The sequence below is a fragment of the Patiria miniata genome, unplaced genomic scaffold (assembly GCF_015706575.1).
Source record: "Patiria miniata isolate m_02_andy unplaced genomic scaffold, ASM1570657v1 HiC_scaffold_24, whole genome shotgun sequence".
NCBI lineage: Eukaryota > Metazoa > Echinodermata > Asteroidea > Valvatida > Asterinidae > Patiria > Patiria miniata.
Genome location: NW_024037063.1, coordinates 19386419 through 19498146, shown reverse-complemented (window position 1 = coordinate 19498146; position 111728 = coordinate 19386419). Strand labels below are relative to the sequence as shown.

Here is a 111728-nt window from a genome sequence, read left to right as displayed (position 1 = left end):
TATTTGGTCTGTCCTTGTCATGCTTGTTAGAATTTCAAGATTGACGACTTAATGCTAACTCCCTAGGCCTTTTTGCTAGGATGTAGCCTCAATCCTGCAAAATCCTCCAATTGGCCTCATGGAAAAATAGCATATAGCCTCAATCCTGCAAATTCCTCCATTGTTTCTTGAATACGGTCCGTGGAGGGGTGACCACTGCCTGAATCTTGCAAAATCCTGCAGCAGTGACTGTCAATATGTTGAGGCTTGGCCAGTGACATCCTGGGGCAGTACGGAGGAAGCATAATCCAGGCCTATATTTATGCATAGCTGAGCAAAAACAACACAAGGTCCGGCTCGAGACCTTGACAAAGTGCATCCTACGAAATCAGTAAGGCACTTTTGCCTTGTCACCTCAATCCTCCGAATTCCTCCACTTTGGCAGAGAGGATTTTGAAGGATTCAGGGCAGTTAGGGTTAATGTTAATCGATATTGTCCAACAAAATTTAGCGATGAAATATTCAGTAATACATTTTTTTATACAAACATTTGTTTCACTCTTGTGCGGCAGTGATTAACGAATACGTGTATCAATACAATATATGGATACCAGATTTACAGTGAGCTGGCCAAATACATCTCCAAAAAAGGGATTCCTGAATTCACTTTTGTCCTGGCCAAACAGACATGCTTTATTTCTGGAAAACATTTACAAGTACAATCATTAAAACAAGCAATCATTTGGTTTTATAATAAAACAATAAGTGATGTGAAAAGATGTCTTCTTTTATCCAAGTTTTTCCTAATTTGATAAAATTTAGCGCCTAATTTGATAAAAATTTAGCTATTTGGACTTTGACAACTAATCTTTTCATTCCATGAATTTAAGAAGTCGAGTTCATCACAAGTCTTAAGTCAATTTGCGAGCTATTCAACTGAACTGTGACACAGGCATTCCTTTGTTATTGTTTATCCCCTGTTAATTGTGACTGGACTTGTGATGGAATGGGGATTGACATTGTAATATTGTATCATATGCACTCCATACTTCTGTACTTGATGACATCACAGGTCACACAGAGTGACCTTTAGTCAGTAGTTGAATACATTAAAGGGGTACTAGGTCCTGAAATCCCCGAAAATTTCAGGTTTTGGATTGTTTACTTATCCTATTTCAAACATCTGGTTGAAAGGAAACCAACCTAATGTCTTACCGTTCCCGAGAAAAGAGGAAAAATCCCCAGTTGTTTACATAGGACACGACGGAGTACGAATACAGTTTCGTGTCGTTCTCAGTGTACGATATACACGTTGTGTGTCTCGGGAACAGCGGTGACCAATCACCATCGCAAAAAATGTGGTTTCTTCAACGTCCGCAATAGGCGAACACTTTAGGAATGAAATCACAACTAGCATCCAAACTGCTTGAATTTATGGGGTCGCAAAAGTGGACCCCGAAATTTGTTTTCGCACGCATAATACAGGAATAACACAAAAACGCCCAGTTTTTAAAGGATAGTTGTGTGGATGTTTACATGTATATCCTACTTTTAAATGTTCTTTCCGATTAACATCTCGTTCAAAGCGCGTTTTGTAGCCCAATTGGGCTGTTCCAGGACCCAGTGCCCCTTTAACAGTGAGCTGATAACCGCAAAAACATAAAACACCAGGAGTCGATTTCACAAAACCCATCTTGTTACTCCTCGGAGGACTTGCATGTAAGATGAGTCCCCGCTCAAAAATCGTTTCTAGCCGAGGTGCAGCCCAGGACCGATTTCACTGAACGTTTCTTAAGCAAAACGAAATGGAAATACAATAAGGAATCGTTATTAATTAGAGGAGGACCAAATTGCCAATTTGAAGGCTGTTTCATGTTTGTTTTTACCCCTCGAGGAAACGGTCATTGATAAGAATCGTCGAGGAATGGTTGTTGATAAAGAAACGTGCAAAACCAATGTTCATGTGCGTTTGCAGAACATAAAGTTTCGCTTGAAAAAAAATATCGTCTGCTTAAGATAGCATTACACAGTATAGTTCAAAGGATATCATTGCATTAATACCCTCTTGCGTTAAAATTAGCTAAGAAATTGTCACGAAAAATACCCTTAGACTGAAACTCGCCTTTAACGAAAAGTCATTGTAGTGAATGCAACTTACGTTTGGTGAAATCGATCCTAGGATGAGTCGCGAGATAACTTAAGACAAGTTTTCCTAAGAAGCATCTTAATTTTTCTTTCAAGCTATCAAAATGTATTTTGATAACTTCTTTGGACAACCCTGGAAATAGGAGGAAGATCCGTGTTCATACTGTGTTTAATAAATCTACAAATATTCGAATGATTGGTCAAATTTACAGTCAAATATCCAAACACACTATTATTTGTGCTGACGCAACCCTACTCTGTGCAAAAGTAATCAACAGATATTACTTCTGTTATAATTCTTTGGATATGTGACCTTGGCAATGAAGGGTTTTCCTAAAAAGTTATTTTAAAAAGTAACATCTGTCACAAGCCAATGTGGCCGTCAGGCTGGCGTTTATCTTGAGTTTCAGTAGCATGAAACGACTGAGAATATTTCTATTCCCCCTGGATGGGACGCTAGTCCATCGCAGGTTACTCCCCAGCTAATGCCAGTACCCATTTATACTCCTGGGTGGAGAGAGGCAAGTGGAGGTGAAGTGGCTTGCCCAAGGACACGACATGTGGCCAGCAGCTGGATTCGAACCCCTGACCCTCTGATCATGAGTCACGAACCCTAACCACATGGCCAAATTCCCCCTTTCCTTAAAGGTATTAACACTTAATTCAAAAAGTAAACATTTAGTTGTCGGATTTCATGTCATTTTTCATTGTTAAAAATTTAAAAAAAATTAATAAAACAGTTTTTGGTTACAAAACCCAACTTCGCAAACCAAAGTAAATCCATGATTTTGTGACACACTTTGCTTTTGTTGAGGTAGAGTCTATAGAATAGCTTGAAATCGAGTTCATCACAAGTCCTAGTCGCAAGTAAATCACCAGTCAAATGTAGAAGTCCAGACAGAAATAGGGATGAACAATAACAAAGGAATGCCTTACTAAAAGTTCATTCAAAAAGCCTATTAATTTTGAATCAATGACTTATGACTGAATAGACCTCTGTCAGTCGGCCATCCTCGTAGGAAAATTACAACTGCGTATTCAATGCCATTAGGTACAATTGCGCGCAGTGTGCAAAATGTTCTAAACACGCATGCATGTTGCTCGAAATTTCTTCAAAATACAGCACAGCCGATACGCGTCACGCAAAATTGGACTCGCAAAATGCCGGACGATGCTGATCATGAAAAGGGATGTTGTCGAGTCCATCATAAGTCCATCACAAGTCCTCCAGTCCCAATTCAACTCACAAGCTATTCAAATGAGCTTTTGACAAAAGCATTCCTTTGTTATTGTTCATCCACAGTTTCTTGTGACTGGACTTGTGATATACTCGATTACATACCTGATCTCGAATGTTCTGTTCCAGATTTGGCCATAAGCCCCGCCTACATTTGGTTTATGTAAATTTCTCACAGTGCTTGTGACTGAGATTGACCGAGCTACCATGGTCACCTGACTAAAAGTCATGATCTAATAGGTCTATGTGCTACTGTCAAGACCAGCCCACCTTTGGTTAATGTAAATTTCTCACAGTGTTTGTGACTGAGATTGACTGAGCTACCATGGTCACCTGACTAAAAGTCATGATCTAATAGGTCTATGTGCTACTGTCAAGACCAGCCCACTTTGGTTTATGTACATTTCTCAGTGTTTGTGACTAAGCTACCATGGTCACCTGACTAAAAATGATGATCTGATTGGTCAATGTGCACAATCAAGCCCCACCCACCTTTGGTTTATGTAAATTTTTCAAAGTACTTCTGACTGAGTTTGACTGAGCCCTGCGGTGACCTGACTATAGGTCATGATCTAATTGGTCAATGTGCAATGTCAAGCCCCGCCCACCTTTGGTTTATGTAAATTTCTCACAGTGCTTGTGACTGAGTTTGACTGAGCTACCATGGTCACCTGACCAAAAAGTGGTGATCTGATTGGTTAATGTGCAGTTTGACTGACAGGCAGGAGGGATCCATTAGAGATACTTGGAGGCATGATCAAAGGAAAGGGGCCAAAAAATTCAACAATTCTGTAAACGTCTTGGGATGGTTCAAATTCAGGTCAGTGAAGACAAAAAGTCTTGAAGGTTTGCTGGAAGTTTGGCTTATGTTACCAGGATTTCGCCCCGTCTCAACTGGGATTAACATGGTGAGCTGTTGAAGAAAATGAAAAAAAAAAACCATAAAAATTAGGAAAACATCAAATGCACAGACGTTTTTCTAAAACTAATTTCTAAGAGTGGATAAAAATAATTGTTAATAAGGGAAGTTACACATTCTGAGGATCTCGTATTAAAAATGTTTAATGTTTGATATGTAAAGATTTGTTTCGCAAACAGTGCCCCTAGCGTCAAGTTATGTCTAACCCCCCTTTCCCCATAAATTTGAATTTTCCACAGCCAGAAAAATTTCAAGACATTTTAAAGTATTCCCTCTCAATTCAGAAATGTCTAACTACATACTGGCTAAATCTTGTGAGAAAAAGGACTAACTTACATCTTTTGGGTATTCGCAGAGGTTCGTTATCTGCTATCGTGCATTCGTGTTGTTCACCGTGAAACTCGTATTGGACCCGAAGATTTTTCTCTTCGCCCACGCATGGGTCGTAAAACCCTGGCAGGGCAGCCTGGGGACAGACAAAACAAATTAAGGTTCACCGTTATTACACTGCCTGACCGGGAAAAAAATCAAGAAATAGCACACACGCTACACACACATGTTCATGCTCGTCGCAAATTTCATGCACTAGCCTATCGACCAATCTCAGCTCGCTATCACTGTATATTCATGAAGGCATTGTACGTAGAAACTGCCCCATGACAGACTGGGGAGTCAGGTTGGCATAGCGGTACTTTCCTCGCCTTCCACCGCTGTGACCCAGGTTTGAATCCCGCCTGGGCAAATATGTGGATTGGGTTTTCAGTCCCTACCAGATTCCTTGGTTTTTCTCTAGAATATTCTTCTGGGGTTTTCCTCCCACCTCTAAAACTGTCATTTCTTCTCGTTGTCTTCTCTCTACAGGTTTCTTTGGGCTTGCAGGCTATACAGTGCCTGCACCTGATTCTCTAAAACTCTTCGTAACTTACGATGCACCGCAGCACTGCGACGCGTGGTATCACTACGATGCGTCGCAGCTGCGACGCGTCCTGCAAACCATTTCACTTAACACGCGTCGTAGGTGTATTTATAGCACAACTCGTTGACTGTTTTATGTATTTTTTCAGCGTACAGTAAAAAGTCTTCTGATATTCAACAAGGAGTCGTCGGATCTCCGCCCAAAATTTGTTAAAACGTCAAATAAAATGGCGGCCATGTGATGAATTTTAAACGAAAACAAGCTCTCAGTGGACTGTATAGCTACTTTGAAATTTCAACTGCAATATTCCAGTCTATTTCATTTCATAATTTTCTATTTACAACTTTACACACATTGCCTCGGTATTATAATCTCGTTTATGTGATGTTTATTAAAGGCATACAACTGGCTAAGAAAAGGACTCTTCTTATTTTGCGATGACCACTAGACACGTAACTTGCGACGTGTTTTAAGCCATTGTCAAGGAACTTACGACGCGTTCAATACATCGCAAGTTTCGTGGATTGTACGACGTGTTGCGAGTTGTGATGTGTTACACGTCGTAACTCATGTAGCGACGCGTCGCATCGTTCAGTGAAATCGGGTGCAGGGGCACTTTTGAAGAATCCTTGGTTTTATTTCATTACCAGAGATAGTTATAATAATAATAATAATCATAATAATAATAATCTGAACAATATCTAGCACAATACTTTCGCCATTGAAAGGGGCTCCGTGAGTGAACAGTGATGGTGTTCTCAGAATGGTCTATGCAAAGTAAAGTCTGTCAGCAATCAAATGGCCTATCAGGCCGACATTTATCTCCAGTTTCCTTGGCATGAAGTGACAGAGAATATTTCTATTCCCCCTGGATGGGATGCCAGTCAATCGCAGGTTACTCCCCAGCTAATGACAGTACACATTGATACTCCTGGGTGGAGATGCAAGTGGGGGTAAAGTGGCTTGCCCAAGGACACAACCCCTGGTTGGGATGCCAGTGCATCGCAGGTTACTCCCCAGCTAATGCTGGTACCCATTTATACTCCTGGGTGTGGAGAGGCAAGTGGAGGTGAAGTGGCTTGCCCAAGGACACGGCATATGGCCACAGCTGGATTCGAACCCCTGACCCTCTGATCACGAGTCACAAACCCTAACAACCAGGCCACTTCCTAGAACCGTCTATAGTGCATTAAATTTGTGTTCATGTTAATAAATCAAGAATCAGGAATCAGTACAAACCTTGGAGGCATCCGTTAGCATCAGCTTGGAGTCCTTGACTTGGCACTGTAGCTGTACCGTCACGTCAATCATGCCCTCGATTTCCCCGCCGACCTCCCCGTCTCCGTTCTCCTCCTCGGCTTCCCGGATGACCAGCTTGCCATACCACGCCCTGGTGATGATTAGCCCCTCCCGGTTGCGTTCCGTCTCGACGATGCGCTGTACCATTTCTTGCATGAGGTGCACCTGGGGAACACAAGAGATGGTTTATTGACCTATGCACTAACAATACACCTGGCACAAAAAGAAACTAAGAAGTTTCTACAGGGCGAGTCAAAAAAAGCAGAACCCAAACCCCCAAAATTATATTTCATATTATAAAAAAATATGTAGCACCAAAATAATGACTGGAAAGCCAATTTCATTAGCTACTTTTAGATGAACAAATAACTGAAATTCCTCAATCCGTTCAAAGAGTATCACCATTTAAACACAATGACCCTAAAACCTGTCTCGTCCAAAAATGTGATTTCAAGAAACGTCGTCACAATTGTCTTCAAACATCACCAGCGATAAAACCTCAGTTTAAAAGTTAAAAATATTCAACAAAGTCCCTTTGAAGGCCCGTCTTTTAAAAAAAAGTAGATTTTATAAATCATATTGTTTGCCTAACCAGGGTTGCTAATAAAGATATTGTGTACTACAGTTGTTGACAGTTGTTGAAACAAGTATTCTATATCATTTTCTTTGTTGTTCCAAACAGTCAAAACACACAATAAATTGTTTTTTTTTTTGACAAGACAGGTTTTAGGGTCATTGCATTGAAATGGGGATATTCTTTGAATAGATTGAGCAATTTCAGTAATGTTTTTCATCTAGAACTTAGTACAAATTTTTTTAAATATGAAATATATTTTTGGGGGTTTGGGTTTTACTTTTTTTTACTCATCCTGTAAAACCATCCTTGTTTGGACATTTTATCGGTGAACAAAAAAAATCTAAAATACACGATTTGTCACGGAACTTTCCGGTCCAATTTGATGCCTCACTTGGGAACACTGTGTAAGAAATAACGAGAGCGCAAGCGCCGAAGCTCCTGAAACCCCAAAACTAAAAGTTGCCCTCAGCGAGATTTTCAATCGGCATTGCAACACACAATTCAATGCAGGGCTTGCATCATTGCATTCAATTGTGTGTTGCAATGCCCATGGAAAATCTGGCTAAGTGCAACTTTTAATTTTAAAGATATAGTCCATCATTTGTAATTTGTGCATTTTGTTCTTTTGAAGCAAAAAAGTGCTCAAAATCCAAAGAAGGGTACTGAACAACTAACCTGATGAAGTTTCAGCTCAGCTTCAGCTGTATATTCCGAGAAAAACAACATTCTAGGATCTCAATTTCAAATCAAAAGTTGCTGAATCATGTTTTGAATTGCGCCTGAATTCAGCGTCCGAGACACATTCTCGCTGAGCCGATTGCAGCTACGCGATGTCGCGCGCTGATCCGACGAATTATAGCAACCGGGGTAGTGTGTGCGTCGTGCCAATGCTTGCGCACGCTTCGCCGAATAACAAAACAAACCACTAATTTGAATTTTCCTACGGTGCGTCTTAAGAAGCACCGTTGGAAAGGCCTTCTTTCGTTGATTACTTCAAAATGACAGCTTTCCAGAAAGAGTAATTTCACAGGGAGTTTTGTCCCCTTACTATCTTTCAACCAAGTATGTTTTTCAACAATAATTACGGCAGCTACTAATGATGGACTATAGCTTTAAGCAATGCGCTCGAATGTCCTCCCAGTGGTCTCCCCCAACTCTCTCGGTGTAACCGTTGAGGGGGTACTTGTGCATGGACTCTGTATCAATGATATAGAATATTCCTTTTCGTATGGCCAAAAAAAAAGTCTCCGGTTTCTGGTCTGTGTGCGCATCGCTGTAGCCATGCGCGTCGGCAAAATTAACAATGTAAGGTGATGTCTCAAAACAGCCAAACTCACTGGTTTGACTGGAATCCTGCTGCTGCACAATTTTAACGTGTTTTTAGATGGGGTTACGATCGAGTATAAGCTTTATGTCGCCTCTCAGTGTCGTAATTTTGTAATTGTGCATCTGGAAGCCGGACTGAGGGAGCGATGGTCGTGTATCTGGAACCTTAAAAGCTTTTAATTAGCGCAATATGTATGGGAGCAGACTAATGACTAGCCTGGCAGCACATGCACGATATTGATGTCGCTGTATGGTCTGAGGTTACCGTTTTCTCTAATTTTTGTCTTGACTATCCAAATTTCCCAAAGAATGTTCCTGTTGGTCGAGATCGTAAATAGGTGCAGAATTCTCAAGCCTTATGGCCTTACTGAGGTCACCTCAAGCTCCACCCTGAAGGATATTTTTGAGAGTTTTAAGGGGATCGAAGCGTCCTCTGCCACATCAGCCGAAATTTGAAGGAAAAAAAAGTAGGGGGAAAAAACCCCGCGTCGCCGCACCACGTTTTGGGCAAGCTCCATACCAGAAACCGAAGACTTTTGTTTTCCCATTCTAACTTGACGATTTAATAATCTTGTCTATTAAAGAAACACCTGCTTTGCTTTGTTAATACCAACCTCATCCTGAGCTTCTTGTTTCTTCAGGTCCATCATCTCTTGCTTAGAGTCACGTTCCTTGGCAAGCTCGCTGGGGACACAAAACAGAGAAAATTCATTTTAATGGACCTGAGTAGGGTTTGAACCTGCAACCTCCGGATTACAGTTCCGGCAGTCTACCAACAGCCCTATGTTGTCAGTTCCCCATTTTGTCAATGCTTTGTTCAAGAGACGCACGTCATCTAGCCATAAACCTGTATATGCCATGTAGCCAGAGACCACACACCCACGGTCTAGCAAAATTGCTGCAAACCTGGGAAATAGCGAACGGGGATCACTCAGAGAGATACAGCTTTTTATTACATATTTTCAAATAAACCACAAACAGAATCTGACTACATGCATGATAATAGTTTTAAATATGAACAACGAAATTGACTTGAGCAGTGTTTGAATCTGCGACCTCCAGATTGCTGTTCCGGTGCTCTACCAACTGAGCTATCCAGCCCAACTTTGGCGGTTCCCCAATTTGGTTCAAGGGACACTAATAAGAAGTCATTGAATGTGTTGAAGAGCACAGATAGAACATTTTAATAAAGGCAATTACATGTCATTCCAAAGTGAAGAGTGAAGGAGCCTCTTGCAATCTAAAAATATAACTGGAAAAAATTACGGCTGTATTCAAGTACTTCCTAAGTAGCTGGTAAACCATTGTCACTCCAAAGTGGGTAGAGGTACATGTAACTTGGGGTGAAGTAGCTTGTCCAGCGACACAACACATGGCCAGGAGCTGGAATCGAACCCGGAACCCCTGATTATGAGTCACGATGGTGCTGAGAATATGAGAGAGTAAATCCAAGGAATACTCACTCTGTTTTTCGCTTGTTGAGGAATGGGTCCACCACAAGGACCTTGATGAACCAGTACGCGAGGAGGGGGGCCACGGTGCCGTAGAACAAGGCCTGGGGTGAAAGCTCGTGGGAGAGGTGGATGGGGAAGAGGAAGGTCTGATTACCTCTTGCTAACCTGTGGATGATAAATAATGTGTTAAGCAGCGTATCCACTATCATTGGTGCTCAAGGCGCTACATCATTATTACCCTGCTTATTGGGCCGATGAAACATTCCAAAGACAATCTCAGCTCCAGTGTTGTAGTCGAGTACTTTTTTCCGAGTACCGAGTACTGCCGAGTACTTAGGTTACCGAGTACAAGTACGAGTACCTGTACTTCTGAGTACAAGTTCAGGTCTCCGAGTACGAGTACTTCTATTTCCGAATACGGCCAATCCGCAAATGGTTCATTGTGCGTAATTGGCCCTGGCCCAGTCAGACCGATATACAGACCCACTCACGGCTAGCTATTAATGTGTTTGTCCAGACGTGCACAGAGAAAAATCAGGAATCTCTGATTTTTCTGCAAGCCAATCAACCATTTCCAATTTTTTTTTAGTACTGCTATTCGAGTACGAGTACTTTGATGATTCAGTACAATTTCGACATGTCGAGTACGAGTACTTTGCTGCCCGAGTACGAGTACCGTCATTTCGAGTACGAGTACTTTGACATTCGAGTACGAGTACAAGTATGAGTACTCCAAAAATAGTACTTGAGTAGTACTCGAGTACGAGTACCGAGTACGAGTACTACAACACTGCTCAGTGCCCTGGGAAGTATACAGCTCGATGCTGTCATTTCGGCATAAAGCAACTAACATCAGTCACAATAACCATATCTGCTCTCACAGGCACCCAATTTACTCCTGGGTGGAGAGACGCAATGAGTGTCAAAAGTGTCTTGCCCAAGGCTGCACGCACCAATGGGCCAATGAAACATTCCAAAGAAAATCTCAGCTCCCTGGGGAGTATACAGCTCCATGTCGCCATATCAGCGCAAAGCAGCTAAAATCAATCACAGTAACCATCTCTGCCTCACAGGTACCATTTATTCCTGGGTGGGGAGAAGCAATAAGTGACAAAGTGCCTTGCCCAAGGGCGCACACACCATTGGGCCAATGAAACATTCCAAAGACAATCTCAGCTCCCTGGGGAGTATACAGCTCCATGTCGCCATATCAGCGCAAAGCAGCTAAAATCAATCACAGTAACCATCTCTGCCTCACAGGTACCATTTATTCCTGGGTGGGGAGAAGCAATAAGTGACAAAGTGCCTTGCCCAAGGGCGCACACACCATTGGGCCAATGAAACATTCCAAAGACAATCTCAGCTCCCTGGGGAGTATACAGCTCCATGCTGCCATTTTGGCGCAAAGCAGCTAAAATCAGTCACAATAGCCATATATGCCCTCACAGGTACCCATTTACTCCTGGCTGGAGAGAAGCAATGAGTGACAAAGTGCCTTGCCCAAGGGCGCACGCACAACAACCCCAGGCTGGACTCGAACCCACAAACTGCAAAATGTTACAATTTTGAATCTGTAGACTGAAGTTAAAGGGAAAATACAACATTTGCAAACATCAAAAAATAAAACTACCAAATCATTTTGAAATACCTTGCTGGACTGTTAGTGAATGACAGTGTAAAGAATTCTGTAAAATCATGGCACCTGGTATACTGTCATTTTCAAGAAAAGTGGTATTTTTGTATCAATTTCCAATGCTGGTCGGCCGACCAGCGTTGGAAAAAACTGGCTTTTTTTCAAATACTGGCCCCAATTGACCATCGCACTTGTTTGCAATCAATTACACACAAACTATGAACGGGTACAAGCCAGCTAGACTGGTTCCCTGACCTTACACTTCCCCAATGTATGTAAACTGCTCTGTTTCTTCTTATATGGAGTCAGGGAACCAGACTACAGGAAAATGATTGTTTTTCTTGGTTTTTATGGCATTTTCGAACCCAAAACCTCAATAAAGTCAGTGTAACTATATTTGCTATATATTTCCAACCCCCAATTCCATCCATTTCTGAAAATTACAGCAAAAGCAAATGATGTATATTCCCTTTAAGTTGCTCAGTCACTACGCAACCTCTTTTCGCACATTGCAACCTCATACCCACCTTAGCCTCAGAGTGACCCCGGCCGGGATTCCTATGCTGATTTTGGCAGCCGCCCTGCTGTGCCTTGATATCTTCTTGTCGCAGCCGTACTCGAATACTGACCCGAGTAGGCCCACCCTAGAGTATAGAAAGAAAGGAAAAAAAAGAACAAGCAAATCATTCTTATGTTACCTTCTCACTATCGAAGTGCGAGTACACATCTTGGAGAAATAAATCAGAACACTCAATCCTGTCTACGACGCCATTTGAAGTGAACCAGTACCTACGTCAATTAAGGGGGAAGGAAGGAGGAACGGTCCTCAAACTAAAGCGGACGAGTGTTCAAACAAAATATACAATTATGATGATAAGACGACTATGATTTCCTGAACTACAATAAATTTATTCTTACAACACTTCAAGTTAAAGTCCTTATGCACAATAGACTAAATATGACAGTAAATACAATGTGTGTGTCAAAGTTCAACACATGGCTGTGTACATATGCTACACACTATAGGCCTAGTACAAAACTACAATGCAACGAATGATGTCTCATCCCGAAAATACACAATTTCTCTCACAAAACGATTATATAACCGGAGCAACACTCACTGGGAAGTTTCTATGATATCACCCTCCCACTGTGATATACCTCAGAAGCATGGCAGGAGCCATGCTCCCTACAAAAATGAGAGAATTTTTAGAGACAATTATGTGTCGGTCCTCTCTGTTACAAGTTGCCTTTGCGCGGGAAGCACAAAGGTCACCCTATGCAAATCAAAGTGTTTCATGAAAATATGCAAATCACTTGCCAAACTTTTGGAAATACAACAACTGAGGGCGCACTTGGTCTCCCTACACTGTCAAGAAATTGTTTTCAATATGAAAAACTACCAAATAAACAACAAAAAGTAAACTGACAAGGAGCAAATTTCAAAAAATTTCGAAAATTGACGTGATCATCAAAAATTGGTCGGTAACCAGTCAACACCAATGCAATCATGTGGCTATTTTTGGTTCGTAACCTGTTATTGGTCTTTTCTGCGTTTCAAAGCACTATGACATTGTTGTGTTTAATAATTAGCAGAAAAGTTGAGCAAAACTACTGCCAAAATCTTGTGCTAAACTTAACCCTAACCACCCCAACCCTTCAAAATCCAACAGCATGTTTTGTTGGAATCTGTTGGAGTGAGTACTGCACTAGTAAACTGATTATGTTTTACATGGGGTCAGGCATACCACCATAATCAGAGTCCAACAGTGTGAGTGTATGAGTTACCATATGGTGTTGGATTTTGCAAGAGCGATGAAAGTGAAGAGGTAAAGTCTGTCAAAAGCCAAAATGGCCTATCAGGCCGGCATTTATCTCCGGTTTCAGTGGCATGAAACGACTGATCATATTTCTATTCCCCCTGGATGGGATGCTAGTCCATCGCAGGTTGCTCCCCAGCTTATGCCGGTACCCATTTATACTCCTGTGTGAAGAGAGGCAAGTGGGGATGAAGTGGCTTGCCCAAGGACACAACATATGGCCAGCAGCTGGATTCGAACCCCTGACCCTCTGATCCTGAGTTGTGAGCCCTAACCACTAGGCCGCACCCCCCTAAGAGTGAAGAAGGTTCCTAGTGAATCACTCAAGGAGGTTAGGTTAAAGATGCGTGCCCCATGCTCTTAAAAAAAAATCTTTTTTTTTTCTCCTATCAATTTTTCAATTTGTATGATTTATTTTAACAAACAAAAACTACTTCTTCCACCAACTTTGGGCGTCTACAACCCTCTGAAAAGGGCTTTCATTTTTTTCACACAAAACCAAACCTGCCCTGTGAGAGTTGCAATGATTCAAATTTTGTAAAAAAAATGCTTCCACAACTCAACTTTGATGGATTTTTTTTGTTCAATGTCTCATTCAAAATGTGAAACACTTTTATATTACTAGGAAAATAGCATATGTAAAATAAAACAATTTAAATCTACTTTTTGGGTCAAACTGGAAAAGGCATGAAGAATGCCTCTTTAAGAACTTCTCACAGTGTTGAAATGCTAATGGTTGTACATGCAAAAGTGCGTTACTGATTTCGTAGGATGCACTTTGTCAAGGTCTTGGGCCGGACCTTGTGTTGTTTTTGCTCAGCCATGCATATTAATAAAGGCCTGGATTATGCTTGAAATCCTCCGTACTGCTCCAGGATGTCACTGGCAAAGCCTCAACATATTGACAGTCGCTGCCGCAGGATTTTGCAGGATTCAGGCAGTGGTCACCCCTCCATGGACCATATGCAAGAAATAATGTAGGAATTTGCAGGATTGAGGCTATATGCTATTTTTCCATGAGGCCAGTTGGAGGATTTTGCAGGATTGAGGCTACATCCTATCAAAAAGGCGAAGGGAGTTAGGGTTAAAGAGAGGCGTAAACCTGACTTACTTGGCAGCTAGTGTGATTTTGCCGTCGTGCTCTGGAAACTTCTTGGTGAAGCTTACGCTAACAAACGAATTTGGAATTCCAAGCTAGAAAGTAAAAAAAAAAACTTGTAAGAAACTGGATGGACATCCTTCTGTTTTTCAGGTCCTGTTTCGACCCGAACGTGCAATTTGTGTAAAAGTCGTCGTTGGGGGCAGCAAACAAAACATAGTAAATCGTGACGTAATAAACAGGACTCATTTATACTACGCTGCATTGGGAGTCCTGTTTATTACGTCACAATTTACTATGTTTTGTTTGCTGCCCCCAACGACGACTTTTACACAAATTGCACATTCGGGTCGAAACAGAACCTGAAAAACAGCTCTCAAAAGTACCTTTTGTACTCATTTCATGACAGACATAATAGTCGTTTTTATTTCATCACACCTTAGGCTACATATTCCCGAAAAATGACGGAAATGTCTTCGAGCATTCCACAACCTCTTCAAAACATAACTAAGGAGATAAATGTGTGCTTGGCCGGTTTCAAACACCATGTTTAAGACCGGTTTGGAGTCTGGACGCTGATAATGACCCGACCTGAAGACGAGGGTCATTAATATGTTCATGACCAGCCAGCCCATGTTTAATCAACCATTTACGAATGGCCACGTGACGGGCTCTCGACCAATAGGAATGGGTCAACTGTCTTAGGTATTTATGAATGACATTTTAAAACTAGAACGTTACATTAATTCAGGAATTTTCCGTACGAAGGTTTAATTCAAAATGCAGTTAGCCCAAAAGGTTTGTGTATTAAGACTGCTTATTAACTGACTGTCCCTTTTCTAAATCAACGGAAAATCACTCCAAAAACAAGGAAACAAACCCTAAAAGTCAGGGACATTTTTTATGCTGAAGCAGCTATAACACTGAAGCGTCTGCTTGTACGGATGAACTTAAGGTTTTGGCTAATGAATATGGAAATTTGCATTAGCATAAAAACCAAAACAGCCCTGAAACATCTTAACCCTAGCCTTTCCAAGCCCTCCAAAATCCTCTTTGCAAAATGGAGGATTTCGCAGAATTGAGACTATATGGCAAAAACGTGTGGCTGACTTTGGAGGATGCACTGTGTCAAGGTCTTAGGCTGGATATTATGTTGTTTACGCTCAGCCGTGCATAAATCTAGGCCTAGATTATACTTGAAATCCTCCACACTGCTCCAGGATGTCAATGGCTCTGCCTGAGAAATTGACAGTGATTGCTGGAGGATTTTGCAGGATTGAGGCAGTGGTCACCCCTCCAAGGACAACATTCAAGAACTAACGGAGGATTTTGCAGGATGGAGGCTGTATGCAATTTTTACATGGAGGCAGTGGGAGGAATTTGCGGGACTGAGGTTGCATCCTAGCAAAAATGCCTAGGGAGTTAGGGTTAACAGAACTGCACATTGAGGATTCCATTGTAATAGCAAAATGTAACCAAATAAACCTTTTGAAATTATCAAATTTTTGAGACTGTGCTAAGCTATTGTATAGGATTAACCCGCAATGTCAATGCCTGGGCTAAAGGTTTGTCGAAAATTCGGGCGATTCACAATGCAGTGCGCTACCAAGAGTTTGCCGTGGAGAGTTCATTTTTTCCAGTGCATTATGGGATATGTTCGACAAATTTGCGGCACAGGACATTTGAAGTTGTTTATTTTTCCGGTCAGTATTTTTGTAAGCGAATGATTCGAGTATCAGTTTGCACTTTTCTTTTCTTTTCTTTTTATCGATGTTTTTTTTAAAGGCAGCAGAACGCTATGCCTCAATCTATAACAAATTAGCTCAAGTTGTTTACTGACACTCATTCAAATGGGCCATGTTTTTTCGACCGTAAACTTGAAAAAATTGACTCTCCATGGCAAACTCTTGGTGGCGCACTGCATTGTGAATCACCTGAATTGTTTAAAGCTGTACAATACGAAGATTTCTCCTACCTGCATTTGGCACATAGTGTGCGTTGACTGCGTATCCCTGACGACCATGGTTGTCATGGAGGATGCCATCCCCCATCTCCAAGTCATATAACCCATCGTGTGTTTATCCAGCTGCCTCCCAGCCACTGCACGGAGGAAATCAAAATTGAAGCGTTGCTCATGTTTGTGGTCACAGGATTCATGATAGTGAGATTGTGGGTTCGAGCCCCGCCGTGGTCATGCGTGTTGTGCCCTTGAGTAAGGCGCTTTACCTCAATTACTCCACTCTACCCAGGTGTTAACTCTTTCAGTGCCAAAGTCATACATGTACGAGGTGTATTTGTTAGTTTGAAGTGCCAACCTCGTACATGTACGAGGTAATGTTTGTACTTATCGCCAAACCTCGTACATGTACGAGGTAGAGTAAGCATGTTATCACAAGGGGGCGCTCTCGCTCTTTCTAATAATATCATTTTCATTCAGGTACGACCTGTATTTATTTGTTTCATTCGAGGTCTTGCGAGAGGGCACAGCACTGACACTCGTATTTTCTGCAAAAAGTGCGAAATTCCCCTGTGTGCAGGACAGTGTTTCAAGGTGAAGCAATATGTACGTGACTACTATTGACTTTCCAATGTACCAAGGATATACCAGAGAGCAACAACAACAAATTTGGTGAGTAAAACTTATTTCCCTTTTTTTTTTACAGAATTTTGAACAATTACAAACAACGCTCGAAGTTGGGCACTTTAGGGTTAAACTTTTCAAATTTTGCGGGCACTGAAAGAGTTAAATGGGTACCGGCATTATTCAATGCTGGGAAGGTAACAGACTCGCTGTGGAGGAGGTGTGGCAATCCCCCCACAGCAGCATTTCAGGGACTCGAGTCTGGCCCAATCGCTTCGAAAGAGAGATGGGCACTCCGTTCCTGTGAACACAGGTTCGTCCCCTTTATCTTTTTTTTCATGTTTCTTGCATCATGACTTTGGGCATGATCCCTGGCTACATGGCATATACAGGTTTACGGCTTCTGACTAGCGCCCCTTGAACAAAGACATTGACAAAATGGGGAACCACCAACATACATGTTGGGCTGTATGCCGTGCTTATGAAAATTACTTCAATGAAAAGCAGAATCTAAAATAGGGCTCCCTCAATGACGGCCATCTCTGTAGAAGAACTGCAACTGCGTATTTTACGCAATTAAGCACGCATTGCACAGTGTTGAAAATGATCCAAACACGCGCGCTTGTTGCTCGAAATGTGTTCGAAATATGACGCAGACGATGTGAGTTATGCAAATTGACGCTCAAAATGCCGATGCACGTGGATGGTCTGTAGGAAATGACATCATTTGAACGAGACCTATTAGTATGTTTTCTAAATATTTTCCTCAGAATGTGTGTTTAACCGTATCAGGGAAAAACACAATAGCATGGAACGTCGCTACACCGAACACCGCTATACGGAACATTTGGCTATACCGAAAATCATCCTTGGCTCCCGGTTTTAATGTACAAAATGTAACGAACATTGTTGTTGAAAAAGTCAACAGATTAACAACAAATCTACCAGTTGTATTGAATGCTATTTGGGCCACTGTTGATTCTTGAACATCAAACCACCCATGGTTACATCGTGTTTGAATGGGGTCATTCCATGCCAACTCAACAAATGGTGCACACCATCACCTCTTGGATTTTTTTCTTTTTTGGTGTACTGAAAGATACTTAGGAGAAATGCAAATTCTGAAAATATGGGGTCTCTACGACTTTTCGTTCTTGCGCAACAGCATTTTGAAATTTGAGGTGGGCGGGGCCAAAAGTGCGTCGCGTCACGAACTTCAATGTTTAAAGGGCCATATATTTAAAACTATACCCCCCCAGACATTTCAAACTTGGTAATCTGGGCTATTTTTTGCTGTAGATTTCAAATATTTAAACAGAAAGAAAGTAGCTTGTTTCATTTTTAAGTTAGAGGGGCCCCAAAATGGCCCAAAACTCATCTGGACTAATGTTTGGGGGGGTGTAAGTCAAAAATGGAAAATATTTTTTTCACCAAATTTTTTGCCTGTAATAGCCCCCAATTGAAACTAGTTTCATGTAAAATCTTACACTTATATTAACTTCATTGAATGAGATATAGCCCTTGCAAAAAGCAAATTGTTTATTTTTACGATAACTTGACCCCCCCAAAAACCAACGTCAGACATTCCGCACCAAATTTTGCTTCACATATGTTTGAGGTTGGTCCTTAGTGAAGTCCTCTGAAAAGTTTTAATTTGAAGAGCGATAAACAGCTATTATTCCCCAAAGGAATAAAAGGGAAAACCACACATTGTTTAAGTTTCGTGACGACTCCTCGTGTAGAAATGCCAGTTCACTTTCCGGTTCCTTAGTGTGACGTCATCTCAATTCAACCATGCGTACTTCACACGGTGTAGCATAGCACGAATGGAACCGGAAGTTAACGCAACTCGAGCGTTTATCCAATGGGCGCTAGTAATCAGTGGTGCGCGGGCGTGTTTGACGTTTTTACTAACCAACCGAATTGGTCAAAAGAGGGTACCGGCGGTTCAAAATCACTATCCCGAACAATTGTTATTACGAACACTTTCTGTGGATCCGGCGACGTTTGTTATAGCGGCGTTCCACTGTAGCAAAATTTAAAGAGGTTGTGGAATGCTCGAAGACATTTCCGTCATTTTTCGGGTACATGTAACCTAAGGTGTGATGAAATAAAAACGACTATTGTGTCTGTCATAAAATGAGTACAAAAGGTACTTTTGAGAGCTGTTTTTCAAGTCCTGTCATGCCTGTTTCGACCCGAACGTGCAATTTGTGTTAAAGTCGTCGTTGCGGGCAGCAAACAAAACATAGTAAATCGTGACGTAATAAACAGGACTCCCGATGCAGAGTAGCATAAACGAGTCCTGTTTATTATGTCACCATTTACTGTGTTTTGTTTGCTGCCCGCAACGAAAACTTTTACACAAATTGCACGTTCGGGTCGAAACAGGACCTGGAAAATAGCTCTCAAAAGTACCCTTTGTACTCATTTCATGACAGAAACAATAGTCGTTTTTATTTCATCACACCTTAGGCTACATATACCCAAAAAATGACGGAAATGTCTTCAAGCATTCCACAACCTCTTTAACAAGCCTTGCAAAATATGATATTGTGAGGAACGAAAAGATGAAACGAATTGGCATCTCACCTGTGGCTATGCCTGGGGCGATGACCGTTCCCGATAACAGCCGAGCGGAACCCGTACAGCTCACAAAACTGTGGAAGAGAAATGCGACATTATTATTTCATTTGATTTACATCACCCGACGCAAAATTCCATCTTATGAATAGTTAATGCGGAAACTGCTGCTATGTACATCAGATTCGAACCAGCCAACCGATCCCGTTAGCTTGGTGGTCGAGTGGTAAGACGTCTGCACTAGAAAGCAGGAGGTCGTGGGTTCGAGTCCCACCCGAGTGATTTTCAACTTTCACTCGGGAGGTAACACACTGAGAATACAGTGTTTAAACGTCGGTGAAGGGCAAAAAACCTTATTTGATTTACATCACCCGATGCAAAATTCCATCTTATGAATAGAGACATTATTTGTTTCATGAAATATGCCAACCACAAGGCTAAAGGCCACTATAGGAGGCAACAAAAATAACAGAACTGAACAAAACAAACTGGTTAGTCTACTTGTCTGGTACCTTCTCTTGTTGATGTTCCTGAAAATCTTCAGAGCTAGGGTGGGCCCACCGCCTGCTGATGCCTGGAACTAAAAATAAAAAATATAAACAGTTCTAAGTTCAATTAACCTAACTCCCTAGCATGATTTACTAGGAACCATGCCCATCCTGGCAAATTCCAACACCATATGGGAAACTGCGCACACATATTTCTGACTTAGATTCTGAAGGTGTGCCAACCCAAATGTAAAAGACTGTCAGTTTAGGGGTACTGTACCCATCCCTACAGATTCCAACAAAACATGCCGTTGGGGTTTGATGGGTTGAGTTCTGTAACGATTAAAGACGTCACCTATTCTGGAATCCAGTGACAAGAGTTAGAAGCATTTACTGCGTTAGTGTCGCGCGCACATGCATGCTTAATGATGAGGCACACGCGCATTTTCGTATTGCTATTGGTCGAGGGAGCCTGGAGTCGCGCTCAGACAGTACCTGAGTAAGTCCTACGCACCACGTAAGTTACGCACTGTTTCGTTAAATCGGCTGCAGTGTTGATTTCAACATGTATAAGTGAGGTGACAGTGTGAAAACGCCTTAGGCCAAAAAAAAAAAAGTCTTTGGTTTCTGGTATGGAGCTTGGCCCAAAAATGGTGCGGCGACGCGGCTTTTTTTTTTTTTTTTACTTTTATTTTTCAAATATCGGCTGATGACTGCAAATGGTGCCCGACTAAATTTAGTGCAAAATATATGGGAGCCCAGAGAGGCCACATAAAGCTTATACTCGATCGTAAACCCATCTAAAAACATGTTAAAATTGTGCAGCAGCAGGATTCCAGTCAAACCAGTGAGGTTTTTTTTAATTTTGCCGACGCGCATTGCTACACATGCGCATACCAGAAACCGGAGCCTTTTTTTTGGGGCCATATGTAATTTTCTACATACCTCCCCCCAAGACTGGTAGGAGAATATGCGCCGATAGGCCACGTTGAAGTTACCGCTGCCGTTACCATTCTGAGTCGACAGGTTACCAGACAGCACAGCCGTGTCGGTGGGTGTCAACGGAGCGTCAATAGATTGTGTAATGGACATGTTCTTGACTTCTATAGATGGGACACCGCTGAAAAAAGAAACAATTAAAACTAAAAAACAAGTGTCTTTTATTCAACAGAACACTGGGCTGTTTCGACTAGTTATGAGAAACTAAGACAGGTCTTAGTGTTTTGTGAAATGATCTGACATACCTAAACTCCATGAGATTTGAAGGTTTGCATGGTGGAAAGATACTAAGACAAGATAAGTTTGTGGAAGCACCATGTGAATAAATCTCTTTTGTGAGTATGTGTGGTTCTGAAGGAAGTTATAAGGATGGGTGCCTCACAGCACCCATCCTTATAACATCGCATCATCGTTGGAATCCCTCATTCTCCTGACGACGGGCAGAGCATACTGTTCGAAACGTTGAGTCCCTCCGGTTCTTTTCAGAACCACACATACTCACAAAAGAGATTTATTCAAATGGTGCTACTGCAAACTTACCTAAACTCCATGTCGTAGTCTTCGTAAACGTCAAAGAGATCCGTGGCGTCAATTCCAACAGTGATTGCTCCCTGGAGTGACAAAGATATACATGATTAACATGTATGACAATATCTACATAAGGCCCCCCAAAAAAATAGTTCTGCTTCCGGTTTCCCTACCTAACCTATTCTGACAGCCCCTACCCTAATTTGTTTTGGGAAAAAATGAGGAATAAACCCGAAAACCATCAATTTCTACCTTTTACCCTTGACAACACGCAGACGCCTCCATAGGATCGTGCACAAAAAATTGGCCCCCAAAAAAATTTCCTACCTACCTACTTTCAAATGCCATGTAATCAGAAGCATAATTTTTTTTTTTTGGCCTAATATCTTCAGTTTTATATCGATTCTGAAGGAATACATCGTCTCTAGAAAAGTATGTCTTATCTTTTGTTATAGAAACTAGGACAGGATAATAACACTTGTGGCACTTCGAACACATATGCGTATTTTCGTGGATTTGGCACTAAATCCATCTTATTTTTATCAACCTTAATGGCCGAAGAATTTTTTTTGCAAGGAATCATCCCAAATTCTCTAAAATCCTCTACAAGAAACTAAACTGTCCACGGAAAACCAAAGCCATTTTTTTGTACTGAAAGGTAATATACATTTGCTTTTGCTGTAATTTTCAGAAATGGTTGGATTTGGGGATTTGTATTTTATAGCAATTTAGCAAATGTTATCACACCGACTTATTTAACATTGTGTGCTCATAGATGCTGGAAAAATCAAGAAATAACATGCTGTTTTTGTAGTCTGGTTCCCTGAGACTACTTCAGAAGAAACGGAGCAATTTATAGACATCAGGGAATTGTCAGGTCAGGGATTCAGACTAGCTGGCTTGCACCCGATCATGGATGTGTAACTGATTGCAAACAAAATGGGGACTTACTCAATTTTGGTAAATTGGAGGTTGTATTTGAAAAAAAAAAAGTCTTTTTTTTTTCTCAACAATTATCTTTCCACTTTTCTTGAAAATGACAGCACACCAGGTGCGATGAATTCACAGGTTGCTTGAGACTATTATTCACTTAGGCCAAAAACAAAAATAGTTCTGCTTCCTGTTTCCCTACCTACCCTATTTTGACAGTCCTACCCTAATATTTTGGGGGGAAAAATGAGGGGAAAACCCCAAAAACCATCAAATACTACCTTTCACTCTTGACTACACGCAGACACCTCCATATGATCTTACAAAAAAAACAAAAAAAATCCCCTCCCCTCCGTCATTAGTCTAAACACATTTCAAAATAATGTGGTAGTTTTGTCCGTTGATGTTTGCAAACGTTGTATGTTACCTGTAAACATGTAGGGGTTCAGTTGAACCCAATGTAAGGTAATAGTAAATCCTAATTCCAAAGTAGTCCTTCAAAGGTTGGTTTTGTTTTTTTCTTAGATAAGTCCAGCTAGGATTAAAAATCAGAACCTCTACTTGTTATGAGTTGTATAGTTCAGGTCAATCCAGTCAGAAGTTTGCAGTACAGGGCGAGTCAAAAAGAAAGTGACCAAATTTGAAAAATATTTTTAAAATATTTGGCTCGCTCCATTTTACTGAAAAAATATAGGGATAAAGTACATCTTATTGACTTTTAACTGTGAAAATTTCACGTAATTTGCATATTCTATTTCCAAGCTATGTCTATTTCAATAAAGAGATCACAAAATCCTCCAACTGCCTCCATGTAAAAAATGCATAGAGCCTCAATCCTTAAAAATCATCTGTTATTTCTCGAAAGTGGTCCTTGGAGGGGCGACCACTGCCTCAATCCTGCAGAATCCTCCAGCAATCACTGTCAATATGTTGAGGCAGAGCCAGTGACATCCTGGAGCAGTGCGGAGGATCTCAAGGGCAATATAGGCCTAAATCTATGCACGGCTGAGCATAAACAACACAAGGTCCGGCCTAAGACCTTGACACAGTGCATCCTCCAAAATCAACTGCACATTTCTGCCATTTAGCCTCAATCCTGCAAAATCCTCCATTTTGCAAAAAGGATTTTGGAGGATTTGGGAAGGTAAGGGTTAATCCAGTTTTTATTTCTTAATGTCCTACAAAAATTCCAAAAAAAACTTAGGAGTTTAAAGGATCCAGGATTCATTGGGTTGATACTTACCCTTGGATTGGTGCTCTGTTGCAGACGTCGTTCCTCCTTTTCCTTTGCTAGTCTCTCATACTCGTCGTGGATTTCTTGGGGTGTCCTCCGTCTGGGTACGATGTCCCATTCCGCCTCCAGACCCGTCTCCCCGTACACGTCATAGATGGCTCTTTTACTCGGGTCGTTTAGGACTGCATCCAGTACAGAAAAGAAAAATGAAACGGGGAATCTTGGAAACGCGATAAGCAGTTAAACAATACCGCCCTCTTTGATGTAGTTCGCCGACATTATATAAGGTATTAAATTACCACCATCGTTCAAGAAGCATGTGTGGCCGAGTGGATAGTATCAAATACCAAATTATTCGAAAAGGAACAGCCCCACTCCCAGTAACAGTTGTCATTGTGAAATGTGTGTTCTTTTCAGAATGTTACTAGAAATACAAATACAGGTTGAGTCAAAAAAAGGCAGAACCCAAACCCCAAACCCCCCAAAATATATTTCATATTTTAAAAAAATATGTAGCACCAACATTAGTAATGACTGCAAAGCCACTTTCATATGATACTTTTAGATGAGAAATTACTGAAATTGCTCAATCCGTTCAAAGAATATCACCATTTAAACGCAATGACCCTAAAACCTCTTTCGTCCAAAAAAAGCAGTTTAGTCTGTATTCTGACTGTTTGGAACAACAAAGAAAATGACAGAGAATACGTGTTTCAACAACTGTCAACAACTGTTGTACACAATATCTTTATTAATAACCCTGGTTTGGCAAACAATGTGATATAAACAATCCACTTTCTTTAAAAGACGGGCCTTCAAAAGGACTTTGTTAAACATTTTTTACTTTTAAACTGAGGTTTTATCACTGGTGATGTTTGAAGACAATTATGATGATGATTCTTGAAGTTGCATTTTTGGACGAAAGAGGTTTTAGGGTCATTGTGTTTAAATGGTGATAATCTTTGAACGGATTGAGCAATTTCAGTCATTTTTTTCATCTAAAAGTAGCTTATGAAATTGGCTTTCCAATCATTATTATGTTTGGTGCTACATATTTTTTTTAAATATGAAATATAGTTTTTGGGGCTGGGGTTCCACTTTTTTGACTCTCCTTGTATTTGTAGGGGCCTACTTCTAGTCTATCCTGAAAAGAACACAAATTTCACAATGACAACTGTTACAGGAAGTTGGGTTGTTCCTTTTCGAATAAGTTAGTATTCGATATTATTCACTCGGCCACACGTGCTCCTTAAACGACAGTCGTAGTTTAATACCTTATAATGTAGGCCTACTCGTATTCGCATCAAAGAGGGCGCTGTATCTGCCGGCTTAATATCGTTTGCTCAATCCAGGTCAGTCATTGCAAAAAAGTTGAAAAGACATGAATCTAGGACTGAGAAACATTTCCAAATACTTTGAAAATGCAATTGACTCTCCATAGACTGTTCACAACCAAAGAAGTGGTGTCTGGATACTACATGTACTACTACATTCTTTCCCACGGTCCCATATACTATCAGTGCGACAGTTCCGGATCACTTTTTATACAAATTGCTGTACACCCGTCCATGTTCTGAGTTTCCATGCCCGAGTGACATCATTTCATAGTAAAATTCCTCCTCTTCAAGTACAAACCGAATATGTTCACACAGACTCAACAATAAGGGAAATAAATCATGGCTTTTGTACAGGACTGAACCTGACAGTTGCAGATCACTTTCGTCAGTTCCGGATCATACACGCTGCGCTACCTGGTACATGTACATGTACAAATTCAAATTCATCACTCATGGCGCGTCTTGTGTCATGCCTTCTGATAAGCCTGTTGCGGGTACCCGGATACCCGGGTACCCGCCCGCGGAGGCCAAGAACCGGTTCCATTTTATCGGGTCGGGTACCCGTAACCGAATTTATAAATTTCGACGCAACGTCCGAGACAAAAAACACAAGTACATGCATTCAAATATCACTAACAGAAGATCTACAAAGTTCAGAGTGAGTTTACCGACGATTCCAAAACTCCATTTTGCGGGTTATATTTTGTTTTCAGTTTTATTTAGACTATCTTTGATGCGTCTCCAGAAGCCCGAAAGTGGCGAAACACGATAGTATCAACCCATTGTTTGTGTTTGTAATAAAGCTTCTTGTAGCCGCTAGCTAGGAAATCATCTTCTCTGATGCGCCGCAGATGGCGGGTAGTACCCGTAACAAGTCCGTAACCTAAGATTTACAAATACGTTTATTTAGGGGGGGCCTATGTATTTTCATCCCCACGAGACATGTGCAGGAAAAAATGTTGCAACCCAACGCCAAAGGTTGGATAATTTTTTTTTCCATGTGCGCCTACCTTGATAAGCTTTCTGTACTTTATTGAAGACGGCCTCAGCAGCTGTTTTGTCCTTCTCATCTCGGTGTTTGTCCGGGTGATACAGAACACACATGCGTCGATACGCAGCCCGAAGTTCATCACTGCTAGCCTAAAACAAATTACAGTACACAGTGAAGAAACATTTTAAGATTAATTTTGACCATTTAGATCATCATTATCATGACAAGAAGTCGAATCCCGCCTGGGCCAATATGTGGATTGGGTTTTCAGTCCCTGCCTGATTCCGTGGGTTTCCCCCATAATATTCTTCTTGGCTTTTCCTCCCACCTGTAAAACTGTAACTTCTTCTCATTGTCTTCTCTCCACAGGTTTCTTCAGGCTTGCGAGCTACAGTGCCTAGGGCGCTTTTGAGGAATCCTTGGTTTCATTACCAGAAATAATTAATAATAATAATAATAATAATAATAATAATAATAATAAAGTCTTCACCATGTTCGTGAAGTATAGGGCCTAGCTAGTTCAGACTTCAGTAGATGAAGCCGCCCCAGAGAGAATGTTGCAACCTGACGCTTTTTTCTTCTGCATATATCATCTCAATGAAGGTCAGTCATTGCAAAAATGGTGATAAGTAAGTAGCTAAAGAATGCAGGGCCACGCCGGAAAACGTTTGTTTTTTTTGTAGTTGGATGCGATGTGAGGAGTGGGGTTGTCGAGTAGAATGGCACTCTTTTGAGAACGAAGCAATGATGAGACTTCTCTTATGCATACGCGGTTAATTTCAATCTAGTCCGAGTAACTTGGACCCAACTTATCGCCTTTTTAACATCCAGACATGGTCTGGCGATAGTAGGGTCCAAGCTAATCGTGCCCAGCGTTCCTACGATGGTCCCAATATCCCGAGTGCGATTCCGTTACCGAGCGCGCGCGACGCAACGATTATGATAATGAGTAGACTGGATCACGTTTGTAAACACAAGTGCATGTCGAACGATAATCGGGAGTCGGGAACTAGGGCAGATTTTAGGAACAGAAACCAGTTGAAGCTAGTTCCCGACTCCCTGTTATAGTTCGAAAAGCACTTGTGTTTACAAACGTCATCCAGTCTACTTATTATTAGCCCCATAAATGTGGCCAATTTACTGGGCTACCTGTGTAAATAAAGGCCACACTTCCACCATGTACAAAACCATGTCGAACTTTGTCAAATTTAGATTTTCACATTTAGGCTTAGTTTGTAGTTAGTTTTTGCTTGAGAAGCATACTCACCCTCTTTATAGGCTAATCAGAAAGTGCTGCCTTTTTCAGATGTCTATTTTTCGTGAATTTCCAGATTCGTTTGCACACGTTTGCGTATCAAAATTTCAACAGGAAATTTCAAGAAAATTAAACATCTGAAAAAGGCAGCACTTTCTGATTAGCCTAGTATAAAGAGGGTGAGTATGCTTCTAAAGCAAAAATAAACTACAAACTAAGCCTAAATGTGAAAATCAAAATTTGACAAAGTTCGACATGTGTTTGTACATGGTGGAAGTGTGGCCTTTATTTACGGAGGTAGTCCAGTAAATTGGCCACATTTATGGGGCTAACTTATTATCATAATTGATGCATTACGCGCGCTCGGTAACGGAATCGTACTCGGGATACCGGGCTACGGGGACCATCAAATGAATGCTGGGCACGAAGACCACTAGCCCCATAAATGTGGCCAATTTACTGGGCTACCTCCGTAAATAAAGGCCACACTTCCACCATGTAGAAAAACATGTCAAACTTTGTCAAATTTTGATTTTCACATTTAGGCTTAGTTTGTAGTTTATTTTTGCTTTAGAAGCATACTCACCCTAGCTTGAGTAACTCCAGCTGACATGCTCATATTCATTCACATGTAGCGCTGGAGACATAACCTAGTCGTGAGAGTGTGGTAGCAAGAGACCCTAAAATAATGGCCTCTCAAAAATTGTCCATTTTCACCTCCAACATCCCACCCCAGATTTCATTTACATACCTCATACATTCAGCAGTCATTCACAAAGCTAATGATCGACTTGAAACAGACCACAAAAAAAACAAATGTGAAAAATCTTGATGATTTCGGTGGCTTGTCCGTAAAAAAACGCCAGTTCCAACAGCTGTCGTCCATTTTGTTTTGTTAATTATGTAAATGCATGCATCACGTGATGTATATGGGTATATGGCGCGATGTATATGGGTATCACACTGCTTTCAGGCACCGCAAGTGGGTTCAGTTTCTCAAAAGCAAGACAACGAGAATGCTTTCCACGACAATGCACCAGACGAAAATTGAACTCACTTGTGGCGCCTGAAAGCGGTGTGGTACCCACATACATCGCGCGCGCAGATTTTTTTCGATGTCATCACGTGATGCATACATTTACATAATTAGAAAATCAAAATGGACGACAGCCATTGGAACTGGCATTTTCTTACGGACAAGCCACCGAAATCGTCAAGATTTTTCACATTTTTTTTTTATGGTCTGTTTCAAGTCGATCATTAGGCTTCGTAAATGACTGCTGAATGTATGAGGTATGTAAATGAACTCTGGGGTGGGATAAAAATTAGAGGTGAAAATGAACAATTTTTGAGAGGCCATTTTTTTCCCTCTTGCTACCACATTCTAACGAACAGGTTATGCCTCCAGCGTTACATGTGAATGAATATGGAGCATGTCAGCTGGAGTTACTCAAGCTAATTAAGCCTAAATGTGAAAATCAAAATTTGACAAAGTTCGACATGTTTTTCATGTCACTACATGGTGGAACTGGAACTAGTGTGGCCTTTAATTTACGGAGGTAGTCCAGTAAATTGGCAACATTTATGGGGCTAGAAGTTCACATCACAATTCAAACAGGAGTCGGAAATTAACGTGTTCACGACCGCGAGGAACTTTTCTTGACTCTCCAGAGACTTTGTACATACGCAGTGGCTATTGTTACGGCAGCCGTAACGCATTTCCCATTTTCTATCGTTACGGTAGACTGCAACCTGGCAACTTTTATAAAAAAACATGACAAGAAAATATAAAATTAGAAGGAAAAAAGTGAATTTGAACTTTATGAAATTCGGACTTTATTTCCCTTTTTAAAAAAATCCTCCAAAGCCTCAGGTTAGAAAAGGAAAACAATTCGAGTGCAAAACTGAGATTCGAACCCGCAACCTCGCGGTGCAAAATCCTACCCTCTATCGGCTGAGCTGGCGCACTGCTCGATAAAACTTGTGGAAACAAATAATTATATACCTGCGTGCGTATCAAAAAAAATCGTTGAGGGCGCTAAACAACGAGTGCCGTAACGATAGCCACTTCGTTGTACATAACCGCTGAACATGCTGAAGTGGCGTCGGGCATGTGAGGTCATGGAGGTTGCAACATTCTTCATGTTCTTTCCGCCACCCCCAATAACAAACATTCCCAGGCAACAATCAACATGTTACAGCACTCAATACTTAAAAAAGAGATCTTAGGGATAATTGTAACATGGACTCACCTCTTTCCTCGTGTTCAAAATAGCGTAGTAATCATCAGAATTTATCAAACCTTCCTCCAACATGGGCGCAGCCATTTTGCCTGGAAGTTTTATGGACGGCTAGTTTGCTGCCCTCTATTGAATTCAATTCGGCTTGTGTTTTAATTAAACGCTACATTGCTTTTGTCATATTATTTTGTTGTTATTTGAAGATTTCTCCCAATTTTCAAAAAGATTGTGTCAAATATCAAACTTAATTAGTACATGACATTTCAATTCAATATAACAAGTAACGTCTGGAAACCGAGTGTGTTGTTTTTGTGTCATGAAAGATGACTTCAATTTGACTCGTATTTTTTTCGCGAAAAAATACGAGTCAAATTGAAGTCTTATTATTTTTTTTATTATTTGAAGATTTCTCCCGATATTCAACACTCTTGTGTTGCATATCACATACAATTAATGTAACATTTCAATTTAAGGCAACAATTATTTCTTGAGGTATCGTTCGGAAAAAGAGTGTTGTTTTTGTTCCATATCAAAAGTTGACTTTAATTTGTTGTGTTTTCTTTCAAAAGAGGGCGCGCTACACAAATAGTGGTCCCCACCTAAACAATTTCTGTGTACACGGAGAAACGCAGGTATTTCTTGGATTATCGTCCGCAACACGAGTGCAGTGTTTTTGTTGAGTCAGTATTAAAAAAGGCAGTTTTTTTCAATGTAACTTATATTGATCAGTTTTTCTCTGTACGGTGGTGACCAAGTGTAGCGCGCCCTCTTTCGAAAGAACATTTTAGTTGGCTTCATTTCGCCTTGTGTTTTTCGCGCATACTACATTGCTTTATTTGGTTATATCATTTTAATTATTGAACCATTTCTCTCGATTTTCAGCAGGGTTGTGTTATATATGACGACCAATAACTAGATGAAATTTCAATTTGTAACTACATGTTTTTCTTGTTTTATCGTTGATTTATGTTTTCATTCCATGAAAGTTGACTACAATTCGGGTTGCGTTTTTGGCACATTAAATACTATATTGATATTATTTTGGTTGTTTGAGGATTTCTCCCGATTTTCAACAGAAGTGTGTTACCATTCACACTAAATTAGTGTATGACATTTCAATTCAATATTTTTGGACTTATCGTCAGGAAACCGAGTGTGTTGTGCCTTTTTTTGTCACAAAAGATGACTTTAATTCGACTTGTATTTGTATTTGCACTTAACCCCTTAACTATCATAACCAAGACCGTGTAGTTTAGGAATATCTTAAAACAATTTCAAAATGTCTCCCCACTTTTGATAAACCTGCGTCTGAAAAAGTGAACACTTCTTTGTGGGGGTAGGGGGGCGCCCTGTAGACCAATCCGGTCACGCAATCAATTGTATCACGAAGGCCCCCTTCAATGGCGAAAGCATAGCGCTAGCTATTGTTCTGATCAGTCATCACGAATCAGTTGCTTTGTACAATAGTGTACAATTGTTTCTCCATCGAAGGGGCCCCGTAAGTGTTCAGTGATCAGTTGCCCAGATTCTATGACACAATAATAATAACACAAAGAGCGAAGTGGCATGACTTTCATCGTACGCAGAACAGATTTGCGCTTTATAAGATGCCACTATTATTATTATTATTTATTATGGATTACCAAAACTAAAAACGGCGTTTATGTGAGTAGTTGATACAAGGTTTGCAACTATAATTTAGATATATTTTTCTAAACACATCTTGGATAGGCCAACTACTATAACGTGTAAGTGTATTTCAAAGCAAATGTAACTTAATAAAGAAAACTCTTGACCTCAAGATATTTTGAAGATACAGACTTGATGTCATTTTGTGTCTTGGATATACATGCATTCGTTTGTTATAAAATACATTTAATTAAGTATCCACAGTAGTAGGTGAGGGGGTAATCGTGCCTTCTTTTGTGAGGAGGAGGGGGAGTTTGTGAGGGGGGGGGGCAGAGGGCGGAGCTCGAAATGTTGCACGGAAGGGGATGATGGAATGGGGCAGGCATAGTAGCAAAGAGGGAGGACGTCAAGGAGAAACGTCATGAGTGATTTCACAGAATTGGGATTTGCGCATCTTTTTCCCATGCTCCTTATCCTCCTGTCCAAGTTACGCGTGGGGTGCTCTCCCCTCCTCAATACAAGCTCCTCCCCTCCTCCTCACAAAACAATGTATACAATTGAGTAGTGAACAAACGACGTTTATCGGAATGCAACATTTCCTTTGTTGGTACATCCCAACACAACTTCGTTTATCCTGCTCCCCTGTACAAAACTATAGCAAACATCTGAGTAAACCGTGTCATAAATAGCAACCAATACACCTAAAGTCTATGGACTACTTTAAATTGCTTGTAAAAATTATCTGTTAAAATCACTCGACAAAAAAAAATCTTCTTCCGATTTCCCTTCGTCCCAAACCACACAATATAAAATTTACATTCTTGAAAGACGTTTCTCCTAAATGTTAATAGATTAAATCTGTGTACTAACAACTGCTCGCAAAAATTGTCTCTTAATTACAACCAATGGAAATATAAATTATTGTCTTTACTATTAACTAAAATTCAAATTTGAAAGACAATTGAGAGAAATTTCACATACTTCTGGGCACTATAACGGGCCTGTGCATCCTTTGAATGGCCGATTACAAGTAGTTTTACACACAGTTTTCCTTATAAATGGAAAACGATTAACTTCAATCCAATCACATTTGGAGCAACATAAAGGGTTTCCTCACCTGTATCATTTTCTAATCCTTGCTGACTAATCTACACATTACATTTTAGGTAAATTGAAGCATTTCACTTCATAGGGCAATGGCTATCTAAAATACAATGAACAAACGATGTTCTGTTACAAAAATAATTATAGCAAATATCTGAGTAATAGTTATCAAAAATAGTAACAAATATACTTAAAGTAAAGTCTCCGGATTGCTAAAAACTGCTAGTAAAATATTTTCCGTTTAAATCACTTTCTTCTTACCAGATCCCTCGCTCAAAACCAAACAATATAAAATGTACAGATTGGAAGACGGTTCTCATTTGAACATATTACATAAGTGTTCTAACAACTACTAGTTAAAGTATTTATCTCGATTTAAATCAGTGAGAATAAAAATGATTGTCCTTACTATTTAATAAAATACAAACTTGAAAGTCAATTGAGAGATGTTTCCGATACTTTTGGGCACTTTTATCGAGCCTGTGCATCATGTAAATGGCTGATTACAAGTGTTTGTACACACAGTTTTTCTTACTGACGGAAAACGATTAACAATCCAATCACATTTCATTTCCTCAGCTGCAACATTTTCTAATCCTTGCTAACTAATCTAGCAGTGTGATCATGAATTGGCACTTCTCTTAAACGTATAAACTATTCCAAATTTACAAACTTGATTAAACTCGATTATGTGGTTAATATACTCTTCATAAACAAAAAAAACCGTTTAAGCAATGTTAAAAATCAATATCTTTACCATCTTGATTAAACGCTATTATATGGTTAATATACTTAACCTTTATAAGCAAATAAACGTTCAAGCAGTGTTCAAAATCAATATCTTACCATCTTGATTAAACTCGATTATATGATAATTGTATCCTTCATAAGCTGATAACCGTTCAAGCAATGCTCAATCTCAATATCTAACCAGCTCGATTAAACTCAATTATATGATTGTTGTATGCTTCATAAGCAAATAAACGTTACAGCAATGTTCAAAATCAGTATCTAACCATTTGATTAAATTCGATTATATGAATATTGTTTACACTTTATAAGCAACTAAACGTTCAAGCAGTGGTCAAATCGATATTTAACCATCTTGATTAAACAGGATTACATGATTAGATATTCTTCATAAACGAATAAACTGGGGCTGGGGCTGGGTCTGTGGCTTGGTCTCGGTCTGTTGCTGGGGCAGGGGCTGGTGTAGGGGTTTGAGCTGGGGCTGAGGCAGGGGCTGAGTCTGGGTCTGCAGCTAGGTCTGTGGCTGAGACTGGGACTGTGGCTGCTGGGGCTGGGGCTTCTGGGGCTGTGGCTGGGACTTGGACTGCTGGGGCTGGGGCTGGGACTGGGACTTGATCAATGGCTGTGTCTGGGGCAGGGTCTGTGGTTGGGACTAGGGCAGGGGCTTGAGTACGGGCTGGGTTTGTAGCTGGGTTTGTGGCTTGGTCTGTGGCTCGGTCTAGGGTTGGGGCTGGGTCTCTTACTGGGACAGGGGGTTGGGGCTGTGTCTCTGACTGGGCAAGTGCTGGGGCAGGGGCTGGGGCAGGGGCTGGGGCAGGGGCTGGTGCTGGGGCTGGGTCTGTGGCTTGGTCTCGGTCTGTTGCTGGGGCTGGTGTAGGGGTTTTAGCTGGGCTGAGGCAGGGGCCGAGTATACGTCTGCAACTAGGTTTGTGGCTGTGACTGTGACTGGGGCTGTGTCTGTGACTGCGGCTGCAGCTGCTGGGGCTACTTGGGCTGGGGCTGCTGAGGCTGTGGCTAGGACTGGGGCCTTGGCGGATACGAGGCTTGGTCTGTGGCTGGGTCTGCATGTGTGGCCGGGACTGGGGCAGGGGATGGGGCAGGGGCAGGGGTCTGGGCTGGGGCTGGGGTAGGGTCTGTGGCTTGATCTACGGCTGTATCTGGGGCAGGGTCTGTGGCTGGAACTTGACAGGGGCTTTAGTAGGGACTGGTTCTGTGGCTGGGTTTGTGGCTTGGTTTGGGTCTGTGGCTGGGGCAGGGACTGGTGTAGGGGTTAAGCTGGGGCTGGGGCAGGGGCTGAGTCTGGGTCTGCAGCTGGTTCTGTGGCTGGGACTGGGGCTGAATCTGTGACTAGGACTGTAGCTGGGGCTGCTAGGGCTGTGTCTTGGACTGGGACTGCGGCCAGGGCTGTGGCCTGGGCTGGTGCATTGTCTGTGGCTGACGGTTCTGTGGCTGGGTCTGGGGCAGGGTCTGTGGCTGGGACTGGGGGCAGAGTCTGTGACTGGGACTGGGGGCAGAGGCCTGGGCTTGGGCTGGGGTAGGGTCTGTGGCTGGGTCTGTGGCTGGGTCTGGGGCATGGTCTCTGGCTGGGACTAGGGCAGTGGCTTGGGTAGAGACTGGGTTTGTGGCTGGGTCTGTGGCTGGGTCTAGGGTTGGGGCTGGGTCTCTGACTGGGGCAGGGGCCTAGACAGGGACTGGGGCAGGGGCAGGGGGTTGGGGCTGTGTCTCTGACTGGGCAGGGACTGCGGGAAGGGCTGTCGCTGGGTTTGGGTTTAGGGTTCGGGCATTGTCTCTGACTGGGGGCAGAGTCTCTGACTGGGGCAGGGACTGGGGCAGGGGTTGGGTTGCCGTACCAGGGTAGAACGGCGGACTAACAACCACTGCAGCATATGCAGGAGGTGGCGGACTAACAACCACTGAATCATATGCAGGAGGGGACAGGTCGGCGTTGGCGGTGTTTGATACCCGAGCAACCCCTGGTGTACGGTTGTACTTGGGAAACCCGGTACCAGGTAACTGGACCATTAATTGGGGCTGGTCACTGAAGGGCATTGGGTAGTACCCTGGAGGTGGTTGACGAGGTACGGGCTGGGCAAAGGGGTGCTCGCTGTAGAGAGGGTTAGTTACAATATTGGCACTGTTGGAATTCTGTTCAGGGGCCGGTGGATCAGCGGCCGATGCCAAGGGTATGTTTATGTTATTGAATGTCGGTGGCGACTTCTTGCGCATTCTTCTGACTGCGACTATGATGACGATGGCAATGATTGCGATCACTAACGATGAAGAGCAGATAGTAATTCCTACGACTGCACCAGCGGAGAGGCCTGGGGGAAAAGAGGAAAACAGACATTACGTTGAATAATTTAAACAGGGAAATTCGCCTGAGACAGATGTTCCAGTCTTTGTGCTAACTGACGTACATTTAGAATGGGATTCAATAAACGCACCTAGTTATTCAAAATGTTCCATTTTCATATTTGGTTAGGTGATGTAGTGTAGGATATTTAAAGTTATGACGTAAAAAGGCCATGTAATAATTGAGCCATATTTGGCGTTGGCATGACAACAAGATCACGCTTTCAGCTAAGATACAATGGGAGTCAGGTTGGCGTGGTGGTACTTGCACTGACCTGGTTCTGTCATGTGTGATTTGCAAGTAACTCCGGCGTCCTCACTGTGCTTACAATCATTACTAAACCATCTGCTGTGTGAACAGTCATCAATGCTTGATTCGAAGCCATAGCAGTTGACATCGTCAAGGATGATCCATCCTGATCCTTGGCCAAAGTGAGCATTGCTCCAAGCATTGGATGCAGAAGGCAAGCCAAGCATGCTGCAGACGACATTTGCATCATCAAGGTCCCATCCATCATCGCAGACTGTGCCCCAATGACCTTGGTAGTAGACCTCTACTCGACCCTCGTAGGAGGAGCTGCCACCAACAAGTCGAACTGAACCTAAAAGCAACAGGAAATACATTGTGGTAATTTGTCTTTTCTTTCGTCTCTTGGACAATATGTTTTAAAATGCTAACATCACAGATTCAAATAGTTTACCTTCAGGCACGGGAGTAGTAGAGAGATAATGACAGATGACGCCTGCATCTTCGCCATGACTGCAATCTTGTTGTCCCCACAGCGCATGATCACATTCTGACAGAGTCGACTCAGATCCGGTACAACGAACATCATCCAGGAGGATGTTACCCGATCCCTGCCCAAAATAGGCACCACTCTTTGCCCTAACAGCATAAGCATAGCCAAGCTGATGACAAACGACTGTAGCATCGTTGATGTCCCACGCATCATCACAGACGGTACCCCACTGTCCACTGTGGTAGACTTCAACTCGACCTTCCCAAGCTGCAGAGCCACCAACTAGACGGACCGGCGCTGCTGAAACAGTCAACAGGATACTATATTTCAGTACCCACTGTAGCACTACAATTTATCAATCAACTTTCAAATCTACTAAGATAATAGATCATCATTAACCAATAGAAGGACTCAGCCACCGACTCAGTAGCACAGCACAGATTAACCTGATTAAAAGTGTCAACTATTAATAGTGTTAGACTTGAACGCTATTCCAGGAGCTACAACTTGCTTTTTGGGGGGATTGTTGAACTTCCCAATGAACGAGCTGACTACCCTTAGTGTCAGCATAAACACAAGCAACAAAATATCACAGACGGTTTATACTTGCCACCGTAAAGTTAATTACAACCCTCATTCGTAATAGGTGAATTGTAATCGAAAAGGAAGTTCAAATGAGGTATTTATCTTATTTTTTTTGAACTAACTGACTACCAACCTGGGATTGGAGTTGTTCGGATGGTTTCGTCACAAGTTACTCCAGCATCTTCACTATGCTGACAATCGTTACTAAACCAATTTCTATGCGAACAGTCAGAAATGCTTGATTCATAGCCTTCGCAGTTCACAGCGTCAAGCATGATCCGTCCTGATCCTTGGCCAAAGTGAGCATTGCTCCAAGCACGGGATGCAGAAGGGAAACCAAGCATGCGACAGACGACATTTGCTTCGTCAAGGTCCCATCCATCATCACAGACTGTGCCCCACTCGCCTTGGTAGTAGACCTCTACTCGACCCTCATAGGAGGAGCTGCCACCAACAAGACGAACTGAAACTGAAAGAATGCAATATTGAATAGAATTCATGTAAGAAATGTTGTCAATAGTACAACAAAAACCAAGCAATGTTGATGACGTCTGAAAGCCCAACATCTAATAAGTTTTAATTCCTTATGAAATTTAAATCACTTTTATTATTTTGAGCCACTAACCTGGGCCTGGAGTCGTCGTGATACTTTCACCACAAGTTACTCCAGCATCTTCACTATGCCCACAATTATGACTAGACCAATCACGATGCTGGCATTCAACTAGGCTAGATTCATGTCCATGGCAGTTAACATCGTCCAACATGATCCGTCCTGACCCTTGACCGAAGTGAGCATTGCTCCATGAATGGGATGCTGAAGGCCAGCCAAGCATGTGACAGACAACACTCGCATCGTCAAGGTCCCATCCATCATCGCAGACTGTGCCCCACTCGCCTTGGAAGAACACCTCTACTCGACCCTCATAGGAGGAATTGTCACCAACAAGACGAACTGAAAGTGAATGAAGAGACAATGAGGAATATATAGTTCAGCTAATTGGAAATGAACTACAAATGAGAAATTATCTTCTTTTTTTTTTTACTAACGACCCACCAACCTGGTAAAGGAGTTGTTGTCATGTTATCACAAGTTACTCCAGCATCTTCGCTATGCCAGCAGTCATGACTAAACCAACCACTGTGTTGACATTGAGCAATGTTAGATTCGGTTCCTTGGCAGTTCACATCGTCAAGGACGATCCGTCCTGATCCTTGGCCAAAGTGAGCATTGCTCCAAGCATTGGATGCAGAAGGGTAACCAAGCATGCAACAGACGACATAAGCATCATCAAGGTTCCAACCATCATCGCAGACTGTACCCCACTCGCCTTGATAGTAGACCTCTACTCGACCCTCGTATGAGGAGTTGCCACCAGCAAGGCGAACTGAAACTGAAAAAATGCAATATGGAATGGAATTCATGTACGAAATGTTGTCAATCTAGTACTACAAGAAACAAGCAATGTTGATGATGCTTGAAAGCCCAACATTTTAAATCACTTTCAACTGATCCACTAACCTGTGTTTGGAGCAGTCATATTACTTTCACGACAAGTTACTCCAGCATCTTCACGATGCCCACAGTTATGACTAAACCAACTTCTATGTGAACAGTCAGCGATGCTTGATTCATAGCCTCCGCAGTGCACATCGTCAAGGATAATCCGTCCTGATCCTTGGCCGAAGTGAGCGCTGCTCCAAGCATGGGATGCAGAAGGGAAGCCAAGTATGCGGCAGATGACCTCCGCATCTTGAAGGTCCCATCCATCATCGCAGACTGTGCCCCACTCGCCTTGGTGGTAGACCTCTACTCGACCCTCATTGGAGGAGCTGCCACTGACAAGACGAACTGAAACTGAATGTATGAAGTATAAGGAATGAGAATGAGGCACAATATGTTTGTCAACATACATTATGAATCAGGCAATGCTGATTACATAAGAAGCACGTAGGCCAGATTTTTACAACCAAAAATAAATAAAATGCAATAGACTACCAACCTGGGCCACAAGTTACTCCAGCATCTTCACCATGCCCACAGTCATTACTAAACCAACTTCTGTGTGGACAGGCAGCGATGCTTGATTCATAGCCTCCACAGTTCACATCGTCAAGGATGATCCGTCCCGATCCTTGGCCGAAGTGAGCATTGCTCCAAGCATGGGATGCAGAAGGCAAGCCAATCATGCGACAGACAACCTCAGCATCTTGTAGGTCCCAATAATCATCGCAGACTGTGCCCCACTCGCCTTGGTAGAAGACCTCTACGCGGCCCTCATATGAGGAACTGCCACCAACAAGCCGAACTGAGCCTGAATGCAAAATACAATGAGGAATTAAGATAGGTGAGCTTTAATTGAAAACGGAGTAAATATAAAGTAAGTATCTTTCTTGTAATATATTCTTTCTTGTTTTACATAATTGTATAGCCCCACTAGAGTATACTGACCTGGTGCTGGCGAAGAGCTACTCGTCATGTATGACTTACAAGTAACTCCAGCGTCCTCACTATGCCCACAATTATTACTAAACCAGCTGCTATGTAAACAGTCAGCGATGCTCGATTCATAGCCTCCGCAATTCACATCGTCAAGGATGATCCGTCCCGATCCTTGGCCGAAGTGAGCATTGCTCCAAGCATTGGACGCAGAAGGCAAGCCAAGCATGCGACAGACGACCTCAGCATCTTGTAGGTCCCATCCATCATCGCAGACTGTGCCCCACTCGCCTTGGTAGAAGACCTCTACGCGGCCCTCATATGAGGAACTGCCACCAACAAGCCGAACTGAGCCTGAATGCAAAATACAATGAGGAATTAAGATAGGTGAGCTTTAATTGAAAACGGAGTAAATATAAAGTAAGTATCTTTCTTGTTATATATTCTTTCTTGTTTCACATAATTTTATAGCCCCGCTAGAGTATACTGACGTGGTGCTGGCGAAGAGCTACTCGTCATGTATGACTTGCAAGTAACTCCGGCGTCCTCACTGTGTCCACAATTATTACTAAACCAGCTGCTATGTAAACAGGCAGCGATGCTTGATTCATATCCTCCACAGCTAACATCGTCAAGGATGATCCGTCCCGATCCTTGGCCGAAGTGAGCATTGCTCCAAGCATTGGACGCAGAAGGCAAGCCAATCATGCGACAGACAACCTCAGCATCTTGTAGGTCCCAATAATCATCGCAGACTGTGCCCCACTCGCCTTGGTAGAAGACCTCTACTCGGCCTTCGTTTGAGGAGCTGCCACCAACAAGGCGAACTGAAAGTGAAGGTATAGTTTCCACGTCAATATTAAACGAGGCTTCGCCGCGGTCTCGCTAGTTCGCCGCCTTTCCCCCGCTTCTCGGTCGCGTCGAGCAACTCGTGAACATATACATACAAATGTGTATTTACCTGCAATCGTGGACTCCTTATTGTTCCTCTTTTTCGTGCTTCATCCTTTTTAGGAAGACATGTTCGTTTCGTGCACGATCGCCAACTGTGGACCTTGGGGAATTATGGACCCTACTGCCCTCCATTATTCAACGTCCCATATTGAATGCAAAAACAAACTCACACGCATACATTCTTGTGATATCCTAATGACTTCACATATTTTTTTGGACAATTTTGTGCTTATGATCATGACCTATCAAACATGTTACAAAGCAAATTAAGATATTAGCATTAGGGGAGTATGTATGGGGGAACCCCCGTGCACCCCCCTCCCCCCGAACTAACCGACACCATTTTTGGTGCCTTTTAGGGTTCTAAAACACATTTTGGATGTTAACAGTAAACCAAATCCAATGCTCTGGAGATATCGAAGATGGCGGCCAATATGGCCGCCAAAAATGGTAGAAACGGGAAAAAAGACATATATCAGCTGAATAATGGGATAAAAGCATGAATAAAATGGCTAGTCTTATAATTTAGACCCTCAAAAACTCATTTCTGGTATTTTTTTTGCTATCATGCTTCAAATTCAAGATGGCGGCCAATATGACGGCCAATATGGCGTGCAATGATTGTGGGAAAAGATATATATCAGCCTAATAATATGAAACAAAATCATAAATGAAATTGTTAGTTATATGTTTTTTACCCTCACAAATTCATTTCTGGTATCCTTTTTATGCTATCATGCTTCAAATTCAAGATGGCGGCCAGGATAGCCGCCAATATGGCCACCAAAATGGGGAAAAACTTGAAAAAAGTCATACATCAGCCAAATAATGTGATAAAAGCATCAATAAAATTGTTAGTTATGTGTCTTTTACCCTGAACAAATTCATTTCTGGTGTCCTTTTTTGCTATCATGCCTCAAATTCAAGATGGCGGCCAGGATGGCCGCCAATATGGCCTCCAAAAGTGGTCAAATGTGAGAAAAATGTTATCTATCAGCCAAATAATATGATAACTGCATGCATTTAATTATTAGAGATAATGCTTTTAACCCTTACAAATTCATTTTAAGCATTATTTTGTTTTGCTACCATGAATCAAATTCAAGATGGCTGCCCATATGGCTGCCAAAAAATGGTCAAATTTGAGAAAAGTAACAAATGTAAGTGATATGTATAAGTGAAATTTGAGATTATTTGTTTGAGACTTCATTGCACTTTTCCGGATTTGTCTTACTTGAGAACATATTCCAAATTCAAGATGGTGGTCCAAGTGACCGTAGTATATCAAAATAAATAAAATATATATATATCAAAAATATATTATATAACTATGAACACTCACTAAGTGGTGTGGAAAATAATATCTGTAGGTATCTCACATAAAGGCTAAAGTAATATACAGACATTTTGTATAGTGATTGTCCACTGCTTTAACACACACACACACACCCACCCATACTTGTTTCACATACCTAGTGTGGACTTTCCTTTCTTTTCGTGTAGTTAAGGAACACCAGTGGAAAAACTCATTTTTCTCAAACTGTGAAAACTCTTACAACCCAATTTTTTTTCAATGATTCCCTTTAGTGTTTCTCTTCATTCTGCTACGGATAAACCTAACCCCAAAATGCCTCTAAACCTGTTTTCCAGAAATGGGGAAACACTGTGTGGACGTGGGCAAGTCCACACTTCGTCGCTGCTACCTACATTATGTGGACGTCTTTTGTTCGGAAGTCCACACTGCGTATGTAAGACAAGCTCACCCAGACACACACTTGGTATTGTGAACGACAAAATAATACCCATTCTGTAATACATCTGGAGGTACCTCAACTAAAAGCAAAAGTATAACCTATGGACATTTTATATAGCGATTGTCTATATAAAATGGAGGACAGGTCATGTTTTCCATGTGCGCTTTCCTTTGTTGTAGACGGTCCCTACTTCGTCTGGCGTCCCGACTTCGCTCCCATAGGATAGCACATAATGTAAACAAGGCCATTACGTCATTGGGTCTTAGGTCTATTGAAGGTGACCCAAGTAATGGAGCTCTGCAATATGATTTTTAAGGAGCATTCATTTTTTGTTTATGATCCATTATTATATATTAAAAAACTTTCAACTTAAGGCCCCCCCCCAAAAAAGTCTCCGGTTTCTGGTATGCGCGCGCGTCGCCGTAGCCATGCGCGTCGGCAAAATGAAAAAGGTTTTTTTTTTCAATGAAAGATGATGTCTCAAAACCGCCAAACTCACTGGTTTGACTGGAATCCTGCTGCTGCACAACTTTAACGTGTTTTTCGATGGGGTTATGATCGAGAATAAGCTTTATGTGGCCTCTCTGGTCTCCCATAATATTTGCACTAAGTTTAGTCGGGCGCCATTTGCAGTCATCAGCCGACATTTTGAAGCAAACAAAAACAGGTAAAAAAAAAAAAAAGCCGCGTCGCCGCACCACTTTTTGGGCAAGCTCCATACCAGAAACCGGAGACTTTTTTTTTGGCCTAAGCAAGTAGTTCTTGTATGGCATCCTTCAGATCCATGCACTAATTTAAAAGCATATCCACTATATTATATGACTATCGTCTTCAAAATCAATATTGCATTCATCCAATTACGTACAGCTAAACTAGGAAGTAAAAACACATCGAAATACTTATACAGCCTATACATGAAGCATATTGACTACACCTTGAGCCCATATAGCTGATGGCCGCTCTATCCCATATTCAAACTTTTTTTCCAAAACTTTTTTTCCGAAAATTGGGACTCTACATACTGTGTATAAGAGTCCCAAAACTTAAGTGTTAAAAACATGCTATACAGGAAAATAGAGTGGCACATGAAACAACCAGTCCAACACCCCTTCAGTACTGCATCAATCAACTGTGCCAAAAGAAAGATGTGGCATGAACCGGGAACTAGTCTCTATTTGCTACACATTTATCCACAGTCAACCACCAGCCTAATGACACTGAATGAAAGGGTCAGTCTTTTCAAATAGTTGGAACATGGTTAGACATGTACCAGTCTAGTCTTTATCCTCATTTCGAAATCACTTGACTTCCCTCTCATGTGCAAAATATTGAAGAAATTCCTCCTTTAAAAGTTGAATTGAGTCTGCAAACTTGGTTGGTGAAAATTTGAGGACCTAATATTTTTTTTGGCAAACGAAATTTTTGGAGAAATTTGCTTGCTAAAGAGTGAGTAAAGTTGACCTGATTTAGTTTTGCACGTTTCATCGCACTCCAGGTGACCACGTAAAAGGTGTAAGCTAATTCCCCCGGATTTTCAGAACTGTATGTCGCTATGATTCCCACAAGTCTGTCTAAGTGTACACTTACCCGACGGTTCCTGGGCCCATACCCATCGAAAGTTGACAAGAAAACTCAGTGAAAACAGAAAGAGGATTGGCATCAGGAATCCCCGCATCTTGAGGATGGTCGTTACCTTGGAGACCTATACGAGCCCTTAATACGACTAACGACACAACTTGACTTTGTCTGCCGATACTGCACTTCGCACAAAATGGCGTTGTATATAGCGGTTATGACACGCGCAGTGCTTTCTGCACAATCAGGCAATGTACGTGTATATCGTGTACTACGTAGGTCTTATGGTGAATTGACACTTTTGTTGTTGTGCATCCACCATAACGACACAAAGACGCCGTGCGCAGTCTCAGTTTCGTTAGATTGTTTGCCGATTTTTATAAGAAAAAGATATATCCCACTGGGAATTGCCTGCATGCTTACAATCAGTAAAATTGGTTCACTTTGTCACACTTGCACGCAGGGACACGACGCGAAGTACTAATTTTAAATAAGTTATACTTATTATGAATAACTATATGGGATTAGTAGTCAAACCTTTTGTAATTATATCTTGATATGAAAACTTTAATTGCTTCCAAAACGCTATAATCAAACGCCATTTCGTAACCCGGAATTCCCTCTCCTGGATGCCTTTAGTTACAAAGTAAGTTTTGACCGGCTGTTCGGCATAGGCTTATACTTTTAAGTTATTAAGACAAATTTGACATGTTTTATACGTTACATAGTGCAACTTTTTCCTTTTTTCCCCCAAATGGGTAAATAGGCCTATACGTAGTTTGGAAATACATGTTCATTCTTCAAATGCTTGCTGGTACGTAGGTTTGAATGGCTTGTGTGGCGTGATCGGATTTGGGATTTCCAAATAAACAATGCTGCACCACACAGGAAACTAATTTGCATGTGACCTGACCGAAGTACAGTGTTCGCCATCCGCGGTCAATATGTAGTCCTCATGTAAAAAAAAAACCCACAAACTTATACGTGGACTTTTAAGATACCCCGAGGTTTTATCGAATGATCAAATCGAAAAGTATATGTGCTTTGTCACGTCACTCGGTGGATATGCATAATTACGATTGTGTAGTTACGGGCCACAAAGCAACTTTTACTAAGGTTACTATACTTACTAAGTCAGTTTGTGACACTGAACGCCAACAGGATGTCGTGGATAAAGGGCAGGGTTAGGGTTTTTATGAGGATTTTGGGGTAAAACGATGATAACGACGATACACGATGATAAAGATATATGCGACCAACTGTAGGACTATTCAATCGCAGTAGGTTAAAGACTTTCGTGTGCTTTTACTGAAATAGTCGATCTCTTTAGAAGTAAGCTCGATCCTTATTTTAGGAACCAGTTTCCATCCGCAATACTGATCGATATAAAACCAGTAACGGCATAGGCCTAATCATACTTAATGTTATCATAGTAGAAAAACATTATGCAGTCATACACATGAAATTGGCATTTGGCATTTACAATTTATACAAAGGGCGAAGCGGCCGGGCATGACTTGTTTATCATATTAAGCAGAACAGATTTATTATGGATTATCAAACATCATGAAATATGAAAACGGCGCTTATGTGAATACTTTATCAAAAGTTTGTAACTATGATTTAGGCATCTTAAAAGGCAAAGGCTATAACGTGAAAGTGTTTTTCAAAGCACATGTAACCTAATGAAGAAAACCCGCCTTTATACATAGATATTTTTTGAGATATTTTGTCTTGGATATACATGTATACGTTTTTTTTTTTTGATCAAGTATTCACAGTAGTAGGCGAGGCGTAAATTATGCCTTGTTTTGTGAGGAGGAGGAGCAGGAGAGAGAGGAGGAGGAGGAAGGACTTTGCATTGAGGAGGAATGTTGCACGGAGGAGGGTAGTGGAACGGGGAAGGCGTAGTCTAACGAAGAGGGAGGACGTTACGCGATAGCTTCATGATTTCACCAAAATGGGAATGATTTGCTCATCTTTTCCCTCATGCTCCTCATCCTCCTGTCCAAGTTAAGCGTGCGATGCCCTGCGCTCTTCCTATACCCTCCTCCTCACAAAACATGGGATGATTCACCCCTCACCTATTACCATTCACTCTTCTGAACTGTATTTGAAAAAAGAGTAAGTACATTCTACAATATTAAAGGTAATGTCCTTTGCAAACATCAACAAAACAAAATTACCAAATCATTGCGAAATACCTCACTTGACTGAAAGTAAACATTAGTCTCAAGCATCATGTGAAATCATGGCACCTGATGTATACTATCCTTTTCAATAATGAAAAATGTTCGAATCGATTTCAAACGATGGTCGGCCGACCACAGTTGACTGACTTTTTTTTCAAATACTGCCCCAAAGTACACAAATTGAGTAAGTTCAGATTCTTGTTTGCAATCGGTTACACATCCGTAAACGGGCGCAAACCAGCTAGTCTGGTTCCCTGACCTGACAATTACCCGATAACTCTCAAGTGCTCCGCTTCGTCTGAGGTAGGGTCAATACTAACCCCAATTCCATCCATTTCTGAAAAGTACAGCAACAGCAAATGTTGTGCATTACCTTTAATTAAACTTGAAGCATTTCGCTATAAGGCAATGGCTATCTAAAATATAATGAACAAACGATGTTCTGTTACAAAAATAATTATAGCAATTATCTGAGTGATAATTATCAGAAATAGCAACAAATAAGCTTAAAGTAAAGTCTATGAACTCCTAAAATCCGCTGGTAAAAATATTATCCGTAAAAATCACTTTCTTCTTACCATTACTCTTCGCCCAAAATCGCACTTATACAATTTACAAATTTAAAAGACTGAAGTGAAAGACGATTCTCCTTATTTTAACGTATTAAATCTGTGTGATAACAATTGCTAGCAAAACGGTTATCCTGAGTACAATCAGTGAAAATATAAATGATTGTCCTTGCCATTTTATAAGATACAAACTTGAAAGGCAACTGGGAGACGTTTCTGATACTTTTGGGCACTGTGACAAGCCTTTGCATCATGTGAATGGCCAATTACAAGTGGTTTTTGCACAGTTTTCCTTATTAACGGAAAAAGATTAACTACAATCCAATCACATTTGGAGCAAAATAAAGGGTTTGTTCAGCTGGAATCCTTGTTGACTAATCTACACAGGGTGATCGTGAATAGGCACTTCTCTTTAACGTATAAACTATTCCAAATTTACAAACTTGATTAAATTCGATTATATGGTTAATATATGCTTCATAAACAAATAAACGTTAAACCAATGCTCAAAATCAATATCTAACCATCTTGATTAAACGCGATTATATAAAGCAAACGTTCAAGCAGTGTTCAAAATCAATATGTAACCATCTTGAATAAACACAATTATATGGTATTTGTGTCCTTATAAGCTGACAAACGTTCAAGCAATGCTCAATCTCAATATCTAACCATCTTGAATAAAATCGATTATACGATTATTGTATACTTTATAAGCAAATAAACGTTCAAGCAGTGTTCAAAATCGATATCTAACCATCTTAGTAAGCATACTGCAACTGGGATGTACACGTGATATTAAAACCTACATGAGAGAAAATCTTTTACCTTAGATTAAAGCAACCTTGATTTGTTCTGGCGAAATCCCTATGCTTCTCCGAAGCAATTTAGAAAGTTCCAAAGTTCGTTTGTTTGCAGACTGAAATCGGAGAAGTTTTTTTTTTACAAATCAATGTCGGCACCTTTTTGAATTACTGCATTCATGTTATTATATAATTCATAGCTGTAACGGAGGAAGTAAGGGCTAATCACATTTTATGCAGAACTTTAACGTGAGGCTAATATATATCACATCAACAAAAACTAATTGTTCTAAGACTGTAAACATTTCTTGTTTTGCCACTTTCGATCACAAACATTCTTAAACTGACATTTCATTCGTGTTGGCCCGGTAACTTCGATAGTGTTACAAGCATCAGCATTTGGTCCAGGCACAGAAGGCAAAGAGGATTCGGAAACTGGGGCTGGGGCTGAAGCTGATGGGGCTGGGGCTGGGGCTGATGCGGCTGTGGCTGAAGCTGATAGGGCTGTGGCTGAGGCAGGGGCTTGGGCAGGGGTATGGGCTGGGGCTGGGGCTGGGACTCGAGCTTGGGCTGTGGCTGGGATGAGACTAGAGCTTGGGATGTGGCTGGGTAGGGGCTGGGCCTGTGGCTTGGTGTGTGACTGGGTTTGGGGCAGGGTATGTGGCTGGGACTGGAGTAGGGTCCGTGGCTGGGTCTGTGGCTGGGCATGTGGCTTGGTCTAGGGTTAGGGCTGGGTCTCTGGCTGGGGCAGGGGCCTGGACAGGGACTGGGGCAGGGGTTGGGGCTGGGTCTCTGGCTGAGTCTGGGTTGACGGTTAGGGCTGGGTTTCTGATTGGGGCAGGGACTGGTGCAGGGGCTGTGGTGGGGGCTGGGTCTGTGGCAGGGGCTGTGGCGGGGGCTGAGGCTGCGGCTGGGAAGCCTTGCCGGGGTAGAATGGTGGACTATTAGCCACTGAGGCATATGCAGGAGGGGACAGGTCGGCGTTGGCGGTGTTTGATACCGGAGCAACCCCTGGTGTTCGGTTGTTCTTGGGAAACCCGGTACCAGGTAACTGGACCATTAATTGGGGCTGGCCACTGAAGGGCATTGGACAGTACCCTGGAGGTGGTTGACGAGGTACGGGCTGGGAAAAGGGGGTCCCTCTATGAAGAGGGTTAGTTAGGACATTGGCACCGTTGGAATTCGGGTCAGAGGCTGGTGGTTCAGCGGCCGATGCCAGGGGTATGTTCATGTTGCTGGATGTCGGTGAAGACTTCTTGCGCCTGCTTCTGACTGCAACTATGATGACAATGGCGATGATTCCGATCACTACAGAGGAGATAGAAATACCTACGACTGCACCAGTGGAGAGGCCTGGGGGAAAGAGGAACACATATATTACGTTGGACGTTAAAAGAGCTAGCCAAATTCGTCTTTCACAAACGTCCGGCATTGTACAAGTTGATGTGCATTTAATAAGATTCAATAGCAACTCTACACAAGTTCCCGTTTCACTTTTAGAATAGGTTGCCATGGAATAGTTGCGTCATATAGAGTTCTATACAGTTTTATACAACAAAACAGTCTTTACAATCTACCCAATGATCCTTGGAAAAGTGTGTAGTTTTCAAATTAACGTAACATACAGATGACAAAGGATTCCACGTCTTAAGCATTCTTATTCTCACCCAATAACACCCTACTAGATCATCAATTAACTAATTATGGAGATACACACCGACGCAGTAGCACAGCACAGATAAACCTGACCAACAGCATTAACAACCGACAGCACAAACAAACATCACAGACGTTATACTAACCATCGTAAAGCACCTAACCCCAACCCTTTTTCATAATAGGTGATCTTTAAGCGAAAAATGAAGTAAAAATGAAGTAAACATTTCTCTTGATTAACAGACCACCAACCTGGGTTTGGAGTTCTCATGGTTTCTCCGCAAGTTACTCCAGCATCTTCGTTATGCCCACAATCAGTACTAAACCAGCTTCTGTGTGAACAGTGAGCGATGCTTGATTCATATCCTTGGCAGTTGACATCGTCAAGGACGATCTGTCCTGAGCCTTGGCCAAAGTGAGCATTGCTCCAAGCATGGGATGCAGAAGGCAAGCTAAGCATGCGGCAGACAACGTTAGCGTCATCGAGGTCCCATCCATCATCGCAGACTGTGCCCCACTCGCCTCGGTAGAAGACCTCAACTCGACCCTCATTGGAGGAGCTGCCACCAACAAGACGAACTGAAACTAAAGCAACAGAAAATTAGTGTGGTACTTTGACCTTCGCCTTTTTCAACATTGTTGGTTTCTATATTTAAGTACATTCTAAATTGCAAAATTTACCGTCAGGCACGGGAGCAGTCGATGAATGGTTGCAGATGACGCCATCATCTTTGGGTGGATTTGGGGTGATGGTAGTCATCACACATCACATACAAGCCTGATCAAAAGTGTTACCAACTGACAGCACACACACCAACCCCTACCCTTGTTCTTAATAAATGAGCTCTAATTGAAAACGAAGTACGAATGAAGTAATCAACTCTTTTTTTGCTAATAGATGCACCAACCTGGGATCGGAGTTGTGGCACCGCAAGTTACTCCAGCATCTTCGCTATGCCCACAGTTATGACTAAACCAGCTACTGTGTTGACAATCAGCGATGCTAGATTCATAGCCATGGCAGCTTACATCGTCAAGGATGATCCTTCCTGATCCCTGGCCGAAGTGAGCATTGCTCCAAGCATGGGATGCAGTAGGCAAGCCAAGCATGCGGCAGACGACATCAGCATCTTGTAGGTCCCATCCATCATCGCAGACTGTGCCCCACTCGCCTTGGTAGGAGACCTCAACTTGACCCTCACTGGAGGAGCTGCCACCAACAAGACGAACTGAAACTAAAGCAATAGGAAAATTAGTGTGGTACTTTGACCTTCGCCTTTTCAACATTTTTGGTTTCTATATTCAAGTACATTCTAGATTGCAAAATGTATCGTCAGGCACGGGAGTAGTCGATGAATGGTCGCAGATGACGCCCGCATCTTCGGGTGGATTTTGGGTGATGGTAGTCATCACACATCACATACAAACCTGATCAAAACAACTGACAGCACACACACCAACCCCAACCCTTGTTCTTAATAGGTGATCTTTAATTGAAAACAAAGAAAGAATGAAGTAATCAACTCCTTTTTTGCTAACAGATTCACCAACCTGGGATCGGAGTTGTGGCTCCGCAAGTTACTCCAGCATCTTGGCTATGCCCACAATTATTACTAAACCAGCTTCTGTGTGAACAGTGAGCGATGCTTGATTCAAAGCCATAGCAGTTAACATCGTCAAGGATTATCCTTCCTGATCCCTGGCCGAAGTGAGCATTGCTCCACGCATTGGATGCAGAAGGCAAGCCAAGCATGCGGCAAACGACCTCAGCATCTTGTAGGTCCCATCCATCATCGCAGACTGTGCCCCACTCGCCTCGGTAGAAGACCTCAACTCGACCCTCATAGGAGGAACTGCCACCGATGAGGCGAACTAAAACTAGACGAACTGAAACAAAAAACAACAGGACAATTAATTAATACATTGACCTTCCCCATTTCAACATTGTTAGTTTCTATATTTCAGTACATTCTAGAATGTAAAATTTACCTTCAGAAATGGGAGTAGTCGTAGTCGGTCTCGGAGAATGGCCGCAGAAGACGCCTGCATCTTCGGCATGACTACAATCTTCGTGTCCCCACGGCGCATGATCACATTCTGACAGACTCGACTCAAAGCCAAGACAACGAACATTATCCAGGAGGATGCTACCCGATCCCTGTCCAAAATAAGCACCACTTATTGCCCCAACGGCATAAGCATGGCCAAGCTGACGACAGACGACTCTAGCATCGTTGATGTCCCACTCATCATCACAAACGGTGCCCCACTGTCCATTGTGGTAGACTTCAACTCGACCTTCCCATGCAAAGCCACCAACTAGACGGACCAGTGCTGCTGAAACAGTCAACAGGATACGATTTTCAGAACGTACTATAGCACTTCAATTTATCAACAGACCTACAAATCTACTACACGTACTAAAAGATCATCAAGTAACTAATAAAAGGAGATGCCCACCAATTCAGTAGTCCAGCATAGTTAAACCTGACGAACAGTTTGAACAACCGACAGCACAAACAACAAAAACATCACAGACGGTATATACTAGCCATCGTAAAGGACCTAACCTCAACCCTCATTCATAAAAGGTGAGATTTAATCGAAAATAAAGTTTAAAAAAAAGAACATTTTCTCTTGATTAACAGACCACCAACCTGTGCTTGGATTTGTCATTGTTCCGAAGCAAGTTACTCCAGCATCTTGGCTATGCCCACAATCATTAATAAACCAGCCGCCGTGTGGACAGGCAGCGATGCTTGATTCAAAGCCATAGCAGTTGACATCGTCAAGGATAATCCGTCCAAAGCCTTGGCCAAAGAAGGCGTTGCTCCAAGCATGGCCGAATGTCGACTGGTAACCAAGCATGCGACATACGACCTTGGCGTCATTAAGGTCCCATCCATCATCGCAGACTGTACCCCAATGGCCTAGGTAGAGAACCTCAACTCGACCCTCATTGGAGGACATGCCACCAACAAGACGAACTGAAACTGAATGAAGGGTATTATAAAGAATGAGAATGAGACACAGTATGTTTGTCAACGTATTGATCACAATCAGGCATAATGCTGTTGGAAAGCACATAGGCCAGGTTTTTACAAAGAAGTAAATGCAATAGACTACCGATCTGGGTCACAAATAACTGAGGCATTTTCGCTATGACCACAGTATTACTAACGGCTACGGTGTTGACATCCAGCAATGCTAGATGCGTATCCTTGGCAATTCACATCGTCAAGGACGATTGAACCATCTCTTGACACATCCTGAATTGTCTATGTAGGCCCATATACAAAATTTCAACCCAATCCGATGTGTACAGGGTGAGTAAGAATGCTCTGGAACCAACTTAAAGAAAATATACAAAATGTGTAGCAATAATCAAATGCAAACGAGATATGTTATATGCTGGTAATTTGGGCAGTTTTGTGTGTGAAAGTTTACTGTATATAAATTGTACCATTTTGAAGACAAGCGCTACCAAATAATACACGCTAAAACACTCTGACCACGGTTCCATGGTTCCATGCATTGTTTAAAATGCATTAGTACGCGATTTCACTGTCAATTTGTTGAACCATGAAACCGTGGTCAGAGTGTTTTAGCGTGTGTTCTTTGGAAATACATGAAAATTTAACAAAGTGTGTTAAAAATGCTAGCCAATAACATAATCATTCGCACTTGCTTTGATAATTGCTACTTATTTTTTCATATTTTCTTGGGTCCAGATCAATCTGGCTCACCCTGTAGTCAAGTTCTCCATTTACAGGCCATTAAAACATGCACCTTTGAGATGAGGTCACATGACCGAAGATGACGTCAATCTTTGTCTATGTTACGTTCAATTAAGATGTGTAAAGTGCCAGCCGGATTCAAACACTGATGAATCTAGGTAAAGCACTGAATATGAATTGAATAGGTATTGAAATTGGTGCCATCACAGTTGAGAGTGGCCTAAGTAAAAATTACCCCTTTCACTTATTGATTGTATTTCTGAATCTAAGGACCTAATTCTTGAAATGGGGTAAAAAGGATCGGAGTGGATGGAGAAATAGTCAAGTTTTTAATGTATTTTTATTTTTTTATCAAGTTTTTTTTTGTAATTTATAATTTCATTGAAGAGAAAAGCATTAAACAATTTTAATTAGTTGTTTCCTGAACGTTTTAATCACAGTCAGCCCGTGTAGCATATCGACAACAAGTCGCAACTAACTGATGAATCCAAGGCCTTATGCGACATGTTCGGATCTACAATATCGAATCTTTGTTCTTCGCCATTTACCTCTTTAGGTCTCTCTGCTTAATTACGGGTCATATCCTCTTTAAAAAAAAACTTGAAATGAAGCCAGCTTTGCCAATTTTCCACAAGTAACTGCTCTCTGCAATATGATTTTTATGGAGCATTTATTTTTTGGGTAAAAAAAAATTGACAACAGGATATACTTTTTGCACTGTATCCATCAGTGCACTACTTTAAAAGGATATCTAATATAATTATGTGACTATCATCGACACAAACAAAATTGCCCAATTGCGTACAACAAAACTAGAAAAACACATCAAATACTTAGCCCATGACATGTAGCTGACTACTGGCCGCTCTATATCCCATATTCAAACTAGCATTGTCTGTACAAAACGGTGACGATGTGAAGGTATACATAAAAGGTGCAAGCTCAGCCCCCCCCCCCAGCCCCATAAATGTGGCCTATATTTGTTATTAGCAATGTGAGTGTTTATTTAGAGCATAAATCAACTATGAATGTGAAAATACTATCTGAATGTGAAAATAAATTCGGTAACAAGTGCAAACATTGTGAGTTAATTCCCCAAGTGTGACCTTTATTTACAGAGGTAGTCCAGTAAATAGGCCACATTAATTGGGCTAAGCCCCCCCCCCCCCGGATTCTCCGAACTGTGTGTCCCCACGATTCCACAAGTCTGTCTCGGTGTACACTTACCTAGCCGAGTCCATACCCATTGAATGTTGAAAAGAAAACTCAGTGAAAACAGCAGGAGGGATGACATTAGGAATCCTTGCATCTTGATGAGGATGGTCGTTGCCTTGGAGACCTATACGCGCCCTTATCACGACTAACGACACAACTTGACTTCGTCTGCCGATACTGCACCGTGCCACAAAATGGCGTCGTATAGCAGTTATGACACGCGCAGTACTTCCTGCACAATCTTGACAATGTTGTATGATGGTCTCGTCGTCAAAATTAATATTGCATTCAACCAATTTATGATGTACAGGAAAACGACGAAGTAAATAATTAAGCACATCGAAATACTAAGCCTTTGTTATGTAGCCTACTGACTAACTACACTGTACAGCCCATAATATTATAGCTGACTACTGGCCGCGCTGCCGTCTAATAAAGTGACAATCTGATAGGTAATTCTCCGAGTTCAAATTTTCTGAACTGTATGTGTCGCTACGATTACATGTACTATGTCTGTTCATGATTTACCCGATGGTGCCTGGGTTGGTAGTCCCTGGGTCCATACCCATGGAATGTTGACAAGAAAACTCAGTGAAAACAGCAGGAGGGATGACATTAGGAATCCTTGCATCTTGATGAGGATGGTCGTTGCCTTGGAGACCTATACGCGCCCTTATCACGACTAACGACACAACTTGACTTCGTCTGCCGATACTGCACCGTGCCACAAAATGGCGTCGTATAGCAGTTATGACACGCGCAGTACTTCCTGCACAATCTTGACAATGTTGTATGATGGTGGATCGACTTCTTTTGTTGTTGTGCATCTACTATAACGACACAAAGACGACGTGCGCAGTCTCGGTTTCGTTAGATTGTTTGCGATTTGCATAAGAAAATCTTTATCCCACTGGGAATGCGTGGCAATCAGTAAAATTGGTTGGTACACTTTATCATACTTGCACACATGGATCGTGACGTAAACACATTATATTTAGTATGAATAATTATATGGGATTACTAGTCAAACATTTAATTATATCTTGATATAAAAACTTTGCTTCCAAAACGCTTTAATGAAACGCCATTTCGTAACCTAGAATTCCCTGTCCTTGTTGCCTTTAGTTACAAAGTAAGTTCTGACTGGCTGTTCGGCATAGGCCTATACTTTTAAGTTATCAAGACAAATTTGACATGTTTTATACGATACATAGTGCAACTTTTTCCTTTTTCCCCCAAATGGGTAAATAGGCCTATACGTATTTTGGAAATACATGTTCATTCTTCAAATGCTTGCTGGTACGTTGGTTTGAATGGCTTGTGTGGCGTGATCGGATTTGGGATTTCTGAGTGAACAATGCCGCACCACACAGTAAACTAATTTGCATGTGACCTGACCGGAGTACAGTGCTCGCCATCCGCGGTCAATATGTAGTCCTCGTGTAAACAAACATTACAAACTATTACATGTACTTTCAAGATATCGAGACCAAAGCTTCATTAATATGTGTAATCGTTACACTATTTGGGATGAGTAATTATTGTGAAAGTGGTATCGGGTATAGGAAAGCGGCGAAGTGGCCGGGCATGACTTGTTCATCATATTAAGTGGGACAGATTTATTTTGGATTACCAAACTTCATGAAATATGAAAACAGCGCTATGTGAATAGTTTATAACAATTTGGAACTATGATTTAGGCCAAGGCCAAGGCTATAACGTGAAAGTGTTTTTCAAAGCACATATGTAACCTAATGAAGAAAACTCGTGACCTTTATATAAAGATATTTTTTGAGATACTTTTGTCTTGGATATACATGTATACGTTTGTTTTGAATCAAGTATTCACAGTAGTAGTTGAGGCGTAAATCATGCCTTGTTTTGTGAGGAGAAGGACGAGGAGTTGAGAGAGGAGGAGGAGGAAGACCTTTGCATGGAGGCGGAGGAGGGGAGAGGGCGGGGCTCAGAATGTTGCACGGAGGAGGGTAGTGGAACGGGTTAAGCGTGCGATGCCCTGAGCTCTTCCTTCCTCCTCACAAAACATGGCATGATTCACCCCTCACCTACTACTATTCACTCTTCTGAACTGTATATGAAAAAAGAGGCGCAAGTACATTCTACAATAGTAAAGGCAATGTCCTTTGCAAACATCAACAAAACAAAATTACCAAATCATTGCGAAATACCCTACTTGACTGAAAGTGAACATTAGTCTCAAGCATCATGTGAAATCATGGCACCTGATGTAGGCCTACTATCCTTTTCAATAATGAAAAATGTTCGTATCGATTTCAAACGATGGTCGGCCGACCATAGTTGACTGACTTTTTTCAAATACTGCCCCAAAGTACACAAATTGAGTAAGTTCACATTCTTGTTTGCAATCGGTTACACATCCGTGAATCGAACCAGCTAGTCTGGTTCCCTGACCTGACGATTCCCCGATAACTCTCAAGTGCTCCGTTTCGTCTGAGGTAGGGTCAGGGAACCAAACTACAAGAACAGCATTTATTTCTTGGTTTCCCCAGCATCTATGAACCAAATTTTGTTTCTATAAAATACTAACCCCCATTCCATCCATTTCTGAAAAGTACAGCAACAGCAAATGTTGTGCATTACCTTTACTTATAAACTTTAAGCTTTTCGCTATAGGGCAAAGGCTATCTCAAATATAATGAACAAACGATGTTCTGTTACAAAAATAATCATAGCAAAAATCTGAGTAATAGTTATCAAAAATAGTAACAAATAAGCTTAAAGCTCAGTATATGGACTCCTAAAAACTGCTAGTAAAAATATTATCCGTAAAAATCACTTTCTTCTTACCATTTCTTTTCGCCTAAAACCACACAATATAAAATATACGAATTTGAAAGACTGAATTGAAAGACGATTCTCCTCATATTAAATGTATTAAATCTGTGTAATAACAACTGCTAGTAAAACATTTATCTTGATTACAATCAGTGAGAATAAAAATGATTGTCCTTACTATTTAATAAAATACAAATTTGAAAGACAATTGAGAGATATTACTAATGCTTTTGGGCACTTTAACGAGCCTTTGCGTCCTATGAATAGCCGATTACAAGTGGTATTATACATAGTTTTGCTTATTCATCGAAAATGAATAGGCAATGCAATCACATTTGTCGCAAGAGAAAGGGTTTGTTTAGCAGCAACTTTTCTAATCCTTGATTACTAATCTACACAGTGTGATTGTGAATAGGCATTTCACTTAAACGTTTAAACCATTCAAAGGTTATCAACTTGATTAAAATCGATCAAATGGTTTATACAATGTATGTCCTTCATAAACAAGTGAATATCCAATCAATGTTCAAAATCAATGTGTAACCATCTTGAATTGATTAAAGTCGATTATGTTATGTGTGTACACTTTTAAGCAAATAAACGTTCAAGCAGTGTTTTTTTACTCAATGTCTAACCATTTTGATTAAATTCGATTAAATAGGTTTTTTGTATACTTTATAAACATATCAACGTTCAAGCAATGTTCCAAATCAATATCTATAACCATGTCGATTAAACTCGATTATATAATTATTTTTTGTGTACCTTATAAGCAAATAAACGTTCAACCAGTGTTCAAAATCAATATCTAAGCATCTTGATAAAACTCGATTAGTACATGATTAACATATTCCTCATAAACAAGTAAACGTCAAAGCAATGTTCAAACAATATCTAACCATCTTGGTTAAAATGGATTATATGATTATTGTATACTTTATAAGCAATAATTATATAAGCATAAAAATTAAAGCCAGTTTACCCATACATATTGGTTGAGAGCCCGTCACGTGACCGGTCTTAAACGGTTGAGAGGCAAATACCATGATATAGCTAGAGGGGCGTTTAAAAAAACATTGAACAAAATCGTCGGAAATGCATATATATATGTGGGTTTTTTTTTTATTTGTTTTGCTTTTTGGACCGAAACATTTTGGCTTTTGGACCGAAAAGGTATTAATGAATGGAAATAAATATGTGCTTGGCCGGTATAAATATGTGCTTCGGCTCGGGTCATTATCAGCATCCAGACTCCAAACCGGTCTTAAACAAATTATTTAAAACCGACCAAGCACACGTTGTAGAGGCCTATTCCCTAAATAAACGTTCAAGCAATGTTCAAAATCAATATCTAACGATCTTGATTAAACTCGATTATTGTATACTTTATAAGCAAATAAACGTTCAAGCAATGCTCAAACTCAATATCTAACTACCTTTCTTAAACTCGATTATATGATAATTGTACCCTTCATAAGCAAATAAACGTTTAAGCAATACTCAAAATCAATATCTAACCATCTGAGTGTTAGCATATGCAACGATACAATTTTCACGCTCTTCAATCGTTTGTATTTTGTTTTTTCTTTTAACGAATTTTCACATTTTATGCGATACCTAAAACTATATGAAAGACAATCTTATAAGTTGGATTAAAACAACTGATATCTGTTCTGGAAAAAATACAATGCTTCTCCGGAGCAATTTTAGAAAGTTCCAAAGTAAGCTTCTTTTGAAGACCCAAATCGGAGGTTTTTTCTTTCAAAATCAATCTCGCACCTTCAACTGACTGCATTCATGTTTCATACAATTTTATAGCTGTAACGGAGAAAATGACACATGTATTATTATTATTTATTACGATTAAAACATATCGCATCAAGTCAAAATTAAAAAAATTCTGAGATTGTAAACATACAAAAAAATCCTTGATCGTTTGCGGTGTTTGCGAGTTTCGATCACAAACATTCTTAAACTGACACTCCGTTTGTGTTGGTCCTGGTAACTTCGATAGTGCTACCAGCATCAGCATCTGGGCCAGGCAAAGAGGACTCGTAAACTGGGGCCGAGGACTGAGGTTGGGGCTGGGCCTATGGCTGGGTCTGGGTCTGTGTCTGGGTCTGTGGCTGCATGGGGCAGGGGCTGGGTCTGTGGCTGGGGCAGGGGCTCGGGTTGGGCTTGTGGCTGTAGCTGTTGCTGGGGCTGTGGCCGGTGGCTAAGGCTTGGTCTGAGGCTGGGACAGGGGCTGGGACAGGGGCTGGGGATGGGGCTCGGGCTGGGGCTGGGGCAGGGGCTTGGGCTGAGGCAGGGGCTGGGGCTGAGGTTGGGAAGCCATGCCGGTGTAGGCTGGCAGACTAACAGCCACTGAAGCATATGCAGGAGGTGGCAGGTGGGCGTTGGCGGTGTTTGATACCAGAGCAACCCCTGGTGCAGGGTTGTACTGGGGAAATCCGGCACCAGGTACCTGAGACTGGACCATTTGGGGCTGGCCACTGAAGGGCATTGGGTAGTAGCCTTGAGGTGGTTGACGAGGTACGGGCTGGGAAAGGGGGGCCCCACTATAGAGAGGGTTAGCTAGGATATTGGCACCGTTGGAATTCGGGTCAGAGGCCGGTGGTTCAGCGGCCGATGCCAAGGGTATGTTCATGTTGTTGGATGGCTTCTTGCGCATATATCTGACTGCAACTATGATGACGATGGCGATGATCGCGATCACTAACAGTGAAGAAGAGATAGCAATACATACAACTGCACCAGTGGAGAGGCCTACAGGGGTAATAGGAACACAAACAAATACGCTGAATCATTAAAAGAGCTAGGCAAAGTCGTATCAGATTTCGCTATTGTACAAGTTGATGTGCATCCCGTTTCACTGTTACAATAGGTCGGCATGGAATAGTCGCGTCACATTTGGAGTTTTCATGGCAACGGGATCACGCATTGATATTCAGGGAGTACGTTTGGCTTAGAAAGTACTTTCATCGCCTTCCACCGCTGTGGCCCGGTTTTGATTCGTGCCTGGGCCAATATGTGGATTGGGTTTTCAATCCCTACTTGATCCCGTGGGTTTTCCCTCAAAAAAATTCCCAACATCTAAAACCGTAATTTCTTCTCACTGTCTTCTCTTTACTGGGCCCCACGAGAGAGTACGGTAGTAGATTCCTCTGATTTGGCTACCCAGTTAAAATATAAAATATATATACAGCCACTCAGTATGAAAAGTCGGTTTTCGTCGCCCGTTTTGCGCGTTTTTTGTATTTGGAAACTTGTAGAAAATGCAATCATGTATACAATATTCGCTAGCCAAACGCCACAAATCCTGAGCAGCAATCAAACAAAACAGTCTTTATAATTTAAACCGATACTCCTTTCAGCTGCAAGCTTCCACACACAAAATACTGATCGATATTAAACTAGCAGTCGGAAAAGTATGTAGTTTTCATGAAATGAACGCCACAACAGAGACGAAAAAGATCCGTAATTTTAAGGAGTTTTAATTCTCAGAGTACACTGACCTGCTTCTGGTGAATTGCAAGTAACTCCGGCGTCCTCACTATGCCCACAGTCATTACTAAACCAACTGCTGTGTGAACACTCAGCAATGCTTGATTCATAGCCATAGCAGTTGACATCGTCAAGCATGATCTGTCCTGATCCTTGGCCAAAGTGAGCATTGCTCCAAGCATTGGATGCAGAAGGGAAGCCAAGCTGACGACAGACGACTCTAGCATCGTTGATGTCCCACTCATCATCACAGACAGTACCCCACTGTCCATTGTGGTAGACTTCAACTCGACCTTCCCAAGCTGCAGAGCCACCCACTAGACGGAGCGATGCAGCTGAAACGGTCAACGATGATAAGATGTTTTCAGAACGTACTGTAGCACTACAATTTTCAACCGACCAACGTACAACTCTACTACTAATCAAGGGCGGATCCAGGGTGGGGGCCAAAGGGGGCCATGCCCCCCCCCCAAAAAAAAGAAACCAATTTTGTTTTAATTTTTTATGTGACGTTGCAATAACAGCAGGCAATGAGTACACCACCATCTTTTCCTAAAAAAGCATTGGTTAAAGTGATGAGAAATTGCCTCAGACATTGCCTAAAAAAACATTGGTTAAAGTGATCAGAAATTGCCTCAGATCGCCCCACAGAGCATCTAGAATCCAAACATTATCCGGAGCCCTTCAGCGGGCCCCGGACCCCACGCCGTAATGTTTTTGACCCACTTTTTTGGGGACCAAGATTTTTTTTGGCTCCCCCAAAAAATTGTGTTCTGGATCCGCCCTTGCTACTAATGAATCATTAATTAACTAATAAAAGGAGATACACACCGACGAAGTAGCACAGCACAGGTAAACCTGACCAACAGTATTAACAACCGACAACACAAACAACAAAAACATCACATTCAGTTTATACATGTACTAGCCATCATAAAGGACATATTAAACCCAAACCCTTAATCATAATAGGTGAGCTTTAATCGAAAATGAATAAGTAAATATGAAGTAAACATTTCTCTTGATTAACAGACAACCAACCTGGGATTGGAGTTGTGGTTTCACGACAAGTTACTCCAGCATCTTCACTATGCCCACAATCACTACTAAACCAGCTTCTGTGTGAACAGTCAGCGATGCTTGATTCATAGCCATGGCAGCTAACATCGTCAAGGGTGATCCTTCCTGATCCCTGGCCGAAGTGAGCATTGCTCCAAGCATTGGATGCAGAAGGCAAGCCAAGCATGCGGCAGACGACCTCAGCATCTTGTAGGTCCCATCCATCATCGCAGACTGTGCCCCACTCGCCTCGGTAGAAGACCTCAACTCGACCCTCATTGGAGGAGCTGCCACCAGCAAGACGAACTGAAACTAAAGCAACAGGAAAATTAGTTTGGTACTTTGACCTTCGCCTTTTCAACATTGTTGGTTTCAATATTTAAGTACATTCTAGATTGCAAAATTTACCGTCAGGCACGGGAGTAGTCGAGGAATGGTTGCAGATGACGCCTGCATCTTCGGGTGGATTTGGGGTGATGGTAGTCATCACACATCACATACAAACCTTATCAAAAGTATTACCAACTGACAACACACACACACACACCAACCCCAACCCTTGTACTTAATACGTGAGCTTTAATTGAAAATGAAGTAAAAATGAAGTCATCAACTCTTTTTTTTTGCTTAAGATGCACCAACCTGGGATCGGAGTTGTGGTTTCACGACAAGTTACTCCAGCATCTTCACTATGCCCACAATCACTACTAAACCAGCTTCTGTGTGAACAGTCAGCGATGCTTGATTCATAGCCATGGCAGCTAACATCGTCAAGGGTGATCCTTCCTGATCCCTGGCCGAAGTGAGCATTGCTCCAAGCATTGGATGCAGAAGGCAAGCCAAGCATGCGGCAGACGACCTCAGCATCTTGTAGGTCCCATCCATCATCGCAGACTGTACCCCACTCGCCTTGGTAGAAGACCTCAACTCGACCCTCATTGGAGGAGCTGCCACCAACAAGACGAACTGAAACTAAAGTAACAGGAAAATTAGTTTGGTACTTTGACCTTCGCCTTTTCAACATTGTTGGTTTCAATATTTAAGTATATTCTAGATTGCACAATTTACCGTCAGGCACGGGAGTAGTCGAGGAATGGTTGCAGATGACGCCTGCACCTTCGGGTGGATTTGGGGTGATGGTAGTCATCACACATCACATTAAAACCTTATCAAAAGTATTACCAACTGACAGCACACACACCAACCACAACCCTTGTTCTTAAAAGGTGAGCTTTAATTGAAAACGAAGTAAAAATTAAGTAATCAACTCTTTTTTGTGCTAACAGATGCACCAACCTGGGATCGGAGTTGTTTCACCGCAAGTTACGCCAGCATCTTCGCTATGCCCACAATTATTACTGAACCAGCTTCTGTGTGAACATTCAGCAATGCTTGATTCATAGCCATAGCAGCTAACATCGTCAAGGATGATCCTTCCTGATCCCTGGCCGAAGTGAGCATTGCTCCAAGCATTGGATGCAGAAGGGTAACCAATCATGCGACAGACGACCTCAGCATCTTGTAAGTCCCATCCATCATCGCAGACTGTACCCCACTCGCCCTGATAGTAGACCTCTACTCGACCCTCGTAGGAGGAGATGCCACCAACAAGACGAACTGAAACTAAAGCAACAGGAAAATAAGTGTGGTACTTTGAGATTCGCCTTTTCAGCATTTTGGTTTCTATATTTAAGCACATTCTTGATTGTAAAATTTACCGTCAGGCACGGGAGTAGTCGGGGAATAGCTGCAGATGACGCCTGCATCTTCGCCATGACTACAATCATCTTGTCCCCACGGGGCATGATCACATTCTGATAGAGTCGACTCAGATCCGGTACAACGAACATTATCCAAGAGGATGCTACCCGATCCCTGCCCAAAATAAGCACCACTCTTTGCCCCAACGGCATAAGCATAGCCAAGCTGACGACAAACGACTCTAGCATCGTTGATGTCCCACTCATCATCACAGACGGTACCCCACTGTCCACTGTAGTAGACTTCAACTCGACCTTCCGAGGCTGCAGAGCCACCAACTAGACGTACCGTAGCAGCTGAAAATAGTAAAAAAAGGTACACGTGCTGTACTACTGCAAAAAAAAAAAACCGACAAATCTACTACTAACACAGGGTGCCTAAAAAAAGCCCCGAAACCCTCAAAGCGTCCTTTTTTCACAGCTTAACAAAAAATATATCGCAAATATGTTTACATAATTATATACAGAGTATTGTCCACTAGCTGTCCATGGTCTCAATTATTACTTGTAAGAATGTAATGAATTTGGGGTGATGGCAGTCACACATCACATACAAACCTGATCAAAAGTATTGACAACTGACAACACAACAACAAAAACACTATCGTAAAGGACCCAACCCCAACCCTCGTTTATAATAGGTGAGCTTTAATCGAAAATGAATTACAAATGAAGTAATCAGTTTTTTTTTCTTTGGCTAACAGATGCGCCAACCTGGTATTTGAGTTGTGGCTTCACAAGTTACTCCGGCATCTTCACTATGCCCACAGTTATTACTGAACCAGCTACTGTGTGCACAGTCAGCGATGCTTGATTCATAGCCTCCGCAATTCACATCGTCAAGTATGATCTGTCCTGATCCTTGGCCGAAGTGAGCATTGCTCCAAGCATTGGATGCAGAAGGGTAACCAAGCATGCGACAGACGACCTTAGCATCTTGTAGGTCCCAATAATCATCGCAGACCGTACCCCACTCGCCTTGATAGTAGACCTCTACTCGACCTTCGTTGGAAGAGCTGCCACCAACAAGGCGAACTAAAACTAAACGTATACAATGTAGTTAGTTCTCCGTCAACATACTTTATCCACCAAAGATAAACTCATTTATACTCAGTGACATTACTTGTTGGCTTTAGTATTTATTTTGGTCTACTAAGTGACTTAAGACAAGTCTATGTTTATAGTCATATAATTATCTGGCTAATCATAGATAGCGTGGAAATTTCTAGAACGCACTAGGCATAACAATATAATGCAATTCTATATTATGCAGATTAGATACAGAGTTAAAAGAGGCTCTCATCCAATCAGGAGAGAGTTGGGCAAACTGTTGACCTATGAGAAACTTTTATAAGGTGGAATATGAGAAACTTCACTGTATCCAGGGACGCTTAGGAGCTAACCAGCGGCGTAGCTTCGTGGGGAGGGGGCGGGGGGCCGCACGCCCCCCCCCACTGAAAATTGGGCATCCGAGAAGAGTAACCATGATTAGCTGGATGGAAGAACATAAAGTCCCTTTTTCCCGCTATTGTGTGCTTATTTTTCATCAAATTTTCATTTTTTTTGTCGTGAGTGGTTGTTAATTGTCACGTCCCTTGGAAAGCAAAAAACGCCCCCCCCCCCCGGATGAGAACCCTGGCTACGCCGCTGGAGCTAAGTGTGCTCCATTAAATATTTTTCATTGTGACAGTCCATTGATGAAACGACATCTAAACTGATTTGAAAATAAAAACAATTGTCGCGCCGCCACCCAAAGCTCCTCTATTTAAAGGACATTGTCAGTTGTAAGTAGGTTGGCCTAATTTTGACGGAGTATGCCCAATATATGGCCTCTCTTTTAACCAAACAGCATTTTTTTAATGCGGTTTTAGCCAAGTTGATTGATTCAGGTTTTGGATTGTCTGGTATTGGAATTGCTCAATAGTTACAACTATTGTAACAAGCAGTTATAAAGGTGCCTTCAGGTTCCCCTTCGATTAACTGTGCATGTACATAGATTATTGTTATTTAATTGTTGATTGTATCTTTGAATAAAACAGAAAAAAAAAAAATATAAAAAAAGGTTCCCCTTCGGCTATTAACGTTCTGACTTAACGTTCCCAACTGTAAGAATTCTTGTCTTGCTTGAGCTCAAGGGGATGATTGTGCCGTTTTAGATACATCCATTTAGGATTTGATGATACGCTCAAGTTTTATGAAAGTTCAAATTCACACTATCATTTTGGGAGTGAGTCGACTGAATAAGGAGTTAATTATAGTGTAAAACAGAAATCATCATCAAAAACCAGCATGCCCAGTGTGGGGTTTATTTTCTCTGGCTCTGTCAATTATTCACTATCAGTACCCTGGTGTTCCTCATTTTTCACAAGAGGGCCGGATTTCCTTTTGCCGTCTACCACAGTATAGTCTGGTTCCCAGTCCTGACAATAGACCTTTCTTTTGTTTGTAAACATTGGCGCCATTTTATATGGGCTGCCGCAGGCGCATATATTGAAGCCGTGATTGACAACATGTTTTTCCCAAAAAATTCCCCAAAACGCCCTCAATACAAAGTAAAAAGGCATGTTTAGGAATTATGTTGTAGCTTTGTTGACAATGTTGTATTTCCAACAATAAAATAATTTTTGGGTTATCTGTAATAACTCGTTTTCATTTTTGCAGTCTTGGACCTTCCATAGTATTGCAACCCGTGGTTGGCAAAAGTGCAGTTTGCCAACCAAGCGTAGAAAGGTCTATATCCCGACGCTCACGTCTAAATTGTAGGTCAGGCAGCCTCCGTGGCTAAAAATAAACATGACGACATTGATGGCCCTTTCAAAGCTCGGCTTCGTTTCCGATTTCGCTTTATCACTTTTAGCTTTGAATGTTCTGATCAAATTTTTAAATAAATCACTTGCTTCGTAACATCATACAGTCACGATAATACAGTTTGATGCTTCAGTAAGATGACATTGACTAATGTTGATCTGGAATCTTCAAAATTAGGCACCCAAATAGCACTGTTAGCAGGCAGAGCCGAATGAAGACCGAGTTTTGAAAAATCTCGGTAACGGTCGTCAAATTCAAAATTGTACATGACGCAGCAAAAAGTTCGCCCATACGATCCAAGTATATTGATGCACAAAATCGTCGTTGAATTTCAAGTTTTGTAAATGAAAGCAATGAATATTAATGATCAACTCAATTAAAAAAAAAAAAAGCAATTAGCAGTTAATTAAACCTATATTATACTCGGAATAATCGGGCGCTATCCGATTGTCGACGAAACGAATTCGGCAAACTTCGGAAATTTTCAGAAAAAAAGAGGAATTCCTCCCGTTTTAGTCACGTGACCTAAATTGTAATACAATGTATTACCGGAGGCTAGCTGACCTACAACGTAGTCCCCAGGGTGTCGAGCAGTACGCGCCCACTACTACCTGCTCTCTCACCCTGGTATTGGATCATTTGCATGTTCAAGATTTTTGAACACGTATGCAAATGAGGAATAGCCTGCCTGTGCGCTGCATTTGCGTTTATTTTTGTATGCGGTGTCTGGGGAAACACAGAATCAATTCGTCGCAGCGCGAGCATGGCGTGAGCAACGAAAACGCGAGCATGGCGTGATGAGTAACGAAAACACGATTTTATTTTAATTAAACTGTAACGATCTTAACGAGACAACATGCAGTATCACATCATATTAATATTAATAAATTGGAAAGGAAATGAATATTTTCGAGAATGCGTGGACGAATGATCGCGACAACACGTACTGCACGGTGTGAATAGCAACACCAAGTACACGATATAAATCCATTTCTAGCCAATTGCGGTATCGAATCAGGACACAGGAAGAAAGTTTCCTATCCAGGGCTTACTATTGGAAACGTGGTTGGAAATAAAGTAAGCACTGGGGACGAGGTTGACCTGATCTAAGATTCATCAGGAATGGTCAAAATCTTTTGGTCTGGGAACCAGACTAACCACAGTACAGTTAGCCTTTAGTCAAGGCGCGCGCGTCTACCCGGACGCATGGGGCCCCTGATTCTGACACGAAAAAAGACCAGTCGCGTGCCTCGCGGCTTCGCCGCTCGTGACCCAAATGCTCGCGCGTAATAAATTTTATGTGACGTGTTCTGTGCATGTGATGGGTCAAAGGTTTTATCGGTCCGTACGTGCTCGTCGCGCTGCAGGACAAAAGTTTCAAAAACATTTTAGGTTAACTATCTTTTTAAAATTTGCTTGAGTTCTCTTGAATGAACTGCTTTTCGGGTGGTCCCGGCTAAAAAAAGTTTATTTTCTCGCGTGATAATTTCTTTTCGCGAAGCAGTTTTTGATCCGGTCCGGAAAATCTTCAACCCATCCGGAACTATAGAAAAGTGGCATCGGTACACTTGACGTCGCATTTTCAAAATAAACCAGCTTAAATTTGGAAAAATATTTTGTAGTATCTCCCTTCACCCACTCAATGTTAAGTATTAACCAATGTCACTTAAATTCGTGCCTTACTTGAGCCGAAAGCAGACTGAATAATGTTTCCGATCTGAACGATATGAAAAGAAGGCAAGATTACCATATGCAAAGTTCACTAATTTTCCTCTGTATTGACTAACAAGCCCCCAGATAGCAATTTCATGTCATCAAAGTCAATTTGAGCAGTGAGAAAATACAAGCATTTTCTTAGAAAACACTTTAAAAATTTCAGTCCACTCTCATAGGGTTTGTACACCTGCAGAGTGTTGAGTGAACTTCGTATACATACATCTTTCCGGAAAGAATGTTGCAACCACTCGAACCAGACGCCACTTTTTTCTTCATATATCATCTCAATAAAGGTCAGTCAGTGCAAAAATGTTGAAAAGACATACATCTGAGACTGAGAAACATTCCACATTTGTTAGGAAATACTTGGAAATAATGTTGTTAGAAAATTGTCTTGACTCTCCATAGACTTTGTACACAACCGCTGAAGTGGCGTCTGGATACTACATTCTTTCTCGACTGCATAATTCAGGGTTGCTGGTAACCCCATAAAAATGTGGCCAATTTACTGGACTACCTCCGTAAATAAAGGCCACACTTCCACCATGTACAAAATCATGTTGAACTACGTCAAATTTTTATTTTCACATTTAGGCTTAGTTTGTAGTTTGTTTTTGCTTTAGAAGCATACTCACCCTCTTTATAGGCTAATCAGAAAGTGCTGCCTTTTTCAGATGTCTAATTTTCGTGAAATTTCGTGTTGACATTTTGATACGCAAACGTGCGCAAACGAATCTGAAAATTTCACGAAAATTAGACATCTGAAAAAGGCAGCACTCTCTGATTAGCCTATAAAGAGGGTGAGTATGCTTCTAAAGCAAAAATAAACTACAGACTAAGCCTAAATGAGAAAATCTAAATTTGGCAAAGTTCGACAAGTTTTTGTATATGGTGGAAGTGTAGTCTTTATTTACGGAGGTAGTCCGGTAAATTGGCCTCATTTATGGGGCTAGGTTGCTGGGACCCCTTGGAGCGGAGGAGGGCACCTCCATGCATGCCATTCTTAAATTATCATAATTGTCAAAAAGTACATAGTTCTTCGTATCCTTCAGATCCATGCACTTATTTTACAAGGATATCCAATACAGGAAAGAATTCCATACATATATCATCAATAAGTTTTCTCTGAAGTGACCTATCACTAGTATCAGCCATCAGAAAGCGATAAAATGTCCTTAAAAAGTCAAATTTAGAAGGGAATATATTGAAGCATTTACTGAGAAAACATTTTTCACACAGTCTCATAGGGTTTGTGCACAGGATGTCACCTTAGTGATGTCTAGGTATGGAATTCTTTCCCCAATATGACTCTCGTCGTCAAAATTAATATTGCATTCAACCAATTTATGATGTACAGGAAAACGACGAAGTAAATAATTAAGCACATCGAAATACTAAGCCTTTGTTATGTAGCCTACTGACTAACTACACTGTACAGCCCATAATATTATAGCTGACTACTGGCCGCGCTGCCGTCTAATAAAGTGACGATCTGATACAATTGTACGAGTTAAAATTTTCCGAACTGTATATGTGTCGCTACGATTCCATGTACTGTGTTTCTTCATGACTTACCCGATGGTGCCTGGGTCGGTAGTCCCTGGGTCCATACCCATGGAATGTTGACAAGAAAACTCAGTGAAAACAGCAAGAGTGATGGCATCAGGAATCCTCGCATCTTGATGAGGATGATCGTTGCCTTGGAGACCTATACGCGCCCTTATCACGGCTAACGACACAACTTGACTTCGTCTGCCGATACTGCACTGCCACAAAATGGCGTCGTGTCGCAGTTATCACGCGCAGTGCTACCTGCACAATCGAGACAACCTATGTGTGCACAGTATCGACTAGTTTAAACACGATGTGTATGACGTCATCATTCCAATAGAAATGTGCACAACAATGGCCCCACAGAGGTCAAATCGCGCATAAGTTTACTGTGGGAAAACGGCTGTGCATACCATCTGTCGTCGTTGTGCATCCACCATAACGATACACAATGACAGTACGTGGTGCACAGTTATATTGTTGCCAACTTTCATAGAAAAAAACACCACTGTGAATTGCCTGCATGTGTGGCAATTGGTACACACTTCGTAACCTAAAATGCCCTCTCGTGGTTGCCTATATAGCTAAAAAGTTTGACAGGCTGCGCTGGTCTATATTTTAAACGCAACAGTTGTTCAGACAAATTGTACATGTTTTTAAAGTTATGTATATAGTGCAGTTCCCCCTTTCCCCCCCAAATGGATGAATATACGTTTGGATGATACACTCTTCAAATACTCACGTAGCCTCAGGGCTTGTGTGGCGTTTTTCAGGACTTCCCAGAATGATGCAATGCTGCGCCACACAGGAAACTAATTTGCATATGAACCGGCGACCGGAGTACGGTGGTCGCCATCCGCGGTCATTATGTAGCGATTATATCGGGTACAGGAAACTGGTATCCACACAGCGAGTCTCAGTCATATTTTCATCCCTTAAAAATTCATTAAAAGTCCACTTCTCCGTGAAAAGAATCTTTAAGAGATGTTTCACGGACATTTACATGGGGCTTATATAGGACTAATCCTGTAAGGGTATTTTCACACTTTTTTGATGACCCTGGCCACTGAGGATTATCATTGGTTATACATAACGGTACACTGGGTCTACCTCCATGGGTAAACAAGGGACGTTCTTAAGGGTGCTTTCACGGACTCCTAATCTGGCTTAATATGTTGAAAAATCCGTGAACATTTAGTTAACTGTAATTTCAAGGGAAAATGGCTCTTTAACGAATTTTTAATATGTTTTACTAGTTTATTCACTTTCGAGAATCTTCGAGATTGGCGAAACTGACAACATATCGGTTTACGTTCGTATGTCTGCGTTTCTGACTGCTTACAGAGCATTTCGGAGACTCTAGTACTGTGGAAGCTGCCGCAAGCATCTGTCCATGCCTGCGTAAAATGAGTATTGGCACGATACCCCGATATTTGGGTGAATCGAATGCATAATAATTACGCAGTGGATATCGTTACGGTAGCCGTATTGCGATTTTCAACTGCTATCGTTAAGGAACCGTCTGGTTCCCTGACCTAGTAATAGAATCTACATCCGAATCTTTGGCTATTGGAACCAGACTATCATTCAACCGAATTGTTTTCGAACTTTATTTCCCAAAAAAGAAAATGAAAACTACTTAAATAAAATCCGTAACAATAGCAGTTGAAAATCGCGTTACGGCTGCCGTAACGACGATAGCTACAGGTAAAAACGCGTAATAAAATCCCACATTTATTAAGGTGACGTTGGCCTAGTACCATGTCTACTGGACTTAGGCCTACCAAAGTTAGTCAGTTGCGACATTGAACGCCAACAGGAGTAAAGAGGGCTGTAGGACTTTTCAACCGCAGGTGAAAGACTTTCGTATAGGCCTACTTCTACTCAAATAGTCTGTCTCTTCAGAAACAGAAATCAGGTCAAACCTCATTTTAGGAACAAGCTTCCATCCGCAACACTGCCCAATATATAACCAGTAATATCGACATAATGATACTTAATGTATCATCACAGAACAACTTTAAGTCATACACACACCTAATGGTATTTGGTTGGCACAATAATAGTTTATACAAAGGGCAAGTCATGACTTGTTCATAATGAGTGAATACATTTATTATGGATTACCAAAAATAAAAACAGCGTTGATGTGAATAGTTGATACAAAGTGTGTAGCCATTAAGACATATTTCTTTCTAAACGCATCTTGCATTAGAAAGGCCAACTACTGTAACGTGAAAGTGTTTTTCAAAGCAACTGTAACCTAATGAAGAAAACTCAAGATATTTTTTAGATAATGGACATGAAGTAATGTTTGTCTTGGATAGACATTTGTTATTTAATCAAGTATTCACAGTAGTACGCGAGGGGTGAATCATACCTTGTTTTGTGAGGAGGTGGAGGGAGTTTGTATTGAGGAGGAGGAGGGGAGAGGGCGGGGCAAGATGTTACAAAAATAATTACATGCATAGAAAACATCTGAGTAATAGTTATAAAAATAGTATCAAGTCTATGGACTACTTAAAACTGCTAGTAAAGATATTATCTTTTAAAATCACTCGACAAAAATATTTCTCCTTACCATTTCCCTTTGCCACACGCCACACAATTAAAATTTACAAACTTGAAAGACTAATTGAAAGACGTTTGTCCTAATTCTAACAGATTAAATCGTGTAGTAAGAACTAACAACTGCTAGTAAAAATTTCATCTTGATTTCAAGCAGTACAATATAAATTTACAAATGTGAAAGACTTAATTGAAAGACGATTCTCCTAATGTGTGCTAACAGCTGCTTGTAAATTAACGTTCCTTTCCGTCATGTGAATAGCCGATTACAAGCGGTATTATACATAGTTTTGCTTATTCACCGAAAACGATTAAGGCAATCCAATCACATTTGTAGCAAAACAAAGGCTTAGTTCAGCTGCAATCCTTGTTGACTAATCTACACAGTGCGATCGTGAATGAATAGGCACTTCTCTTAAACGTATAAACTATTGCAAATTTACCAACTTGATTCAACTCGAATATATAGCTAATACATGTATATAATTAATAAGCATGTAAACCTTCAAACAATGGTCTACTAACTCTCTATCTTGATTAAACTGGATTAAAGATTATTGTATACTTTCTATGCAAATAAACGTTCAAGCAGTGTTCAAAATCAATATCTAAGCATCTTGATTAAACTCGATTTCATGTACATGATTAGATATTCTTAAAAAAACAAATCAGCCATAAAGTAATGTTCAAAATCAATATCAAACCATCTTGATTAAACTCGATTACTATTGTAAACTTTATAAGTAATAAACTTTCACGCAATGTTCAAAATCAATATCAAACCATCTTGATTAAACCCGATTCTAAGATTATTGTACACTTTGTTGTCGTCGCCGATTAGTTTCTTCACCGCTGTTCCATTCAGTTTAATTTGCATAGGATGTCAGGTCATATGTTTCTTTATTCTCTTAACATATTATTATTCATCAACTAGCTTACGTAGAATTTTTAGGTCATAGGGTGTCAGTCAGCCAATAGCGTTGCGTCAAAATTCATCACGTGAACTCGTTTTATATTTAGTCTGGATAATTCCAGATTCGCGCCAGTCTTCGTCACGCACCGAAAGCTGTGAAGACTCACCAGAATGCCGCTGTGAACCCAGAAAACCTCTGTATACCCAGTCCTGATATCCACTGTGTGTAGCGACAAGTGTTGGTCCCGCATTCGATTTGTGAGTTTTATATCGAATCGTTTATAACTGTATTACTTCATGAAGATACTGTATATAACCTGTGAAGCTGTGAACACTATGCTCGAACTGATTGTCTTATTTATTGTAAACACATTGTATAATTGTACCTGCGTTTAAACATTGTACTTTGTGACCTTTGGTGTGTACTTTTTTCATTATTGTTTCTATGTAATTTAATGTACTCATTTGTAATTTATGTTTTCAGTTTCACCTGCCTATTTTATGGGCTGAGTAATACAACGAGGGGGAAAACATCCTGGTGTCACCTCGTCAGTTTTTCGATGTCACCTCGTGAATTTTTCGGTGTCACCCACACACACAGTGATACATTTTATAAGCAAATAAACGTTAGAGCAACTATCTAACCATCTGAGTAAACATAATGCAACGAGAATGTTGTGGATACAGATTCCGTGGTCTTCAATCGATGATATTTTGTCTTTCTTCGAACGAATTAGTTTTCAGAGTTTATGTGATACCACAAACTGTATGAGAGGCAATCTTATAACTTGGATTAAAGCAACTGATGTCTGTTCTGGAAAAAATCCCTATGCTTCTCCTGAGCACTTTTAGAAAGTTCCAAAGTAAGCTTCTTTTGTAGACCCAAATCGGAGTGGTTTTTTTTTCAAAATCAATCTCGCACCTTCAACTGACTGCATTCATGTATTCATATATTTTCATAGCTGTACCGGAGGAAATGACAAATTTATCATTATGATAATTTATTAAGACTAATACATATCGCATCAAGTCAAAATCATTTTTTCTGCGATTGTACACATACCAAAAACCTCGACCGTGTCGACATGTCCTGTCTTTGCGAGTTTCGATCACAAACATTCTTAAACTGACACTTCGTTTGTGTGGGCACCGGTAACTTCGATAGTGTTACCAGCATCAGCATCTGGGCCAGGCAAAGAGGACTCGTAAACTGGGGCTGAGGACTGAGGTTGGGGCTGGGGCTGGGGCTGGGGCTGGGGCTGGGGCTGGGGCTGGGGTTGGGGTTGGGGTTGGGGCAGGGGCTGTGGCTGGGTATTGAGCTGAGGTTGGGACAGGGGCTGTGGCTGTGGCTGGGGCTGAGGCTTGGTGTGGGGCAGGGGTTGGGGCAGGGGCTGAAATTGGGGCAGGGGCTGGGGCTGAGGCTGGGTCTGAGGTTGGGGCAGGGGCTTGGCCTGTGGCTGTCGTTGTGGGTGAGGCTGGGGAGCATTGCCGGGGTAGAATGGCGTGCTAACAGCCACTGAAGCATATGCAGGAGGTGGCAGGTGGGCGTTTGCGGTGTTTGATACAGGGTTGTACTGGGAAAACCCGGCACCAGGTACCCGAGACTGGACCATTTGGGGCTGGCCACTAAAGGGCATTGGGTAGTAGCCTTGAGGTGGATGACGAGATACGGGCTGTGAAAGGGGGGTCTCGCAGTACAGAGGGTTGGTTAGGACATTGGCACCGTTGGAATTCGGGTCAGAGGACGGCGGTTCAGCGGCCGATGCCAAGGGTATGTTCATGTTGCTGGATGTCGATGAGGACTTCTTGCGCCTGCTTCTGGCTGCAACTATAATGACGATGGCGACGATTGTGATCACTAACAGTAAAGAAGAGATAGCTATACCTACGACTGCACCAGCGGAGAGGCCTATGAGGAAAATAGGAACACAGGCATAACGTTGAATCATTAAAAGAGGGAAATTCACCTGAGACACATATTCCAGTCTTTGTGCTAACTGACGTACATTTTAATGAATGGGAGGTTTGCGGTATTAACATCATGTCAATGATATTTCTTTGTGAGTTGTGAGGTTCTGAGAAGAACCAGTTGGTTTAACTCAGCGTTTTGAACAGTATACTCTGTTCGTCATCAGGAGACGGCAGGACTCTCGTTGGAGTAGTAGTTTGAGATTGAATAAACGCACCTCTTCAAAATGTTCCCGTTGTGTTTTTGGTCCGGTGATGTAGTATAGGGTATTTAAAATCATGACGTGCAATAGGTTGCCACGGAATAATTGCGTCATACTTGGCGTTGGCATGGCAACAGGATAACGCATAATAGGGAGTCAGCTTGGCGTAGCAGTACTTTCCTCGCCTTCCACCCCTGTGGCCCGGGTTCGGATCCTGCCTGGGCCAATATGTGCATTTTGGTTTTCAGTCCCTGCTTGATTCCGTGGGCTTTCCTCAGAACATCCTTCTGAGGTTTTCCCCCCACATCTATAACAGTTCTTCACATTGTCTTATCGTTACTGGACCCCATGGGAGACCAATGTATTCCACTGAATGGGCGACTAAGTGGCAATAATAAATACAACAACGTGGTTTTCTTTACCGATTTTGCGCGTTTTTTGTGTTGGGAAAGTTGTTGAAAATACCATCTTTACTAATGCCAGCAAGTGTACAAGTATATGCACAATCGTTGCACTATCCGAACGCAGCACTAACACAAAATAGTCAGAATCGCGTGGAGGTTGACCTAATTTCCTGGAGCATTTTTTTCACATGATGTTTTAAGCTAATTCATGAAAGCACTCGTAGTACCCGTTGGGGATTTTTGGAAACACTTGCCATGTATGTCACATTTCTTTTCATGTTTTCATTCGTTACATTGTGGAATAGATTATTATTCTATTTAGCAGTGGCGTGTTCAGTAGGGGAGGGGCACAGAAAACGTACTCCAACCCCACCACGGCCTTTGTTTGCCATGATTTTTAAAATGATTATTTTGTTTGAATAATGAAAGTGCAAGCACTTCGAATTCATTACTATCACTTAAGTCCTCCCCTTTATCCATGTTCAGTTCAGCTCATTTATTTCCACTTACTCACTTCATAGGAAATAACAGTACATGTTCATGTAATTATGAAACTTTGATTGAAAAAAAAGTGGAGGAGGTCTCCAAAAAAGCAGAGCTTGTAAACCGGAGATCCCCTTAAATTGTGTACTGACATACATTGAAACTTACATATGAATTATAATGACAATCATCAAGAGGCTGACAATTCCGATTGACAATTAAGGTATCAAGGAATGTAGGTGATTACAAAGGTATATAGTGAATAAATACAAATTGTATAAATCATTCTTGGCAATAGGTACTCACGAGCCAATTTGAATTTGCTTTAAAACTATTACCTAAAGTTCAACGACCGAGAACAAAATGACCTTTCTGGAAAAAAAGCTCTTACCTGAATATGCATTGCAGTCCACTGTTGCAGTGTTGCACAGTCCATATTGGTACGATGCGTATGTGCTACAGTCAGCCAGTTCACTTTCGCTACCATCGCAATGCAAAACAATGTAACTTCCGTACGACAAATAATGCGTGGCTGTAACATAAATGGTTTGGTTCGTTAAACAACAATTTTACATTGAAATTCCCGCTGAATAGTAGGCCTACTGTGAATTTTCCACCACATACTAACATTCACTGCTCGTACCGTACATGCAAACAACTTTCATTGACTTCATTTCAATGTGGCTATGCCACAAAATGGCGGCGTGTTATTTTTAATATATCGTCATATAATAACGAGTGGTTCCATGTAGCAAGCATTTAGTGTAAATTGAGCAACGCATTTTTGTGTAGTGACTGCATGGTTTTCAGAAAAACTAGGCAGCGGTACAAAATATCAAAGATGTTTTCTTGAAAAGGAAAGTAAAATACTTTTATCGGTTTTCATTTGGACGGTCTCAATTCATAACCGGGGTGAGTTTCCGACAAGTTTCGCACATTGTATTGGGTATAAGTTGCAGGATTCTGAGCAACTTCCCCGTTTAAAGCAGTTGCTAATGAAAATTTCCCCGCAACATGTCAGAGACAAATGCAGAGCTTCTTCTGGACAAAGTGCATGATTCCACCCGCAACTTGTGCGGAACTCGTCACGGATATGAAGTGTGACAATTAAGCCCTTACTGTAGTCAGCTGATACGCTTTCAGTTGAATGCCCCAACTGACGGCAGACAACTTTGGCAGAGGACAAGTCCCAGTTTGAGCTACAGACGTCCACGTACTGGCCGCCACTCCAAACCTGAACAGTGCCTTTTGTTGACCTGTCCCCACTCAGACGAATCTCGTTTAAAACACCTGGAAGCAGGTAAAAATAGGCGAGTGGAAAAAAAAATCAAAGCACAATCACAGTTTATACCATTATTGACAAAAAAGAAGAAACAATTTAAAATAATAGAAGATGAAACTCAGATAATATTTTTTACAGTTCAGCAAAACTTAAAATCGTTTGAATGTTCTCGTTTCTGTCTAAACAGAGGAAAAAAGCCGCCAAAGAATGTTATCGAAATATATAGTTTAATGTTGAAAACATTTGAAGAGTTAAATCTAGGAACCGTTATATACAAGCAAACTGTAGGATCAGTCCACCGGAGTAAGTTTGCGAGATTTTCGTGAGCCAAGTTAAACAGTCTTTACAATTTAAACCGATGCTCCTTTAAGTGCGAGCTTCCACGCACACGTTATACTGATTGATTAAATCATTAACAGCATGACTCAGAATGCATGCTTCCATAGGAGGGTTAAAAGTTGGAAAAAGTGTGCAGTTCTCCTGTATTAACGCCACAGTACAGAGAAAAAGATCCCACGTTTGAAGGCGTTCTTATTCTCATTCGATAACATGTACCCTTACTGACCTGATGTTGGCGTAGAGTTACTTGTGTAAGATTTGCAAGTCACTCCGGCGTCTTCACTATGCCCGCAATTATTACTAAACCAGCCGTTGTGGGAACAGTCTACAATGCTTGACTCATAGCCATTGCAGTCGATATTGTCAAGCATGATCTGTCCTGATCCTTGGCCGAAGTGAGCATTGCTCCAAGCATGGGATGCTGAAGGCAAGCCAAGCATGCGGCAGACGACACTAGCGTCATCCAGGTCCCATCCATCATCGCAGACTGTGCCCCACTCGCCTTGGTAGAAGACCTCAACTCGACCCTCATAGGAGGAGCTGCCACCAACAAGACGAACTGAAACAAAAGCAACAGGAAAATTTAATATGGTAGGCCTACTTCATGAAAGTTTTAATTTACATGCAATTGACAGTAATTCCTTAGGTGTAATTTACTAATCTTGTTCGGTTTCTACATATACGTGGATGCGATTTTTACTGTTATGGTTATTTAGTATTTTTTCCGGTATCCGTTAGTTGACACTGTGTTGTTGATTTTGTGTTTTTTTTGCACACTGACTTAACTGATTTCATTTTTTGAATTGTTGAATGTTACATGTTTTTATTTAACGCAGCCCCTACCTAACGTCTCAGTATATGTATATGTGTATATGTTTTGCATATGATTTAAATTACTGATTTTATTTTTTGTATCGTTTAATTTACATGTGTTTATGTTGAAAGGGTCACCATGCATAAACAAGTTTAAATACATAAAGGACACCTCCCGACTCACACAAGTGTGAATTTGCCTGCAATCGGGGATCCCTATTGTCCCTCTTTTGTTTGCACTTACTTTTTAGGAAGATCTCCCATATGTTTTGTACACAATCGTAAATTGGGGACCTTCGGGAATTGGGGACCCTTATGTCCTCTATTGGTGAAGATCCCCTTTGAATGCAGCAACAAACTCAGTTGCACAGCACAGTCGAAACCGATCATTATATCAGAAAAAAAACACATCACAGACGGGACATACTAGCCATCTTAAAGGACCTATAACTCCCAACCCTCAGTCATAACAGGTGAGCTTTAATCGAAAATGAAGTAAAAATCAGGTAATTTTCTTTTTTGACTAATCACCACCAACCTGGGATTTGTTCAAAACAAGTTACTCCAGCATCTTCTTTATGCCCGCAGTCATTACTAAACCAACTACTGTGTTGACAATCAGCAATGCTAGATTCATCTCCCTGGCAGCTAATATCGTCAAGCATGATCCGACCTGATCCTTGACCGAAGTGAGCATTGCTCCAAGCCTGGGAAGCAGAAGGGAAACCAAGCATGCGACAGACGACATTGGCGTCAGCAAGGGACCATCCATCATCGCAGACTGTGCCCCACTCGCCTTGGTAGTAGATCTCTACTCGACCCTCATAGGAGCCGCCGCCACCAGCAAGGCGAACTTGAACTGAAAGAATGCAATACGGAATAGAATTAAGGTAAGAAATGTTGTCAATAATACGACAAAACCAAGTAATGTTGATGACGTCTGAAAGCCCAACATCTATTAAGTTTTAATTACTATGAAATTTAAATCACTTTCATTATTTTGAGCCACTAACCTGGGCTTAAGGTTGTCATGATACTTTCACGACAAGTAACTCCAGCATCTTCACTATGCCCACAATTATGACTAAACCAACTTCTGTGTGGACAGTCGGCGATGCTTGATTCATAGCCTCCGCAGTTCACATCGTCAAGGATAATCCGTCCTGATCCTTGGCCGAAGTGAGCACTGCTCCAAGCATGGGATGCAGATGGGTAACCAAGCATGCGACAGACGACATTGGCGTCAGCAAGGTCCCATCCATCATCGCAGACTGTGCCCCACTGACCTTGGTAGTAGATCTCTATTCGACCCTCATAGGATGAACTGCCACCAGCAAGGCGAACTGAAACTGAATGAAGAGTGCAATAAGGAATCAGATATGTGTGCTTTAATTGAAATGGCGAAAAAGGAGTAATCATTATTATTATGATTTTTTTTTTTTTTTTACTAATGGACAACCAACCTGGGTTGGGAGTTGTCATGGTTTCACCACAAGTTACTCCAGCATCTTCCCTATGCCCACAGTTATGACTAAACCAGCTACTGTGTTGACAATTAGCGATGCTAGATTCGTATCCTTGACAGCTAACATCGTCAAGCATGATCCGGCCTGATCCTTGACCGAAGTGAGCACTGCTCCAAGCATGGGATGCAGATGGGTAACCAAGCATGCGACAGACGACATTGGCGTCAGCAAGGTCCCATCCATCATCGCAGACTGTACCCCACTCGCCTTGGTAGTAGACCTCTACTCGACCCTCATAGGAGGAACTGCTACCAGCAAGGCGAACTTGAACTGAAAGAATGCAATACGGAATTGAATTAAGGTAAGAAATGTTGTCAATAATACGACAAAAACCAAGCAATGTTGATGCCGTCTGAAAGCCCAACATCTATTAATTAAGTTTTAATTACTATGAAATTTAAATCACTTTCATTATTTGAGCCACTAACCTAGTGGGCTTGGAGTTGTCATGATACTTTCACCACAAGTTACTCCAGCATCTTCACGATGCCCACAATTATGACTAAACCAACTTCTGTGTGGACAGTCCGCGATGCTTGATTCATAGCCTCCGCAGTTCACATCGTCAAGGATAATCTGTCCCGATCCTTGGCCGAAGTGAGCACTGCTCCAAGCATTGGATGCAGGAGGGAAACCAAGCATGCGACAGACGACATTAGCGTCATCCAGGTCCCATCCATCATCGCAGACTGTGCCCCACTCGCCTTGATAGTGGACCTCTACTCGACCCTCATAGGAGGAACTGCCACCAACGAGGCGAACTAAAACTGATTGAAGAGACAAGTAAGGAATAAGAAATGTGAGCTATAATTGAAAATGAAGCGAAAAAGAAGAAATGATTTTTTTCCTTCTTTTTTTAACTAACGCACAACCAACCTGGGTTTGGAGTTGTCATGGTTTCACCACAAGTTACTCCAGCATCTTCACTATGCCCACAGTTATGACTAAACCAGCTACTGTGTTGACAATTAGCGATGCTAGATTCGTATCCTTGGCAGCTAACATCGTCAAGCATGATCCGGCCTGATCCTTGACCAAAGTGAGCACTGCTCCAAGCATGGGATGCCAAAGGCAAGCTAAGCATGCGACAGATGACATTGGCATCGTCAAGGTCCCATCCATCATCGCAGACTGTGCCCCACTCGCCTTGGTAGTAGACCTCTACTCGACCCTCGTATGAGGAGTTGCCACCAACAAGACGAACTGAAACTGAAAGAATGCAATATTGAATAGAATTCATGTAAGAAATGTTGTCAATGGTACCACAAAAACCAAGCAATGTTGATGACGTCTGAAAGCCCAACATCTATTAAGTCTGAATTCCTATGAAATTTAAATCACTGTCATTTGAGCCACTAACCTAGTGGGTTTGGAGTTGTCATGATACTTTCACCACAAGTTACTCCAGCGTCTTCACTATGCCCACAGTTATGACTAAACCAACTGCTGTGTTGACAATCAGCGATGCTAGATTCGTATCCTTGGCAGCTAACATCGTCAAGCATGATCCGGCCTGATCCTTGACCGAAGTGAGCACTGCTCCAAGCATTGGATGCAGGAGGCAAGCCAAGCATGCGGCAGACGACCTCAGCATCTTGTAGGTCCCAATAATCATCGCACACTGTGCCCCACTCGCCTTGATAGTAGACCTCTACTCGACCCTCATAGGAGGAACTGCCACCAACAAGACGAACTGAGAGTGAATGAAGAGACAATGAGGAATATATAGTTGAGCTAATTGGAAATGAACTACAAATGAAAAATTATCTTTTTTTTTTACTAACAACCCACCAACCTGGTAAAGGAGTTGTCATGTTACCACAAGTTACTCCAGCATCTTCGCCATGCCAACAGTTATGACTAAACCAACTACTGTGTGGACATTGAGCAATGTTAGATTCGGTTCCTTGGCAGTTCACATCGTCAAGGAGGATCAGTCCTGATCCTTGGCCAAAGTGAGCATGGCTCCAAGCATTGGATGCAGAAGGGTAACCAAGCATGCGACAGACGACATTTGCATCGTCAAGGTCCCAACCATCATCGCAGACTGTACCCCACTCGCCTTGATGGTAAACCTCTACTCGACCTTCGTAAGAGGAGTTACCACCAGCAAGACGAACTGACACTAAAAAAATAGGACGGTAAATAAAAAAAATTGACGAAAATGAACAAAGAGTTTTACCACAGTTAAACAACAGTAAGTTGGGTCTTTATTACCTGTTGGAATGGTTGTGTTGGTTGCAGGAGTGGTTGTGACCTGACGAGTGCTTGTAGCTGCAGAAGTGGTTGCAACAGAAGTGGTTGCAACTGAAGGTGTGGTTGCAACGGGAGGAATTGTCGACACAACTTCTCCACAAGTCACACCAGCATCCTCCCTGTGTTGACACTTATGACGCGACCACTCAGCATGCGCACACTCGTTGATATTGGATTCAGACCCGTCACACTGTACCTCGTCCAGCAGAATGGGCCCTGGGCCGAGACCAAAGTGAGCACTGGTCCAAGCTTTGACTGCGGAGAGGTAGCCAAGCTGTCTGCAGACAACATTAGCATTCTCAATGCTCCACCAGCTCCCACAGATTGTACCCCATTGGCCTCTGTAATTTACCTCCACCCTACCCTCTCGCGCTGTTTCTCCGTTGACAAGACGAACTTGAACTGAACAGGAGGAAATGATTACAATTATAAAAAAAAATTCACGTGCTCAGCAAAATAGTATGTAAAACAACATGAGAATTACCTTTTCTGTCATTGTAAAGGGTCAATTGTTTTCGAAGGAAAATGGCAATAGCGATCGAGAGTTGAGTTTCGGTAATCTCTTATAAATTCGCACTCAAAGACCTTACTGACAACAACCTAGTTCTTGTAAGTCGTGAAATATTCTTTTTTCTCTTTGTGACCAACGAGTCTTTCCACGCAATTTGTTCAAATTCACGTTTTAGAAACATAGATTGTAACGAGCAAACATCCTTGAAATGTATTTTCGAACCTGCTAGAGGGATGGTTGTGGGACTAGGCTGAGATGTGGGTCCCCCGCCACAAGTCACGCCAGCATCTTCACTGTGGTCGCAGTTATTTGCGAGCCAGCACCTGTGTAGACACGCACCCAGGCTTGACTCTTGCCCATCACATCGAACATCATCTAGGAGAATCGGTCCTGATCCTTGCCCGAAGCGGGCGTCCTTCCACGCCTCGTTTGCCGGGCCGTAGCCAAGTTGTTGGCAGACGACGTTGGCGTCTTCTATGTCCCAACCGTCATCGCACACCGTTCCCCAGACGCCTCCGTAATACACCTCGACCCGCCCCTCCTGTGGGGCAATGCCGTTAGCTAGACGCACCGAACCTGAGTCGAATGGAAGCAAAAGACAGAGACAGTGTGGAGAAGTGAAGGTACAATCTAGCATTGTAAAACAACGATCTAACTTAACAAAAACAGGGGACAGGCCCATGGAACAATTAAATGGAACAAAAGCATTCAAAGGTTGTTTGCTTAATGTTCCTTTCAATTTGCATAAGTTTCGGCTGAATAAATTTACAGTTGCGTGAAATATAGTAGCAACTGGAAAGGTCTAAACAATAGGAAATGGTGGAGCATTTCAAAATCCAAATCAAGACGAAAACAAAATCCTCCATCGAAACACAAGATCAATCGTTTTTCAGTCTCAATCATGATCTGTTTTTAAAATGGAGTATCCCTGGCAGACAAATAGTTCAATTGTGATGTTTGTGTGTGAGGAGACTCAACTTATTCTGGATATCACAGAAGAAAACAGTACTCGGGAGTTTATGGCAGAAAGTTATACAATTAAGACAGGAACCTCCAAATTGTTTGAATCTACTTTCACAGGTGTGAACTCACCGGGCGCGACAGTTGTCACATTGACACCTGTCGTTGTAGGGACGCTGGTCGCCGGAACAGGTGTAACAGTAGGATCAGGTCCATCAATACAAGTCACACCAGCATCCTCGAAGTGTTGACATGAGTGGCTGATTCCCCATCCTCTACTATAACAATTCCTAATGTTGTATTCCTCACCGTTGCATATGACGTCAGCTAAAACGATTCGCCCTGATCCTTGACCAAAGTGAGCGTTGGTCCAGGCGTGGGATGCAGAACGGTAGCCCAGCATGCGGCAGGCAACGGTGGCGTCGTCTAAATCCCAACTGTCATCGCAGACTGTACCCCACTGGCCTAGGTAGTACAGCTCAACTCGACCTTCGTTGGAGTTCTCCCGCCATGGATTAATCAGACGTATTGGTACTATGGGTAAAAAAACCCCAATATGCAGTTGAAGCAGGAACTATACTATAAATATAGGTTTTCCTGACTAATTTCCTAAAATGTTCATTCACTTCTGAAAATCGGGCATTCATTTTCGTCTGAATTTGCGAATCGCTCTGAACACGCATTTCATGTTCGCTACCAGAGCATTCGATTCCATTTCAGTTCAATCAAATAAGAGTGATTGAGCAGCGCCTTTCTTTTATATGCTCACTCAGATTCCTTTTCAAGACCGTTTTTTTTCGCTTTTAGAGGGCAATTTCAAACATTGACTATTCTATTTCAGTTTCAGTTTTATGTTCTGTGCTGTAATCTGCTATTTTGAATGAGAAAAACGTACTTTTGATTGCACATTCACGAAAGTGTATTCTAAAACTCTGCGCAAAAAGGTATGCTTGCGTAAATGAATGCACGAGTAACGTAATTGGCCGTCTGTTTCTCAAAACCGAATGCACGGACAATGAAAACGATTGAACTTTCGTTGAATTGAAATGGGATTAAAGAAGTGCATTCAAATTCAGAGGAAAAGGAATGACCGATTTACAGAAGTGAATGAACATTTCAGGAAATTGGCCGGGAAAACCTATACAAACCTTAATGTTGGCTAGAATCAAAGACCTCTGTCAACAAATGTTGGTCTCAAGCTAACATATGCTAAATGCTATCGCAATTTAAACATTTCCCTGTTTTGCGGTCGACTGTTTATAAAAAATATTTCAATTTCTCATAATTATTTGGATCAGCTTACCTAGCGGACTCCGACCGTATGTACATGTCACTCCAGCATCCTGACGATGCGTACAGTCATGATTCCCCCATCCCCTGTGGGGACAATCCTCTATCCTAGACTCGTTCCCAATGCATCTGACATCGTCCAGGAAGATCGGCCCCGTGCCTGGACCGAAACGGGCCCCACCGTAAGCCTGTGTTGCCATGTAAAAACCGAGCTTCCGGCAGACGCGCAAGGCATCCAGGAGGCTCCAGTAGTCGTCACAAATTGTACCCCATTGGCCCTCGTGGTAGATCTCGACGGTACCCTCAAATTTGTTGCTACCGCCAACAAGACGTACCGTAGCTGCAGGCAAACAGGGGGGGAGGGGGGTAAAAAGACAAGACCGATGAGCACTTGTTAAATAAAACATCAGGATGAAAGGTTAACCATGATGTTTTCACTTAGACTCTTTAAACAAAGCTAATACATTTATTTGTTCAGAACAGAAACTTTTTGTTGGTTAATTAGGAAAGGGAGTGTAACAGCCATAACATTGTAGCTTTAAAGTTTATCTTAGATGGTGCCCGATTTACAACACCTTCCCCCCCCCCCGAAAAAAATCTTGGTAAACAGAAAAAATAAAACCGTGACAGTGTAACATAAACTACCTTGACCAAGGGGTTGTTTCATTTAAATCATTTGATTTAAATCACTCGAACAAAAAAATAACAAAAACATTTTAATATAAAAAATAAATATATACAATTAGCAACTTGAACTTCGTTGTTGGAACAGAAATAGCAGTTTAACAGATGACAACGTTATATTCCATAGTGGGTCCGTCACTCGTGTTCGGTGTTTCATAATTTCACGATCCCCCGAATACAGTTAAGCTAGTGAGACGGCACTTTCTTTTTAGGGACAGATAATTTTTTTTAAACAAAAAAAAATATCATTGGGATTGTAAAGACAAAAATGTAATTAAACAGAATATTAAAGATGGGCATTGAAGAATTTAATGTATGTTTTGAATATGAATAACACCTTTTTTTGAGAACTCATTCTAAGAAAAACAATAAAAAATATTTAAATTTAATGTGTGTTTTGAATATAACTAACACCTTTTTTGATAACTCATTCTAAGAAACAGAATAAAACAAAATATTAAAAAATCAATTTAAATGGAAAAGAATGATCAAACTTAATTTAAAAAACCCAGATTTTTAATTTTTTTTTAATCATGAGTTTTAGCAACTCTGAACGTTACCCTAACCTTTCAAATGTAGTTCCTGGGATTCAGCTTAAAAATGCAACATACATAATATTCAATGATCACACTCACGTGGTGGGAGGTGTCCATCACTGCAAGTCACACCAGCGCCTTGGCTATGGGGAGGGTAACATAAGGTACCAAACACGCCACTGTGGGTACATTCCTGAATCCGGGACTCGTCACCCAGGCAGCTTACATTGCCCATTAGGATCTCGCCCGATCCCTGACCAAAATATCCACCGATCCAATACCTGAAGGCCGAGGGATAGCCAACTTGTCGACAGACTACATTGGCTGCTTCTAGATTCCAGTGGTCATCACAGACGCTACCCCACTGGCCCTGGGAGTAAACCTCGACTCGACCCTCGTAAGGCGTGTTACCACCCGCAAGACGAACTGAAGCTGAGAAAAAATCAAAGCGTTTTAAAGATCAAAAAGTTCAAACACCTGAGGAGTCTTTGTTAAAACCGACTTCAGACAGCTTTAGGAAAGGCCTACTTAAATTGATTACTTTATTCATTTCTGCTCCAGCGCATCGTGCTCACAATACTGGTTTGATCTAAACTAATTTATGTTTAGCTCATTGGCAAACTGCTGGACAGCCCACCGTTCACAAGCATTTCTGCGCCACAACAAGACTTAAAACTAACGACCAGTGATAGTTTTTGGATGAAGTACCCAATCAAGTCCAGACGAATCACAATTTTGAGACATCTTACCGGGTGGGAGAACTCCATCATTGCAAGTCACACCAGCATCGCGGCTGTGCAGACAGATATTGTTGTACCAGCCCCAATGGGAGCATTGCTCTATGTTGGCCTCGGTGCCATTGCAGTCGACGTCAGCCAGGGCAACTTGTCCAGAACCTTCTCCAAAGTGCGCGTCCCACCAGTAGCTGAAGGCCGACGGGTAACCCAGCATCCGACAGACGACATGAGCATCGTCCAGGCTCCACCAATTATCACAGATTGTTCCTTGTTCTCCTTGAAAGGAAACTTCAACTCTACCTTCATATGGATGGTTACCGCCCACTAGACGCACTGAAGCTACAAACACAGCATAGAAGTAATATAAATTTATACTGAAAATATGATAACGACAGTGCATTTAATAAAACGCCATATTAGGTTGCTTGCCCTTGGTTTTGTCTTTGTTCTTCTTTATTGTTCACGCTCGAACATGGGTCTCATATTTCTTATAAACTGTATTTACCTTTCTTTAATAATAGACATAATTTCCAGCGCCTTGATTACCAAATTGTTGGTAGATACGTGCGCTATATAAGACTCCGGTCCCCACATGTCGGTCTCCCATAATGACCATACAAATAGCACATTATCGTACTTACGCATGCGCAATACTACCAGTGAGTCCACATTTCATGGAGTCGGATATCACGCTACACCATCGCGTGTATGTACACATGGTACAAGGCAGCTTGAAAGTAACGAGTCTCGCGTGTGATTGCGAGTAATATTATTACGTCCTAGATAATCGCGCGTCGCTCACAAACCACATAATCGGTCGTATATATAAAAACTATAGCAAATGCTAAGAAGTTTAAGCAAAAAGTAAAAGCAGTTACTTTGGAGTATAACCATTAAGGAAAAGCAAAATGCTTGATTCCGTGTGAATAAAAGTTTTCCTTCACTGTTCAGCATTTACTAGGCAACATGTGTAGCAAATGATTATTGTTGGATATGGACGAATGATTGTCAACAATACTAGGTCTCCTGTGTGTACACACTGCCACACGTAGTGTAATAGTTCAATTCAAGTTGATGCTTACAGTACATGCAGTACATTTGACCCTCAAATCCAGCAAAAATCTGATACTTTTCGCCAGTTGCATAATAAAGAAAGTATACTTTCATCATTCATGAAAATTTTTAAGGTCCACATGCAGTGTCCCGTAGACGTCACAATTTGGTAAAATTATACCAACATTCAATACACAAAGAGTTTTGTGTATTGAAATATTTAAAAATTAATAGTTTACAAAGATTGGTGACCTAATAAACAAAAAAAAGATTTCTTTTTGTTCAGTCCCAAGGGTGTCGTTATATAACATGTATCCTTTATCACTCTATGCAACACCGAATTTTACGCTAATAGTTCTCGTATCGCGAACACAATGCGCAACTATCGCTTTTCTAGTAATGAAATAAACATTATAAAAGAAATAAAATTTTGCATAACATGTTATTCAAAATACAGTACATGGTATTATATGTAGTTTATTAACGTTTTGTGTTAATATTGGGGCGATTAATATTAATAAATGCGGCAGTTTTAGCGCAGAAGTATTTACCTTATATTTTCAAGGTTGCCCCAACCCAGCCTTGAAAATGACCAGTAAATATATACTTGAAATCTGAAGCATTTACTCCCTTTTATTAGAAGTAAACACTTCTAATCTAGCTAAAGCTTACAAGTAAAATTTTAACACTTTTAGCTTTCAGCAAAATTTTTCCAATAAAAGCATTTGTTCAGTTTTATTCATACAAATGCAAGTAAATGCATAAAAATAGGAAGTAAAAGCAAATGCTTTTTTGTTCATACGACCCAATGCGTTCGTTTATTTGCACGTTTTAAGAAGTTCTTTTCACTTAATTTCGCAAAGGCCTGATCCGTCTAAACCACGTCAGTATTCGTTATATATATTCTGATGACGTCATTAAACCGGAAGTTTTTGTGCAGATAAAATGTGTTCTGAAAACGGTCCCTGAAGAAGGCTTTTGTTAAAAGTCATACTAAATGCTTAAACGAAAACGTTTGAATTTCAAATTCTTCCTGATTTGTGCTTAAACATATTAAAACTGAGATAGACAGTGCCAAATGAAATAGTTCTAGAGCCCCATCGCCCTTTGTCAAAAGGACAAACGCAAACATGTGGTTTAAAAACCAAATTGCTTTGTTGTTTGTTACTTTTTAAAATGATCTTGTGAGATTAAAAACAGTTAATGCACTAGCATTAAATGGAATGTACATCATTGGCTTTTGCTGTAATTTTCAGAAATGAACTATTTGAGGGGTTAGTATAATAGATCAAATATTGTGTAACTGACATGTTTGAAGTTTTGTGTTCGAAAATGCTGGAAAAATCAAGAAAAACTAAAATGTTGAAGTAGTCTGGTTCCCTGACTCCACCAAAGATAAAATGGATCAATTTATAGATGTCGGAAAATTTGTAAGGTAAGGGAACCAGTCTAGCTGGCCTGCACCCGTTCATAAACATGTAACCAATAGCAAACAACATTTGGACTGAACAAATTTGTAAATTAGGAGCAGCAGTAGGAGCAGTAGTTGAAAAATAGTTAAGTGTATACAAAAATACCATTTTCTTGAAAATGACTTTACACAAGGTGCCATAATTTTACAGGATGCTTAAGACTGTCATTTACCAACATCCTAGTAAGGTATTTCGTAAAAACTTGGTAGTTTTATTCTTCGATGTTTGCAATTGTTGTATTTTCCCTTTAAGTGAGGTTGATAAAAAAAAATGTCATTGGGCTCCAGAACACCGATTTAGAGTTGATGGGTCGTGATGTTGCAACCTTACACTGTAAGTTAGGGGTTCGAGTCCAGTTGCTGGTCATTATATGTCCTTGGGCAAGCCACTTCATCCCCACTTGCCTCTCTCCACCCAGGAGTACAAATGGGTACCGGCCGGCATTAGCTGGGGAGTAGCCTGCGCTGGACTAGCATCATAGAACTATTTTCAGTTGTTACGTGCTATATACTGAAACCGGAGATAAACGCCGGCCTGCGAGCCACATTGGCTCATGACAGATTTTTTTTTTTTACTTTACTTTATGAATGATTGTGATGACCGTATATTAAATATACTTACGTGGGGGAGAATCCCTGATGACGCACGTTACCCCAGAATCCTCCGAGTGCGAACATTCCCTACCAAATCCAGAGAGGGTGCAATTTTCAATGCTGGACTCGTTGCCGATACACCCGACACTGTCCATTATCGGACCCGACCCTTGCCCGAAGTGAGCCCTGATCCAGATCCGATAGCCCGCCCGGAAGCCAAGCTGTCGGCAGACCACATCGGCGTTGGCCGGAGTCCACTTGTCATCGCAGACTGTGCCCCACTGGCCTTGGTGGTACATTTCTACTCTGCCCTCGTAAGTCTGATTGCTTCCTGCAAGACGCACTGGAATTAAAGCAAGAATGAAATGTATGTCAGGGATGGGATTTGCAATTTTGAAAAATATCTGAAAATTAGATAAAAAGTCTGAGAGATGCATTTCCTTTTATACTAATTGTCTTTCTCTCAGATTCAAAAGGAATTCAGACAAAAGTCTGATAAAACAATATCATGCCTGGTATGGGCTTATTTTTTTGTAAGTTAACAAAATGTGCCTTTTTATGGAGTGACAATCGCAAAATAAAATTTCAAATTGCTTTGTTTTCATGAGCAGTGAGCAACCGCAACGTAATAGACACGATGAGTTTCAAAGTTGAATTCAAATTCTGCAAATTCCAATGGTTTTGCATGCATATCAGTGTTCAATTAAGCCTTCACTTTAGAAAATAAATTTGTAAGACCGCACACAGTGCACGCTGTACAGTTCTTTGTCAATATTAATTAACTTTTGTCAGAGGAAAACAAACCCGACTTGGATAGCCCGCAGTGTAGACAATAAAATACAGTAGGATAAATCAACATAATTACGCCGACGTCTCGTCTGCTGGCAGTGCTGTGATTGCGACTGTTTTTGGGGTGACATTTATTGTGCTGAATTTAATCATATGTTTTGTTTTTTATTTAGCTCCAGATGTTTATCACCGTGAAATTACACCAGGCATTTGCAGTGTACGCGCTCTGCATGGTGAAATATTCCGTCCATGTGTTGGCTTGAACTGAATTACATTCAGATTTAGGCCCTACATCATGGCGCGAAGGGGCTTTTTTAAGTAAAAGTTGGTAACGTTAAAAAGGCATTATCGTCAAAATAAAAATATTCATCAAAATATATGCAATATGCATTATTAATGTGATATATTCTGTATGAAATATTAATGGAAAAACCAGAAAATAGGCACGCATGAATATGTTGCCTCATGAAGTGATAAAAACCGGAAAATGACCAATGCATGAAAGCTGGAATTTGAGATTAAAGAAACATTTTTTTCGATTAAAGAGGCATTTATCATCTAAAAAAGAAAACAAAATTTGAATTGAATTAGTTCTTCTTTTTCTTTGCATAGCGCATACCTGAAATTTGGAGGTGAGTCCTTAAGTGCTTGGTACAAAGCTGGTTTTGAGCTTAAAGAGGTACATGAATTTGCGATTAAATAACATTATGGCCATACTGTATAATTCAGGATTGGTTACATAACATAAATTATCTGTAAACTCGATGGGATTGTTGAAGATGCACTTTCGTTCGGAGATCACCCCCCCCCGGCAAAAAAGTTAGTTTACTTGGAACATTCCAATGATTTGGTGACAAAAAACAGCCACACAATGTCTCACGCAGAAAATACCGAAAGTCGATTGTTTAAAATAAAAACATCGCATATTTACCCAAACTGTAGCATGAAAAATAGGATCCTCATTTTTGTCAGAAATAGTTCTTTCAAAACATGAACGTGTGTCCTTTTGTGATTGTTTTTTCCATTTGAAAATAAACCTCAACGTTCGCTTTTAATAACATGACTACAGGCTTTATTCATACATGTAGTTTTGAGCCTGGAATTGGTTTTATATCAATGTCATTAATCTAAAGGAAACATGAAGTGGAAATTCAGCTCATCTTTTTTCATGCACATTACTATGTGTTGCAACAATACATACAAGATCTATACTTAATTTCACTGGAAGTGACAGGAAAGTGGTAATTTTCAATTATAACCAAATCCCTGTCAAAAGTGCATATGAACAGTACGGTACATTGGTCCTTCAAAATTACCCACAAAATAGTTTTTAAGAAATATTAGCCATTACTATTGTCTTAACAAGCTGTTTAACATGAAAAGCAAGTAAAAAGTTGAACTTACTCCAAGAAAATGAAGAAACGTTTGATTATATTTGTACACAAAGCTATGAAGACAATTCTGTTTTGCCTTGAATGGAATCACGACTTGGCTCATAAATACGGAAATTTCATTAAGATAAAAACTACTACTGCTACAAGGGAGATGGAAAGTCATAGTTACATGGCAAGAAAGCTGTTTTAAATTTATTTCAGTCATAAAAATCCAATTGCATGTTTCCTTTATAAGATTTTATCCAGAACACTATAATGCATGTATGTATATCGTCAAAAACAGCAGATTTTCGCAACAGCTAGAATATAGGCTATATATTTATGTAATACCTGATACCTTCTATCTAGCACTGCAATATGGTAAAAAAAATTGAGAGTAACATAGCTTTGGTGATTCAGGCAACACTTTTGCAACTGAAAAAAAAAACAAAACCTGACTTGCAGTAGTCATAATTATATGTACTAGAATTATGGAAATTCTATGTTTAAGGTGGAGTTTGGGCTAAATTTCTTCACATAAATGTATGTGAAACGATGCACTGAACAATGTTGATTTTTTTTTTGGGGGGGGGGATCGAGGTTTGAATGAGAGTTAGGAGTAAATTGCTAAATTGTCATGACGCAATTCGGGATTAGATTAATTGTTCATCTTAACTTTAGGCCTTTACATTTCAGTCACGTTGCAACTTTCCATGCAAAATGTTAACCGACTTTAAATAGCACCTACATCAACAGAAGTCATTGCAATTGTTGCAATTTATAAGAAGAATAACAATTATATTAATTATTGATAAATCTACATATCATCCCTCAATGTTGGAAACGAACATATAGGGTAATGCAAAATGCATATGCTTATACATGTACATGTTTATGGTCCATAAGCATCTTGGCATTAATTCTTCACTATAGTACGTCAGTTATCTGTCGCTAAATATATCGATGAGAGTAAGAGTCGAGGAGGGAAATTAGATGAAAGAACCACAGAAAGTAACTTTTTGGCGCTTGAAAATTGTTTGACTAAAAATGACGGAACAATTTACACCACCGCTAAAGTGGCAACTGGATACCATATTAGAAGAGTTCCATACCTGGACATCACTTGATACCCTGTGCACAAACTCTAAGAAACTGGTCTGAAATAATCCAAGTGTTTTCTCAATAAATGCTTCAGTACCTATTTTCCTAGTCCGAAAATTTGGGACTCTCAATACTGTGTATGAGAGTCCCAAAACTTAAGGTATCCATATCGTGCAAAAGTTTGTGCTGCATCATAAAACCAGTGTGAATCAAATTTGCAAGCTTCTTACTCACTACAGTTTCTTCAATAATCCCCCAAACTTCTGCCTCGCAAAGTTGCTGTTGTGAGCATTGCATCACCAAAAATTCAGCTTTTAATTCTAATTTTGCAGGGAGTTAACGAAATCCAAACGCAAAACATCACGTTGATGTGTACTGCAATGCATTGTGCAAAAAAACTCCTCAGCTAAAACATTTTCATCGTGTAGATAATACAGCGCCCTCTTGTTGATCTGAGTGAATGCAGAACGCTTCATTTTTTAACAGACACATGACAGAGGGTGCTATGTTCATTTGGCCATCGATTAAAAAACAAGTAAGCTGCAAGGTTCTTCCTACACCTACCCAGAATACCTTGGGAATCACTCAACCATTTCTAGAGCATGGAGAATGACGTGGATGGTTTTTGAACTGCCAAAAACTTGCCTTAAAATTGGATTTAAGGTCTCAAATTTCGCAGGTGACATGCTTGCAACTTAAGCATTTTGATGTATGTGTTGTGTGGGCATTAATTAGCCGAATGGTGAGTAAAAAAACGTCAGTAGTAATTTTGCACGTTTTTATGCACTCACGGTCCCAGTCTGCTATTTTCCCTGCCAATTTGATCCCTTGCTGAAGGCTGATAGGTCACGGCAGGGAAAATTAGTGATGTCCATGCCTTCTTTACCGTATGTTAAATAGAAATAAAACAGGATTCTGCAAGAGAAGTTCTACAAGGATTCAGATCCACGCACTTGATTTAGAATGTGGGTATCCAATGTAATATGTTTATTATTATGTGACTATCTCCGTCAAAACACATGGAAATACTAAGCCTATGTCATGTGGCCAATTTACTATACTACAGCCCATATAGCTGACTACTGGCCGCTCTATCCCATATTCAAACTAGCATTGTCCGTACAAAATGGCGATTATCTCAATCTGGTTTATTTTATATGAGAGGTTAGCCCCATAAATATGGCCAATTTACTGGACTACCTCCGTAAATAAAGGCCACACTTTGTCGTGAAATTTCCAAATTCGTTTGCACACGTTTGCGTGTCAACATTTCAACATGAAATTTCACGAAAATTAGACATCTGAAAAAGGCAGCACTTTCTGATTAGCCTATCAAGAGGGCGAGTATGCTTCTAAAGGCAAAATAAACTACCAAAAATGCCTAAATGTGAAAATCAAAATTTGACAAAGTTCGACACGTTTTTGTACATGGTGGAAGTGTGGCCTTCCTGTACGGAGGTAGTCCAGCAAATTGGCCACATTTTAGGGAGCTAATGAAAGGTAAGCTCAATTTTTCGAACTGTCCCACGATTTCTCATGTACATGTGGATCAGATTTACTCGAATTCATGTGAGACATGTTAGACCTTTTAAACAACACTTTAGGTTGGAAAGTTATTTGTTCGATAGTTATAATTTTAGATAAAACAGATATTGTTTGAGCAAATGGCAAAATGTTGGAAGTGTATACATTATATCGAGAAGACTTTTGATTTGTGTACTATAGTATAGGCTTATGTTTGTATTTTTTTCAAATTGATGAATTAATCAAACTGTAACAATATTGTATTGAGATACCCATGATACCCTAGCCAACAACCGTGAAAGTGTTACCTGGGTCATCTCTTAATTTATAGATCTGATTTGATTTTCTCTCAACTAAAACTAGCGCAAATTTAAGCATAAACAGTCCGTTATAAAATTCCCGCTCAAAGACACAGTGTACAGTTGTAATACTAATAGCAACGCGCATTAGCATTTCAGTCCCAAGGGTCAGGTCAGTTCACGTACCAGGACTGTACACGTATAAACGGTCATCTGGCTTTCGTTGGCTTGTACATAACAAGTGTATACAGTTTCAATCCGGGCTTTCGGGCTGTATAGCTCCCAGGGTTTGGCGTGATTTAAGGGAGTTTGACCAAAGTGTGTGGAGTAGGGTTCAGGGCCAGGTCAGCACTGTTACAAGATCAATGAAAAATACGCGAACTATAAAAGCCTTTTCTAAAAAGGGTCATTTGTAGCCTAGTTTTTTTCGTGAAAATAAGACATTATGTGGGTTGAAGAGCACGGGGATATCATATTTACACTTTGTTCAAACTTGATTAGTTTTATATATTTCTCAACCTTAAAAAACATCGTTACTTTCTCCAGGTAGGCAGTACATACGTGAGTGCACTGGCTGCAGGATGTGGCAAGTTTAAACTTTTAACTTCAGCAGTCTTCGAGGGAGGAAGTTTCTAATTATTTTGAAAACCACCCCGTACATCTCTTCAATGTTGTTGCTGTAAGTAATTCAACATACACTGACCTTCTATACATGTATGGACTTCTGAAACGAGCACCATAGACCTAATGCAATGCCGACCACCAAGACCATAAACTTGCGAAAGAACCAACATTTTGATCGTTACGTACATACATTTGAACATGAAGTTGTTTAGATTACATACAAATGCTTAAAACAGGCTGGCGCTTTAACTCTCAACCAGGGTTTTTGGTTACCCTTTAAATTTGAGAAATATCCTTGACTTCGAGGGTCAGCTTGAAACAAGAGGCTCATTTATTTTATCCCTGTCTCTCGTGGGTTAAAGATTGTACATGTAGAAACACAGGCACAGCTCTGTTTGAAGTAGCCTACATGTATTGAGAAGACAGACATTATCTGGATATACATGTAGTTTTAAATTTCACATCTGGTGAGCCAGCGCGCGTGACACGCAGTGAGTGTTTTAAGCCTAAGGCAGCAAACATTAAATAGTTCATAATGTTTAAATAATTGATACATTGTTTTTTGTTTTCCTTATTTTCTTGTCAGATTCGTGTCTTTGGAGAAGTGCCATATTGACAACCTTGCTGAACAAGGAATCCACTTACTTCTACATCTGGATAGTCTTCTATGAAAGGTTCCATTAAATGAATGTTACTCTAAAACATAGATTGGGCAATTAGCCAATGTGCATGGAGGTATTCAAAGAAAATCATGTTGAAATGTCAATATTTTAAAATGCAGGTTTTTTGCAAGTTCCCTGCATACAAATATATCTTCACCAACAAACGCTATTCAAGTATCCCTTTCAAGTGTTATTCTTTTTCATAGACTCTGTAGCTACAAAAAAACCAAAACAATTCCTTTGAGTTTTCTTTTGAAGATGTTCCATGGGAGAGAACGAAAATGAAGGATTTAGATAGAGGACAGATTTAAAAAGCATGTGATTCAGTAGATTAAAAGTTGTCGGATCTATTTTATTTGTTCGATGTGGAAGTCGCCTTCCTATACTATATTTCTCATCACGGACAGTGGAAAATACTAATGTTCAAATACTATTTGAAACCATACTTTTGCTTGAATGTACGTTACGTATAGCACTGTGTATTTTTCATGAATTGATCCAATACATGAATAGGTATTCTCTAGTGTGGGTAACATTGTGATATGGAGCCCCTTTAAAGGTGATGTATAAAACCGGTTAGTGGCTAGGTCGACGATAATAGCCCTTGCATTCCGGCTCTGGCTATATTATTGGTGACCAGACCCTTTATCTTCTAATTGCTCAGTAACAACGTTATTGTCTTGTTAAAAGGTCGGTTCATACTCTGTGAAGTTACGGCAATTCACTTTGTGAAGTTACGGCAATCATTAACGCCAGCGCTAAAAAATTGGGGGAAAAAAGAGTGAACCACATTTTACTCTGGGCAATTTTGAGTCAAATGGTTTCGATGTCAACATATCAAAATTTGCTTTCACCTTCTGGCAACGTTGTCACAACGTGAATGTGTTAGCTGGGATATATCTAGCCCCATAAATGTGGCCTATTTACTGGACTGCCTCCGTAAACATAGGCCACACATCCACATGTACAAAAATCGTGTCGACGGAGCCAAATTTTGATTTTCACATTTAGGCTTAGTTTGTAGGGGTTTTTTGCTTTAGAAGCATACTCACCCTCTTTATAGGCTAATCAGAAAGTGCTGCCTTTTTCAAATGTCTAATTTTTGTGAAATTTCATGTTGAAATTTTGATACGCAAACGTGTAAAAATGAATCTGGACATTTCACGAAAAATATACATCTGAAAAAGGCAGCACTTTCTGATTAGCCTATAAAGAGGGTGAGTATGCTTCTAAAGCAAAAAAAACCTACAAACTAATCCTAAATGTGAAAATCAAAATTTGGCTCCGTCGACACGATTTTTGTACATGTGGATGTGTGGCCTATGTTTACGGAGGCAGTCCAGTAAATAGGCCACATTTATGGGGCTAGGATATATCTTTCTGACTTACCCAACGGTTCCTGGGTCCATACCCAGCGAATATTGCCAAGAAAACTCAGTGATAACAGCAGGAGTGGTAGCATCATGAATCCTCGCATCTTGATGAGGATGGTCGTTGCCTTGGAGACCCACGCTCCCTTATCACGACGAACGAAACAACTTGACCTTGTCTACCGATACAGCACCGTGCCACAAAATGGCGTCGTAGTGGTATTTATACGGTAGGCCGCAGTGCTGTCTGCATACTCGTGACACTGATTCGTATAAAACCAAAACCGAAACTGAAATTCTAACCTGTTGCGTAGCACAGTGCCGCCTGAACAACCTCGAAACTGACTATGGATAAAACACAATGGCTACCGTGTAGAACCGAAACCTAACCTCAATGTTTTGGGACGCTGCAGTGGCAAAGGCCATTCCTGTGTAAAGCTCCTCTGGTGAATCGCCTTGCTATTGCATTGGGGTATTGTCGTTATGCATACGCCATAACAACAGACAGACGTCATGCGCGCAGCCAGCCTCGGTTGATATTCGGTATTGTTTGCCGCTTTCCATAGAAAATATAACCCTGTAGGAATTTTCATTGAATAAATATCCGTGAACTGTGAATTGCCTGCATGCGTGTCATTCACTACAACTGGGTCAGTAAATAACTTCCTGTTGGTTCAAGCCTGTTCCCTGAAGTGATTATATAAATACCGAGAATAATGTTTTTGCCATGGGAATGGGCATGACGCGAGTCGACAATGTAGGATAAGTGTTTATATAGCGAAAGCACGATGAAACGTTTCAGCAATATAACTGAACATATTTCTCAAGATGGATGTACATGTATTTCATTACATGTCACTCTATGATTGAAATAGAGGTCTACATGCATAAAACAAATAAGTTCAGTGTAATAAATGAAAGTGTAAATTAAGATGCCTTTACTGAATCGGACGAATCACTCAGTCACAGTCGCAGCGTTTTTATAAATCTGTCTGATATAGATCGGGTGATTTACAGGTTTGTCAAACAAACTTTTCAGTGATTATATTCAATTAAAAACCAGCATCATAATTATCACAATTAAAAGTTTACAAAGGTGTTACCCGCAAATAATACTAATCAAAAACAATCGAAAATTACAAGGCAGCTCGTTTAAAACTGGTTACAGGAAAGATAAGTTAACTGAAATAAGAAATTCAAATTTACCGAATGGAATTTGCGATGATGGAATTTTAATTCAAACTGATCTGAATTTTTTTTTATTTCAAACGCTTTCAAACGCAATTACGTAAATCTTTAAGAATACTGCCCTCTGGTTGCCTCAGTAGTTTCGACCGGAGTTGTTACTCCAGCATCTTCATTATGCCCACAGTCATTACTAAACCAACTGTTGTGTGAACAGTCAGCAATGCTTGATTCATAGCCTTCGCAGTTCACAGCGTCAAGCATGATCCGTCCTGATCCTTGGCCACAAAGTGAGCATTGCTCCAAGCATTGGATGCAGGAGGGAAACCATGTGACAGAGGACATCATTAGCGTCACTAAGGCCCAATCAATCATCGCAGACTGTACCCCACTCGCCTTGGTAGAAGACCCCTACTCAACCCTCATAGGAGGAGTTGCCACCAGCAAGGCGAACTAAACCTGGGCTTGGAGTTGTCGTGATACTTTCACCACAAGTATAACTACAGCATCTTCACTATGCCCACACCCACAGTATAACTGTTATGACTTGACCAACTTCTGTGTGGACAGGCAGCGATGCTTGATTCATAGCCTCCACAGTTCACATCGTCAATATGATCCGTCCGATCCTTGGCCGAAGTGGGCATTGCTCCAAGCATTCGATGCAGAAGGGAAACAAAGCATGCGACAGACATTAGCGTCATCCAGGTCCCATTCATCATCGCAGATGCAGACTGCACCCCACTCGCCTTGGTAGTAGGAGGAGCTGCCACCAACAAGGTGAACTAAACTTAATTAATGAAGAGTACAATATGAAAGGAATTAAGGTGCGAAATCTGATCAATGGGATGCTGACATAATCAGGTAGTGTTATTGACATTTGGACATGGATCCTTCAAATGAAGTTAAATATGACTGTCAAATAAAGAACTACTAACCTGGGTTTGAGTTGTTGGAATATGGTTTGGAGTTGTGATAGTAGCACCACAAGTAACTCCAGCATCTTCACTATGCACACAATCACACAGGCGTAGCCAGCCCGGGGGGGGGGGGGGGGGGGGGGTGTAAGGGGGGTATTTACCCCCCCCCCAATATTTTTTAAAGACTGCCTTTTTCTATTCAAATGCCCTTTTTTTCAACTGGCTTACCCCCCCCCCCCCCGTACCCCAATAATTTGTAAAGAGTGCCCTTTTCTTAAGAAGGCCCTTTTTCGGAACAAGTGCCCTTTTAAAAAAAAGACGTGGTACCTTTTTGTGGCATCTGCCGTTTTGGGTGCCTGTTACTGAATTTCGCTCATGTATCGCCCTGAAAAGCACCATATATTTGCCATTTGTGTGCATTATCGTCAGTTTTGAACAGCGCCCCCATTGACAGATGGTACCAGGCAGATGGTACGGTTTTTTTAATTTTACGGAGGCCAAGTGTCCGGAGAAAAAAAACCTGTCTACATTTCACCACGGATGTGCAAGTGCCCTTTTCAAAAAATGTTACCCCTCCCCCAATAAAAATGACAAAAAGTCAACAATTGGGTAATTGTTCATGTTACTGCCCGAAAAATGGGAAACCTATAATTACCAATCCTTGGGCATACTACGCCAACCAAGGGTTGGGCAGTATTAAATAACCAACTTTTGAGTAAGTCGTGTGCTTAATTATTTGGTAAAGACTTCGTCCAACGACCGTTGGGTATTAATTGCCCAATAGATATTCAAGTTGACTATTGAACCAACGTTGGGCAATATTAGTTGGGCATTTTTTTGCCCAACGTTCTAACACTGTAAATCCATTGACCTCACAAAAATGCCCTCCCCTCCCCCCGCCAAAAAAGTACCTTATTGGTAATCCATTGCTTAGACTATGCACAGCAAGGCTATTTAAATTAGTTAAATATAACAAGTGCAGTATCCTTGTTTTTGGCCATTTTCACCTGTTTACGACTGGGTCATGTATACTTGTTCAAAGAAAGTACATTGTTGAAGGTCCGGTTATTGTTGAAGAAATTCAATGAAACATTATCATAGGATTATTTGCTTTGTAAATTAATGATTCACGTGTTAATATTTTTCAGATTTTGAGCTAGCGAGAGGCTGTGAGCAGAGCTATGCAAAGGTATATTTTTAATAGAATAATGTGCTTTTATTTGTCAAACGAAATTAATGTGTAACTGTACTTGTGCGAACAACAACAGACACAAAGGTCAGTTTATTCTAAACGTTAACAAATCGCAAAATATGAAAACAGATTTGTGGCTTTATCGTAATTGAATGTTGACAGAAATTTCAAAGAGCATCGTATAATAACTGGTGTTTGTTCACACTCTTCCGTTGTTTTTTTTTCCTGATGGATCTTTGCTTTTGTCTCTGATAGTTTCTAATGCTCTTTCAGAACTGGACAGAACTTTAAAACGGTGGTTGTGTTTACAATTCCGTAATTTCAAATTTGAAAAGTACACGAGTGATTTGAATGATTCTTGTACTAAAGGAAAGCTTATGGATTGATCCTAGATTTTGAAAGTGCTACATGCAGAACTTTACTAAAACAATAGTCCAAACATTTGGGTTTCGCTTTTTTTAACTGACATTATTGAAAATAATAAACAAGGTGTACTTGTGAAATTAAAAAACAAGATCAAAGGAGCTATATGTTACATAATTGGAAAATAAAATCCTCTTATAGAGAAGGAAACGTAAGCTTACAATAGCAAACAATTAAAGCTATCTCGTCAAGTTATTTTAAGTTTAATCTTTACTGAAGCAACATAATAGTGCACTGTATTCTCATTATTATAAAAAAAAAAAAAAACCGTAAGTGTACGTAGGCTTATATTAAGCTTTGGCTATTAGTTACGGGACGAATCGCACTTGATAAAGTTTGTCGTAAAAATGCATAGAACGCTCAATGAGGCCAAGAACCTTTTGCTTTCCGTCGTTTGTTTCAGGAGATGATGGACTTGGTCCGTTCAAGCTATCAGTCTTCTCAAACCGACGGCTATTCCCTGCATTGAGGTGGTGTTCACCCATAAAACACCGCAGCTGATCCCGGCAAGTGATCCACGAGTTCATTGGTAACCCATCATTCTCCCATTCAATCAGCTTCTTGCTGAAGGGGATACCAGTCGCCTTGCAATACGCTGACATCACGGCTTCTGGCTGAGCAATCAGATCGTCAGCATCCATGACAAACGGACAAGGATCCAGGTTCTCTTTGACATACTCGTACAGTTCCACTAACTCCTTGAAACCAGCATGCTTCCCCATCTCTTTGTCTTGCCATTCTTCCATAGACCGTTCGTCCATGGGCTGGGCAGACTTCTTAAGTCCCTCCTGCAGGAGTTTTCTCCAGGATGGGATGACTTTCTTCGGGTTTCTGATGAGGAAGGTGTGTTGGTATCCGCTTGGGAGGCGCTCCAATCTACCTTCCAGGCAGTCAGCGAAGTCCTTGGCAAACACCAGACTAGATTCCTCGTGCCCAGCCTCTAAAGTCTGCTTTACCCAGGCAAAGGTGTTAATCGACGAGGAATAAGCCAGTTCTGCCCCTGGCAGCTGAACGCCCTCCTCTGGCAGAGGTTCAAGGGCAGGTGCATACAACCTCTTCTTCTCTGGACCATAGTAGAGTGCACTACAGTAGGGTTCATAGTAAAACGCACCCCCTTCTATGTTGCTGACTGCACGTAGGACCGCAGTAGTACATGACCGAGGCACAGACCACAGCATGACACGTGGCTGATTACATAGACTCTGCATCGCGGATGTTTTGGGGGGTTTCACCCAAGAAAAGCAGCAGTGACAACGGTAGTTGAAAACCGATGAGTTCAACCATGGAGGAATTGTATCGTCTTTACTTTAGCCCCCACTATGTAGCTTCACTTACCGTCTCTGTTGCAGGGCTTATACAAAATCGTAACCCGAATGATAGCCTACACTGCACACGAACCATCGGTACCGATGGTTCGTGTACAAACCAGAATGACCAATAAGACAACAGCGCCGATGGTTTGTGCACTGACCGATACAACCAATGAGAGAGCATACAATCACTGGTGGTCATCGGCCCAGTGACCTTGCCTAGCTCAGCTATCAGTGAGATTTACGTAGCGTTGAGTAAAAAAGTGTGTGGGGAAACTGTGGTCAGGGCCCTGGCCCTGCACAAGGCCATCTTAATATGTTAATGTAACGTACACTTTGTACAGTTGACCCCTTATATTAATTGCTTCTATTTCCAGCTGCATGCACTATAATATATTACTTGGACATGGTTGTATAGCAAGGACCTATGGTTGTACCATGGAGGAAGGAATAGAAAAATACAACTTGGAAAACGATAATCTAAACGAGAATATGCTGAAATGTAGCGCCCACTGAGAAAGAGAACTGGAGTTGTAATACATGTCAACCGTGCAGACAAGTTCTGGGAGAGAATATTCAACCGACGGCGAGATTACTTACACCATGGAGGAAGGAACACCTCCATGCTTACACAAGCTAAAACTGTAAAAGATTTAATGTTTTCATATTCCTTGCTCTATGGTTATTCCAAATGGTCCGGCCGTGATTATTTTAATTAATCTGTTATTACTGATCATTTGTCAAATCTGTTTTATAAACCAACAAACAATCAATTGTTGTTCTATGCATTTTAACTGGACTGGTGGTATTACCATTAAATCCCATATTCAAGGCATAAATAGATATTTGTTGATGTATGATGTAACATAGCATGGCGCCGCCACTGCCGTGGTGTACTTTGCTTGTTCGTCTGTCGCGCTATCTAGAGCAACAGTTTTGTACTGAACTTTCACAAAAACCGGTATAATTTCATCGAGTTCTAAACACTCCCGTTCCTAAATCACGAGTTAATCCGATTCCTGTTACAAAGTTACAACAAAACATTATTTCGACATGATTTTCCTATTTTATTGCAAAGTGCATGGGTAAACCCTTTGAAAATATCCCCCCAAAATGAGGAAATAATTTTCTGACAAACTTCTAGTTGGGTATATAAGTAGATCGAGATAATAATGGTCATCAGATTTTATCAACTTTACAGAATTCTTCAATGGAATTTTCCGATATTTATTCAAGTGTGCCACGTTAGGGAACATTCAGCCGTTTGTGTGCCCAATTTCCGGATGCCACCGTTTTCGAATTTCGGAATATAATCTCATGACACCGAAATAGTTTACAGAGGTATAAACCGCCGCAGTAATAAGGTGTAAGTACCAGTATTTCACGGACTGAATTTGAAGTTTATCAACAAATAAGTTTGGCAACACTACATGAGGAAAGTCAAGGTAAACGTCGAAGTGTGCCAAGTTAGGAAACACCACTATGTAATATATTAAGGAATTGATAGGGTACTGGTTTTAAGAAATATATTTATAGACTTTGAGCGCATTATTTTTAAATTAGAGATGAAGGAAGGGCATTTTCAAAAAGCAGAGCTTGTCGAGTAGGAATCCCCTATAACATGAATTAATACATACATTTAATGAAAAAAGATATTGCAAACCATTAAACATGTAAGCTGTACATGCCCCCCCCCCCTCCACCAAAAGCAGTCATATGGAAAACTTTGACCCGATTTCGGACAGAAAAGATAAGCCCTGCTCCCCACACCACACACAGTGTGTGTAAACAAATGAGTGCACACAGTGACCGCAACAGTTCATCGGGGCAAACCATTTCTAGCATAAGGGGTATTGAAAAGTGGAGGTGCAAAAAAGATACACAGAGGATTCGTGTGATAAGTGTTCAGTACGTTTGTGTGTATTAGGTGTTTATTTACTTCACACAATAAACATCAAAATGCTTTCAACGTAACATTTTCCAACAAATTGTAACTTTAACAAAAATACAATGAAATTGAAACCATTGCTGAACCTATTTAGATTTTTGATAAAAATGCATAGATGATGTACTCTCAGTCTCATGCTGAATGTCTGAAGTTGAAAAAACCCTGAGTTTGAGTATTGCTATTCATTTCGAAAATACATTTTATGCTGTGGAAAAATATTTTTCCACGTAATGATGAAATAACTTGGCTTGGAGCTCAACTGAAACTTGACATAACTTAGTGAATGGCAAATAACGGCATAATACTGGCATTTGTTACTTTGGCATTACATTCTGTTTAAACAATATTCAGTGAAAAGAACTACAAAATAAAACATCTTTAAATAATGCACACTTTTTTCAGCTGTCTGCACAATGTTTTGTTCTGGTCTCACAAAACATTAAAACCAATAAAGGTCAAGCAAAAGGCAAGTTCAATTTGTTTCGATGCGGCACTAGTTTCCAAAGGCTTCATTACAAAATGATAATAAATTTACTACTCGTACAACAAAACACATTTCAAATTAAGTACCTGCATATTACTTAAGTAGTTATCCAACAACCTTTAGGGAAAAAAATCATAAGGGGGAAAAACACAAAGCTTTACATCAACAATGAACAAATACACAAACTTTACACTTCTGCTATCTACGAGTATATATCCATCAAAGCGCACACCAAGGTGGTGCACATTCAAATTGATCAGGTTATACAACATGTATGACCACAAAGTTTTACATCAATAATGAACATGTACAGAAGGTGATAAATGTGTTTATATTTTAAGTAGCATAAAAGGAGACGAAGTATATTCATTGAAGATATTCCGGGCATGTTGCTCGGCTATGATGATTCTATTTCTGACTAATGCTGCATCTGACAAGCCATTTTTGGGGTATATGCATGTGCTCGCATACCATGTTTCAGAAGTAATGGACATGTACAGTAGGTGATATCTTAAGTAGCATAAAAGGAGACGAAGTATATTCATTGAAGATGTTCCGGGCATGTTGCTCGGTTATGATGAGTTTGTTTCTGACAAATGCTGCATCTTACAAGCCATTTTGGGGTTCTCTTACATTTTGATTCGAGATGTCTTAGCCGGTTTTGTTTTTGCATTATCTGCTTCAGAGCACTTTTGCCAAAGTTTGTAGACCGAAAATACCACTTGGTGACAAGGTCATTTAATTTTTCCAGACCTTGTTGGCAGAAGAATGATATGTTACCATGTGTTCTCATTACTTCTGGTACATGGTATGCCAGCACATGCATATATGGAGTGATATCCTTTGCCAAATATACCGTCTGATACAGTTCTAACCATTTCTTGGCGGAGGACCCAAACCGATCAATATCAAATGGTTCCAGGTTTTTATTCATCTGGGCTACCAACTCCTTAAACGAGTTCCAAAGGGCTTGAATACTGGTCAGTTTAGGATGATCAGGGATGATTGCATTTAAATCTATATTGAAAAGTACTCTTCTGTTCTCAGGGCCGGTGAAGGATCTTGACTGGATTTTGCCATCATTAATAATGTATTTCCAGTCAGTGATACCCAGTTTGATTATGAAATTTTGAAATCTCATAAGGTTGTCGCATTTGTCGAGATTGAGGCTTGGATTAAGACGTACACAGTTATCAAGATGTTGCAGATAGTATGTGAGTTGGTACACTAACTGATCCATAACCCGAAGAAAAAGATGAAGGGTGTCTGGGATAATTCTAGCAATAGGAACAGATGAAAAAATTGGTTCGGCATCACAATTGAACTTCGTTTTGCTCTTTTTTGGCAATTTGGCACACTCTGATATTTCCTCGATTGTCCGAGCTCCCTGAGAAGTGTCGGTCATAGACCATTTCTTGGTCACATCCGACCGTTCGAGTTTGCTACATTTACACCAAAGACAAGAGAATGTTGATGCAAAGCCTCCAATGCCTGTGACCTGATTCAGAAATTTTAGGTCCCCACCAACAAACTTAACAACTTCGATCAACTCACCATTAATTTCAACAGAATCCAAGGAATTAAATTCGTCAATCAGATCCTTGAGGGCTTTGAGTAAACATTCTCTTGTCTCTGGACACTGAACAATAGCTAACAGGTAATTTCCACGTTCTGACATACAGTTTTTGTCACCGATTACAGTGTAACTCATGTTTACCAAGTGTTTTTTAGTTCCAGCTCTGGTTCCATCCCCACTCAATTTGATCTTTACTTTCCCATCCTGAATAAAATGAGCGTTAGTTTCATCACTCAACACGTAAATTAGATTAGTTTTCAGTGATTTGAATACACCGTGAAAATCACCCTCCAATGTTTTTATTTCAAACATGGCAACAGCTCATTTCTTCGTTTGGCAATCCTACATGCTCTAGGAAGAGCACTGTAACGTTGGGCAATTTCATGGTACCCACTTTGCGTGACATTGAATGTGTCCATGATGAATATCATCTCATCAATATCCTCTTCACATATTTGGTCTGCCGTTCTTATTATATAATCATTGTCATTCCGAACAACCTTCACTGTCTGCCCACCCTCATCTAGGAATTCAACACTCAACAAATCTTTCCTACATTCAAGAAAATCTTTCATGTCAGTGATTTGTTTGTGTTTGTGTCTACGTCTTTGTCTCTCACTATACATGTAGCTCTGTTTTCCTTTTGTTCGCCCCCTTTCTCCCTTTTCACGTTTTTTGGGGTCTGAATATCTTTCAAATTTTCTTTCAACTTCCAATTTCTCTTGGGAGCACTTCACCAAGTCATTGCTAACAGTAGCCAAACTTTCTTCAACCTTTCTCCTTTTAATCTTTTCACTTTCTAATTGATACTCTAACTTTCGCTTTGTTGGGCTGCCAGTTTTGTGGGGAACTTTCAGAGTGTATACATTTTTCTCAAATGTTCTCAGTAATTTTGATCGCCCGTTTGAGCCTTTCTGACTTCTCCAAGAATGCCACAGCCTGCCAAGCTTACTTCTTAATGCAGTCAAGGAGTTTGAATCAACTCTTTCAGGGGAGATGTTCTGACGGGCTATTATTCGTTGAAACACTGTTTGCACATTTTCAGATGATAGTTGTCCGTTTACATCTTTGACCAAATTGAAGAGGAACATTTCCGTAACATCAATTTCAGCAATGTTCGGGTAAACAGTCTCGTCTTCGGGACTGGCACAAAGTGGTCGAACAATACACATGAATGCCAAAGCGGCAACAATGAAAGTGCCGATGGCGCCCATTGTTTCAAATAGGAAGAAAATGGATCAGCGTAGAAACCTAAGTTAAACAAAACTGAACCAGAGAATGTGGAAATTACCTGTAGCTATTGTTTCTGTGAAACCTACATTACAAAATATGTGCACATGTACATGTTCATGTCCATGTACACATGTACATACAGGCGTACTTGGAATACCAAAAATTATGAGCACATTGCAAGTTAGCTTACATAGATAAAAATAGCATACATGCAAACAAGGAGGTGAACAAAAAAGCTAAACACACAATGTTAAATTTAGGCACTATAAAACTTCTGGAAATCAAATCGGTTTCCAATGCCACGGGAGAATCTGAGTTGGAACTGGAACCCTCTGTGGATCAGATGCAAGCTGCCATCTGGTGAATACTGTTCAAGTGGCTTCCTCTCCTTCAAGCGAAAAGATACAGTTCCTGGCTCTATGAAGGAATAATCGCCTTGAGGGTTAAAAATTCTCCAATTCCACCCGTCACCAAGTAAGCAGTTTAAATCTGTAGGCGATTTAAGAAAAATGCGTGAATTGTTCCCATTGATGCCAAATGAAGTTAACTCTGCAAAGAGATTCCGCGGAATTGGCAGTTCGATATTGACAACACTGTCAATTTTTCGTTGTCCGTGGAGCGACTCCTTTACCGATGTTTTTAGCTGCTCAAGAAATAGGCTTCTCTGTTCCTCAGAATATTCGATGAAGCAATCTGGCACATCTATGATATCGCCAGCTTCACGCCATTCATCGTACAAAGTTGAACTCCACTCTTCAGCGGTGTAATGAACTTTTACAAAGAGTTCATCATTTATAACCTTGGAGTCGGTTACAATTAGCTCGTATAATTTAGAGGTAGACCACGTCTTACGTCCAGGTTTCTCTTCACGAAGGGTGGGACCACTGTTAAGTTTACGGTAGTTTATTTCCTTCCTCGGTCTTGCACTCCTCCTAACCACTAACGGAGGAAGCACTGGCCATAAGGTAAAGGTAGCCTGTACTGTAGTGAAAATAAAAACAGACCAAGAACTTTTTAAATTAATTCAATGAAATTCTCAAGCTCTTCCAAAAAAAAACAGAACCATGCCTGAACATGCATGGCATTTGGCCGGGATAAAATAACAAAAGATCCCAACTAAATAATATCAGTAATAGTATCTGAATTTTAATCAACAGATCAACAGTAGAACCATTGGACTTTATATATTTTTAGCTCCAATTTAACAAAGACAACAGTTTGTCAAATTGGTTAAACATGTTGTCATGGACAATTAATGGACATGATTGTTGAACATGTTGACTGACATGACTGAGCATGCTGAGTGTTGTTCATGTTATAATATAGTAAAAATAGCAAAAACTTTTGTTCAGACTTTAATTTTAAACTTCATTACGTCATGTACGTGACAACCTGATGTGTAAAACTGGTCAGAAAAGGTACGAATTATTAAAACAAAAATAATTCCTCACCTCGTCCCGTGTGCAGATTGTCGAGTTATGTGCCCATAATATACAGAGATGATGAGAGATCTCCTCACTTCAGAATCAAAATCCAGGTGAAGTATACACACACGCGTACGTACCGTCGCCATGAACGTACCAGAACACGCTGCACCCCTCTTGTAGAATAATGAGGTGATCCAACGCGAAGACTCCAACTTTTGCCCTAAAGTGCTGGATTTTTACACGAATGTAACATATGACAGTCATCAAGAGAGAAACTGGAATATATCTCCTCTTTGTAGAATCCCTTCACTTCTCAAAAAAAATCCGATTCAAGCAGTTTTTCGGTCCCGAATTGGTTGACTATGAAGGAAAATGAACAACCTCGTGTTTCACGAGGACAGAAGTATGCGTGGCATCGACTAGTTCCCAGTACAACAAACGTGTTCGTGCCCCGCATACCGGAAAGCCCGAATTGGTTGACTATGAAGGAAAATGAACAACCTCGTGTTTCACGAGGACAGAAGTATGCGTGGCATCGACTAGTTCCCAGTACAACAAACGTGTTCGTGCCCCGCATACCGGAAAGCCAGTGGAACCAGACTATACTACGATTTGCATATATTATTGAGGTCATCCTTCAGATGAAAGGAGCTCAACAATTGGATTGGAATAAGCCCATGCTTTTTCTGGACCAATCAAAACCATTCTTATATCTCTGAAAAGAAAATTGTGTATAGTTTATTTAGTGAGCAGACCCCCGTGAAATCGTGTTGACCTCCATAGAGAATTCAATTTTGAGCATTTTTACCGATTTTCTAATCAAAAAAGGCCCTATGTTCCAGGATTGATTGAAATAAGAAACTCCACTGAACAGAAAGGGGATGTTTTACATTTTCAAATGGTGTCCGATATGGTAAGGTACATAGTAACACTATTCAGTAACAAAGGGAAGTTTGAGGATAGTGCCCTTTTTAGCAATGAATTCCCCGTGTTAAACCGCGCGTAGCGGAAGTCAGTGAGCAAATGTCCGCAAGTTTTTGCGCCACCATGTTCCACGGAGCACACTTTCATGATATAATTTTAGAAATGTTGATACTGATTTCCGGGGCGGGGCAGATACGTGTTCCCTCACGTCCCCCTCATTTTGGCGACGGATAAACCTAACCCAGCGTAGTTTTTTTACTTTTGATGTAACGAAGGAGAAATCAAAAATGTGGTTTTTTTTACCCTAAAAGAGCCGGGGGCGGAATTCGCCACCCCCTCGACTTTTTCCGCGATAGCCTTCAAATTTTTTTTTTCGCAACCTGAGCTGTTATGACTTTTTAGGCTCGAGCCTTGCGCATCTTTTGACAACAAACAAATATAAAAATCAGACCAGGGGTTGTTGCTAACAGGTATAATGAATCTAATGCGTAATGTCAGCCACGGTAATGTCAGTCACAGAGGTTTATTTGCATATTAAAAGAAATCATGAAAGTTTGGCACATTTACTACATGTGTTGGTTACCCTATAAGCTAAAATGCTCGTATGGATTTAAATACGTAGAAATTTTAACTTGAAAAGAAATTTGAAAAACATGTTTGACATTTTTTGGTTGCATCGCTTTTTGTAATGTCAGTCACGACAGTAAACTACCACTCTAATTGGAAAAACTGAACATGAAATTTCAAATTTCAATGCCGTATTGTGTATTCAGATCCCAGTAACTCCCATGCCAAACAATGGTTCAGTTGGCTTTAATTGTTTACACATAAGAGCTGATTTGATATTCAAAATTAGTAAAAATGTAATGTCAGTGACGGTTTTAGGCTTAGTGTAATGTCAGTCACAAAAAACGATGCTTTTTCCCATAAAAGCATTCAGGATAGCAATAAAAATCTGCCCTTCATTGTTCTCTTAGCACGGGGTCTGGGTATATCAACTTCTGTTGTTGACAGACGAGGCTATTTTAATTGGGTGTTAATTTGTTTTATATTAAAAGGCATATTCATTCAAAAATTCACGATTTCCCCCCCCCCCCCATCTTACTACATGCGTTAGTAACCCTATTAGCTCTAATGTTCTAATGGATTTTGATCTGCAGCACTTTTAACCTCAAGAGAAATGTTAAAAACATGTTTGACATTTTTGGGTTGCATCGCTTTTTTTTAATGTCAGTCACGGCACCAGTCAGGGCTCTGGAGTGCTCTGAAACGTGCGAAACTAAATCAGGCCCACTTTACTCACAGTTTAGCCAGCAAATTTCTCCAAAAATTCCACTGGGGCAAAGAAAATGTCCTCAGTATTTCACCAACCAAGTTTGCAGACTCAATTCAATTTTTAAAGGAGACTTTTCTTTAATATTTTGCACATGAGAGGGAAGTCAAGTGATTTCAAAATGGGGCTAAATACTAGACTGGTACATGTTCAACCATGGTCCAACTATTTGAAAAGACTGACCACTTCATTCAGAGTCAATAGTCTGGTGGCTTGACTATGGAGAAATGTGTAGTAAATTGAGACTAGTTCCCGCTAGTTCCCGTTTTGGGACTCTCATACACAGTATCGAGAGTCCCAAATTTTCGGACTATCACGGCACTAAACAACCCCCCAAGTCAAAAAAGCTAACCATGAAATTTCAAAGGTTCAATTAATACTGTATTGTGTATTTAGGTCCTAGTAACCCCTTTGCCAAACATGATTCAGTTGGCTGTAATTGTTTAGACATTAGAGCTGATTTGATACATGTAATGTCAGTCACGGTGGAATTGCCCAGATAATGGAGACATTAAATCCTGTAGCTTGTGTAGGTAATCTCGCCGTCGGTTGAATATTCTCTCCCAGAACTTGTCTGCACGGTTGACATGTACATGTAAACTC

The 111728-nt window shown here is 41.0% G+C and overlaps 6 protein-coding genes across 6 annotated transcripts; all 6 read right to left on the bottom strand.

Moving 5' to 3' along the window:
* Window positions 1-4054: 4054 nt before the first annotated feature.
* On the bottom strand, window positions 4055-29699 carry LOC119732285 (dnaJ homolog subfamily C member 11-like). Its single transcript, XM_038205745.1, has 15 exons — window positions 29583-29699; window positions 26095-26224; window positions 23757-23929; window positions 21596-21666; window positions 21002-21176; window positions 20081-20148; window positions 19578-19645; window positions 16380-16504; window positions 14417-14499; window positions 12013-12129; window positions 9862-10017; window positions 9013-9082; window positions 6436-6660; window positions 4617-4746; window positions 4055-4274 (listed from the first exon to the last, which is right to left on the bottom strand). The coding sequence occupies exons 1-15, from the start codon at window positions 29655-29657 to the stop codon at window positions 4252-4254; spliced, it is 1689 nt and encodes a 562-aa protein (XP_038061673.1). The 5' UTR covers window positions 29658-29699; the 3' UTR covers window positions 4055-4251.
* A 1762-nt stretch (window positions 29700-31461) lies between these two features.
* On the bottom strand, window positions 31462-34656 carry LOC119732231 (putative uncharacterized protein DDB_G0290521). The gene has a single exon (XM_038205670.1). It carries the CDS (start codon window positions 34625-34627, stop codon window positions 34199-34201), a length of 429 nt encoding a protein of 142 aa, XP_038061598.1. The 5' UTR covers window positions 34628-34656; the 3' UTR covers window positions 31462-34198.
* Window positions 33431-34120, bottom strand: LOC119732357 (skin secretory protein xP2-like). The gene has a single exon (XM_038205815.1). It carries the CDS (start codon window positions 34118-34120, stop codon window positions 33431-33433), a length of 690 nt encoding a protein of 229 aa, XP_038061743.1.
* A 57-nt stretch (window positions 34657-34713) lies between the features above and the next one.
* LOC119732356 (deleted in malignant brain tumors 1 protein-like) lies at window positions 34714-69565 on the bottom strand. The gene is made up of 27 exons (XM_038205814.1): window positions 68862-69565; window positions 63477-63803; window positions 62721-63059; window positions 62299-62619; window positions 61645-61974; window positions 60985-61314; window positions 59955-60278; window positions 58656-59205; window positions 55817-55820; window positions 54154-54286; window positions 51331-51666; window positions 50663-51010; window positions 50225-50560; window positions 49582-49908; window positions 48926-49258; window positions 47835-48370; window positions 47405-47657; window positions 39662-39997; window positions 39183-39524; window positions 38734-39045; window positions 38253-38588; window positions 37792-38124; window positions 37356-37685; window positions 36864-37199; window positions 36107-36445; window positions 35681-36007; window positions 34714-35374 (listed from the first exon to the last, which is right to left on the bottom strand). Exons 1-27 carry the CDS (start codon window positions 68962-68964, stop codon window positions 34734-34736), a joined length of 8862 nt encoding a protein of 2953 aa, XP_038061742.1. The 5' UTR covers window positions 68965-69565; the 3' UTR covers window positions 34714-34733.
* A 3252-nt stretch (window positions 69566-72817) lies between these two features.
* On the bottom strand, window positions 72818-97657 carry LOC119732355 (deleted in malignant brain tumors 1 protein-like). Its single transcript, XM_038205813.1, has 20 exons — window positions 97190-97657; window positions 89457-89771; window positions 86323-86649; window positions 85673-86005; window positions 84367-84693; window positions 83196-83597; window positions 82326-82679; window positions 81554-81994; window positions 81132-81461; window positions 80697-81029; window positions 80213-80545; window positions 79765-80103; window positions 79274-79606; window positions 78824-79159; window positions 78349-78669; window positions 77224-77556; window positions 76496-76666; window positions 75768-75908; window positions 73591-74227; window positions 72818-72824 (listed from the first exon to the last, which is right to left on the bottom strand). Exons 1-20 carry the CDS (start codon window positions 97275-97277, stop codon window positions 72818-72820), a joined length of 6201 nt encoding a protein of 2066 aa, XP_038061741.1. The 5' UTR covers window positions 97278-97657.
* Window positions 97658-104098: 6441 nt separating this feature from the next.
* LOC119732485 lies at window positions 104099-109339 on the bottom strand. The gene is made up of 2 exons (XM_038206014.1): window positions 108893-109339; window positions 104099-108422 (listed from the first exon to the last, which is right to left on the bottom strand). The coding sequence occupies exon 2, from the start codon at window positions 107420-107422 to the stop codon at window positions 106508-106510; it is 915 nt and encodes a 304-aa protein (XP_038061942.1). The 5' UTR covers window positions 107423-108422; window positions 108893-109339; the 3' UTR covers window positions 104099-106507.
* Between the last annotated feature and the right edge of the window lie 2389 nt (window positions 109340-111728).

Bases quoted from the DNA above. Each gene is read 5' to 3' on its own strand.
- LOC119732285 (XM_038205745.1), bottom strand. From the start codon at position 29,657: ATGGCTGCGCCCATGTTGGAGGAAGGTTTGATAAATTCTGATGATTAC. The intron at 26,225-29,582 runs GTGAGTCCATGT...AATTTGTTTTAG, and splicing joins TTTTGAACACGAGGAAAGAG to GCTAGCAGTGATGAACTTCG. The intron at 23,930-26,094 runs GTAGGCGCACAT...TACTGGATGCAG, and splicing joins AGTACAGAAAGCTTATCAAG to TCCTAAACGACCCGAGTAAA.
- LOC119732357 (XM_038205815.1), bottom strand. From the start codon at position 34,120: ATGCAGACCCAGCCACAGACCAAGCCTCGTATCCGCCAAGGCCCCAGT.
- LOC119732231 (XM_038205670.1), bottom strand. From the start codon at position 34,627: ATGCCCCAGACCCAGCCACAGACCCAGCCACAGACCCTACCCCAGCCC.
- LOC119732356 (XM_038205814.1), bottom strand. From the start codon at position 68,964: ATGCGAGGATTCCTGATGCCATCACTCTTGCTGTTTTCACTGAGTTTT. The intron at 60,279-60,984 runs GTTGGTTGTCTG...TGACCGTTTCAG, and splicing joins AACCACAACTCCAATCCCAG to CTGCATCGCTCCGTCTAGTG. The intron at 37,686-37,791 runs GTTGGTGGGTCG...ATTCACTTTCAG, and splicing joins GACAACAACTCCTTTACCAG to TTCGTCTTGTTGGTGACAAT.
- LOC119732355 (XM_038205813.1), bottom strand. From the start codon at position 97,277: ATGCGAGGATTCATGATGCTACCACTCCTGCTGTTATCACTGAGTTTT. The intron at 81,462-81,553 runs GTAATAAAGACC...CTATTTTTTTAG, and splicing joins CAACACAACCATTCCAACAG to TGTCAGTTCGTCTTGCTGGT. The intron at 81,030-81,131 runs GTTGGTGGGTTG...ATTCACTCTCAG, and splicing joins CATGACAACTCCTTTACCAG to TTCGTCTTGTTGGTGGCAGT.
- LOC119732485 (XM_038206014.1), bottom strand. From the start codon at position 107,422: ATGGGCGCCATCGGCACTTTCATTGTTGCCGCTTTGGCATTCATGTGT.